General features: G+C 44.1%; 5 protein-coding genes and 1 non-coding gene across 9 annotated transcripts; 3 read left to right on the top strand and 3 right to left on the bottom strand.

Moving 5' to 3' along the window:
- The first annotated feature begins 3,903 nt into the window (after positions 1-3,903).
- LZTFL1 (leucine zipper transcription factor like 1) lies at positions 3,904-14,451 on the top strand. Of its 2 annotated transcripts, none has more exons than XM_038129706.1 (10): positions 3,904-3,962; positions 5,912-6,036; positions 6,471-6,665; positions 7,168-7,228; positions 8,100-8,168; positions 9,576-9,641; positions 9,778-9,855; positions 12,191-12,349; positions 12,826-12,929; positions 13,497-14,451. In XM_038129706.1, the coding sequence occupies exons 1-10, from the start codon at positions 3,960-3,962 to the stop codon at positions 13,513-13,515; spliced, it is 879 nt and encodes a 292-aa protein (XP_037985634.1). In that variant the 5' UTR covers positions 3,904-3,959; the 3' UTR covers positions 13,516-14,451. The 2 variants fall into 2 exon arrangements, with proteins under 2 accessions (XP_037985634.1, XP_037985633.1); XM_038129705.1 differs by having other exon boundaries at positions 12,176-12,349.
- A 6,267-nt stretch (positions 14,452-20,718) lies between these two features.
- On the top strand, positions 20,719-34,400 carry SLC6A20 (solute carrier family 6 member 20). Its single transcript, XM_038164641.1, has 11 exons — positions 20,719-20,854; positions 24,910-25,050; positions 25,781-25,872; positions 26,519-26,746; positions 27,720-27,830; positions 28,202-28,443; positions 29,318-29,480; positions 29,791-29,995; positions 30,772-30,931; positions 31,958-32,123; positions 33,016-34,400. Exons 1-11 carry the CDS (start codon positions 20,734-20,736, stop codon positions 33,163-33,165), a joined length of 1,779 nt encoding a protein of 592 aa, XP_038020569.1. The 5' UTR covers positions 20,719-20,733; the 3' UTR covers positions 33,166-34,400.
- Positions 34,401-34,442: 42 nt separating this feature from the next.
- Positions 34,443-40,790, bottom strand: SNRPD1 (small nuclear ribonucleoprotein D1 polypeptide). The gene is made up of 4 exons (XM_038164696.1): positions 40,650-40,790; positions 40,035-40,111; positions 36,907-37,098; positions 34,443-34,635 (listed from the first exon to the last, which is right to left on the bottom strand). The coding sequence occupies exons 1-4, from the start codon at positions 40,661-40,663 to the stop codon at positions 34,559-34,561; spliced, it is 360 nt and encodes a 119-aa protein (XP_038020624.1). The 5' UTR covers positions 40,664-40,790; the 3' UTR covers positions 34,443-34,558.
- An 801-nt stretch (positions 40,791-41,591) lies between these two features.
- On the bottom strand, positions 41,592-71,022 carry SACM1L (SAC1 like phosphatidylinositide phosphatase). Of its 2 annotated transcripts, XM_038164655.1 has the most exons (20): positions 70,839-71,022; positions 62,779-62,876; positions 61,076-61,150; positions 59,064-59,191; positions 57,939-58,088; positions 56,624-56,683; positions 54,994-55,027; positions 52,265-52,366; positions 51,452-51,537; positions 51,171-51,257; positions 50,668-50,736; positions 50,505-50,584; positions 48,909-49,007; positions 46,268-46,406; positions 45,968-46,037; positions 45,805-45,877; positions 45,269-45,362; positions 45,092-45,184; positions 44,353-44,410; positions 41,592-43,682 (listed from the first exon to the last, which is right to left on the bottom strand). In XM_038164655.1, the coding sequence occupies exons 1-20, from the start codon at positions 70,895-70,897 to the stop codon at positions 43,546-43,548; spliced, it is 1,791 nt and encodes a 596-aa protein (XP_038020583.1). In that variant the 5' UTR covers positions 70,898-71,022; the 3' UTR covers positions 41,592-43,545. The 2 variants fall into 2 exon arrangements, with proteins under 2 accessions (XP_038020583.1, XP_038020592.1); XM_038164664.1 differs by lacking the exons at positions 59,064-59,191; positions 70,839-71,022 and having other exon boundaries at positions 62,779-62,853.
- A 135-nt stretch (positions 71,023-71,157) lies between these two features.
- On the top strand, positions 71,158-71,230 carry TRNAR-ACG. Its single transcript has one exon. It is a non-coding gene; the product is annotated as a tRNA-Arg (tRNA).
- An 818-nt stretch (positions 71,231-72,048) lies between these two features.
- Positions 72,049-105,040, bottom strand: LIMD1 (LIM domains containing 1). 2 transcript variants are annotated; one of them, XM_038164678.1, is made up of 8 exons: positions 103,679-105,037; positions 94,087-94,188; positions 82,979-83,046; positions 81,724-81,786; positions 80,247-80,377; positions 79,045-79,096; positions 78,299-78,367; positions 72,049-77,336 (listed from the first exon to the last, which is right to left on the bottom strand). In XM_038164678.1, the coding sequence occupies exons 1-8, from the start codon at positions 104,832-104,834 to the stop codon at positions 77,199-77,201; spliced, it is 1,779 nt and encodes a 592-aa protein (XP_038020606.1). In that variant the 5' UTR covers positions 104,835-105,037; the 3' UTR covers positions 72,049-77,198. The 2 variants fall into 2 exon arrangements, 1 of the variants encoding a protein (XP_038020606.1); XR_005259898.1 differs by lacking the exons at positions 72,049-77,336; positions 78,299-78,367 and adding an exon at positions 80,904-80,971 and having other exon boundaries at positions 103,679-105,040.
- Positions 105,041-116,140: the final 11,100 nt, after the last annotated feature.

Genomic DNA, 116,140 nt, shown 5'->3' with positions numbered 1-116,140 from the left:
CTGTTGAAGAAAAGCATAGATGAAACCCTGAGGTTTGTATCTAATTTCTTCTGGATGGCAAGCTCACTTCATGTTGGCAGTGTGTTTTCTTTGAAGCTCTTATCCACAATGAATGCAGTAATTCCCCATGAAAGTTAAAATAATCTCTTTTTTTTGCCGTCAACAAGACCAAATGTAATTTGAATTGTACATTTAGTTGCATTAGGGCACCATGATGTAGGATATGGTGTTCCAAACAGGCTTCCCCATGGAAAATACTGTATTTGATCCTGTGGGAATGATGGTGTCCTTCTCATTAGATTGATAGGACTCTCAAGCGTGCAAACTAAAGAGGAGAGCTTGGATTGTTAGGGAGACTTGCAGACACAAATGCAATGTGTCTTCTCCTACAACTTTAAAGAGGCTTAGATTTGGATGGCAGAAATATTGATCTCAAATACTGACTGTTCTCCCCACACAGATGGTCTCTTGTCCTGACCACTGTTGACATTTTCACTGCCTCAGGGTCCCCACTCACTTTGGCTGGAAGGGCTTGCAGACCTCTAAATCCTGCTTCTTCAGGTCGGATGAGACATGTTTGAAGAAGATAACTGGTCAGAATTGTTTCCTTAGAAAATATTGGTTGTAAGTAGTAAAGCAGTGATCTGTCCCAGTGGATTGTGAGGGGAGCAGAGTGAAGCTGGAGACCCCAGGTGCAGCTGTTAATTCTGTGAAGTAGACACTGCTCTTTGGGGCCCCTGATCCAAATGCTCCCCCTCTAAATACTAGCCATGAAAAGTGATCATTTTGTTTGTAATTCTGTGCTGTTTTCCTCAGAACCCCATTTCTGCCCTGGTGTCCTTGTGGAAGCTCTGGAGGTTGGCAACAGCAAGCACAAAAACCCTTATCACAACCTAATGCACACTGCAGGTGTGACATGGACGGTCTGTTATCTCCTTTTCTCCTTTTGAAGACTGACATAGCACTAAGTGCAGGAGACAGCTAAAGCCAGACAACACTGACAGGAACGGATTGAAGGCTTAAACAAAAAGAAATAATGAGCATATGGTACATTCCCACAGTGGTTGTCAAGACATACAACAAATATCTTTGAAGGTGGGCTAGAGAAATTGAAAGCAGATAGATTCCAGAATGATGATCAACCACTACAGTTTGGGTTTGGCTGGCGGCTCAGAAAGTTGCCGTCCACTCAGTGGGGAGGGTAAATGATAGTGAAGGCTCAGACTGTCCAGGATACACATGTATCTCATTCCGTTCCGTTTCTTACTTCTGGTTATCGCCACAGCCAGAGAAGGAAACAAAATGCTTTTTAGTCTGATCCTGTGTGACAGCTTTTTGGCAGCTGTTACTAGTTTCATCTTTTCCCAGCATCTCATTTGCCCTTGGTCGCAGAAGCATAGGGGCAAAGGTATCACTGAAAGGGAGGTTCCTCTGTTCAGTGTTTTGTGCTGTTCTCTTGTTACACCTTGGCCATTCAGGGTTTGCTGTCTTTGTGGCTGGTGCTTGAAAACATGCACTTCTGTTCTTTTGTGCTTTATTTCACTGGGGTCTCTTTGCTAACAAGCATGCAGAAGCAGCCAAGGTAAGCACTTCCAGGTGCAGGGATCTTAGCAGTACAGAGCAGGCAGGTGAACCCAGATCAGCAGAAGCTGAGGCTGTTACTGCAGCTCAAGCCTTCTTGAACATTCAGTCATTCCATTCATGCACAGTCATTCCAAGCTCTGTAGCGAGGAACTGTTGAAGAAGAGGGATGAGGGAAACCCATGGTTGAACATGTTTTGGCCCAACAAAATGCCAGCACTGTTTCTTAGATGGGCTATACAAGATCCCCATGAAAGTTGCCAGTCATCATCACTGGTGGCAATGTGTGTTGGTTGGTAACACCTTTTTCTGCACAGCTTGCTGAGGAACCTGAAGAAGTGATGCTGCCAGCATGTACCGTGTGGTGGAGCAGAAGGCAGAGGGCAGAGAGGTGCAAGCTCACAAGGCATAGCACAGCTCCTGCCAGGTCTTTTAGGCCAGTTTCAACTACTGTAGAGCTGCTTATGCTCAGGAACAGCCTTTGTGCATATGGTCTGTCTTTCTGCACTCCCTTGATTGCCACGTGGATGTTGTTTTCAGTTATGAGGACAGACCTGGATGCCCTTCCCTGAGGGCATGCTCCAGGGCCTCCTGTAAACATGTCCTGAGTCTCCTGTCTTGAATGTAGACTCCACCTGTGCCTTTTGTTTACTGAAAGAGATTTGGAAGGAGTCAGGCCTTTTCTGTCTCAAGAGTTGATCCAGAAGATTTTGATGGAATTTTGTCACTTGTTCCTGATTGTGTCTGAAGTAAATAAAAATTAGGTTAGATTTGCCACCAATACAGCTGCCTACTCAAAAGGGCCCATTAATCCTAAATTGGTCACTGCTGCTTTTAGGGCCATTAGTTAATGAAAATGCACTGCAGGCTGTAGTCAGTAAGACAAATACAACGTTGAGGAATGGAAATTGCAATGGATCCCATTTTTCCCTCTCAAACTATGGAAGAAGGGCAGTGTTCCCTTGGGGCTACTCTGTTTCAGAAAGTGCCTGGATGGAGCAGCTGCCCAAGTGCAGCAGCCCTCCTGCCTGTGCTCCAAACAGCCTTTTCCCAGCTTGCTGCTTCCTGGTCTGTTAGTCATTTAGCTGTGTCGTTCCGGTGCTCTGCTTTCACCACTTGTCTCGATATGGAAGGTGATACCGGCTTTTGAAGTGTCCACTGGTGTCATGGGAGAAGGCCATTACATCCCTCCTTCCTGTTTGTAATGGGACAGATTCAGTGATCAACATTTCCTCTGTCTGTGGCTCACTAATATTGCATCTCTGCTGTGACAGATCTGGTCTCCTTCTGCAGGCCTTGAGGACAATTAATGGACAAAATCCATAATTTCAGTGTTTACTTACACTGGAAAATCCCCGGCTCTGTCAACATTACTTTTGTCCTCTCTCTCCTTAGGTGCAATCAGGGTTCAATACAGCTGGGCCACCTGAAACGGGTTAGACTTTTTCCCATGCACTCAGCCAGGTTGAGATGGATGCCAAGTTATTTTTCTGCATTTTATAAGCTTTTTGGGTGACCCAGGTGAAAGATTCTGGTGACAGTTACCCCACCTGGAGTACTGCGTCCAGCCCTGCAGTCTCCAGCACAGGAAAGAGATGGACCTGTTGGAGTGAGTTCAGAGGAGGACCACCAAGATGATTGGAGGGATGGGCCACCCCTCCTTTGAGGAAAGGCTGAGAGAATTTGGGTTACTCAGTCTGGAAAAGGCTTTGGAGTGCCCTAATTATGGCTTTCCAGTACCTGAAGGGAGCCTACAAGTTCTTGTAGTGACAGGACAAGGGAGAATGAGTTCAAACTGAAAGAGAGTAGGTTTAGATTAGTTATTAGGAAAATATCCTTCACTGTGAGGGTGATGAGGCACTGGAACGGGTTGCCCAGAGAAGTTGTGGATGCCCCAATCCTGGGAGTGTTCAAAGCTGGATGGGGCTTTGAGTAACCTGGTCTAGTGAAAGGTGTCCCTGCCCATGCCAGTGGGGTGGAAGTAGATGATCTTTAAGGTCCCTGTCAACCCAAACCATTCTACGGTTCTGAGTTGTCCTGCTGACATGCTAATGCTTTGCAAAAATCCGCGTGTAGTGAAAAAGCCTTTGGGGAAAAAAAAAATCTTAGGCGGTGTAAATAAACGTGGGATATTTCCCATCGCGCCTAACTGCCGCTTCAGCAGCTCACTGCTACTCGGTGCAGTTTTCCAAATCATCGGAAATACGACGGTAAAGTTAAAAAAATAAAGGAAAACATCTGCTTTAGCTGGAGCCGCCGCGCGCGGGTCACGTGGGCACGCCGCCGCCAATCGGAGCGCGCCGCGGGCGCTCGCGAGGCTTCGGTCCCCATGGCAACGCTGGGCCCGCAGCCGTGCGAGCGCCGGCGGAGCGGCCGCCATGGTGAGTAGCGGCAGGGGGCCCGCCCGGCCTTCCCGCTTCGTCCCGGCGGCCCGGCACGGAGGCGCTCCGCCCCGGGCCGCCGGCCCGCGGGAGGGGCAGGGGTGCGGCCCGTCGTCATGCGGGAGCCGCTCGGGGCAGCTGCGGCCGCCATCTGCCCTCCTGGGCATCCCTGCCATCCGTGCGGAGATTCCCAGGGCTTGGGGTTTTTGCGGGATCCGGTGGCCAGGTGGCTTATCTGCGTATCAGCGTGGCTGACTCGGTCATCACGAGTGGCCTGTGCTTATTTGTTTATTTACTAGTACAATTTCGTTTTTGTCTGTAGCGAATTAGAAGCTTTTAAACTAAAAAATCCCTCCAGCAATAGCAAAGACGACATTAATTTAGCTTTCCGTATGATCCCTCATCTGCAATATGTAGGACTTTGTGGGCGACATCGGTCTTGCAGCCACACTATAAGAGCTGGTTTTATTTAGTGCTGGTGCTGCTTCCTCGGCTGCATTTAGTTTCCAGAGTATTGATTGTTCATCCAGGTATCCCAGGATAGCATTGTCACTGGAGCTTCCCTAAGGACAAGGCGATCAGATGAACTGTTTTGTCTAAGTTACTACATTGCTGTCTCCCCCCAACATCAGCCAAGCTAACTAGCTACAGTGGAATAAAGGAAACGGACCTGCCTTTGTATCAGCTCTCCAGGGACTGAGGTGATAAACTCCCGTTCATGCCCTGTTGTGTTTCTTTGTCATTCATGCTACCTGCGTGAGCTGTGTAGTTCTGATGTGATTGCCCATGCCAATAATCCTTTGAAATAGAGGCACGCATAAATGGGCTACTTAGCCAGATCTAAAATGACTCCCTTTTTAATTTGCCCTGGCAATATTTGTTTCTGGGTATCCTGGTTTAGGGCTGTTGAGAAACAAATTCAGATTACCGCTTAAGATCTCCTCCTTCATCAAACCCAGCATGGCCAGCAGGTCGAGGGAAGTGATTCCCCCCTCTGCTCTCATGAGACCCCATCTGGAGTGCTGCATATAGTTCTGGTGTTTCCAGCGTAGGAAGACCATGGAGGTGTTGGAGCAAGTCCAGAGGAAGAACATGAAGCTGACAAGAGCTCTTAAGCACTGCCCCTATGAAAATGGAGAAGTTGGGAGTGTTTAGCCTGGAGAAGAGGACGTTGTGGAGAGACCTCATAGCAACCTTCCAGTAACTGGAGGGGGCCTACAGGGAAGCCAGAGAGGGATTCTTCATCAGGAGCTGCAGCGATAGGACAGGGAGTAATGGGCACTAATTGAAAGAGATTAGATATACGGAAAAAAATCTTTATTGTGAGGGTGGTGAGGCACTGCAACAGGTTGCCCAGGGAAATTATGGATGCCCCATCCTGGCAGTGTTCAAAGCCAGGTTGGATGGAGCTCTGAGTAACCTGGTCTAGTGGGAGGTGTCCTTGCCTGTGGCAGGGAGTTGGAACTAGATAATCTTTAAGGTCCCTTCCAGCACAAACATTCTCTGATTCTGTGAGAAGTCTCAGGAGTTTGCATAAAAAGTAACAAACAAAACATACTTTCCTCTGGGCTTTTTGTTAGTACATCTATGAAAGATAGATCATTCAGCTACATTATGCATGTGTAATGTAATACCAAGATGTATTTATCCAAGGGCTTCATCTTCTGTACAGTCCTTCTGTTTCTGATTCTCTGATTGCCTCTGTCTCTGATTTTGTATGACTTCTTGGAGGTTACTTGAGCCCTTGCTTCCAAGTACTGGAGCTTTCTCACCCACTTATGAGAGATGCATAGGGACACGATATACTAAAATATGGTTGTTTTTCACCGTGCTAGTTAGCGTGCTAACCCTGTGAAAGTAGTCACAGAAACTAGTCAGAAGGCAAGTGTTCACAGTAGTTATGCTCATTTTCCTTATGTTTGTCTTTGTGCTTGTCTCCTCCTCCGCAGGCAGAGCTGGGTGTTAATGAGCACCACCAGAACGAAGTGGTCAGCTACATGCGCTTCGCTCGTTTCAAGCGTGGCATGTGTCTCAAAACAGTGGATTCTTGTTTCCAGGACCTCAAGGACAGCAGGTGCTGTGCGGGGTGGTGCTGAGCAAGAATAAAGCAAAATATGCTAGCAGCAGTGGCAGGTTTGAATACTTTATGGGGTGACTTTTCTCCATTTAGGTTTGTATGTTCTTGTATTTTCCAGAAGTTTACAAGTCAAATGCTTTTAAACCCAAGCTCATCAAATTCTTAGAAATTAACAGAGATATTGACAGCATGGCATTGCTTCATATCTTCCTTCTGATATGTAAATTCAATGTAAGGCTGTAGCTGAATTAATATTTGTGATTTTAATGATTTAAAGAGAAAATTCAAATAAAATAACTAATTAGCAATGTCGTGGTCATCTAATAATGACTGACAGAGGATGTTTTTAGGAAACATTGCACTATATGAGTGGTACCAGGGTAGTGAGATCTCATAACAAGGCAGAATCACACCTTGACCTCTTTGTTTAGACTTGTTGAAGAGACCTTCACAGTTGACGAGGTGATAGACATGCTGGATGGACTGCAGAGTGTTGTACACAGCGAAGTGGAGTCAGAGCTCATAAACACAACTTACACCAACGTTTTACTTCTGCGGCAGCTCTTCTCACAGGCTGAGAAATGGTACCTGAAGTTACAGACAGACGTCTCTGACTTGGAGAATCGGTAACAGCTGTTGGACTATACTTGCAATAATAAGAAAACTTCAGTGTTGACTATTTGCATTCTTTTCCTAACCACAGAAACCTATTCTTTTACTGTTGTATCAGTGATAGGTTAGCTTCAATGTTTCCGTCTATAAAATAGCAAGATACAAAATAATTTCAAAATTGTGAGCAAGATATTTTATTAGCAATATTCTTACTTAAATTAGTCATTTAAGAGCAGGTGACTAGACTCAATTAAAAAGCTTTCGTTGTCTGGTTAGATTGTATTTTAATTAAGGATGCTATTGTAATGCATGTATCATGCCATTACATGACATAATCTGTTGCATTTATGGTATTTGTGTAGGACTTCATTCTGTACTTCTAACAAATATTTTACATGCAAGAAAAAGCGTAGCACCAGCTTGATAAAATGTGTTTCATAGCGTAGCTCTTAGTAAAGAAATGCCTCCTTATATAATTCTTTGGTAAATAAATGCCTCTTTATTTGTTTTTCCTAGAGAATTATTGGACCAGGTTGCTGAGTTTGAAAAGTCAGAATATACCTCTTCAAACAAAAAGGTAGAATTTTATTTTAATCAAATCATAATCAAATGTCATGTGGAGTCATGACAGATGTTTAAAATGCTTAGTATTGACTCTCTGTGCTTAGAAGAAAACCAGAACCAAAACCCCAACCTTTGTTTTCAAAACAGTCTTTGAAACTCTCCAAAAAGTCACATTTTGCATTTCGGCATCAAGGCTCCCTTTGAAGTGCCTTGGCTGTTTCCAGAGTACCTGTTCTGCCCTTCTGGGGTGTGCCTCACACTCCTCATGCCAAGGTCAGCCAGACCAGGGATATGTGGCAGTGTCTGCTCCTGGATTCCCTTCCCCTGGCACCTGGGGTGAGACTGGGACATTTGCTTGTGCCAACATGGACCCAAGAGCTGAGAAGATTGCACAGTACAGATACCACTCTAGCCTGTCTTGCATGAATATGGTTGAACCTTATTTGGTTTGTAGCATAAAGGTGTATTTATGTATATTATATTGTATTTATAGCTATAATATATGCTCTTTTTAATACCTTAAATGAAAAAAATATTTGGAGCTTTGTAAATACTTTTTACTCTTACAGTCACTCAAGTATTATGTTCTCCTTACTCTTTTTTTCTTTTGGTTGCTGCAGGATTGTCAGTCTTCTGTAGAACTACATTTGCAAAACTTTTATGTTTCTATGCAGTATCATTGTTTAACTCAAGCTCAAAGTGAAGTCCATAACTTAGGAGCCAAGGAAGCAGTAAAAAATGAACTTTAAATAAAAGGTTGTTCATTTGCTTTTTAAAAGAAAGCTGAATTGACTATCAGTAGTTATTTTACAGGCTAAAGGACTACTTTTCTTCCCCCTAGAAATATGTATAATTTAATTTTTTCACCTTTATTGTTTCTTTAGTCCACTGCAGATCCCATTAAACCAAAACTTGCTCCATTAAATGAAGGTGGATCAGAGCTGCTAAACAAGGTAAGAACTTGACTGTTCAGGCAGTTGTGGTCAATGATCATTCTGCTTATGCAAATGAACTGAAGAACTGTACAGTAATATTTGTATAATGTGTCTGTCACTATACAGACATCATGGTAATATATCCCAGAATGTAAAGTAAAATACTATTAATTATTAATCATTGTAAAGCATCAGAAATTTATTGTGCACTTATGATCTCTAACACGTATCACAGTATCAACCCTTCTTTTGCAAAGACATTTTGGTCTTTGTGGTAATTTATTTTTCCATTTAATGGAGTAAAATAGTAAATTAGTTCCATACAGCTAGCTGGTGCTTCAACAAAGAAGTAAATTAAAATATGCAGCTGGCTGAAATTACCAGGTTATTGAACATTTTCTGTATCACTTGAAGTTAATCTTATTACATCCATTCTTTTTTTGTTTTGTAAGTTGGTTAAATTCCTCCTGAAGAAACAGGCACTTAAAGAATTTGGAATTTACTGGTTTTGAAAACATTTGATTTCTCACTTGCTAAACATTTTCAGAATTACAAAACACTTTCTAGTACTTAATACTATCAATAGTTTTTATTAGGTATTGTACTCATTTCATTCACCTGCACTTTTCTAAAATGTCACACTTCTTACAGTACCCTTTTAAGTTTTTGATAATCAAGATAATTAGCAAGGAGTTTTATTTTCTGTCTTCTGTCCTGTATTCCCAAATGATGTGTTGAGTACAATGTTTGTCTCAAATTGTTGTTATTCACTGCAATAATTAAAGCACTCAAAGAATTCAGACTTGTGCTTTGCTGATATGTTAATGTAGTTCTCTTTCAAAAATAATTTCAAAATCATAACAGTTTTTCTTGAATATGTACATCTGTTTTTTCTTGAATATGTACATCTGTTGTCTTTTTTTTCCCCAAATCATTCAAAGTTCATGTGGTGAATTTACTCTGACTGATAAAACATGGCTATTTCCTGTGACACAGAACAGGAGATGCAGTAACCTGGTATTTGTCTCTTTTGAAAAGGAGCTGCAGATAAATTCTTCCTTCCCTGTTGATTGAAAATATGAATTATAAGCAACAATGAGATTTGCATCCCTGAACATGCAGTTTTTAATGATGAATCTTGTTACTAACAAGATACTGATCTCAATAATCTTAATGCAGTAAAGCATGTGTTTAAGTGAACAGCCCTCTATGTTACAGTAGAATTGGAGACTTAATCTGCTTTCTCATTGAGGCAAAAAACCACAATAAATTAATGAATTCTTGATTTCTTATGAAGGCCATTTTTATAAGCATTTAGGATCTCTTTTGCTTTCCTAAGTTATGAAGTGTATTCCCTGAAATATTTGCAAAATCCAAAATGGCACCAGGGTGTTCACAGACATTTTCTTGTTCTTTAACCCAAAGACAGTTGCTCATCTCCAAGAAGAAAATGAAAAATTGAAGAACAGACTCAGGACCATAGAAACACAGGTAAATTCCCTGTAATCTTGGATGGTTAATGTTGGTTTCATATTTTAAAATATCTAAATAAGAATCCCATAGTTATTATTCTTATGTTTTCAGTTAAAATACATTTCTGAGGTTTTAAATTGTCAATGTATTGCAGGCTACTGCTGCCCTAGATGAGAAGTCCAAGCTGGAAAAGTCACTGAGAGATTTACAGATGATCCAAGGAGATCAGAAGGTAAATATAAGTATATCCCTCTGTTCCCATTTAACACAACTGTTGCCAGCACATCCAAAATGTTGGTCTGTATGGTGTGTTCCTCTTCTGGCAAATGCAAGAGTTTAAGTTAGTGTGGTTCCTGTTGACATTTTCTGTTCCTTCTGGTCTGTCAGTCAACAGGTAATCCATAACATTAGTTGATGTTATGACTTGTATTCAGGAACTATCAGGAAGTAGTGTCCCAGAAGTCATGTTCCCAGGGCTGATATTTGTATTAACAGACACAAATCTATGTCTGTCTGTTTCTTCATGTTTAAGAGTGATACCTAACCTGGTTGTTAGAGCAACAATAAAACACTGATTCTTTCACATATTTGTCACTTGATGTTGACATGAACAAGCCAGACTTGCTGCTTCTTTGATGTTTTTGTAGTTCTCCCATTATCAGCATAGTGTTAAAACTGTTTCATTGTTTATTTTTATCACTTGAGGTTCCTAATCTCTTTTGTAAATGAGGACTCCAGCATGGTGAGTTGCTGCTGGCAAAAAATGTAAGAAGCCTCAAGTCATGTTGACACAAATAAATCTCTTCAGGTCACCTGAGTATTTTTCAAAGTTTCTGCCTTTATTTGTCAATAATTAGAATTTCCCAAAGTTTTTTCATATGTAATTGTGTCTTAAATTTAAAATGTTTCAATTCAGGCTTTCAACAAAATTAGAACACTTTAATCCCATTATTTTGAGTAATTGACTTTAAGATACCTGCAATATTTACAGATTAGGAAGTAAGGTTGAAGGTAATAAAACATTTATATTATAATTTTCATATTTTAATCCTGGTTTCTTTTTATTTTGCTTTCTACCTGGTTTATGGTATGTACTTGGTTTTCTTAATATGTTAAAAGTTTACTTAGTAGCTTTCAAAATTGTATTCAATAATATTTTTAATAGGAAACTTGATTAATCAGTCATGGCAAATATTTTCTTTCTCTGTTTTGTTAAACTTTAAATTATTAAAGGTTTAAAATATTAAAGGGGTGTATTAAATCCTGGGTAATACTGTTTGTAGTGTTAAAAGATTGGAACCAAATCTCATCCTGCTTTTCTGGTTAAATATGAATTGGCCTCAGTGTCAAGGCTGCTGAGTATCTTCAGCTTTCATGTCCTAATTTGCCCTCTGTAATCTGTCACTTTCTCTCAGTTGTTCATAAAGCAGTAGATTTCAAACTCTTTGAACAAATAAATGACTGCCAAACCACAACTGGTTCTTAAGGATCAACTCATCAGATTGAATGTTTCTTTTTTTTTAATTAATAGTTAATTTATTACTTCACATAGAAAGTGTGAGTTGCAGTAACTGGGAGTAACTGCTCTGTTAGTTGAGTTTAATTTGAGGATTTAGAATTTTTGCATAATTGACTTACGTCATGGTTAGAAAATAACAATTAAAATTTACAAAATAGATGTACAACTGCAGGCAACACTGCAGCCTTGGACTCTGTTTCAGAATTCAAAATAAGCTTTTCTTCTGTACAGGTACTACTATCCTATTCTCAAGTCTTAAGTTCCAGATGGAAAAAGGAACAAGGCTTTCTTAGGTTTTAGATTTTGTTGTTTTAAGGTGCATCTAGTTCAGCCTCATCCTGAGTCATGACACTTTTGAGTTTGAAATTGAGCTTTAAAACCTGAGAATGTTTTGTGTTTGGTTTTATTTAAATGAAAACCCATAGGACAGTTACATGATTATTATGTTTTATGACTCAGAACTGATGTTCAGAAAAGTTTCAGTTGATTCTTCTCATAAGGAAACAAGAAAGTTGCTTTGCAACTTGGAGCCTCTTTGTGTAAGACACCTGAGAACAGCACAATGTTGGGACCTGGCTGAGAGTGTGAGCCTTAACACTTTCAGCCTTTCCTACCTGTCCTACACTAACTGCTTTGGAAATGTTTCAAAAACACATTGTAGCATAGACATTCAGATCTTAAATGGTAATTTACTGTTTCTGTATGGTAAATAACTTCTTGTAATATGATTCATCCCCTGGCTCTAACTAATTCCTAAAGAAGCAAAGTACAAGAACTTAAAATCTCATCTTGGCTGAGAAGACATTCCAGCCATCTTTAAAAGCATTTATGATCAAGTTTTTAAGTTATAAATCAGTCTCTGCTCTAACTTCTTTTTTTAATTGAAGCACTTCTCATTTAAGCTTTACAGGAGTAACTTGTACATCATTATTAAAAGTGAAGACGTACCTACTTTGTGTGGAATTTTGCACTTAAAATTTTAATTATTTCTTCTCTTGAATTTGACGTATTTTAAATATTTCTTCTGTTGAAGAATAATGCAAACCAGGATATCACTGAACTGGAGAATAAAGTGGCAGCTTTGAAATCCCAGTTTGAGAAGACTTTGAATGACACTACTGCAAACCAAAAATTCTTGGAAGAAGACTTGGTGACAACCAAACATGACTTACTGAAGGTTCAGGATCAGCTATCCACAGCTGAAAAGGTTAGCATTTTATTGTAATGTGAAGATGCATTCCTTACTCACATTTTAACTGATGAGTAATTTAACAAGCACAAGCTACAGGATGCAGAGTTTACCAGGCCACACTTTTGCCCTTGTATTTTTGTTATTTCAGTGGCAAAGCACATGAAACATAAAATAGCAAACCCACAACTAACTGCATGGTTATAACTAGATGAATATTAAAAATTGACTATTTGTCCGGATAGAAATTTTTAAATGAAAAGTGTATTCCCACTCTTCTGAAGACTTTTAGCTTGATTTTGTTAGAAAATCAAGTTGGAGTATCTGTAGCTGACCCAGTAATCTCATTTGATTCTACCAGCTGACTTTATCTTAATTTGATTAAGTCACGGAAAACTAGTATTGTCAAACTTGAGGAAAAGCAAGTTGTTTTTAAGAAAATATTTTTGTCTAGTCTTCATAATATATAAAAAAATGTTGATGTTGTTTTGTAGGAACTGGAGAAGAAATTTCAGCAAACAGCTGCCTATCGCAACATGAAAGAGATTCTCACCAAGAAGAATGAACAGATAAAGGATCTGCGTAGAAGACTTTCAAAGTAAGTGGTGCTGCCCTGTCTGTCTCAACAAGATCCTTGTTCTGGACCCATGTTCTGTTCCCATTTCATCTCTAAAACAGTCTATACATTTTCCCTTGAAAAGAACTTCTAACAGGCTATGCTCTGATTTTTGACAAACCAGTCCTTTGAATGGATGTTTGGTGTGGTTAGGGCTGGCGTGTGCAGCAGCAGCTGCCATGAGCAAGCAATGAGAGAATTTAGTGTGGAGAGCATACAGGATATTCATGGCTGTGGTAGATAAGGCCTCAGGTGCTACACACAGAGATATAGATCGGAGATGTTACAGGTGCTTTGGCAATTGTTTGGATTTGTGGGTAGGTCATTCCTTCATTCTACTTTTTGGTAAACTGGCCAGTTTTAAAAGGAGAAAATAGTCTGAAAAGTAAATGCATTTGTCTGTGGCTTAAGTCATACAGTAAACCTTGACAGAAATGTGTCACTCTTGGGTGTAATTTATTGCTTTGGTTTCTTTAGAGACAAAATGTCTTTGGGGTATTTTCTAGTCTGTTTTAATTATTTTTCTATTTATTCTTTTTTAATCCTCAGATATGAGTCAGAGGACTGAAATACCAAAAAGCATCTGATCTATCAGAAGTTGTCATGGAAAGAAAATGTAGGCTGGTATTATTTTTCAATAATTTTTGTTTTGAATGGTGAATTCTTTGCTCCTAGTGTTTAAAATAATTCTTTATTAATATTAATTTCACACTGCAGCTCTTACCTATTTCCTTGTAAACCTGCAATTTATAGGTATTAGTTTCTGCAGTCATGTTTTTAATGGTTGACCATTGACGTACCTTGAGAAATAGCAAACAGAACCTTGTTGAAGAACTGAGAACATTCCCTACAAAAAAAGTTTATTTTTGTTAAAAAAAGGGGGGGAAAAGACCAAAAATATATGCATTAGAGTTTTTGATGTCTTCAAGGTGGAAACTCCAGTTGTTACTTTTGTGTAGTTAATGTAGCTATGAAGTAGCATTATATGTAAAAATTCCATCAGTGAAAGAGTATGAGAATCAAAAAAGAAACACTGATTCTGTAATGTTACTTCACACTGGACATGTCATAGCTCAGCAAAGTGTGGGTAGTTGCTTTTTTCTAGAGGGTGTTCATTAGATAATGAGATAAATATGCTTTATAGCCAGAGTGCTGGACCCTATCAAATAAAGTTGTGCTTTTTCACTTTAATTGATTTAAAGAAATTTGAACATCAGAAGACAGATTCTGATTTTGCCAGTATTCTAAATATTGAGATGATAATCTAAATATGCACAGGAAAGTTAGTGGAGCAATATTTTTGGGAGAAAAGTTATTTTAGATGTTTTCATCTCCTTTCTTAATGTAACCTCACCAGAAAAGAGCTTACTTCTCTTGAGCCTTCTACTTGTTATTCTCTACCTTCCATTCGTCGTCAGTCACCTAATAGTGCGTTCTACTTGTTCATCTATCCCTGTTCATATGTATCTTGTATTTTACTTCAAATAAAATATGTTTTCAAACATTTAATCTTTAAGGAGCTGGATTATTTTAATAGGAATGTTTTGTATAGCTATTTTTTTAATGTCTGTAGGACTGGGTGACAGATCAGTAAAGAATCTTGCTAGAAATGAGAACATGTAAATTACGGATTCATGCTCAAAGACACATCACATCAAACAGCTGTAAAAGAGAGTACCAGTGACAGGGCTGAGGGCGTTTGTGTTACAGAAACTGGCATTTAACAATGTTTTTCTCAGGAGCTGCTTGAACTGAAATAGATCTTTTTTCCTCATTATTTCTTTAACAGGCAAAGCTGTTAAAATTGCTTAATTCAAATCTGCCATACACTTGCAGTCTGAGTTCTTCTCTTTTCTCTAAGTTTAAGTTTTCATGTTTTCTGTAAGTTCTCTTGTCTTTTGCCTCCCACTGGTTAAGTGAGGTTGGTTTAAGTCCCATGCCTGTGGCAGGATATTATTGCTGTAGCACAATAGTAGAGTGTAATGGGGTGGCATCCTCCTCATGCAGTGACAGTTAAGATAATGAAAGGTATTCTTTTGCCCCTTGTACAGTCACTATAAGTTCTTAATAGGCATGTACCAAAGATATTTTTGGCCTGTGTTTGCTCAGAACAATGCGAGTACTTGTCTGGGTGAACGTTGTGGGATTTTCTTCATAACAACACTCACTTTAATGAGATCAATTACCATTTCTAAAATGGCAGGTAAAGGGTGAAAAAAGCCAGAGATTCTCATGACTCCTGCTGGTCTCCTCATCAGTCTTAGACTCTAGAATATTGACTCTGTGATCAGCCGTCATTATCTGTGTAGAAACCATCTCAGCAACAAAGTACACTGTCAGCTTCAGTATATGGCTGGGTCTCAGTGAAATAAGTTGCCTGTAGATGAGCATTGTTACACACCTTGTTCTCCCCTCAAATGAATAAGGCAAATCTTGTAACGAACTGTGCAGTGCAAAATTGAAACTCAGACTTTGATTTCCTGCCTTTCGGATTGCCAGTTTAGCGAGTGTGAGATCACTGAGATGCTCGCTTTTTGTGCTACAGAATGGCTAATTAAAAGTCTTGTATGGAGCTCTTGATGAAAAATACATCTTTGACAGGTGATGTACCTGTCAAAGAAAACCTGGAGCATTATACAGTTGTGATTTTTTTTCTTGAGATAGGTACAATATTTTGAAGATGGAAATGACATCTGAACCTATCCTGACAGTGCCTGATGTTTCTAAAACTTCATTCTTTCCCTGAGGTGTAAATTCTAATACTCGTTTTAGCAGCCTTTGTTCCTTGTACTGCTCAAATAGACATCATCCATTTCTTCCATTTCAGTTGTTCATTCCCTAGGTATGCCTGAAGGGAATGTTTAAAAAGAAAATTCCTGTATGACTAGGAGGTCTGCAGAAATCAGATCTCTTTCAGGCTGGTTGAGGTTTGGTTTTTGGTTTTGTTTTGTTTGTTTGTTTTTTCTTGCAAACTGAAGAATATGCGAATGAAATCTAGGCATCTCAGCTTTTGCTAGTAACTGACTGACAGCCAACAAACAACCCTATGCTCCAACAGTGACTTCAGTGGTTGTTAATAAATGAGACAGCAGTCCTGCGTGTTGCCATCTTAATGAGACCATATATTAACCAATGATCTTTAACTGTTCATAAACCTGTTTTTCTCTTGTGCCTAATAGCCATTTTAAAAAAATGTCCTAAGGTGAATACTAATACCTACATTGACACTTAACCTGCAAGTGCACCTTTTTGTTTGATATTGAGACTGATATGTTAAACAGCTGAAATTTGGACATTTCCCACATACCTTGCTTTTGGGAAACCCAGTCATCTGCCAGGAGCTTAGATTTCAGTCCTGCCAAAATGCCTGTAAGATTCCTTAATTTGATTTCCCTCTTCTGGCATTACAAAGGACAGGTCTTTACTTCTGTGTGACATGAAGTGCTGTGAAACCACAGTGAAATCTTTACTGCCTCAGGAAGCAAATGTGAATCATGTTGGGGTATCAGGTGGCTGAATGGATCAAGCTTAAAAGGTTTGATCTGGTCTAGAAGGATGTGCCTTCTAAAACATTTTGAGGTAATTTGAAGGTAAGTTTGTATATGAGCAGGTAAGAATTGTTATTGTAATTGTTACCATAGTTATTTTTGTAACTGCCTTTGAGCAGAGAATGTGCCTAGGGAGTTACCCTGTGATTGTTAATTTTGACAATGTCCCAGGGAAATTGTTGTCCCAGGATTCCTGCCCTGCTCTGGCTGCCCACAGACTCTCCCTGAAGATGTCTAGATGTGCCCTCCTTAGCAGGGTCTCCTCTCGGACGTATCCTGACACATTAGGCAGCTTCTTTGAAGTCAGCTCTTCTCCAAATAAAGGTGGGTAGATACATGTCATTCTGTTTCAGCAGAAAGTTTTGTTTGTTAATTATTTTTAAATTATTTTTAGGAACTTGTTGGTGTAGTGCCTTGGAGTGTGCTGGACTCTGGCAGGGCAGCTCACGACTGACAGCTGCTGGTGAATAAGAGAGCTGCCCGGAGACCTCCCCAGAGTGCAGGCAAGCTTTGACAGAGAAAGTGGCAACTGGCAGGTGACAAGCAGAAGAACTGACTGAGTAATCTAACGATCCTTGAGTGACATGCCAGTTTCTGACTCATTTGACACAGGTCAGTTTTGAAGTCTGGGCAAATTAGGTACAATTCTACGAATCCAAACTTTATGGAGTGAGTACCCTAAAAATCACACAGTCAGAAGATGGATAGAGCTGTGATGCTAAGGAGAAGCAAGGAAAACAAAAAGAGAATGTTTTCAGGCATGCTTTTTTGGGAGGTTGAGGTAAAGTTAAACCGTTTTAAGGGTGTTTGAGAGGCTGGAAATTACTTCAAGGTACAGGCCTTAAAGGCATCATCTACAGTTTGGAACTAAGCAGCAAGTAGTAGTGATAAACTGGAAGGAATAATTGTAATCCTAGTAACTGCTTAGAGGAGTAACTGTAACCTCCAATTACACATAGAGCAATTGCTCAACAATTGTCATGGCCTATGAGTTGTCAAAAATCCAGATGGATTCTTTCTTTCTCCTGAGGTAAGGAAATAGGCATCTTAGGGTAGTAACTGTCAACAGTGAATCCCAACAGAAAACCCATATGTGGAAGCTGCTACTCCCTTGTCTGCATATCTTCTTCCCTTGACAGCGTCAGTAAATACATGCAGAGGCTGCAGACACTCCATGCTTTTGCTTTGATTGCCATCTGACACACTAGCAGATACACACTAGCAGTGTTTGCATTTGGAAGTGAGTTCCTCCAGGAATTGAAGATACTAAACACCAGAGCTGCTGACACTTTGTCTCCCTCTCACATGTCTGGCTCATCAAGGAAAGCCCAGAGGGTTTATTTTTAAATCTAAGGGGTATAGTGGTACATGTTGGAGGTAGCATAATAAAGGTCCAAGCTACCAAGACAGAATTTCTTCCCTTGTTTCCATGACTTTTGCCAGTCAAACTAGTGAGCTTCTCTCACACCCTGAAGTCATTGTCCCCAGCCTGTTGTTAGGACCCCAGATTCCCTTTTTGTCTGCATTTTAGGTAGCTGGGAGAGGCATTTGGCTTTTCACTGTACTGGGCATCAAGAGACACAAGACCAGGGTTTTTAGTTGATATCTTCACCTACATACTTGAGGTTTTGCTTCAGTGAGAAATGGGATTCTTTGCTTTGTTTATCAGTTTCTGACTTGGTTTATATAGTGCAGTTCTCCTGGGCAGTCCCATCAGTCCCTGGTCTGCTGTGCAGATGAACCCCTTCCCTTCTCAACCACTCTTCCAAACCCCACATCTCAAATTTGGTAGGTAGTGGGAGAAAAAATTCTTTCTAATCCTTCTTTGATATGAGCAGTGACATGATCAAAATTTCTTGCATATGTCTATTAGACGCTTGTCACTATCCCTAAAGATAAAGCCCAAGCCCTTCCCTAACCCAAATGAAAGCAGTTCAAAGGAGATAAAAATCATGAACAACATCAGAAATAGCATATTGATAATCTGAGGTGTGTACAGAAAGTCCCACAGCAAGAATTCTTGTGTGTTGTCTGTTTAAATACATTTAAATATATTTAAAGTGTGTGTCCCAAGGAGCCAGTAGATGACAGGCACTTTGCATAGTAGTCTGTGATCCGAGCTACTGATGAGACTGACATTTGTGAGAGAGGCAAGGATTCATCTCATTCCACCTGAACTTCCTGATCTGGCCTGACCTGAGATGAGGACGTCACACCTCTCTGCCCGCACAATCTCCTCCAGTCCATTAGTAAACTAGTTTGAAATGTAATGGGAAGGAGGTACAGAGCCAAGGAAATCTTTAACTTGATGATGCTCATCAGTAGGAGTAATCTATTCACACAGAAGCAACCCAAGTGGTAGTGATGTGCTATTTTTAAGGCTGTCCCATCAACAAATTATTTAATACTGTAAGCTATTTATATGCATAATTTATAATGAATCCCACTGCCAGGGACAGGCATTTGACTTTTTAATAATTTGTGAAAGTTTTCATTATGTGGGACAACTCACATTCTCTGTGTGTGTCTTTCAGTTTAACAGCTTATGGATTTAAAATTACATTGGATTATTACTTCCAGCGGAATTCTGGGTTATACCCATGAGACATATTGCCAGGACTAGCTGGCATGTTGCAGTTCTGCAGGCAAGACAAGAACTGCATGGATACTGCAAAAAAAATCACAAACTCCCTCAAAACTATACTACAGGCAGCTTTGGCAAACTCTGATGTTTTCCAATGAGAACTTACATCTCTAGCTCCACTAAAACACACCCCGAAGAATGGATGCACTTATGGAAGATGTGGTAAACCTCTTGCCATCACCTGCTTTAGCAGACAGAAAAGCAGTGTCCCACTTTGTGACTCTGGTAATAGAGGTGGCTGGTCAGCAGGTCCGCCTGAGTACTGCTGCTGGGCTCAGCAGCACTGCATGACACACTGCAGTTCAGGCTCCTGTCCAGAGGCCCCAGGGTTGGAATTCTCACCCATACCCACAGCTGGAGGCTTTGGCTTGGCCAGTGCCCAATGGGATGCTGGATCAGCACACCCAGAACTGGCTGGGACCAAATTCCTGGTGCTGAAGGAATGAGACTGACAGCAGCTGAGCGAGTCATACTTGTAAAATGATCCTGAAAAGTGCCCTGGAAAAATACCACTTAAACAGAGGAAGGAAGCTGAGTCCCTGGAGTTGCTCAGCTACTTTGTATTGCTGCAGACGCTGCTGGCAGCCTCCTTCGCTGGGAGACCTGTCCAAAGTAGTTGAGCTCAAAGTGTACCTTGGCAGGGGCCCAAACACACAGGGTTCATGTTCAGACATGGCACCTCAGTGTGCCTCCAGACAACCCAAAGGCCCCCTAGATCCTGCTGCCTCCACAATGGTCACAGACACCTTTTATCACTGGCCTTTGTGTTTGGTCCCTGCTGCTTGAAAGTTTTTCAAAATGGCAACCCCTCAGAAAAGTTCACCTGCAGCAGTGGGGTTTGAGCATGAAGGTGAGTGAAAAGAGACTGGCTGTTCCACACTCTCACACACATGCAGAGTATGCAGAGGGAAAGCATCATTCCAGGAGGGTCAAACTTGAGTGTTGTCAAGTGTGCACCAGGGTGGGGACCTGCGGGGGCTGATAGGACTGTTTCAAGGCCACTTTTGGAACTGGGGAGTGTGCTGGGTTGGTTGAGGTGAGCACCAGGATACAGTGATAGGATGTCTGAGGATTCTGTTTATTCTTACCCTAAAAGCACTGACAGACTAAACCCAGTCCTAATTGTGTGGGAACCCCTCTTCCGTGCAGTCAAATTCAAGCTGGTGCCTCATGCACATGAATGCTACTCGGTAGGAAGGGAGCACTGTGGGGAAGGAGTGTCCCATTTTTAAAACCAAACTGGAGCCCTGATGTTGTTTCCTCACAGCTTCAAGTTAGCATGTGAGTCACTAAAAATCCCTCAGCTCACATCCTTCCCAGAAATGCCAGTCAAAACCCAAGCAGCTATTCACCCAAAGTACCAATTTTATAGTTCTGTGTGTGTCTATAATCTATTTACCAGCATTCCTATTTCAGTATGTGCCTGTTAATAAGATTAGTAATTAAAAAGCTTGATAGGAATTGGCAAGCGTAGCTCCTCCGCCTTTCCCTCCCCTCCGAGCCGGACTGGCGTGGAGTGTGAGGCACGGTTGGCAGAGTACCTGAGGGAGTGAAGGCAGGAGGCTCTGCTGAAACCTCTACCTGAAAGAAAGCAATGGAGAAATCCCGACCCTTATGGGACAATCCCCTGCAGTTTGTTTTCGCCTGCATTTCCTATGCTGTGGGGCTGGGAAATGTGTGGAGGTTTCCATACTTATGTCAGATGTACGGAGGAGGTAAGTGTGCTTTACATTTTCTTGCTTCCCTCGAGGAGGAGTGGGGCAAGCTTTAAGTGTAAAAGTATGCTGTCCATGTTCATACTCTGTCCACCCAGCAAGGTCCAGGGCAGAGAGGAGGTCTGGCTTTCTGTGGTTGTGCAGTCTGTTTTATTGTGGCTTTCTTTTATGTATTCTTTAGCATTAGGCTTTTACCTGACAGCTGCCCCAGTATAGTGGCATTTGTTTCCTGTAAGTGCAATGAAACAGTGGGAAGGTCCATGTTTTCTAAAAATACTGAGGTAGAGTGAGATATACAGATCCACATAGTATTCATTTATTATATTTGTGCCCCACTGAATCACTCTGAAAGTGTCAGAAGCTGGTTCATGTCTTTGTATGTTGACCTATGAGGACTCAGAAAATATTGAGAAGGGGACATGATTATACTGGTTTAACTTAAAGATCAGCTGTATTATTTCAAGTACCTGTCATTAATATCTTGTCTTTTATACAAAGCCTTACTTTAGGAGATGATAACTTGGCTGCAAATCTGCCTTGAAGTTGGCTGAAATGCCTTAATCAACAGGAGTTCCATAGCTAAAGCCTCCCAGGAACCTTTGGAAATAAGGAATAAATTGTTTTGTCCTCCAAAAATAAATAAACCAACCAAAAAGACCCCCAAAACCCTCTTTGAAAGTTTATCCTCCACCTGGGTCCAAACTGAAGGAGGATGATATTTGTGGCATATACGAGCCACAGCTGTTCTTCCTTAAAAATCAAAAGTCAGTTAATTAGATTAATTAAAGACCAGTATTAATAATCTCCTCAAGTATACAGCTATCACTGTTTTGAAGAATCTATATAAACAGGCTCTCTATAGGACAACCAAGTTTTTATTGCTTCATACTTCATCTGTTGACATAGATGGGGACCTGTCTCAATCTTGCATTAAGGGACACGGTGAGCATCTGCCTTATCTACTTCTGGTCTCCTTCTGCCTTTTCTTCCTTTTAGGAAGAAACACTGAGACCTTAAACAGCGTTTTGCTTTTATGCTTATTTTGTTGGCTTGTAGCTTACTTCTGAATGCACTTGTGGTGGTAGCAGTTGGTTCATGCTGCTGTTTGAAAAGCCATCTCAGTGCTGAGACTCCATCAGAGCTGTCCTGTGGGATGAGGTCAGAAAAATCCAGATAATATGGTGGGTGAAGTGTCAGTAGAAGGTGCTGCAGTGGCTGAAGCTTTCTTAGTTCAGATAGCAGAAATGATAGATGTGCTGTAATTTTGCATGTATTCCCCTCCACATGCTTTAAGGGTAAAGACTTCATATCTGACACTGAACTCTAACACAAAGCCTAAAATGTGTTTCTGTACACAGTCAAACTGCATGTGATCAGTTCGCTAGCAGCACATCATGGCAGACATCCTGAAGGACAGCAAAACCCTGACATTTTGGGGGCTTTGTGCCATTCTTTTAATCAGCCATCTGTATTGTGGTGAAAATTCTCTGAAAGGTGGTGAAAATTCTCCGAAATGTAACCAAAACTGGAACATTTGGTTAACCTGAATAGAAGCTTAAATAAGCTTCCCTGCTCATTGCAAGGGCTTTGGACTAGATGATCTTTAAAAGGTGCCTTCCAACTCAAACTATTCTATGATACACCCAAGAATTTTCTAAAAAGCATGTTTTATAAGAATGTTTTTCCATTATTTTTCATTGTATTTTCCATTGTTTTTCTCTTTACCACTTATATTTATGTGGGGAAAGGCAGCTCTTTCTACTGTGAAAATAAAACTCCTGACAGGAGGTTTTGCTTTTCTTAATTGTTTTATCCACTGCCCTCTTAAAGAGGATTCTGTAGCTTTCCAGGGGTTCACAAAACCCATGTATGCAGGACATCATTTCAGGAACTTAAAAGCTGGCTATGTCAGGCACTGGGATTAATTAGGGGAGCGCCAGCTTGTTTGGCATCTTCCTTGTAGTAAAGCACGGAGCCAGTCCCTGTCCTGCCCAGCAGGGCAATAGGGCCCTTATCGCGGATGATGCTGAGTGTTTGTAACCTGAGTATTTGCAGACTTTGTAACCTGTCGTTCTGTTCATCAGCAGTTTCCCCTCTTCTCCTCCTTCTCCTTGCTTTCCTGTGAGAGCATGACCAGAGCAGAGCAGGGCACATTCAAACCTCGTAGGTGCAGTTCCTCTGTCCCTAAACGGGCTGGGCCAGGCTCAGACGGGGCTGGGCTGGGTCTGCAGCGGGGCTGGTGCTCAGCAGCGCTCAGCCCTGGGCGAGGAAGCCCCCAGCACCAGGCAGAAGCCTGAGCAGGGGCGAGGGTGCCACTGGCCAAGCCCAGTGCCTTGAGCAGAGCCAGGGCACGCTCCGCGCGTTTTGCCAGCTGCAGGGATCTGGCCTGGGGACTGCTTTTTGCAGACAGCTGGCACCGGAGGGAGCAACGTGTGGTGTCAATGAGAGGGGAGTTGAGTAGAGCTGATTCACAGCTGACAAGGAGCTGGTTTATCGGCTGCCCAGAGTCACTAGTGTGAGCCGTTTTGGTTCTCCTCTTTGGGAAGAGTAGCACTAGGAGCAAGATCTGTGTGCAAACAGGATGAAGAGCAAGGGGCAGGGGCTTAGCACTGACACCCCCAGCTGCGGGGGGACACTGGGGTGAAGAACAAGCCCGAAGGCATTTCTTCTCCTTGCCAGTTGGCACAGTCAGTGCCAAACATGTGGAAACACTGCTGGGAGGATGGAAAACCTTTGCAAGGGCCTAATGCTGATTCCCCTGTGGTATATGGCAGAACTCCCTCAGTGGCTGCTGGGGCAGCTCGCACCCCACCGGCACAGAGCGGCTGCGGGAGCTCTTAAACCTCCGACAGCTCCCTTGCGGCATAGGAAGTTATCTAACAGACTAACAAAGGGGTCGTTAATAACAAGAGAGCTGGGAGGTGGGAAATTAATTCCCAGAATAAACCGGATTATTGCTCTGTGTTTATTTCCAGGTCTTTGCCTCAGTCTTTGCTGCATGGAGTTCATTCCTCCACAGCACTGCACAGAGCCCATTGCAAGGAATGTTAATGCCACAGATTAAATCCTAAATAAGAGATATTTACGTAAATATTTTGGCTTGCTGTAGAAAGGGAAGCAGGGAAGCCTTCACAAAAATCCAGCTTTTGACTCAGTCAGCAGCTCTTTCTGAAGTGAGCCCCAGGTCGAATACAAGGATTTTATTTTTTTCCAGCAGAAATTTAAGCCAAAGCACATCCTGGTTGCCAGGCAGGAAGGTCCTTTTCCTTTCCTCACTGTCAACCTTCTCATTCCTACTGTTCCTCTTCCACAGGAGCGTCTCTGTGGCTCTCCATGTGCAGGGAAGCAGGGATGAATAGCCCATGCAGGAGACTCGATGCCTGTGTCCCAGGGTCTGCTCCCAGACTGGGAGGAAAGGCCCTGCGGGAAAAGCCTTCATTCATTTGCTGGTGCTTGCGGGCTCAGGATGGGAATTTGGGAGCTTTTAATTTGGTTTTTTGGTTGGTTGTTTTTTATTTTTATGCAAGGCCTGACTTCAATATGTAACTCAAAACTCTCTGTTTGACACAGACAAGCTTTTCTTTGAGCACTTTGGCTGTGCAGCAGAACACCCCACACTGAAGTAAACCTTTCCCTCGTCCTCTTTGTCTCATTATTGGTTACAAGGTTTGGCAGGTGGCTGGTTACCCTTTAACAGCCCCAGCCCCCAGCACTGCTCAAACCGCCTGGATGCATCTGGACAGCGCTGCCACACAGCAGGGCCAACCAACACAGTTTAACAGCAGAAATCCCAGCCCTGCCAAGTCCCTGCGGAAAATTCCCTGCACCCAGGCAGTCAGCGCCCACCAGCCTCTGGGACGCTGCCTGAAGCCACTGTGAGATGTCCTTCAGGACTGGGCCATGCCCTGAGTACTCAAGGTACCTGGACAGGACCAGGACCCAGACCCAGCCAGCCCCTGGGACACTGACAGCATGACTTGAACACAAATAGGGCAAAGTGGTGCTTATCTTGCTGCTGATCTGCTGCCGGCTGACTGTTGGGTTTGTTCTCACAGGTGGCTTTTTGATCCCATACCTTATCATGCTGATTGCCGAGGGGATGCCGCTGCTGTACTTGGAGCTGGCCGTGGGGCAGCGTATGCGGCAGGGCAGCATCGGCGCCTGGAAAATAATAAGTCCCTACCTCTGCGGTGTTGGTATGTTCTCAGTTTCCATCTTTATTTTCCAGCATGTAGGGAATGTGGGTGGTTTTAGATTGGAGAGCTTGGTCTTTCAGAAAAGACCCAGAGGGGAGCTCAGGTTTTACTGGGTCTCACCAGGCTGATCAAAGCCAGACGCCTCATTACATGCATTCATCCTGTCCCTTTCTGGGCACTGAAGCCAGACCCCAGCTTGCTGTTGGATCTGGATTCAGAGGTGTGAGTCCCCCTGCCCTCAGGCAGACTGCCAAAATTGTGTTGTGGAAGCCAGTGCTAAACCCAGCCCTTGGGGCTGCTTACGCTGGGCTTTGGCCCCAAGAACACCTTCCCAATAAGTTCAACATGAGTGATAAAATGGTGCCTTAATTTCCTACTGTTCCAGTCTACCATTTACCAGTGTCTACTCTTAGCTACATTTTTATGTTATTAAATTACCCCAAAAACCCAAGCTATCATTAATTTGCATAAGCACACTCTTTTTTTAAATGATACATTGAATATTCATTCCCCATGGCCTAGAGTATCAAATCCAGGTCAGGATAGTGCTGGTGGGAGGAGAAAGCAGTGACTACAGTGGCAGGGACATGCCCTGTGCACATGGCTGTGCAGGGACAAAGCCTCTCCTGTGTCAGCCATGGTGGTGCTGCTCCCACACCCCACAGATGCTGTGGAGCCCTGGGCATTTTGGGGTTTTCTGCTGACCAGGTGTCTCCCTCCATACCCACAGGAGTTGCCAGTGTTGTCGTCTCCTTCTTCCTGTCCATGTACTACAATGTGATAAATGCCTGGGCCTTCTGGTACCTCTTCCACTCCTTCCAGGTGTGTGGGCTCCCAGCTGCCCAGCTTGGCCCCGCTGTGGCTGCAAAGGGTCACAGTGGCTTTTCATCGGTGCTGGATGTTGCATGGCACCATTGTCAAGTGGGAATGGGGAGGTGGAGGGGTGTCAAAAGCTTCAGAAACCCAGGGCTTTGCTGGAGGGAAAAGTCAGGCAGTGATGTCCTCCTCCATGGTCCTCTCAGAGATATTGGCCGTTGTCTTCTCCTCACCATGCAATTCAAGTCAAGGCCAGGCTTGTGACACCTTGGTCACATGTGCCTTGGTGCCAGGGTGTCCTGCATCCTGGGATGGGCCTGTCTGATGTCAGGGGACAGGTTTGTTCCCACAGCTGAGGCTTGGAGAGTGTAATCTCCGGGGGAGAGGGTTAAAGAGGCTCAGTCCTTGGGGAGAGAATCAGTCTGGTCATCCCCAAGGCAGAGGGACAGAGCTGATCTGTCCTTGGGTAGGGCATTCAGAAAGGGTCATCCCCAGGGGAGAGGGTCATTCCCAGCCCCGTCAGCACCATGCAGAGAGAAGCAAGCCCGGGCAGAAAGCCACCCTTGCCATCATCCTCCCTGTTCCCCGCTGGCACCTCGGCTCTCCCTGCCGTGCCCACAGCCCGCACTCACTCCATGGCCCTTCCTCCCAGGACCCCCTGCCGTGGGCCACCTGCCCCCTCAACAGCAACCGCACGGGCTACGAGGAGGAGTGTGAGAAGACATCGTCCACGCAGTACTTCTGGTACCGGCAGACCCTGAACATCTCCCCGTCGCTGGAGGCCAGCGGCAGCGTGCAGTGGGAGCAGGCGCTGTGCCTGACGCTGGCCTGGCTCGTGGTTTACCTGTGCATCCTCCGCGGCACCGCCTCCACCGGCAAGGTGAGAGCGGGCACAGCCCTGCCCAGCCCGGAGGGGACGTGGGGAGCGCTGACAGGCAGCGAGGAATGGCTCCTGTTCCTTGGGGTCACAGTACCCACCCCGGAGCATGGAGCTCTGCTGCCTCTGCTGCCCTGTCAAGTTGCAGCTGAAGCAGGATCAACAAAATGCTGAGTGATACTGACAAAGAAAAAATCCAGGGAAGTCCTTTAAGCACAGCCAGCTCTCTCTCATGGCCAGTTGTCAGGCTGCTGGCCATGTGGAAAGCCGTCTGCCCCAGCAGAGCCGTGTCAGGAGATGTCTATTCCTTGGTCTTTGCAAGAAAAACAAGACATCATTTTTTGCTTGCTTTTTATTCACAGCAGAAGTTATGAGGAAGTGGGGAGAAAAACCCCAATGTCCTGGCTGAGCCTGCACTAAGCAGCAAGCTGAGGGCTGTAATCCCCAAATCGTCTTAGCCAAATACAGAAAGCCAAGAGACTGTAAACTAGGAATAACCTCTTAAACTTGCTGCAACTGATTCGATTAAATTTTGATTCAATTTGATTAAATTCAAGTTTGATTTTGACCTTTTATGAGCTCTGCTTGCCTTCCTTGTAGAGCAAACATGATGATGATGATGTTGTGATGATCACCTTTGCCTAGTGAGTTTTTGATAGATGGTTGTGAACTGATGTTATGCCACGAAATGATGTAGAACTGAGCTTGCAAATGCTGCAAATATTTTAGAGTTTTGTTTGATTTCCAGTCTAAGAGAAGACACTTGGAATAGTAGTGCAGCTCTTCAGGATTATTAAAATCTTTTTTCCCTAAAATGTAAATCTAAAGTTAGATTTGTCTGATAATATTTATTTAACGATTAATACAGGATAACAAACACATTAATGGAAATTATTTATGCAAAGTGAGACTGACATAGCAGATTAGCTTTGTCTTACATATTCTTTAGACCAAGGTCTTTACCCTCTTTCCCCAGGTCGTCTATCTGACAGCCTCTTTGCCATACTGTGTTCTCATCATATACCTCATCAGAGGATTAACACTTCATGGAGCTGTGAATGGGCTCGTCTACATGTTCACACCAAAGGTACAGAAAAACTGTATTGAATTTTTCAGGAAACATTATCAGTTACTGGGCACCTAAGTTTTTAAAAGGTCTTGGTCCTCCTTTTTTTTATACTGAATTTTTGCTGCAGTAACATAGGTCTGGAAGCTGGAAAGCTCAGCTGGGAATGGCTGGAGGCTGTCATGGTGCCCATAAGCTGCTTGCTTTTTACTGCAGAAAAAAATCTTCCTGTTAGCATAACCTATTGCTTTCAGTCAGGGCAGTAACCCTGCCCAAAAACACCCCTGACCTGTAATGCATGCACAAAGGGCCCCATCCCTGCAGGCCGGGAGGGGCAGTGCTGGGCCCTTAGTGGAACTTCATGGTCCTGCTCTCTCGTCTGGCTTTTGCAGCTGGAGCAGCTCTCAAACCCCAAGACCTGGATCAGCGCTGCCACGCAGATCTTCTTCTCACTGGGCCTTGGCTTTGGCAGCCTCATTGCCTTTGCCAGCTACAACGAGCCCTCCAACAACTGCCAGAGGCACGCCATCATCGTGTCCCTCATCAACAGCACCACCTCCATATTTGCCAGCATCGTCACTTTCTCCATCTACGGCTTCAAGGCGACCTTTAACTATGAGAGCTGTATCAACAAGTAAGAGCCCGCTGCTTCACTGGCTGTCTGCTGCACGCTGTTCTGGGCAGGTGAGGGGGGAGGTAAATAAATAACAGCACGCAGCACTGCCAGCACTGCCCCAAGAGCAGAGCTGATACTGCTCTAATAAAGCTAAAGGAGCTATTCAAAGCGATGAAGCCTGAGATGAAAGGTCAGAGCGCTTTGCCTTTTGACACCTGGGTGCTGCTTCCAGGCACAGGCCTGGTCAAGAGGGTGAGTTTGCCTGGGCAAGTCACAGAGGCACTTTCCCCGTGTGTTCTTGTCCTGGCCCACTCTCCAGGGAGTGTGGGGGAGCTGATTAATAAATGCAGTGATGCTCAGATCCCCTTTTTAAAGGCTAATCCCTTAAGTTCCATGAGTTCAGCCTCCTTGGCTGTGATGCTCTGCGAGTGCCCAGCAGCCTGCAGGATTGTGTCCTGTAGCTGCAAGCTTGCGTGCAGTCCCTGGCGCAGGGCCCACGTCAGTTACACATTTACTCATATTTTTAGAGCTTTCAATCCATCTGTTGATCAGAGAGGAAACCAAGCTGCTAGTCCTTGCTTGTTGACAAAAGACTTTAAAGTTGGTGGGGTGTGGACGTGAGACCGCAGGGCAAAGGGGAAGAGACACCAGGCAGCACTGGCCAGCACCCAAAATACCTGCCTGGCAGCAGCAGTGTGGGTGCAGGAGCTGCTCCCTCCAAGGCACAGACGAGCACAAGGTTGCTGGTGTCCCGACACTGTGCTGGAAGTGCTGCTCTCACTCAGGGACACTGAAGCCCTGGGACCAGCAAAGCATTCCCCCGGGGCTGATGGAGAAAAGGGATGAGGAGCCCTGGGCCTGAAAGCCACTAAATTCCTGTAATCCTTCCCAGGGTGATCCTGCTGCTGCTGAATGCTTTTGACCTGGAGGAAGGCTCTTTAACAGCAGACAACCTCAATGACATGAAAGATTACCTCATGGCCACCTACCCGCAGGAATATGCCCAATTAGCACCGCAGATTAAAAACTGCAGCTTGGAAGCTGAGCTAGACACGGTGAGTTGCCACTTTGCGGTGTTTCCTTTGCTCCAGTTGAGCCCAGGCACCCCATGTGAGCCCAGGAGCTGCCTGGCCAGGGCTGGGGATCATTTCTACACCTCAGGATGGGGCAGGAGCTCGCTTGGGTCACGAGCATCCAGTGTCCGTGAAGTTGGGATAAACCGGTGAAGACTTCACCTGCCTTTGCTGTGCAAAGCCACACCTCAGTGTACATTGTCATTTCACAGAGTCACGCTCTTTTGTCTTATGTCCTTTATTGAGCTGAGGAGCTGCCTGTAACTCAGTTTCCTGCCCTTGTCTCCATCAGGCTGTCCAGGGGACGGGACTGGCATTTATAGTCTATTCGGAAGCGATCAAAAACATGGAGGTGCCCCAGCTGTACTCCGTGCTCTACTTCTTTATGCTGCTGATGCTGGGCATTGGCAGCATGCTGGGGAACACGGCTGCCATCCTCACGCCGCTGACCGACAGCAGGGTCATCGCCTCCCGCTTTCCCAAGGAGGTGATCTCTGGTAAGCACCTGCCAGGCTGCAGCACAAGCGACGCAATGAGCACATGTGTGTGTGTGTGTGTGTGTGTGTGTGTGTGTGTGTGTGTGTGCAGAAGCTGTGGTGTCCACTGCTGTTGAGTGAAGTGCCACTCCACTCTCTGACCTCGGGTGGAGCAGGGAATAGCAAATATGCTGCTGGAAGGGTTTGCCTGCACTTGGGAAATCCTGCCCATCCTGTGCAGCCTTTTCCCTTTGGAGCTCCCAAAGCAGCAGGGCAGTCATGGCTGTGTATTTCCAGTCTTCCCAACACACCCCAGCTCCTTCAGTCTCCTGACTGGTGAAGCTCAAAGGGAGGGTACAAATGGCAGCATAGTTGCAGCAAGCAGCTCTTCGCTCACATTGCCAGTATCCCAACTATTAACCACCTCAGCCGTTGGTCAAAAGAAATATGTGCTCCTGTCTGGGCATGGAAATCAGTTTTTAAAGATTTGTTTTAGCTGGATGCCCAGCAGCAACAGCAGATGCTGCATGCAAGTGTGACAAGGCTGTAGCTAAGACTTGGTTGTCTTGGCCATGTCTGTGGTGATGTGTGTGACTGTGCAGGTCTAAGGAGCAGCAGTGCAATGACAGTGACACATGCAAAGGGGCAGGTCTTTTCCACAGGGGAAAGGAAAATCCTTCTCTTCAGAGAGAGCTGCTCAGCAGAAATCCCACCAGCTTGTTAGTCACAAGAAGTGTGACATTTTCCCTACACAAACTTCCAGGTGTAACGGCAGGATCCCTGTTTTATCCACGCAGGTGTTGTGTGTTTCATGAATTGTATAATTGGCCTGATCTTCACCATGGAGGCTGGAAATTACTGGTTTGACATCTTCAACGACTACGCAGCCACCCTCTCGCTGCTGCTCATCGTGCTGGTGGAAACCATTGCTGTGTGCTACATCTACGGGATAAGGAGGTAAGAGCTGGAGCCCAGCTTCCTTCATAGTGTGACAACTGGGGGAGCGGCCATGGGCCAGGAATAAAAATACTGCCTTGGGATAAATATTTTTCCTGTGCTATAGGATCAGCAAAGGGATGGGGGTCTCCCCTGCCCTGCAGACCCCTTTTGGGGCCTTGGCTCAGGGCTGTGAGGGGCCAGGCTGGGCTGACAACATCTCTGCTGGCAGGGGAGTACTAAGGAGGTGTACACACAGCTCCCTGCTCCTGTCTTTGGTCTCAGGAGCAACTTCTGCCAAAGCTCTGCTCCTCCCACGATAGGAATTGAGGAGTGCCAGTAAGTCTGGTTTCAAAGGCAGTCACCTCGCACATTGTTTATCTCCCAAGTGAATCCTTGTGGGTAAAAGGAAGCTCTGGAGTCAGGAGAAGTTTTGAACAGCAAAGGCGTTTGAAAATAGCTGAAAGGAAAGGCTTCAGCATTGCTTTGTTAGTCTGCCAGCACAGAGGGTGTCCAGGCACATATGTGGGTATTTCCTCCCTGATGAGTTCAAAGCCTTCAGCTAAGATCCTGGTCTTCTGTGAGATTTTAGGTCCCATTCCCAGTGTCAGTACTTCCCCAAGACAGTCAGGTAACAGCACTGAGAACACTCAGCTCCACAAACCCAGCTGTTTTCTCCACGGTAAATCAGCATCATTCCTTCTCTCTGTCAGCTGACACCAGTAACAGCCCAGCTTATGCTTCAGGCAGAACTCTCTGGCTAGTACCTATTCCTATCTACTCTCTGCAACTTGGGACTGTCTCGGAAGCCTCACTGTCTTTGATTTCCCCTCACTGTGATTCTGGTGAGCCAGCTTTAGCTTTTCAGACGACAATTCTCTGCTCATTTGTGGTCAACCGTACTCCCCTTTCTCATCTGACATCCTCAATTCAGTAGCTGGTTTTTGAAGTAACTCAGAACAAGGTATTCATCAAGTATCTGTAGTCAGTCTCAAAAATATGTGTTTTAGTTTTCTTTATAAAAATGTTTGGTTTTCTTTTGAACAGATTTGAGAAAGACCTTTACACCATGATTGGACGCAAGCCAAACTGGTATTGGAAAATTATGTGGGCTTTTGTTAGTCCACTGCTTATTATAAGCCTATTTATTTTTTACCTCACCGACTACATCCTCACAGGAACATTGCAATACCAAGCATGGGATGCCACACAGGTAAGACTTTTGGATCTCGGCTTTTTTTCTGTTTTAAACCTTCCTTAATTCCTGCAAGGATACAAGCTTCTTTCCTAACTACACTGTTCCACAAAATGGCCTTCTGGAAGTGAGGAGCTGGAGTCAGGGCCATCCCTTAATTTTGTGGAAAGGAAAACCAGGGAAAGCTTGACTTAGTGATGATGCAATGATCTGTAAAATTGACTAATTTCCCTCAACGATTCTTAATCAACCCTTCATAGAATTAAATTTCACTCATGTTGAAGACCCAAATATCATCTTTAAAAATACACTTAGGGACCCCCTACTTTTCAAGTGTATTTGCTTTGAAGAAAATTAATGGTACTTTAAGAGAACTGAGCTGCTGCTAGAATAGTTTTCATAATTTCCATATACGTTTTTCTTCATGGCCAGGACACTTTCTCAAGAATACTGGACTGTGCCATTTATCACAGAGCAATTACTAATGGATAAGTAACCACTGGTTTCGTAACATTTTGTGGAAATGTTTCCATCATGCAGGAACAAAGCACATAATTGTTTTCATGTCATGGCCAATTTCGAACTCATGGCAGGCCTGGCCTGTTGACTGGGTGTCAGCATGAGCCCACAGGCTCCAGCAGAGGAACAGAGCCCTGACAGAGGTCAGGGCCCAGCCACCTCATTAAGAAACACAAATCAAGCCAAAACCTGCTCTTTACCAAAGCTTGCAGAAGTTTCCCCCAATCCCATTGTCAGCAGCTCTGTTCTTGTAAGTTTTCAGTGCGTGTGGCTGCCACAGACTGAAAATGCTTCTCAGAGGTCCTGCTTAGATCCGTATGCACACAGCTTTGCTCCTGGCCCGACTCTGGGACAGATGCCACAGATCCAACACTGCTTTTCTCCCTTGCAGGGGCAGCTGGTGACCAAGGATTACCCAGGCTATGCCCTGGCGGTGATCGGGCTGCTGGTGGCATCATCCACCATGTGCATACCCCTGGGAGCACTAGTGACTTTTATAAGGAAGAGACTGAAGAGGGAACGAGTTTCAACTGTTGCATGAAAGCTGACAGCTGGATTTGGGAAGACCTTACCCCCGTCACCAGTGACTGGGCACTTCTGGAAGACAGCAGCAACCATTATTTGTAGCAGCTACTTATAGAGTTGAGAATGGTGGGTGCTATATTGACCAAAAAGTGCTCTTGGGAGGTTCCACAATGGTTTGGGGAAGAAAAGCTCTTCTGTAACAAGATGAAGCTTTAAAGTGGCCTCTGTAAGAGGTGAGAAGGAGAAGAGCAGCTCACAAAATGCCAGCTAGCACAAATTAACCAGCACATCAGCCCATTACACATTAGGCGATTCTTTTCCACTCTTGTAGCACTGCCTGTGTGGGAACATGAACAACCAAGCATGTTCCTGCACCAATTTACCAACAAACCATTTACTCAAACCATTCAAGACACTTAAGCATACTCATTGTTTGAAATTACATCTGTATTTCATGAGCAGGTTGAAGTCTGGCAATGAGAATGTGACAATTGCTTTCCTACATGGGAATAATCAGCAGGATGGCACTGGGAGATAAATGTGGCCAACATGGCTTCTTTTATACTTGTGTCCAGCAAAGCAGTGAATATATATATTTATATATGCATATATCTATATATATGCACACATATGTGTGAGCTGCACAAGTTCTCCCACCTCCAGCAGTAAGCTTCCAATTCCAGCATGCAAATGTGCACTGTGCTGTACTTTGTATTTTCTAGGGATGTACTTTAAGTACACTAGAAGATATCTGTGATAAAGCTGCTTTACAAGCCCCACCCAAACAAGAGTATGCCATATAATTAGCTTTGACAAAGTTCATATCCAGGTATTCTTTAATCATCAGATGTAACAATCCAGCAGTTCCATGGACCTGGTTAATTTCCCTGTGTAAATATTTTATAAAGAAAGCAACATGTTTAAATTGCAAGCTTCATGTAATAGAAAACATTAAAATTTTATCTATGAACTTTAGAAAAGGTTGCTCTGAAGAACAGTATTAGAGACACACTCACGGGACAGGGGTTGTTAATACAGCGTCTTAACTATGGAACCATTAGAAGATGGCAAGTGCCTTAGAAAAGAGGGATTAATTTCAAACACTGTTAAAGCAACTGTTAAAGCACAACACAAGTCTCTTGCCCTGGGGCGAAAAGCAAAAGGAATTGTACAGCCCCCAGGGCTGGGCAAAATCTCGACCGTGACAACCAAGATCTGTGTAGCCTGCAACAGCCCTAGAAACAGGACACACCTGCCTCCCTCCCCAGGCTCTGCTAACAAAGGAAAGACACCTTTTCACATTTCAGTTTATTAAAAATGGATGCCATAAACAAGACCTGTACAAAATAAACCTGAAATTGCCTAGAATATGGTAATTGCCCAGAAATTGCCCAGAATATGATGAGAAGTTATCGTCTTGGGCCTCCTCTTCCTCTTCCACGACCTCGGCCTCTGCCACGGCCTCTTCCACGGCCTCTTCCAGCAACTTGGCAGGTAAAAGAAAAAGGGTAAATAAAGTGAGACTTAGGAATACTTTCTTTTGAATCAAAACACTCTGTATTGAGCATAATCACCACACTGCTTCCCTGTGATAAAACATTAAGCTAGGTATTAAGTCTGTTAGTGCTCAGTAAGTTTCAGGCAATATTTTCATCTTTTGTGTTAGTTCTTCCAGTATACAACTCCCACAGACTACTGTCTGTCCTTGGATTCACTGCAGAAAGCAAGGGCACAAAATAGCTGGCTGCTCCCAAATGACGGGGTAATCTGACAGGAAACCAGGATTCCTTTTTTTCCCCCCATATATATATATATGTAGAGTGTAATTTTTTTAGAGGGAAATGCAAATTTTGACACACTGTGAGATTCCCAAACCCATCCTGTCTCAGGCACCACGTGGAAGGTCAGCATTCTGAAAGGATCCCAGCATCCAATAGCTCCTACTGGTCGCAGTGATGCCTCTGCCAATTGCAGATGTGATTCTAAGGCAAAGGTCTTGACTGTGTGCTCCCAGTTTTAATGACTGCTATTTAATTGTAAAGGGAAGACACAATCATAGGACAGTGCAGGCCACAAGCAACTCCTGAGTGTCATATGATCCATAAGGTGATAACATGCCTTTGCATCTCTCTCTCCCAAAGAAACGTGACCCACCAGGTTGCAAGGACACTCTGCAAACTTTAGATTATTGGTTCATTTCAAACGTGTTTGTGAGTGCAGGGCTCAAAAAGATACTGAGAACTCTGTGGAAGCAGGTGACTCTCTAAGAGACACCCACCGGCACCCACATTCAAGGAGCAGACTGTGACAATTATTCTGGGATGTAGGGTAGAAATTCAGAAAAGACAGAAGGAGCAGACACAGGACAAATTTGACTTAAGCAAGGTGTCATTATATTGCTGGTAATACACTGACCCTGTAAAATCCATGGAAGCATCAGCCCCAGCTGGAGGACGACAGCATCAGCAGATAGCTGAGCTCACCAAGTGCCAGCACGCTTGGACCCAAGGCACACACGTGGCACCACACCCCAGCCAGTATGCTGCCCTTTCCTGACAACTTGCTAAGGACACAACCAAGGGTTTTACACTTCTGAAGCCCAAGGGCATTTATGGATTACGGCAAAGCACAGCTTTGGTCTGAGAGCGCTTCTACACGCTGGGGATGCAGGGAGCATCAAATGGAGGTAACTGGAGCTATCAGAGCTGCTTTCCCCAAAGCTGACACCAAGTAGGGATGTTCTCGTTCACACCACAACGTGAGGTTCAGGAAAGAAAGCAATCCAACCGCACTCATTTCTCTGTGTGGTCAGATTGCTTTCAATGAACTTGAGAGGAGCAAAGCCCCTCTGTGAGCTTTATCCTTATTCCCTATCAAGGCAGCAGCTGCAGTGCTCACACTCGGTGCTGCACAGCTGAGGTTCTTCACCAATGCAGAAAACCCTGCACGCCCACATACTTCAACAGTAATTACAGGAGAAATGGTACAACATGATTTTAGAGCACAATTAGCTTTCACTTACAGCTTACTGTTTTTAAAACACACAGATTAACTGGTGGGAAAATATATACTGCTGCTGATTTCCTGGGTTTTACTGGAGACTCATCTTCAATAGTGTGGATTAAATTTGAGTTACAGCCTATACTGCTAGGCTTCCAAAGAGAAAGATTTTTATTCAGCAGCACTTTGGAAAAAAAAAAAAAAGTTCCAGCAAGAGCAGAAGAGCTGAGACTGGAACAATACTGGGAGCCAAAGCTGGAGATGTGCTCACTAGAATACAGCATTGATTCCCTCAGGTTCTCAAGTCTATCACATTCATAGGTACCATTTTTTATCCCCCACCAAATTTCAGTGAACCATTCAACACCATTTGAGATACAGTCCTGCGCTTATTATCTGTGTGAAGCTCCCCATACAAACTGAGGAAACACAGACACCTGGAGAAGAGGAAGTAAAGCTCTTTGGGTGCCAACTATGAGACTCAGATGGGTTATGACTTACTCAAGCTGATGAACATTTACATTTTTAAAAACAGATGCATGAAAAGCCATAACACAGCTTCATGTGAATGAAGCTCTGCAGATGCCAAGGAGGTGGGCAAGGCAGACTGAGTCAGTGCCATGTCAAACCCTCAGGGATGAAGGAATTCAATGCCAAATGCAGATGCTGACAGACTCAAATCAGACCCCTTCAGACACACAGTACTAAAATGCACACAAAGGCAGAACAAACACAGATTAGGAAAGCACAAACTCACCTGCTTCTCTTTTCTTGGACTTGACTTTTGGTTCAACATCCACTAGCAAAGTATCCAGAGGCAAACTGTCGGGCAGAATGAAGTAGCGGATGTTGTTCCCTCGAATGCTCAGTGTCTCCAGCTGTACGGGCTCTCTGTTCTTCAGTGTCATTTTCACTGCTTTCAGATGCGTGTTCATACTGACGTCCACTCCTGAAACAACACAAGCCTCATTTCAGGGATAAGGTCTCTTGGTGCCTGTTTTAAAGTACACACGTGAAATGAGATTTATCCTGGTCATCAACACCTGCTTCTACCACTCATGAATTACTTCAGCCTGGCACAGAATGGAACTACATGTCTTTTCTCTCTTGAATTATGCCAGTTACCATGAGAGGCCTTTAGCTCCTCATGGTCAGAGATCTTTATCCAGGTCCTGGCAATAGCTGCTTTGTAAATGGTTAAAATCACTCTGAACAACAAATAAACTACTGCTTATTACAGAAGGCTAATACTGATCTTTAGTCCTTTTAAAAGAAGTAAAACAACCCTTGGAGGAGAAAAAAATAACCTGGGCAAATTCCTTTTTCTGTAAACCTTAGGAAAATCCAACCACAAAAGCAACATTTACCTTCTGATAAAATACATTCGACACCAGAGTGAATTCTCTGTGAAAGTACATAAAATGTATCACTGGCCGGGGGCTACGTACAAATCAGCAACGGGACAGGACTGCTAGGAACGCGTCTTGAGCTGTTTGATTTTCCAGCATCAGCCTCGTTACATGGTTATGACAATGGGAAGACGCCAGCAGCTCACATCTCAGGCAGCAGACAAAGAACCTAATGTTACAACTTACTTTAAAATTTTTTTGACCAATCACACAAAGCCAAAGCATATTGACAACAGCTCCATCCAACCACTGTAAGCACACGTACCTTTGGTTAAAACAATGCTTGCTTATTTCGAATACAATACTTGCTTGTACACAATGCACAGAGCTCCGTTATTCAGCTTAGAACTTCCTAATATCTCTCTAGATATACTTTTCTGCAGCTTAGGGAGTTATTCTAGACAAGCGTTGATACACACACCATTGTTCTACTTGTCCTTAACTTTTCTACTTCTTACACAATTTTTCTGCTGACCTATCTCATGGCTACTGCTTAGCTCTAATCACAGCTCTGCTGTCTCTGAGGCTTGCCTTCTGCAGCTTTCCCAAAACCCTCTGATTTTATGGATTCCCACAAAATATCCCACTGCAAGGAACAACCACTGTGGTTACAAACTCTGAGAACATAAGAATTGTATGGAATCAGTACTATAGTGCACACTATTACATAGTGTACACTGTGCCGTGTTATGCATAATTCCAAACTGGGAAAAACATCTCAGTCGGATGCACGTACTAACAGCTGTGATAAACAATTAAAAAACCCCAGAAGTTTTTATTTTGCATCTCCAGAGCTTTAGGTGGGGTCTGATCTCCAGCTGTGAAGATCAAAATGACAGTGATTCTATTTTCCTGTCCTCTCCCCCTCCCTCTAGATTTCACACAGCTCCACCTGTCCCTTGGCTGGTGTGAGGGGCCTTACACAAAACCTGCCCCTTCATCCCTGCCCCTGCCCTGGAGCTGGGAGGAAGAGGACATTGCGCAATGTTTTTGCAGATTCTTACCAGAACACGAGAGAGGCTTTGCTCAACAATTAAGGTTGAAAGAGCAGCGAGGTCAGGAGCCCAGCAGAGTGTTTGCTTCCCATCTGGCTGGGTTCAGCAGAGCGTGCTGCAATCGGGCACCAAGGTGGCTCCCTCAGCTCTTAATCAAAGCTGATGGACCTGGCTGCAAAATAATGCCAGTTTTGAACTCTGCCAAATCCCCACGGATTGCTGCTGGCCAGAAAAAGCATCCCAGTAATCCTCTGGAATAAAATTCAAGCTTAACAAGAGTTGTATGTTTGGTTGTTTTTTTTTTTTTTCCCAAGAGTGCCTGTGCAGAAGAGCTTCTGAAAGCCAGCTGGGGCTGAGTTTAGCAAGGGAAACGAAGCAGCGTCCTCAGCTCAGCCGTGAGGGTTTGCCCCATTAAACACAACGTGCCCCACCTACATCCTACCTGCTGTCTCCAAGCACAGCTCACAGAACGCTCAGAACAACGTCCCTCGCTGAGGTTATTGAAGCAGACAAAACGGCTGGCACGTGTTTTGATATGGGAGAACCACTTAACAAACCCTGCAGAATTCCCTGCAACTTTCAGCTCAGTGATATAAAGAAACACCTGCTAATCAGGAACCTCCACCCACCCACAGGACAGACCTCTGGCAGCAGTGGGGGAGCAGATTTCTCTTGGCCAGGATTCCTCTTTGCCCTGCATCCCACACCCAGCCTTGCCGTGCCTCTCACGCAATCAAACATATGCAAACATGAATTTCCATCCTGACTTGCCTTAACAAAAACTCAACAGAAATAATTAACTTTATTTTTTAATCTACATGCAAAATCTAACCAGTTTAAGACCACATCAGCTGGAAAAGGTTGCCCGGAGAAGTGGTGGATACCCCATCCCCGGCAGTGTTCCAGGCTGGATGGGGCTTTGAGGAACCTGGTCTACTGGAAGGTGTCCCTGTGCCTGGTGGAGGGTTAGAACTGGACAATCTTTGATGTCCCTTCCAACCCAAACCATTTTGTGACTCTGTGACCGTGCTGCTAGAATTCTAAGAGATTACCAAGCAAGGTGTGAAGGAGTTTGCTTCCTTCCCCCCGAGCCTGTCTGCAAGCAAAGCTGCAGCGGGGCTCAGAGGCTCCCAGAGCGAATTTACAGCTCCCAGCAGAACCTTTACACGAATCTCTGACCACGGATGGACTCACACTCAAAGACATTCCGTGACCCACTGAAATTCCCAAGTGCTTTCGTGGTTGCCACAGCGCCCCACTGTTCCCAGCAACCCCCGACAATACCCAGACACTTCTGCAACACAAACACACCCCGCGCTTGCACACCAAGCTAGGAACTACAAAGCCCATCTCCTGCATTTCCCTGCGCCGGTCCCCGCAAGAGGGAGCACAGGACAAAAAGCTCATTCAAGCCGCGACTGCAAACTGTCTGTCGAAAAGCTACGGGGAGTATTTTGCTGCTTCCTCCCATCCTTCCGTACCTGTGATCGTTCCATGCACCTGCGTCCCGTTCTTCAGCTCAATGGTCACAGTCTCATGGCTCAGCTTCATGAGAAACCTGGGAATTAAAAACGCGTTTAAAAAACCCAGACCCGTTCACTCCCACATGAAGCCGTACGCGTCGGACAGGCAGCACCCAGCAGTTCCGCATCCCGAGCTCACAGAGACGGCGCTCAGGGATTCTGCCGGGGATGTCCAGTGACACACTCCAGGTCCTGCCCAGCCACCGGGAGCTGGGACGCTTGAGTGACACACTGCCGGATCCGGCACCCAGTTCCAGGCGAAACGGCCATTATTGTACGGACAAGGAACCATTTTAAAATCGGTACAATGGCGGGAAGGCAGCGCTAACCCACTCCGGGGGGTTTCCCTCCAAAAAGTGGGAGGGGGGCTTCGCTGAGCGACCCGCGCAGGCCCCGGGGCGGGAGCGCGGCCTGGCACAGCGGGGTCCCCGCCCGGCCCAGCCCATCTCGGGCCGCTCCCGCTCCCGCCGCGGTGGGGAAGAGCGCGGGGCGGCCCTGAGGGCGCGGGCTCGCCCGGCGCTGCCGCCGCAGCAATCCGCCTCCATCCATCCCCATCCGCGCCCACCCGCTCACCTGACGAGCTTCATGGCGGCGGGCGGGCGGCCCCGGGCGCGGAGCGGCGGGCGGGGAGCCCCGGGCGAGCGGAGAGCCCCGGGCGAGCGGAGCCCCGAGCGCGGTGGGGCGGAGGCGCCTCTCGGTCAGGCCGCGCCGGGCCGCGCGCGCCAGGACTCTGCCGCGACAGCGGCCCCTGGCGGCCGGGCGGACCCGCGGCGAGCGCCGGGCAGCGCCTGGGCCCGGCCGTGGGGGGAGAGGGCGGGGAAAAGGTGAGAGCATGGAAAAAAAGAGGGACGGGGGAAAAAAGAAGAGATGGGACTAGAATTGAGGGGGTTGGGTCTATAAAAGACTGGCTTTTTGTAAGGTTTTACAACTAGCAGCTTGCCTTCCTTCATTAAAAATAAATGTAAGAAAACAAACAAACAACCTACTTTGTTTTAAACATGCTTTGAGCTTTACAAATAGGAAAAAAAAAATCCATGACCTAGAACCTGTAAAGCACTAATTTATTGTGAAAAAAGTTACAGCTTCAGGATCCAGAACTGTAATAGCAGGAATTTCCTCTGTGTGTGTCAGTCTCTTCACCTAGTGAAGGTAAAAGGGAAAGGAAGAAGATACCTTGAATTTTCACCAATTGGTAAGGGTCAGTAAGAGGCTGAAGTGCCCTTGTGAGGGAAGAGGCAAAGAGCCTGAGCAGAGGTGACACCGGGGATGCAGCACTGGAGCACTCCAGCCACAGGTACTCCAGCCAGAGATCCAGCAGTGGCTGAGAGGAGCGGAACGTCTCACAGTGCACACCGAGATCCGGCTCTGCCTGAGATCAGCACTGTTTGAGTGATGATCCCCACCTGCAATGGGCACACACAAAACTGAATCAGCCTCCAGGTGTGAAACAGCTTCTAAGGAATGATTTGGGAACAGTCTGCTCTAAAGCACAAAAGGCACTGCGGACAGCACATCTAGAAAAGCTGAACATTTTATTGTCATTTAAGAGTAGTACACCATTTGTGATTTTAGAAATACAGACTCTTTGCAAAGCACTGAAACACAGGTGCCTTCCAACTTCTAAAACCTACATTATTCTAAGTCTTACAAACCTTTTATATTAGCAATTCAAGTTTGGTCTTTGCTGCAACAAGTTCTTCACCAAAGATGCAACAATTTAGTTCGAGACAGCAAGACAACTGAGCCAAATTTCAAACTCCACCTGCCAGTGAGCCACCAGAACCACTGCTTTCAAATATTGAGTCTATGATGTTCTTGTACTCTGCACCCATGAGGGAGTTCACCTTTGAAAATTTTAAGTTAGGAGGATTTTCCAGTTAGCCACCAACTGGTATTTTTCCATTACAGCATCCAGAAGCAAACTGATACCTTGCAAGTACTAGTGCTCATAAACAGGTTATGTTTACACAAAACCCAGAGAGGCCTCCAGAAACATTCAAGGTTAAAATGAACAGTTGCAAAAGAAGAAAAAAAAAACACAAAAGAAGAATCTGTACATATTTTCAGTCATAACACAAGGGAACACTGGAGTATCAGTGTTTTGTGTCCTAGCTTCAATAGTGACACCTGTGCTAGCCCTAGTAGTATTCTACATGTTTGTCCCTTCCCCCCATTTAAATTTTATACTCGCAATCTGAATATACAGCTGTACTTACAGGAAATATTAAACAATGCACAGCGCCTTAAGCAAGTTCCATGTCTGGTTTTGAACAAACCATATAAAATAAGTGACAAAATAGTTTAAAATTGGTCCTTAATTTTATACAGCTTGGAAGCACTAAATTTAAAGACACACATTAACCAGCACAAATTAGTCTGCAGTTTTTTTTTCTTAAACGAGTGTGTTACAGTATCATGCATGAAAAGCAAGCTGCTGCTCCCAAGTAGAAATACGGAGTTTAGACTTATGCTTTCTTCTCAGGCTGTTATTCCTTCTTTCATAAATTATTTCAACATAACCAAGGATAGAAGCAGCTGACTAGCAAAACAATACAAAGTTCATCTTTTATGTTGTGACCCATTCTTAAAGTAATGAAGTACTTTGGAACTTTAGCATAAGGAAGGTTGAATAAACACTGCAAAGGACTTTTACATTCTTTGATTTTGTTTACATCTTCAGAAAGAAAACTCTACATTTTAACTCGCTAACTACTGGATTTTCATATGGAGACTGTAGTATTGAAACAGTGCAAGACATTTGTAACTTCAGGAACATCCAATTACACTGCCCTTTCACCCAAACAATGATTAGCAGAATATTGCATCAGTTCTAGATAAACAAAACAGGACAAAAACCTCATTTTCAAATAGCATTAGGATTCAAAAATCTTTCATATTTAGTGAAAAGAATCCATACACGAATATGCACAAAGGACTCCTTAACACAGACTTTATCACAACAAACGCAATCCAGCTGTAAGTCTGGACCAAGACTTTTTATTGGTAAGAAGCCATATTTGTTCAGAGATCCCTATCAGATGTTCCATTAATAATGCTTCAACATTTGGGTATTTTGAGACACGAACAGCATCAAAGCTCTCTCCTGTCAAGGCCAAAAAACCAGCTGAAACAACCCAGGTGGAGCATGAGCTTAAGCAGTGCACTTAAGCTCCAAAACGTTCCAGGCACCAAAAAGCTGGCTTTTGTCTTTGCATTACCCCAGTAAGAGTGGAGCCCTGCCCACTAATGCAATATTCCAAAGACCATTGCAACTAAGACTGTCAAGTCAGGTCTCAGTTGAAAGCTACCACCACCACAGGACACCCTTTCCTTACCCCTGACCCCCCCCACCCACTGCCAAGGAAGAATGTTCATAAGAGCATTTTTTGGTGTGGAAAGCAGGTCAGTAGAGACTCCAAGTGTGGCTTGAAGAATCCTCAGTACCAAGCCGCTTTCCACACACACAAATTCAGTCCATCTTCTCCTTCTGGACCAGCTTGGGTGCATCTACAAAATCCTTGCCGTTGTAAAGGATGATAGCAAAAGTCCCAAAGCTGGCACTTCCCCAGAAAAGCACATAGGCCAGTGTCTCAGTCCATGTATCACCTGAGAAGAAGAATCAGATAAACCTTTTAGCTCATTATCTCTAATCAGCAGACAGTTTTACTTTAGGACAAATGCAAATATTTCAAGTTTTCCCTCAGGGATTTCTTTTCAAATGGAATCAGAAGTCTTTCACAGATCTTTTTCTGTTTCCTTACCTTGGAATATTTGTATTTGCCACACAGTTCTTGGAATACATTGAACAGAGATCTATGGAAGTCAGTCAAGAACTCTACTGGCAACAATGTTAGAAAATTCAAGGCAAAAGCAGAAGGCAAAAACCTTCCCACTCCCAACACAGATTTAGATTAAAGGGAAATCCATCAGAACCAGGCTTATGCCTGTATCTGACAGCTCTGAATTGTCTTTCTACCCAAAATTAGACAGGTATTCCTCTGGGGCTTCCTCCAGCCTACAATTTGCATCTAAATTTGGAGATAATTAACTGTCCCTTAATTGACTTCTACATGCGTTTTAATATTGTTTTCTATAGCATCTCAGTTTTTTCCACACTAACGATACAGTGCTAAACTTCAATCTCCAGAGCCATGTTCCAGCACCTTTTAGAATTACTGAGAAGCAATTCTACACTGAACAGTTACTGGTAACCATTTACACAAAGTTCACAGAGAAATAAGCCAGTTTTATAAAATTAAACTCAATAGTGACTTACCAGCCATCAGCAAACAAATAATGCACATGGAGAAAGCAACCACCATAATAATAGGCAACTGAGGAAAGAGAAACAGAATAATCACTTGATACAGCAGTACATATGTTCCTTAATTTCTCTGAAGATGGGTTCTACTGTAAAGCTATTTACTCGCTTTGCTTCTCAATTCATCTGCGTTCAGGTATAAATAAAAGTTTGGATAGTTCCAAAATCTGGAAGACTGTATTCAATAATTATGTTTAGAATTGAAATATACTTCCTGTGCATTTAAAGAGAGGTTGAGGTTTATGCTTTGTTTAAAAAAACAAATAAATACACCAGTTAAACCCATTATGTTCCCAAATCCCATTTCAAAATAGAAAGGGAAGGGTGAAAAACGTGAAAATAATGGGTGTTTTGTGTTACAATCTATGCTTCTGCATGAAGTGTGAGAAAAGAAGTCCACAAGATTCTGCTGCAGAAGGAAACAGTCCTTGATAGTGACTAGTAGAATTTTCCCCCTTCCACCTGGTGAAGCATATTTGAAAAAAAGCATGCAGCAGATTTTCCAATACCTCAAGGGAACTCCATTTTCAGTCAAGGGAACAGTCTGAGTTTAATCCTATAAGCAGGTATCATAGAAACATTACCAGATTACAGGGATGCTTCATGAGTAACAGACAAGTCCTACTCAGGCATAATGAAGCCAGTGACTGAATTGTTGTGTTTCTCTTATTACAAATAAAGTCTCCATACTCACAGCTAAGAACTTCCAATCTTTCTTGACATGTAAAGGACTAGCAGGTTCTACTTCATCCACTGAATAATTTCCAAGAAAAAGATCAATTGCATCCTGGAAGAGAAAGGGAGGGCAAGAGTTAGAATGCACAACAATGTTTATCAAATACACTTCCCCATGGTTAAAAGCTTTACTTACTTGTCTAAATCCATCAGAAAAGTTGTTTTTGTAGTAACGTATTAATGAGTTCCAGCCATCCATTATTAAGCCCCACTGAGTTCTCTTCCCAGTTCTGCAAAAAGAAATAGTGAAAAATATTTAAAATAGATGTATGAATTCAGGACTATAATTTCAGATTTACATTCTGTCATTATCCAGATGTGTACTACATTAAATGAAGACCTGCACAGGAATACATTTATCTAGTGCTGCCTCTGCATTATTACCACACATACTTGTAACAAAAAGAGTAAAATGACACTTCTTTCCATCAGACAATATAAATGTGCATCTTCACAGCACACTGCCTTGGTTTTAATTTCCAGATAGCCTTTCATATAAACACAGCATGGAATCCGGAGATTGTAGTCTGACTTTTTACCAACTGAACTGTTGCAAAAAACTCATTTATTGCCTGAGCCCCAGATGAATAACCTTCTCAGGTATGAGAACTTGAAGAAAATCCCAAACGTGCTCAAAAAACCAGAAGGCCCTGACAAGAAATGCTGACTTGCCTTGTGTAATCGGTCTTTAAGGCACCAGTTCCAGCATATTGTTTGGCACAAGCATTAGCATTATCGGCCCATGCTGTGAATAGGAAAACGATAAGAAATATTAAGGAAGTTATCTACTCTCTACAGAGAAAAAGTCATTGTTTGCACTCTGTAAACAGCCTACCATTTTTGTAGATTTTCTCAAAGTCTGCCTGCTCTTCAATTCTCTGTCCCACATGCAGAACACCAAGTCTCTGGAATAAAAAGCACATTGAGGCTTGCTAAGAGTTTGGTAGAAAAATTAGGATTTGCTTTCAAAAAATGCCGTATTTATCAACCTTGAGTACAGGCAATGCAGCTCAGGTAAGCAGTACAGTAAACTCCAACTATGCAAGCTCGTAATGGAGCATTCAAATTACATTTCCATTCCAAATGGAAAGCCTCTCTCCTCTTCCAGCTTGTCAAAGAAGAGGAAAACATTTACCTGAAGCTGGGCCTGGAGAGACCTGCGTGCCAACAAGCTCTGGATCACGTTAGTCCGATCCAGGCAGTCCATGCAGTTACTGCGGAACGTTCCTTCCTGCTGAGTCACAGTTTTACCCTCCGAGTCAACTAGAAAGTAACTAACACACACAATACACATATTTAGAAATAACAGCCCATGTAACCACATGTTTTCACATGTAAATATCCTAGCAACCCAACCACAATTGTCCTGAGCATTTGATGAGCACTCAGCCATGTCTTCAAACTTTGATGTCTCCCTGAATTCTTACCATGCTGAAAAACAGCACCAATGGATGAACATTTAGCAATCTCAGGGCATTATTCACTCCTACCATTCAGAAAGTCAATCAGCAATATTGAGTTATATGCTACTGGGAAGAGCAACTTCTGGTGCAAAATCAGAGACTTTGCCTAGCAGCAGAAGTAACCAGATTTGTGGGTAAGTGGTTACCAGTTCCACCCAGTCACCAATGCATAAAAAGTCATCTAAGTAGTCAGGCACATTTCTTCCAGGAAGGTACTCAGATTTTTTTAAGGGTGCTTGCAAAATATGGAAGAATCTGCTACTGTCACCTCCCACTCTCTCCATTATGTGAACATAGGGGGGAACCAGATATACCCCCTTGCATACACTAATTATTACCTCAATCTTTTAAATCCACTAAATCAGTTGTTTCCACTAGTCGATAACAAACAGCTCATTTTAAATACTGAATTGCACACATGCATTCCAACAAAACAAATATTCCAATCTACTTATCAGTTGGATGTGTGAATGGGACACAACTATGCCTGTCCTGCCACAGCACAAAACTTTTAGTTTTCTGCAGTTTTACAGATTATAATCCATAGATTAAGTTACATAATTACTAAGTTAATTATGAACTCTGGACTAGCATATACTACATATACATACACTATTACTGTAGAGCATTTTTATCAAGAGCCTCAGCATTTTTATCAGGACTCTTAGAAACACATGAATTTACTTTGATTTTACTTTACTCGTGTTTTCTTTTTAAGAGTAATTTTCATCATTCTTGAGCTAGTTTTGTTAAACCCTGTTTTACATTGTTGAAGACTACAGCGACAATAATACATGTGAAATCTTCCTTTTCCCCCAGGTTTTGGCTACAACTGGTATTAGGATAAAATAGTTTGTTATTATCCTAATTAACTAGAAATGTCTATTCGTAAATGCTGCATCTCCTATAGCTGCTCTAAAAAATTTAAGAACTAATAAAGAACACCTCCAGAAACCCAGCTCTCTTTTCTGACAGCTCTTCCACAACTGGATTTAGCCTGCAGAAAATAAGAGTTGTTTACCTCCCCAGGGTTTGCAAAACTATTTTCTGTGAAGATTAGAACTCAGACTTTTCTGTTCCTATTTAAGCAACAGTCGTTACAAATGAAATAAAACAAGTTTTAGAGCCAGCCTTATCTTGAGAACGAGTCTTCAATTTTATATCTTGTTTTAGAGATGGCTTTTTTAAAATTTTCATTTCAAGGAAATCTGGTTACTTTCTATGCCTCCAGTGGCAGCTGACAGTAAACAAGTTAAGGGATTCAGTATTAATTCTAAGAATAAAGGATCCATGCTATGTAGGAAAAAATGTCAATCTTCTTTCTCCTTATTTGAGGTGCTCAAAGTCAATTTATTCATTAGGTTTTTATGAGTTTTTACAGCCTTTTTTTTTGTGGTAGACAGAATATTAACTATAAACTGATTAATTTATATGATTCCTGTAGCCATCACTCCAGGCAAGAGACTTTATTAACAACTCTCTTGTTCTAGTCTACACCTTATCTCATTTTATTTTGCCAGGATAGACTAGACCACTGCTAGTTTTGTAATGTTTTAGCTGATCTACTTTGTGCTTTAGTCACAAGGCTTTAGGAACAGGAAGGAAGCAATCAGAAAAGCAGAACAAAGTAAGCTATTTCCCTAGCAAACTACAGGTCTACAAGTAGCTATGACCAAAAATACAGCTGTGGGACTGAAGATTTAAATTGATTTGGACGTTTTGTGTATTTTGATATGACTACAGAAAATAAGAATGTGTTTGCCTGTGGGTTAGTTATATTAGCAAGGGCTAACAACCAATGCCAGTGCAAGGTTTGGAGCCACAACACGTGTTAGAGAAAACACTTTTACAAATGCCTGTGGAAGGAACACCCAGTGTTTTATACTACAAGGTAGAACAACATTGTCAATTTGCTGTCAATGCAACCTGGAATTACTACGGATGAAAAAAAAAATATAAAGAGACTTGCTTTTAAATAGCTCTAGTTGTATGCACATTCATTTCTTTGTCTAACCTTTCACCTAACCTTACAAAGGCAGCTCTTGTCACAACTCAGGGTTGCTGCAATTCTCAGACCCACTTTATAGAGAGGTAACGTGGGCTCTACATCCTACCCGCCAGCCAGGTCTCTAACCTTGCACATGGTGTCAGCGAGACACCAGAGATAAGGACACACTGATGCACACTAATGCATCTTCTTCATACAAGACTACAGAAGGTCTGTATTACTGTGCCTTAATGCAAGATAATAGAAACTATGAGGAAGTGGTCTCATTTTAACAGCACAGAGGTGAAAGAACTACAGAGCCTTACCTGAACTCATCTTGCTGGTCTGCCAGTTGATCCATCAAAATCTGAAGCCGATCCCACCTCATCCGACTGCACTCTTTATGGAAGTCAAACGCCACGTATCTGTTCAGAGAGAAGCAGTTTTTCAGATTACATATGTACTGCAGTAAAGGTTACAGAAAACCCTACAGCAAAAGGGTGATCCATAAAACAGATAGTGACAGAGGATTTGTTTTTCTTTAGAGATGACTTTAAGCACAACTGCAGATTTTGTCAGTGCTCTGTAATCTTCCTGATGCTGTACCCTTAGTGTGAATGGTGACACCATTTAAAATTCTTTACAAAATGCCATTGGCCTGGGGAAGCACACATTGTGTTCCAAGTTCTATGTATGTCCCATTCTATGTTCTGGCTAATATTTTTTCCTCCAGAAATACAAAATAGATACAAATTTTATTTAATGTTTTTTTTTTTCCCCCCCACCAGGATTCTTTTGTTCTCTGTACACTTTGAGCTAGACACAGGTGTTGAAATCCAACATTTTTTGCTGGCATTATTCCCTCAATAACTCTAGAAACCTGAGACAAGTTCTGTTTAAGCAGCTAACCTAACTGCCATAAGAAAATGAAGCAGCTACTGACATGGAACAACATTTTAGCAGCTGATTTCTGGCAAGAAGTACTCTAAAAAAGTGGTGCTTCATTAATTAGACATTCGTATGCATGTGTTTGCTGTGAGTTACAGGGCATTACATTCCTCCCTCAAGCATTCAAAACCCAAAAGTTATTTGACAAGATTTCAGGACTATGAATGAAGGAAGATGGTCTATACACACTGAAACAAGCAACTGAAGTCTCAAGTTTGACTCTGGCAGGTAAACACCACCAAAAACAAGTAACCAAGAAAGTGGATTTTGATAGCAAGTAGTAAAATAGGGCTGCCAAACACCACTTTTGAACAGATACAGAACATCACCAAAATGCACCTTCACATAATTTCACATCTTGGTTTCCACCAGATGACTTTATAGCAAATATGCACAGAATTAAAAAAACACAGCACAGTAACTCCAAGGATAAGATAGAGGGGCAAATATCTGTGCGAGTTGGATACAAGCCCTCCCTCCAGAAAGTAACAAAAGCCAGCACAGACAGGATGTGAAATTGTGTACTGCACTCGGTATACCCACAGAGAGATGGAATTTCTCATAATCCAAGTGGATTCTCCACTCTTGGCCTATTGTTACACTGAGCTCCAGGCACTTAAAATGCTTGTTCCCCTTACTGTTCCATCCTGTTTTGCTGACACTCAGCACTCCCTCACCAAGTTGGCAATGTAACCCACCCCTTTTGCCCAGAGCTAGTTCTACAGGGCATGATCTTTTTCCTAAAATGCAGAAGAGCTCCACTGCATACTATGAATCCAATACTGGCATTACCATTGTCTCTGAATTTCCTTCCTTATTCTGCCTGTGTCCTCTCTTAGTAAATTACTTCATAAATATAAAATGCAAACAAATCACAGGGTTGGTAAAGGCCCACAAAGAGCTGACCACTCTGTGGGTCTCAGAAGGAATGCTAAACTTGTAACACAAAATGTATCACTTCATGTCACATGTACCTGACCATTCCATTTGCCATGCTGTTCACCATTTTTGAAAAGGTTTGCTCAAGAGGCTTCTCTGAGCCTTTTTGGTTAACCTGGGAAAAGGGAAAACACAGAATTACTCAGAAGCCTGCTTAAAAGAACAACAACTTTTCAGGAAGAACAAGCGAAACCATACCAAGTTGACAATCATTTGCTTTCCATAGCTAATAATTTGTGAGTCAAAATGTCTTTGGAAGCCATCCATCTAGAAGAGAAAGGAAATGGGTTGACAGATGTATGCTACTATTAAGAGCTGTGCTTTACAAGGAACCGCCATTATAATATTTTTGATGATTCTTATAACTGTTTGACATTCTCTATTGTGCCAAAACATTCCCACTTTCCTCCTCCCAGTCCATTCAGTTCTCCTCATTAAACATGCTACAGATAAGGAGTATTGTACAGCTACTAAAAATGCTGCAAACTGGATCCAAAGAGAAACTACTCCCACTAATGCCTGCATTTTTTCAGCCTTTTAATTCATTATAAGAAGTACAAGGTTTCTTGCCATTCCTTTTAAAAAATAATGCTCAATCCAGTATTGCTGATTTTTATTCTTCTGATTACAGTTTGCAACCCTATCACACAAACATGAGCCCAGTAACATGTTAAAACCCCAAGACACAAACACTCACATACATGGTTTACTGACTTGCTGATCTGTGGCTTTGGTTTATACTTGAGGTTTGGTCTTTGAGACCAGAAAAACGGAATAGATCCACGGGTCTGCAAAAGAATGGTAATGGTTTTAAACAGCAGAACTTACAAAACCCACCTGACATTTAAAAATAAAGCAGACAGGTTTATTTTGTTAAACTAATTCAGTCTGTTTAGTTTATGCTTTTAAATATAGATTGCATATAAGATATGCAAACAAGACAGAGCTATTTATGTACCCATGTTCCTTACAGTGACTTTACCTGAACAAACGATGCTTTGCTCCCCTTGTAATGCACAATTTGTTCTGTCTCAACAAAGTTAGCAGCATGCCCTTCTGAATCAATACCTGTGAAGGAAAAAGACCATGTGAGCTGGCTGAGCCTGCCTGCAAAACAGTGACAGCACATCAGCAAAAGGCTTCCTTCCCCTCCCTTTTAAGCCCTCACAGGAAGCACAGAGCTGCCTGACAACAAAATTAAACACAACCTTGGTAAAAGTTTAATATGATCTGCACCAAATTTAAGCAGAACTGTGCTTCTTCAAGTTAACACATTTTGATATTTCTAGCACTACAGATTAATATTAAATAAAATACCAGCCTTGACACCAAAATATTCACAATTCTGTAACAATGGTACTGCAGAAATGGACAAACTTCTTCAAAAGCATGTATATTGGGACTAAGAACAGAGAAAGTAATTTAAATCATTGCCCTGTTTGCTTTTTAACTTGAAACAATTAAAGAACACCACTCAGGGCTCCCCTGCCAGCAACAGTGATCCTCTTAGCTGGATTTACTGCTAGACCAAAAGGACTATTACACATTTGCATTTAGCACCAATGAAAACAGCCATCTGTTAAAAATTACTACAAAACTTTTGCAGTTATGTCTTAAAGACACGAAGAAGAGTCAGTTTTAATAAATAACAAAAAATGCTTCAGTTCCTTGAACATTTTCTTTGGAGGGAGAAGCCCAAGACAAACTAAACAATGTTTTTTCGTTTACTCTTAAAGGTAACTCACATGTGCAGATGGAACATGTATTATTTTTTGAATAAATCAGTTTCTTTTACCTCTTACATAGTAGCGCACACCAGCCCTGAAACAGCTTCTTCTGGAAATAAGCAGCCAGTCGAAACACTTGCCATTAATAGAACAAGAATGCATAGTGATAACTGGTGAACAACACTCAGGAAAAAACCTCAACGTTTCATTAGGATATTTTTATACATCAACAGGTAGGAAACTTCAAGGACACAAGAGACTACATTCAAATAAATCTGTAAACATTTGTCACCCCAACAGCTGAACATTAAACTTGAGAGACAGTAACAATATTAGGATCAATATGCACATTGCAAAACAATATTCTATGGTGATGTCACTGATGAACAAACATCAGAACTGCTCTAATTTTGAGAAAACGTGATTCTAAAGAAATTTATTCTGGATCTTATTGCCCTAATTTAAAATTAGGAACCCATCTCATCCATAATTTTATTAGACTACCTTAAGAATTTCTTGCCCCAACTGCTTTTAAAAATCAACAACTATTTCAAAAACACCTCTTCAAATTTTTTTCTAGGTTTTCAAAAGAGTAAATGTCTTGGGGTATACATTTTGCACCCATAAGTGCAACATACATCACATCTACAAATGCCAGAACTAGCAGACTGGCTTTCAAATCCATGTATAGAAAGAGAGAATGGAAACACATCAAGACTCCAGTGTGAACTTCTCATACAAGAATGGTTTCCTGTAGCCTGGGCTACATACCCAAAGTGCCAAATGCACCGGGGACTAACCAACAATCAGAGGCAATGACAACTGATTTCAGCTTTAGTCTCGTTTTGTGCTACTTATAGTGGCACTTATTTGGGACTGTAGTAAGCTATCAAGTCTAATAGAGACCAGCACTCATGCAAATTTCTCCAGGCAGATTCACCAGCTTACATGCTTTGCCCCCCAAAACTGAAACTTATCACTTTAAAGCAAGCAAAAGATCAAAATGGTAATTTTTTTAATTAGTGTACTGCAGTCTTCTCTTCCTCTTTGAGGAATCTAGATACTTCATCTCAAGTGACATTTAGGCTCTGTATCTATGATTCAATTGGGACATAAAGCAGCTGTGTCACACATGAGCACCTCAGCTATGTTAAAGAATACACTGGTATCACACATGAGTCATCATGATTTCCTTTTGCGTTTATGCCAATACTGTTTGTAAACAACCCCCAAAAATAGAATACAAGTTGTCCCCATCCAGAATGTTCTCTCAATTCGTAAATTAAGGCTGAAAAATACCCATTCCTGTTTCCCTGGAAAATTACTACCAGGTCCTCCACCCTTTAATTCAACATTTGTACAGCCAACGGTATTCTGCAAGAAAGGTTACCTCTGACCTTAGCTGCTTAGCAATTGTCAGCCTATTTTCTGTTGGCAATCTGTGCTCACTTAAAATGACAACTTGCTATTAGCAACTTCCACATATACAGATAAGGACAAGACAGAATTTACTGTTCTTTAGAAGGGCTTTGGTTTGGAGGAGCAAGGTAAATACTAAATGTAGTTTAGGGCTTCAGGTGATCAAAATCTCAACTATCCACGTCCATTATTTCTCATCACTGCAAGACTAGAAGCCCAGTACATGCAGTTGAAAAAATGTATTTGGGTTTATATGGGAAAAACAAAAAACAAAAAAGAACCTTTGATATTATTGAAATATCTACTAGAGGCACTGTAACAATTCTACTGCAGGGGTCTTCCTAGCATTTTTTCTGCTAGAAATCCTGTTTCTTTAAATTCCTGAGTAAGGTCTTGCTGTAATTCTGTTTTAAAGAAATATTACTTATGCTAATTTTTTATACAGTAAAAAAACAGGATTGAGGAAGGCGTTAATTGCACTCTGTCAGTTGTTAATTGCAATTTACCCAGAACCAGCAGGATAAGGATTAGGGTATTTCGATGGTTCCCTTTTCCTATCTTTCCTTTGTCTCTCTGCCTACTCCCACAACATTTTCCATTAAATGAAGTCACAGGAAAGGACTGGAGATCTGCCAGCTGCTGACAGTCCTATCAGATCAACTGATTCCATTTGGAAGCCATTCCCTGCACACACCTGAGGGGCCTTTGCAACTGATGAACAAAGCAGAACATGGCATGAGTTGCTCCATCCAGTCTTGTCACTCTTTTTTACACTGTCAGTCCAGGAGCAACTACCTGGGACTTACTGTTTGCCACACGCTGCCTCCAGAAAGCATTCAGCTTCCTTGCAGCATTCATCCCTTCTCAAAAATAAACTCCTGACTGCTTTGCTAAAAAGACTGTTCCCCAAAGCGGTGGTGCAGGAAAAGCAGCTATCCAGGAAAAGCATCCTGGGAGCCTTCAGCAGAACTTATCCTTTTAAAGTTCATCAACATCCATAAGCACTCCTTCAAGTCAAAACTGTTCTCCCTTATTTTGTATCTAAATTAAATGCGTCCTTATAGCAAGATAAAGTACTAAAGTTGATGGAAGAGCATTTGCCATATTAGTCTTAACCTTCCCACTGAAAAACAGTTATGCAAACCATGACTGTAAAATTAAATACATTAAGCCTTCAAAGCAGAATATTCAAGGGAGTTAACACACAAGGGGACTATCAAACAATATGTAACATCCATATATGAGCAAACTACAACTTATTTCTGACAATGTGTTTTATGTTATAATTGCCAGTATAACAATAAAGCAGCCTCACAACAGCCATTTTGTTACTGGACTACCCATACCCAACACACAGTTTTACAGCACAAAAGGATACATCCATGCATCACTGGTGTAGCAAACCTATGGATCTGAAAAACACAAATACATGTGAAAAATATTAAACACTAGTAGCCAAAAAAGGTAAGTGAGTGATTATGCTTTGCCTATGGATTTTGTGGTAGTTTCATATACTTTATATAATTTACTTTTTGTTTAGGGTGAAACATTTCTTTCTGAGAAAAGAAGTTCAGGGAAAACAGCAACATATACAATCCTTATTGGCAGGAAGAAAAAAGTAAAAGTCTAATCCTAATTAAGCAGCCTGGACAAAAAACAAGCTGCTTTGTCCTCCCTATACATAGCATTTACTCTCCTACAAACATGCCAGATATAAAGCAATACTTGCTGAAAATCTTTTGACACGGTGTGTTTGCTTTACCTCCACAGAAGGACATATGCAGAGACAGTAGCTACAGAAGCCTTCAGTAAGATGTACTTTTATGTGATTAATGCTCAAAAGGCTTGTTCCAGGGTTTTTCCTATCTTGCCATTCCTGAATAACTTAATTTTCCAAGAAAACTTTAAAGTTCAATGCTAGAAGTCAGAAATTCCACACTTAACATTACCTAAAACTGTTCCTGCATCAAGCCACCTGTAATCAATGTGAGGGGAAGCGTGGCCTAAAAATATCAGTTATCTTCCTTTTCAGCTTCTGTGTTTTGCCCCCTAGGTCTGTTTTCACTAGCCAGCCACACTTGGCTTTCCTTTGCTGTTCCCACCACAGCTTCTCTCTCATTTCCCAAGCTTTATTTGCATAGCACTATGCAAACTTTACACCCAGTAATATGCCCCTGGAATATGCACAACAGCCCTTCTCTAATTCATATCTTCACATTCCAGAAGCACTGCAAAATCCAGCCTTTGGGAACAGCGCTGTCTAATGTAGCAGCACATCTCCACAGGTTACCGAGGCAGAAATAGAAGCCGTGCGTCACTCGCTTTGATAAATGCAAAGCACTGATGGAGAGAGGAGGCTGCTGTAGTGCAGACGATCCAAGGAGTTTCACAGACAGGGGATGTCTCTGGCAGGAAGGAGCTTAGACAGTCTGGCCATTAAGGTGCCACAGCTGTGGCTCATGGTCATGCACTTTTTATTTGCGGGCCTCAGTGAATTCAAAGGTTACACTATGCTAGCCTTCATTTGAAATAAACTGGAAGAATCTAAACTGTCAGTCTTACTCTAAGTTACCAGCTTTATGATCTGTTCACTAGCAAAACAGAATTTAAACTGCACTCAGAGTACAATGTGAGACAGGAAAAAAAGCGATGAATGGACCTTGCCTATACCCAAAGATAAGTAAGTAGCTAAACTTCAAAATGCTTGAGAAGTATACCCTGTGCAGCATAACTTCCCCTTTGGTTTATATGAGCAGCTATCTTCAGAGCACAGGATCTTCAAATACTGACACTTCAAAAAAATTAGCTTTCTAGAAGTACTACTGAGGACATTGACAAAGTTGGAAGTTTGAAAGCAGAAGACTCACTGCGCTAAACTAGAAGATGATTAACCAGGTTATACTAGATTCTGGTTGTCTGAAAGAGACGGAATCACAAAAAAAATGTTGCATTCTTATAAGTAAAAGTACATTTGTTCTCTCTTAACAGAATCACTATTAAGTGTTTACCTCTGGTTGAGCAATAAATTCTCTCAGAAGGTGCCCATTCCATACAAACCGTGGATCTGCCTGCAGCAAGAAAAAAAGGCAACATGCTTTTAGAGACTGTCAGTTCTGTTTAATTCAACATAAAGGCAGTATCATAGCATGTGTCACATAAGTTTATGTGAATGAGTACAAATGGAGATGAAGTTCCCTTCTTCCATCAGTAGCCTTCATATCCTCAACTAGAAATCTAAATAAAGATTGGAGAGAGCTACTCTTTTAACTGCTCTTAAGGGTGGTGCCTGACACTTCTAAACCACTGACAACTGAGCTGCAGAACATAATGCACTGGTGCCCTTACACTGTGCTTGTTTCCTTCTACCAGTACTGTTAGAAAAACAACGCACACAAATATCAAACAAAAACACCCACACTCCAAACACAAACCAGACTTCTCTTGCAGAAAAAAACTGGAGATGTTCAAAACTGCCACCATCCTTTTGATAAGCCATTACACCACAGCCATGGGCATATGAAATTACACTGCAATTAACCATATGAGATCTGAATTTACTTGAAACTCATGTTTTTTACTGTACTTTGCCTTTCAAACAACCTTCTCAAGTGACACAATTTTAAAGCAAACCAATCCTTTTGTGCCCTTGCTCTCCCTGGCAAGAACACTGCCCGAGCAGCATTTGATGATGCAAAACAATCCCCAAATGTAAACAGTTTTTCCAATATTAAAAAAACAAGCCAAAACAAAAAACCCATCAATACAGACAGAAGAGAATTTCAAGTTCAAATTGCATTTGGCTGCTGTCTTTAAAACAAAAGCAGCATACTAAATTCATGCTTCACACAAAGAATTTGAATATTTTAGAAAGAATACAACATCCCAAGACTGACAGCCATAAAACCTGTGTGTCTATTCCAACTTATCCTGGAAAAGAATATGAACACAAGTACAACTCATTCCTCTTTGGATTCCTTTCCCCCCCTCAGAGGAATTACTTGCTTCTCTCAATTGCCCAAAATGCTTAGCTCCTTCTTGTAATTAGACGTGTTCAATATGAGAGGCAAAATTTAGCTTCTTTTGGATCTTTCAAAATCAGTTTAAAGTATACTTTAGGAAGCACTTCCAACTGCCAATCTGGAAGTATAACATGAGATCAGAACAGATCCCTAGAACGTCGTGCTGCTCACAAGCTATGAGACTTGCACGGATCAGTGTGTTCAGACTAAACCCATAACAGCTTGGGTAAAACACCAGCATCATTTAAACATCACCTGCACCAAACTGACTGACAATTTGCATAAAACAAACTCAAATCCTTACCCTCTCTAGAAGGCTCATCTCCTGGAACTCTGGACTTGTGTTGGCTAACCGTTGTAGAGTGTGTGTTAGGTCATAGGTTGTTGAGAAGTAAAACCCATCCACGCTCAAGACATGGTTAAGCATTGATAAAAATACCTTATTGTCCTGCAACTGTTGAGATGAGGAAAGAACAGAAGAGTTGTCATATACTGCTATCAAAATATTTTACTCTTGTAAGCTACCACTACTTTTTGAAGTGATGAGATGAATTTTGCTAGTGCTCTAGCAATACATGACATCATCCAGAGATTACCACACAGAAGGAAAGCATGAGTGCAATTCTGATACCAGTTCACTGGTAACTTGCAGCTAGCACACTGCAACCAAATTCTGCAACAACAGTGGAGAGCAGAGAACAGTATTCCTGTGAGGCAAATAGTTACTGATATTAAACTAACTCTAACAACTTCCAAGCAAAAGGGAAGCTGTTAGTTTCCCTGAAAACCATTCAGTCAAAAAAAAAAAACCCAAAAAACAAGATGGTGAGACAAAAGAAAAGTTATAATCTACGTTCTGGTGCAACCTCATTCCTTTCTTGAAAAAGCAACAAATTCCATTCCAGCGCCATTGGTTAGATACCCTGACCTGCTCTTTATCAATCCACTACACATCTGTTTTTAAAAAAATCTTCCACCTATCCCTCCCTCAAAAAAGTCAATTCTTCCCTGCCGAGTAACTATGTAATTGAACAATTCCATAAAGAAAGCAAGACAGATAAGGTGACAGCTATGCAGTTTATTGTAGGGGCTGTCAGGAGAGTAAACCTCTGAGAAAGGCTTAACAGAAAGGGTGCACCATCTTAATAGAAGCAAAAATGCACATCCATAAACTGCAGATGATATTCTAAGTTGCACCATGTGAGTTTATCACCTTGAATTTTATATACATTTTATCACCTTGAGTTTATATATATATCTATACACAAATATTACAGCCATTCTAGTAATGTGAACAAACCAGAGAAAAGGTATTGTTCAAAGAGCTTCTTAAAAAAAAGAATTCATAGCTTCCTCAGATTAGGTCCTGTGGCAATGAGCATTAGCATACAATAACATTGCTCCACACTCCCCTAATCAATGTACCTACCTGAATATCAGTTAAGTGCAGCATGGTCTTTTTGTAGGAGAGAATGTCAAAGTCTGTCGCTTTCCAGATTGCATGACTGAAAATCTCACCTACTTTTTTCTTTTTTGTTATTACAATAAGATACGTGCCTGTAAATCAGAAAAAACAAAGTTTAAAAAAAAAAAACCAAACAGAAAACTGCACATATTAAGAAAAGCAGTCTATACCCATATCAGAAAACTGAAACCAACAGGACTTTGTGTTCTTAAGTGTAGCAAAACACACAGGGCTGGAGCAAAACCAGAACGTACTTTCTAAGCTATCCACTTCTCTATGCTCAGAGATCTTGAGCTGCTCACTAAGTTTAAGGAACTTTAAAAAAAGTGGACCACATAAAGTGTCACATACTCTTACTTCTGATAAGTGACAGTCTGAAAATCTTCAGGTTGGCCAACTCAGAAAGAGGCCAATGCTCTTGAATGTGGCTTGAAAAGCACAGAGTAAGTCCAAAATACATGAAAGGAAGTATGCTTCAAAAGCCAAAAAGACTATTCAACTTACCATGGAAAAATATTCCTCCTAACAGATTCAAAAATGGTACAAAGATTTGGGGTTCTTTTATCTATTTAAGACAGGAAGTGTGCTGTTTCCCAGCCCACAACCAGGGACAGCTCACTCAGAGCAATTAATTTACACTTGCTGGTGAACACAACACAACCATATTTCTAAGCACAGCGTATTTCAGGGTAATCTTGTTTTTGAAGAAAAAGTTTACTCTTCATACTGCAATAGGCAAAGAATGGTTATATTTGTTAAAGATGCTGCATTGCTAGACACAGGGTCAGTTTTAAAGTTAACAGCAGTGAACTGCCAAATAACACTTAGCTGAACATTTAATTTAACTAATAACATCTTTACTTTGACAGCTGTATGCTAGCACCCAGGGCAAAGCTCTGGAGGACAGAATGAAAAAATCCCAAGCTTTTAAGAGACTTAACATATTCTATATTTTATTTAATATTCAGGCAGATGAATAGTAGTCATTACCAAGCCTGTACATGGTGACAATTCCCCTTTGGGGCAGTTCAGTTCTAAACCAGTCAGCACTTGTTGAGTGCCTAAGACACATGTATCCATTACATTGCTCTTACTCTGCAAGACCCACAGTTCTTTAAAAAATGGGCATAGAGAGTTCAGCAGTTTTAAGATCCTGTAGAAGTCACTGCATTCAACACAATGGCCCTTTGCCTCAGCTGGGAATACTGCAGTGAGTGACCTTTAATCCTTTCTACATATGGGGATTTTATTCAGTATGTATGCTGCTTATTACATCATTTTTCAGAGCATTTCAGCCTCAAACTCTACCAAATTCTACAAAAAGGATTATTGGAGCAGCAATGCTTACTTTCCAAAAAGCTTACACTTTATGCATCAGGTGTATTCATGACACTGGCTGCTTAGACCTGACCACTGAGACACTTAGAAAAACTGGACAACTTATTCTTACATTATCCTAAAACTCTCTAAATTTAGAATTGTTCCAGTCTGCCTTTGTCCTTTTCATGTTGGATTTTCTTTGTATTTGTAGGGCAGCTGCAACACAATCATTACTTAAATAGCTGCATCTACTTGTCTATCCTCCAGCCACTCTCAGCTATTTGTGTACCCTGATTATTGATCAAGTTTCACAACACAACACTTGACTGTTGCATCAAATCCTGCAGTTCAGGTTAAAATAGTTACTAAGAATAAGTAGATGAGGTTCTTTGCACTCATTTGAAATGCATTCCTTATAACTCAAACAACTACCAGTTAACCCTACCTTTAGAGTACCTCCTGGTTTAAGAGTTGCACACACATTCATGATAAAGTAGATTTGGATGACTCCATCCTCTAGAAGCCACAAGGAAAGCCAATCATAAAGACCAAAGTGCAGCCTCAGACACTTGCAAATACTATTTTTGCCTTTAAAGCTTCTTCAGCAATCTATTTCGTTTAAGTATTTTTAAAGAGCACAGGTCTGTTCTCCTTACCTGCCACCAATCGGATTGTTCCCAAAACACCAAATATAGGCCTTGTAACAGCTGAAGGGGGAACATCTTTTTTAACTGAAAAGCAGAAGAAAAGAACATCAGAATTTCAAACTGCTTCTTTCATGTCTGTATTGAAACACAATTAGAACTAGGTTTCTCCAGCCTTCCTGGTCAAATCAAGTTTTGCTGCAGTATATTTATAAGTATATAAATCTAAGTATATTTAAGTATAAGAAACAAAGCATCAAAATTTCAAAGCCTGATGGAGCTTTGGGAGGAGGATCTGGGATTCTAACCCACTTTCTAACCAATTTCTCACATTTAATCAAAGCAGTCATTCAATTAAATTAATTCAACCTCTTTTCATGATAGCATAGTAAGTGGACTCCTCAACAATATATTGTCCTGCCAGCTTCCAGAAGCTTTGTTTTGAAGCCATCAAGACATAAAGGATAACCAAATCATAAGTGCTTGTGCCTCCCAGGTCTGTTTGCATCTTCTGAGCTTTAGTATATTTGTGTCTCAGAAGACTTAAGCTGTCTCTGCAAAACTACCAACAGCAGCATACATGTGGCAAGGGATACAGTATTCCAAACGACATACCAAGAGATCCAGAAAGTAACCAAATATCAATTAGAAGACTTAGCATGTGTAAGTTTAATCTATCTACATTTCTAAAACAACAGAAGGGATTTTAGAGAAATCTAAAGAAACTCATGTCATCCCCCAGAACGAAGCATTTTCCCTGAACTCAGAAAACTGAGAAAGGTAACCCTTGCATCTTCTTTTGCTTTAAACACCTTGCAGGTTCATCTGATAAAAGAGCAGCAGTCAAAAGACTGACAAAACACTTGGGATAACTATCTTGACAGTTTCAAAGGGACAGTTTTGAAGGAGAAATTGAAAAAAATATACTATGATACTAAAAGTATCAGTGGGATGGGCATACTGCTCTTACATGAAGTATACAAGAAGCCTAATAAAAGAGAAATAAAAGAGAGAATGACTGCTTTTATAGTACTATTACTGTAGCATTTCTGTCTGTTTGGAGATAAGTAATACTGTGCTACCAAATTCCTGAAGTATCAAAAGGGAAGTCTCCCAATGCCTTCATTTTACTGTTACTTGATTAAAGTTCTTTGTTTCATACTCTTTTAAAAATGTAACTAAAATTTTCAAGACATCAACAGGCTTAAGACTCTTCCAACTGACATTAAATCTGGATTTGCAACACAGAATGAAATTTATAGTAAAGGGTTTTTTACTGTTGCTTTTTACCATTTCTGGAGGCTTTATGAAAAGTCAGGTTTCAGTTTTATATAAAAGACAGCACTGGGACAATTTGCAAAAGCTGAAGAACCCCAGTGTTCAATCCTTTCCCTGTTTGATCTTGAACTTCTAGCACCAACCCCAACTAGCCTGGATGAGTCAGCTTCCCCTGTTGTAATGGACGGCCTTACCAAAGAACAGGCAAGCACTATCACCCTGGGAACGCACACCATCAAAACTACAGCCAAAGGGCATTTGAAACAAAGCTCTGCAGAACAGAATACAAAGTATTGTTTTAAACAGTATCTAAAAGTACAAACAATTATGCCAGTATCATCTCAGTAATGTTCTGAAGATCTTCTTGGGCTCCTAGAGCAAAACAGACAAAAAGGACAGAGAAGACTGTATTGAGAAATACTGGTGAGGAGAGTCACCTGTAAGAGTGACTTCTGTGGAGACTCTGTCAATCGCAAGCACATCATCGGCTCCATCATCACAGGCTTCCACATAGAACTTCTCTGGCGTTATATGCCTTTAAGGGAATAGAGAGGAAAAAGGAATTAGTTTAGCAAAACTTACTTTGAGTTTGTTTATTCTTCACCACCTGAAGACAAAGCAATCAATTTTACACCTTATTTCAGCTGCAAAATAACAACATTCTCACTGGATTGCTTCCCAACAGCCACTGATGTTAGCAGTGCACAAGAAAAAAAAGCAAAAAAAAAGCAAGTCCAGCTCATCAGTTATTGCAAAATTCATGGCCTCCTTAACAATCTTAATCCTTTTTTATTACCATAAAGTAAAGACATGAAAGTAAATTTGTGTATGTAGTGGTCCACTCTAATTCCTCTAAGCTTGAGCCATATCTGATAAGCCAAAACCCAACACAAAATCAGAAGTTTTGGAACCAAAAACTTCCTAACAGATCAGACCACATCCCTAATGAAAGTCTAATAAACATAAATGTAATGTACAAAATTATAAACACACCTGTTTCACACTAGTGTTGTAAGTATTGCAAGAATCCTCTAGAAACAACACAGAAGAAATGGAAAAGTACAAGTGGCACACTAATTTATTGAAGTGGGTGCCTCAACACTACCATTGCCCAGATGAGTTAGCCAGGTCTACATAACACACATGGCATTAACACGTACACCTGCACCAGACAGACAAGTCACACATCAACTTCCTGTTCACACATCATTGCCACCTTTCCCTTCCTTCCCCTCAAAACCAGCACAAAACCCACTGCTAGTCATAAACAGTTTTTAGAAGTGTTCCTCAAAAACACTCCCATTTTAGTATTTGCAAGAAGCCAGACACCTTATACTGTGCATCGATAGGAGGGTTATGCAGAAGTGGCTTGTAGCCGTGCACAGGAAACGCTCAGCAAAGAAACAAAACTCCCCAAACACTCCTAAACTATTGTTCTTGACTCTTAGACTGATTTTTTCTTAGTTTAAGTCTTGACAAAACATGGGGTCAGAGTTTTAAAATTCTTGTTCTGGTAACAGGGTAGGTATTTTTAGGCTCCTTCTCCCTAAATAGATCTCGCATTTCTACGCATCTTTTATTTTTTTAATCCTTCAGAAAGCTGAATGAGAATCCTAATTTAGATCAGAGGAGTCTGATGGCCAGGTTTTGGTAGTGGGGTGAGGGGGGCCACTACAGAACTGGCTCCTGTGAGAAGCTGCTGGAAGCTTCCCGTGTCTGACAGAGCCAATGCCAGCCAGCTCCAAAACAGACCTACTGCTGGCCACCACCACACATCAGTGACAGCGGCAGCACCTCTGGGATAACATATTTAAGAAGGGGAAAATGCTCACCACAACACCACAACCAAGCAGCAGGGGAGAGGAGTGAGAATGTGTGACAGAAACAACCCTGCAGACACCAAGGCCAGTGCAGAACGAGGGGCAGAAGGTGCTCCAGGAGCTGGAGCAGAGATTCCCTTGCAGCCCCTGGTGAAGGCCAGTGAGGCAAAGCTGTCCCTCTGCAGCCCATGGAGGTCCACGGCAGAGCACAGATCCACCTGCAGCCCTTGGAGGCCACAACAGAGCAGGGTGATGCTAGTTAGAACAGGCTAATAACACCAATGTTGTAGGTTTGAGGAGAGCAAACACTGAACTGAAAAAAATCCACCAAACAACATAATACAACCAACTGTAAAGCAAGTAATAGTTAAGCGTTCATTAGATAATTTAACTTCATTAGAGTCTATGGGTCCTAAAATGGGAAACATATCTACAGTACTTCCTTTGTAAATCAGCATCCTTAAATCTTTCATGTACACATATTACATGATTTACCTTTGAAAAGAAAAACATCAGAGTAAGAAATATAAACATGCAGTTCACTGAACACTGAAGCCTTAAAACACCTACTTTACTTTCATTGCTTCTGTTTTTGATGAAGTGCACATGTGCACCCCCAGCTCTTTAGGGGAGTTTTGCAGCAATAATGGGAGCTGTCTTTATGGCAAAAAGCAAACCAGCTTACACAGATACAACAGGGGCAAGACAAGCTTAAAGCCACCTACAAACCCTCACATTATTAAAGAATCTAAAAAGAAAAGAGGATATACTATTTAAGATGCGGTCAGAAACCTATTGCTAACTGGCAGGAGGCAGCAGGACACATTTTTTCTACAAGAGAAAGCTGCAGCTTATTGGTTTAGTTGAATGCTCATTTTTCTCTGGGATGAAAGTTAACACATAAATTCCAGCTAAAACAACAACTAGGAAGAGACTCTATGAAGTTTAATATTGGACCTGTTGTGCCATTAATGTCCATAATGGACAGATGCTTATGAACTCTTACTCATCTGAGCACCTCAAGCAAAGTAAGTTGTGTAAACACATTAACTTATCAGGTCATAAACGAAGTGTTGAGAACTACAGTTTCAGTTTTTGAATACTCTGTATGAAGAGCACAACACAGACAAGACATCTACACTGACTGTACAGAGCACAAAATGCATTTCCATTCATGCTAACATTTTTAAAAGCTGCTCCTTACATTTTAAAGTGCAACATGGCCATGACACTATTACAGTCTCAGAACAGAGATTCACATCGGTTAAAGCCTGTTTTTAACCAGCTGAGAAGGAGCTTACAAATCTCAAATAATTATCATGTAAACAAATGTTTTCTTTACCACATGCAAGAATAACAATTTCTTCCTGAAGAACAACAAGTCTTATGTCAATATCCCCAAACTGAAAAGAAAACAGAGAGAATTAGGGCTGCCACTACAAATGATGCTTGGTCTCTCAATGTGTGCCATATGCCCTGCTTTGCTAGATCACATCCCAGCATTTCTCTCTGAAATCCTAGTCCACATTATTTCCTGCCACTACCATCACTTTTACCAACTTTATCATCTTCATTTCCTTTTACACAATGTCTATAGTTTAAGCAAAACTAAAAATTTATGTTTCACATTTATTCAAAGTCCTCCTTCCCATGGTTCGCTCCAGGACCAAATTTGGTGACAAAAGTATCATGGAGAATGTATGGCAAGTCATCCCTGGTTTCAGCTCAATGGACCAAAAAGGCTTCAGCAGCTTGCAGCAGTCTGAAACAAAAATGTGGTTGACCCTTGAGAGAGGGGAATCAGGGGTAAGAAGAAATGAAGTTACCAATCTACAAAGTTGACAGAACTTGAACAAATACTACACTCTTAGGATCACCTTTAAAAACTGCCTTAAATAAAGCTGTGCAACACAAACTGGAAAGTCTAAGGCCCTGCAAGATATTGAGTTTGTGCTTCAGAAGAAGTGGGATAATTAGTGCTCTACAAAATCTTCAACAGAAAGATGATTCACTCAGTCCTTGCTTCATTTGTGCAAGAAGTGCAACATTTCCCAAAATATGGCTGAGGAAGAGGCCAAGACTCAAAGCAGCTCCAGCCCAAGTGCTGATTTACAACTTCACCAATTACCAGAACTAGCTAGTAGTCTCATTCACACTTAAATTAACTTTTCTATTGTAAAATTGCTAGAGTCAAGATGATTACCTCTCACTTGTCTTTCAGAAATGAAGCTGATGAACACTGCATGCAAGAACAGATTCATCTCTAAACTGCACTCACCAGCAAGCCCGTATGTCTATCACAAGTTTAGACAGATAGCACACATGCTAATTTTAATCATCTGACAGGGAGACAGTAAATGGTGAAGAAAGGATCACTCACAACTAGAAATTGCAGATTCATTCTACTCTTTTAATGAAATAAGGACAGATGAAAGTCCAAGCGACAGCATTGTATAAAACATAACAATCAGGAAAGCAGTATTTTATAGAAGCCTATAGTGTTGGTAGTTCTGCTTAGAACTGGTTTTCTACACCCAGCTACATTCTGTTTTTTGTAAAAACTTCATATATGACAGTGGAGCCTGCCTTCTCCTCAGCTACATTGTCACTGCTGTCTAGAACTATACAACACATCAAGAGCTCTCGCCACCTTGCTTCATCACCATCCTGCTTCCCTTAGAACTTAACAGCATGTCAAATCTTCACAAAATTTGAGTCCCTCTATTTCCTTTTTTTTTAATTAAAGGAAAACTGACCACCATTATAATGAACTATTTCTCAGTATTGCTAAAGAAGAAAGGAAGTGATAAGCACAAATATTTTACGTTTTCAGTATAACTCGCATTACTTGAGAGAAGAGGTATTGAAGAACCGCAATAACCAAATTCCCATTTCAAATATTACTGAAGGTAACTTGAACTTCATTTTGATAATCTCCTGCAACTGAAACTGTGTAGATTGATGCAAGAGATAATGCAACTCAGCAGATTTCACTCCTACAATTCAAAGTTGCAGGGAAAAAGTATTGATTCTTAATGTAACAGAAAAAAACAAGATCAAAAAAAGAACAAACCACTGCTTGCTTACATCAAGTGCAAAGTCAGACTCATTTACAGTTGTGAGACAGCATTTCTTTTGTTTTTGTATTTGTTATGAAGTTTCAATTCCTTAGTTAAGTTATAAAGCAGCACTGTATCATACAGATGATGCACAGTTGCATCTCACATTTTAATTAAGCTGATCTTACACACAGGAATATTCCTGTGCTCAGATACAGCATGAAAGAGGACCCAGCATGCTCTAATGGCCACTAAAGATAGTACTTCACTCAATATCACTTAAGCCTTCTAGGCCTCAACAGCTAAATCCTTACTTCAGTAATTGATTATTTCACCATAAATACTTAACAGTGCTCTAATGCAGGAAAGTCTTTGATGTCAGCCTCTGAATACTGTAATAAAACAACCCAGAAGCACACCCTGTACTGCACAGAGAGGCATTTAGGATCTTGAGCACAGCAAACTGCTCTGCAGTGAGATATAAGATGTTAGTTTATGCAGAGTCCCAACAGTATGTTAAGTAACAGAGCTAACACACTGGTGGTTTCAGCACTCCAGAGATTCCAGATTTTCTAGGTGAGCAGGTGTGCTAATTATACGTCTCCCATAAATATTACTCCTTGAGCAGAAACAGCTCAAGGAATTGGAGCATCCCCCATACAGAAGTGGTTGTTGCAGGGAGAAAGAGCCCAGGATTTAGAAAACTAGTGGAAATACCATTTAGAAACAAAACAGAAAAGGCAGGTATTAAAGGCCTAGCTACACAACGTCTATTTCCAGTGAAGTTTCACTCTAGATGAAAATAATTTACTGCATGAGTTAATGTCCTGCTCAACCAACATCCCTGAGCTTTACCATGACAGGAAGACAGGGATTTGTAGCTGTTCTTTATGGAAGTGTTGTTCAAACCCAAACACCCTTTTAGACCTCCCCCAAACACAGACGAGTGGAAGGCATTGTGTTCAAGCGCAGTGGCTACCAAAGACTGACAAGTACTTTCACAAAGCTTTCACTTTTCAAAGTCATGCGAGGCAACATAACTATGGGCAGGAGGAGTTAAATCTGAAACACAGCTAGTGTCACGGACTCCCAGGATGCTGAGAAGGCTATCAGCAAGGTAAGTCTTCATCCAAGCACAAAGAAAAAAAAAGTGATTTTAACTGAGCCAAAACAACAGTCAGAATTTTCTCTATTCTGCAGACACCTTTAACAGTTTTGTCTATTAACTGGACTGGCAACTCCACTGCCAGTTGTAGATGCAATACGTGCAATAGCTGTTTGAATTTTACAATTTATTCCTGAGGCTACCAGAAGTAGTTAATTAAATATAGCAATGTCAGAGGTGACAACTACGGACAGCAATTTTCAGGTTTGTAGTTTTCCCAATAACTGTTGGTGTAACTCAGTAAGTTCCATAAGCAGCACAAATGCCAGACATCAGCACTTTTAGTGTTACCACCTGAACTCGACTGATGACACTGGTCAAAGCACAAAGGGTGTGAACCACTGCTTTTGATAAGGTGGAGAACACAAGGGGTTTGTGTTGAGAGCTAGAACCTGTGGCTGGATGTGCAGAACAGGGCCCCGCAGAGCACAGCAATCAGGGAAGCTCCATACAGGGCCAGCAGAGTACCCAGAAAAGGTACTGTTGCAGAATCTGACCTAAGCTTGACAGTGAGTAATGGGTTAAAAATCCAAACCCAAAGAGTGCCACCACTAAATCCCCAAACTGAAGTCTAGCCTGGATTTTTCATGAGAACATTCTCCTCTGACCTTGACAAGCTGGTAGGTTTGACTCATCACCCAAGTTATGGCCCTGTATCTTCGAATGCTTGGTAGAAAGGCTGCAGCCATTATCACAACTTGGTGTAACGACAAGAAAAGAAAATAAGCTCATTTTCCAGAGTATAAAACAATTCTGTTTTCATGTTGATGAAAAAACTCATGTTAAACTACATCTGAGACAGCCTTGTTCTAAAAAGATCAAAGCTTACTCTTAGCCAAGATTAAACTTTGAATGAGAGAATTCTTTACTAGCCTGTATCAAGGAAAGTGCTTTTACTTGAAAGAATTCTCAGTAAGAACAACTGTGCACTACAAGTCACACAACTGCTACTCACACAACTCACCTTTGCTCCTCTGCAGCCAAAAAGATCACAAGATCAGCGTAAAGAAAGACAAATACTGCTAAGGTGACAAGAAGAGAAAAAAAAAGAGGAAAAAAAAAAAGAAAGCTTTCTGCCAAGTAAAGTCTTTCTGCCATCACAGGTGATGTTACTCTTCAGCACCACTCAATTACCTCCAGGGTCGGTATACCCTCACATACCTATCTGAACAAAATAAGAAGCCTGGTGACTTTGAGACACATAACAGCATTATGGCAAACTGTTAATACAGGCCTCCAAAAGATCTGTTTGCTCTGAATCCAAAAGATTACTGTCAAATGAAACTTAACAGAGCATAAAGTACAGTTAAATCAGGCTTAAGAGTCACTTTCAGATATTGCTGCCTGAAAATGGCATCGGTAACTCAATTACGGAGTTTCCAGCCACTGTTTAGAGGTCAAAAGCCTGGGAATGCCTTTAGGACACACAAAGACACTTCACTTTTGGCTTCAGACAGTCATGAAGAGTCTCATGCTCAGAGCAATACCCTCGGGAGTTTGAACGGGTGTGAGGGTTTATAATGGAGATGCCTCTCGCAGCGTTAACTTTGCGCTGCTTTCGGTTATGCAACTTCTGCTGCTGTATTAAAGGCAGCAAACAAACATCTGGCATACACACACGTTCAAAGGGTTACAGTCTCCCCTAAAAAAATTTGTTTTAACAACAAAATTACACCGGGTAGTCAGAAGAACTTATCTGGAAAAGTCACAGCCGGCACAGCACAGGAGGGTCCCGGAAGTTCAAAGCCCTCGAAGTTCAGTCACCGACTGGCATCAAAACCATCACACACCACAAAAACCAAGCCCATCTGTGTCACGAGAGAGCGATGGACAGGCACGCCTAGAGAACCTTCTGCTGGCAAGCGGCGCTGCACACCCACAGCCCTACAGCAGTGCCCGAGCCCCTACGGCAGCTACCCAGCAGCACCAAGGCAGAATCGCAGAACTGTCAGGGCTGGAAGGCATCTGCGGAGATCCCCCGGCCCAACGCCCCTGCCAAGGCACGGTCACCCAGCGCAGGTGACACAGGAACGCGGCCAGGTGGGGTTGGAACGGCTCCAGAGACGGAGCCTCCCCGAGCAGCAGGCAGCCCGGGCTCCTCACGCCAAGGGAAGCCCCGCGGGCAGTGACCTTCCGGGCAGCGACACAGACACGGGAGCCGCCCGCCCGCAGCGCTGTCGGATGGACGGCGACAGGGGACCCGTGTCCGCGGCCAAAGTCCTCCCTCCTCGTCCTCCTCCCGCACGCAGCCGCCGCCTCAGGCCAAGCCCTTCGCGGTCACCCGGGCGAGCGCGGGAGCCGAGGTGGGCAGAAAGGGCAGAGGACAGGCCGGGGGAGGGCAGGGGACAGCAGGGGACGGGTGACCGTCGCTCCGCCGGCGGCTCCTCCCTTCCCTTTCCCTCCTCTTCGGCAGGTACCAGACCGCGTCACCCCCGTCCCAACGGGTCACTCACAGCTTCAGGCTGGCGTAGGCCGCCGCTGCCGTGGTTCCCACCGGTGCCGCCGTCGCCATCCGTCCCCTCGGGCTGTCCCCGGCCGCCGGCTCCGCTCCCACCCGGCCGCTCCCTCCCTGCCCGACTGACGCGTCCCTGGGCCGGAGCGACGGGGCGCCGCTCGGGACAAACCTCCGCGGGCGCGCTGGCGAGCCCAGGGCGGGGCGCCGCCTATAGCGGGAGGGGGCGGGGCCGAGCGAGCTCGGGGCGCCGCTATTGGCTGAGGCAGCGCCAGAGAATTGTGCTGAAGTGCGCGGGGGCAGCAGCCGGTATTCGGGCAGGGCCAGTGGCGCAATGGATAACGCGTCTGACTACGGATCAGAAGATTCTAGGTTCGACTCCTGGCTGGCTCGGCTGCTCCTTTTTCACTCCATTTCTCATATTTTTCTTTTTTTTCCTCTTGTACTTCCAGCTGACAGCCCCCAGTGTGGGCGTCTCCAAACCTCCCGGGGTTCGGTGGTGTTACAGGGCTTCCTGCCCTCGGCAGCCCCCCAGCTCGAGGACAGCTGCTGTCCACTGAGCCACGCTTTCTGATCCTGCAGGCTATGGCATTTGGCAAGGAGCAGACCTGGGGCACCTCCTGGCCAGTTTCCCACCGGATCCAGCTCTCTGGGTGTCATGCCTCAGGCTTGGGCAGCTTCTTGCCCCAAGGACGGGGAACTGTTATTAGTTATTCCTATGTATTTGCTTCATGTTAGCTGACAGCTCCAAGCTGCTGTGGTGCTGCTTGGCCAACATCCCTCTTCGGGCATGAGGCACCTGGTGGCTGGTAGCAGGGGCACCGTGGGAACATGGGAACACTACCCAAAACCCTCCAGGAACCCATCCCCACCGATGCTGCAAAGGAGACTCCCATGCTGGGGTCAGAGCCTGCTCCCACATGAAGCACATCCCTCCCCAGATCCTCAGCCTGGGACCTGGGCCTCCCCAGAAGGATGCCAGAGCAGGACAGCCTCCGATGGAGCTGCAGGAAATACCAGCTGCCTGCAAAGGACTGGAAATTCCCAGTGAACCCCACTGAAGTGGTTCTCCCCACCCTCAGCCACTGAGGTGGGGGGGATAGGAGTAAGGAAGAATTTGGGAAACCATAATTTTACAGCATAACTCCCCCCACTATGGACTCTGGGCAATGGCAATCATTGTAAGTTTAGGAAAGACTTGACTCTGAGTGTTGCTTAAGATACTGTCTTTAATCACTGAAATCACAACAGGCCAGTGGCTTCGTTCTGCTACCGGTCTCCATTCTTTATAAATACTTAACAGCAGAGAAGAAAAGAGGGCTGTGTTTAAGGGAGGCTAAGGTTGGTTACACCAGCACAAATCCTAAAATACTCTCTCCTGGAGCCGAGCTTTGAAGGAAACATAAAATAACTAGTACCGTTCAGTATCATTAGGCAGGCTCTGGATTTGCTTTCCAGATCCAGAAAGGCAGAGCCTGGGGGTGTGTGCCTGGGTCCCTGCCTGGCCGTGCTCCGCAGACCTGCTGCGTGCGGAGGAGGGTTGGGCTGGCAACTGCAGCCCAGTCATCCCTCCACCAGGGCCGCAGGACATTTACAGGACTCTTTGCCATGGATTTGCATGTGGGCATAGTTTCTTGCCATCTCCTGTCGTGTCTGAGTGGGTTGCAGATGCATTGTCACACCAACTTCTGGCTGCCCTGGAAGAAAGCAGGGTAAGGATTTTTATTGCTCAGGAAAGCTTTGCTTCTCCTTAGGAAAAGGGTGGGTGAGCAGATCCAAGCTCTCTGTGGGCTCGTGACAGGAAGATGTCTGCCCAGTCAGCTTCAGCGAGGACAGCCAGAGCCACTGCAGCCAGCGAGCAGCAGGATACAGAAATGGAAAAGAAAAATGAACGCACAAACGATGTGCCATGATGAGAGATGCAAAGCCCTTCCCAGCTTCTCCCAGTGGTACTCACAGGATGGGGGACAGGGATGTGTATGTGGTCATAGCCCTTCCCTGCCTGCAGGTACTGACTCCAGGAGTATTGCCCAGTGACCATGCCTGGGTCAACTTGGTGTTACATTCATGCACAGAAAGTTGCTTAAAAGGCACCTACCTAAGCACTTGGCATGGGCACAGAGGGGTGAAAGGCAGGTGTAGCACCTGTGCATGGACACAACTGCACACACCACCCCAAGAAAGAGCACATGGCAAGTGGTCAAGGCCCACATGGGACTTTTTTTCCAAAAAAAAGATAATACTTTCTTTGGAATGGCCAGCCAGATCCATGCCAGCTCTTGCAAGGCCAGTTTCCCCCTTTCAAGGCTGCCACATCACACTAGATTGCTGATGAAATTCCATCATTTACAGACTAAGCAGCTATTCACTTTGTAGTAAAAAGATCTACAAAAAAAAAAAAAAAAGCATTTAAATCTTGAAAGACTGGGAAAACGTTTTAAAAGCCCCCAAATGAAATTCAGAAACTGAAGAGCCACAGATCTTTTCAAATGCTCCTTACCAGAGTGTTAGAAACTGCTGTTCCCCGTGTTTTAACATCAGGGCAGTTTCCCAAATCGCTTTGATCACAGGTGCTTCTTACACTTTAAATTACACAAAAATGTCTGCTGCTTCTGTAGCTGGGGCTTTCCCCCGGCTCTTATGCAAAAATCCTTATTTAAATGAGTTTCTGTATTTTAAGCAATAGAAATTTAACAGCATTATCTGAATGAAAAAATCTTTTAAGCTCTGATTCCTGAAAGCAGGCTTCAAGGAATTCACTTGAATAACTATTTGCATGAGAGTTACTCATTAACAGCACAATGGGACTTCCAAGGGTCCTTTACTTTAAAGCCAGGCAGAAGAACTTGCTGGGGGAGGAACCAAGACTAACTTTTCATAGCACGTTTTCATAGCTTCTTAATAAGTTAAAAGACAACAAGGTTCATGTGAACAGCAAAACCCAATGTATATCATCCAGGAGATAGCTGGAATTTAACGTGTTTTTTGAAATTCTTCTGAAGAGGACACAAAGCCTCACACCTCCAGCTCCGGAGCTATTTCTCCCTTTGCGGGAGCTGCCTGAAGGCAGGCAGTGAGGGCTTGCAGCTCCACAGATGCTTGGTGGAGGGTCGGGAGAAGGTTCCCCCCTGTGTAGGATGCCACTGCCTCCCCCTGTGCCAGACCCACTGTCAGGCAGCTGCAGAGCTGGGCAGAAGCTGGGGAAAATCAACAGGGACTCAGACACCCATAGCCTGGGAGAAATAATACTGAGCTTAAAGGAATTCGAACTCCCAGAGATAGAAGCAGTGCAAGACAGCACACACAGGGGTGCAGGGCAGTGCAGTAGATGCTTTAGCTTCAAAACCACAAGCTCACAGGCTCCTTTTTCAAGAGCTTCACACTGTCACTTCCAGCTCTTTGTAAATACAGGAAAGGAGAGTGTTAGCATTTAATAATTTATAGGGGACCTTAAAACTGGAAGTAGGGCAGCCTTCATTTCTCCAGTGCTGAGGGATACAGGATGGCTGACAAGAGTAAGAAGACACTGTGTGGGAGCAGAGGCCAAACTCTCTGGTGATGCAAAGAGGGCTTCTGCAAGACATCTTGCCACAAACTGCTGCCCTTGAGGCTTTCCATGAAGGAAAATTGTCCTTCTCCTCATTCCCTTCTCTTCTGCTTATTTTGAGGTTTTGGGGAAGGCTGCAAGGGTGAGACGGAAGTTTAAACTGCAGTTTAAAAACAAAATACCAGTCCCACTAGTGTTTTCAGATCTTTACAAAATGAAGGCCAAGAAATGTGCACAAGGGCTTGATCTAAAAAATCAAGAGGTAGCAAAAGCATGAACTACATAGCAGCTGGCCTTTCAGAGGCAGTAACAGATGCCCAAGGCTGGTGTATCCAGCTCACTTCAAAAAAACACTTTGGTATCTCGTTGCCTTCACTGCCAAAAGCAGCCACCTGCCCAGGACTATTTGAATTATTTACTAGGGATTGTGAGCTGGTGTTATTTTCCACCTCAGTCCCTTCAGACAGTCCCGAGATCACAGTAACACCCTGAATATGCCCTCCCTGCTCCAGCCTAGCTGTCCTGCAGGACACAAGCTGATGGGATGCATTGGGGTGAGAGCACTTCGGGATGTGCCCTGGCTGTTGCTGCCCTTGATACATCCTGCTTGGATGCAGCACTGCTTACATTTTGTGTCAGCTCCCATCCCCTTCCTAACCAGCATTTGGAGGCTAAATTTAAGGCTCAAGGAGGGCTCACATATTTGGGGTCAATTTTACCTCCTCTAAAATCACAGGTAAAACTCTCAGAAGATATATTTCACAGTACTAAAGTGCCCTCCCTTGAGCTTTCAGTCACTCACTGAAAGGATTCATGTCCCCAGGAAAAATGGTGCTGCAGAGGCAAGCTACACCAAAGCTCTGGATGGCTTCCAGGCAGGACCAGCCTCCAGCCCCAAGCTGAACAGCAGTGGAATGCCTCCAGCCATCCCCATCCTGAACAGCAGTGGAAACAGGCAGAGGCACTTGCAGCTGGATGGGGCAGAGGGCTGGATGGTCACTTGGCACCATGAAACTCCATGCCAGGCCCACCATGCCAAGCTCCTGAGGCTGGGGCAGTTTCACATTTCAGCCATGGGAAGATGACTTCATAGCACAGGCAGAGATAGGCAACTTGCTGCTACCTGACACCTGTGCTGCTCCAGATGGGTACAGGTTGCTGTCTGACTACATCAAATAAAGTTCAAGCTACATCCATGCTATTGGAAAAGAGGTTTGGTTGAACTGTAGTGGGTTTTCAACATGGGAACATTTTGGGAATCCCAGTGCCACGGCTCAGCTAATTTATTGTTGTTTCCACACTGAAAAGTTCTTCAAGAATGTCATCCCATCCTTTGCCAGTCAGAACCAAATTTACATCTTCAGCACAGATACATGAGGATTTAACTAATTTTCCACACAAAGAAAGAGTAGTTAAGATCCTCAACTGCATCTCAGGCTTTAAATTAAGAACTTTTTGTAAAACAAAAGTACCAGTACATGAGGGGTTGCACAGCTTTGGTAGGTACAGAACATGCACTGCAGGCACACCTATCATACACGTAACACATACGAGGGGAACAGATTTCTTTGACTATAAAGCAGGGAGTGGGGGAGTGGGAGGGTCAAGAAAAGAAACAATTTGCCTTCCTGCTTCCTCAGCAGAACAGAAAGGAAGGGCCAAACTCCCTAACCCCTTGCTCAGAGAAGCTGTTATTATTCATAGGAGCAAATCTGTTTATGCCAACATACTCATCTGAGTTCAGGTTGTGGAGCTGGGCTCTAAATCCCTGCGTGACAAAGCCTTCATAACAATCTCAAGTTCGCTCCCCAAGCTCTGAATAAGCACCACTATGAAATGGCTTTGTGCTGGGTAAACACCATGAAAAGGAATAGCCAGGCTGAGGGCTGAGCTATGAGGACAAACTGGAAAACTCAGGCAACTGTCTGTGTATGGAGAACTTTTTTCCAAAGCAAGCTCTGCAAGCAAGAATGAGGGTGGATTTCCCCCATGTCCACACTTTCAGCATCCCGACCTTTCCTTTCCAAATATGATCCACTATTCAGACTCTGACACAGCAGACTGGCCCCTATGTGTCATGCTGACACACAAGCCTGGGCCCCAAGTCATTGCAGTAGCTTAGCCTAGCTTGTTCCAGTTTTTTGTTCTGTTTGAAATGGGATGTTTGCCTCCAGTTGCCAGACAGCATTGCCTGGTTTGTGCTTGGAGAGTTGGCACTCTTACAGCCAGACTTGATACTGGAGTTCAGGGAATTAACTGAAAGGTCTGAGTGTGCCATTTTGCACAGACCCCTTTCTTTTGTTTTCCTAAAGAATTAATAAAAACAGAGAGTGTCTAAAAAGCTGGTACTAATAGGCTGGTGTCCTTCAGGCAACCTGATGAAATGTGCTTTCAGGTAACAGTAGACTGATGGGATGTCCCCATCAGGCAGGCAGGCAGGCAGGCAAGCCAGCCTCTGGCTTTTTAACTGCGCATGGCACGATCTGAGTTCATAGGCACGAGAGCAAATTGTGCTTTCACTGAAGAATCTTCCAAAATGAGCCCAGAGGCATCTCCAGGCGGCAGAAAAGGACATGTAAAAGTAAACTGACTGGTTTAGTTAACGTGCCACATTCTTGGTCAAGTAGACATGGTTTGATGCAGCTGAATCCCATAAGCATACAAACTTGGCGAATCCAGCAAAAATCTCTCAGATCCTTTGACAGGAACATTGCTGACTGGCAAAAAACATGCACAGGAAATCAGCTGAAGGTGGGGAGAAGGGGATCATGTAACAACTCTTCTGTCCCGGCTTTCCAACGCTGGCCACGCTGACTAGTAGTGGTGCTGGTAGGCAGCTGCTGGGGTTGTGCCATTCTCTATGTGTTTCAGGTGACAGGAGTGACAAAGCAAATGTTCATCCAGTGGGTAGCAGCGATGTCCGTCTTCATCGTTCAGCTCCATCCCACAGTCCTGCAAAGAGAGGCCGTGCAAATTATTAGAGCTTGTGCTCATCTCCCAGTGTCAGCTGGGGTCTGGCTTCTAGGAAAGTGATTTTGTGACAAGGACAGACAATACCCAGCCAACAGCTCCTTCCTAATAGATCCAGCATGTAGCACAAGAAGAAAAACATCTGACACAGGCATTTGGATGGGCAGCCTTGTACAAATTTGTTTAAAGCAGTTTTATTGAATAAGCTTTATCTTGTGGTGAGGTGCAACCCTGTGTATTTTAAATATGCTTGTGTCTCCTTACACTGTCAGGTAAGATTCACGTCTTCACGTTACAGTTGTACTGATGTGAAAACAGATTGTGGAGTCAGGGCCTCTTTTCACTGCATTATAAGCACAGTGAGAAAAAACAGCTATTTATTTTAATTCTCAATGCAGCAGAAGTATGGCGGCTTTCTGAGAAGCCTTGCACAGACTAAATGGTTTTTAAGAGCTGGCATCTCCTGGAATTTTTTCTTGTGCAGCCGTGTAATTTCTCCAGCCCTAAAGACACTTTTCCCATGAGACTGAAGGTAACTTACACCTCACAGGATCAGTCACCACCTTAGCATTTTTCAACAATCTGACTTGGAAATCAGATACACTGATGTGATCTGGAGCTCAAGGCCTCTGGAAGGCAGCAATGGACCCTACTAAGTCACCATGTTTCCTGCATTAACAAATAAACTGCCAAATTTCAAAAGCAATAATTAACTCGATGCCTGTAACTTTACGGATAGCAAATGAAATTAGAACTGAAACACATTGCAGCAAAACCTTTTGTCCTCAATCTGGAAACTTCTCAGTCACTGACAGGGTCTCCCACCGCAAGGTTTGAATCGCTCAGCTACTGATGCTGCAAAGCAGGAGATGTATTTCCATTCTTAAAAATAATAGCAGTTATGACTAGTAAGCGCCCACTCCCTGAGAAAGCTGCTGACCTACCTCGCAGTGATAACATTCCACATGGTAATCCTTGTCCATGGACACAACCCGAATGGTCTCATCAGACCCCTGCGAGCATTTGAGCAAAGCAGAAATTACAAAGGATTACAGCAGGATCAGACACATGCACTCTGTAGATTGCTTCCTGCAACAAAATGAATGTTGAGGAAATGCATTTGGGCAGCTGGTTGGAGACCACAAATAAATCCTGCCACTTGCAGTTATTTTTACAGTAAAGCTTCATCATTGACTGACTGCAGATGTCCTCTAAAATCTGACACCAGAAGTGTAAAAAAGTTGTCTGTTTAACAGCAACATCTATCAGAAATCACAAATTAATGACTTGGTAATTTCAATAGATCACATTTTTCAGCATTGTAAATTAGTTTCGCCCAAGATTCATCTCCAAGTATTAAAATGTGTTAGTTCCAGAGTGGTCACACAGAGGACATTCATGAATACCACCAGCACCTATTGACATAAAGGAAAATTCTCCTGAACATAAAACTAGCAGCAGCATAATCCTGCAGGAGATGAAAAAAGCAGCCTGGCCGAGGAGGAATAAGCTTCATCAGTGAACAAAAGAAGGGTCACATCTCAAGAACAGTGCATGAGCTTAGACCAAAGGAGGAAGTGACCTTCTCTCTCCATCCACAAGCACATTCATTTTGACACATGGTCAAGTGCAAAAGAGAGCAAGGCCTGACACTCCTCCCCCAAGGGGATATGGAATAAAAGGCTCTCACCTCAGATGGCAGAATGGGAAGTCCACATGCTGCACACTTTGGAGCTAAAACCCTGAAAGAGCAGTGAGAAATTGAAGGCAAGTTATGGATCAACACAAAAAGAGAGATCTGTATGTTCTCAGTGATAACATGAAAACTTGCAGCTGTAAATTACTTACCCACAGGAAAGCTTGGCATCCTGAGATCATAAATTCATTTTAGCATTTATTTTAAGTAATGCTTGGCACACGTTGCTCAATCAGGCAAAAAGGAGACCTTATATTTTACACTTAGTGCCAGAAAAAATACAAAATTTCCCTGTAAAATTCTTGGCTGCTACTGAGAGATTTGGAAAAGAAAATGAGGAGGAACTGAGCAGGACTGTCCCCAGACAAATACATTAAAAGAAGTGGCAGCCTCTGGGCAGAAAACTTCTCAGAAAATACCACATGACTGCACATCTTCTTAAGGCCTTATAACACAATAATTAATTAAATTAAATTGCATGGAAATATTAATTATTTCTGAATAATGATGGCATACAAGGCCACTAATCTTGGCAACAGGATTGTAAGAACTCTAGTCTTGGCACAACACAGAAGAGTTCCAAGGGCTGCCTGAGCAACACTTAATACCCTCCCTGCTCAGAAAATGGAGCAAGGACCAAAGCAAGCCAGAAGGACACACAAACTGTGTGCAGCTCTAATACCATAACTACCAGCCAGAAGCACAGCCATTTTATTTTACTGTCTAAATTAGAAGTGATTTTAAAGTGGATTTATCAGTTGTTTAATTTAGAACTGGCTAAAAGTTTTGCTTTGCAGATTCAGTGGCAATTCTTTAAAAGTTAAATTCAGCCCTTCAACTACTCTAAAAGTAGATCTAAAAGTAGATCACATTGATTTCCACAAGCATTCACAGGCTTACCTTAAAGCAGACTAATTTTGTACATCACTGAACACTTCAGGAGCACTATTTCTCACTCTATCTGCTTTGCAGAAGGGGCAGAGAACCTCTGAAGCCCAGAGGTTATTTGGCTTCTTCAGAGTTACACAAGAGTCAACAGCTGGATAAGAGGAGAGAGGAGGAATTTCTAGGGTCTAGCCACATCCTCAAAACTTCTAACCCTGTCTCTATTTTACTAATCTGCACTCCTAACTAGCTGAAAAGCTAAATTAGAGGCTTGCTGCTTGGAATATCACTGCTGTTTATTTTGCCCTTACTTGTGGTAATCTCTGACACAGTAGATTTTGTTTTCAGAGTCTACAGTGAATGGAACACCGTCCAGACACTCGTTGCAGATGACGCATCGGAAGCAGCCCGGATGATATGATTTCCCTAGAGCCTGCAGGATCTGCAACAGAGCAAGAGAAAGGGAAAATGCACATGAAGAGCTAATAAGGTGAAAATAGTAAACACACAGCTTTACACCAGATAATGCTGCATATTCATCAGCAGGGCTGTGTCTTTTTTCCCCCGTCTCATCTGAAAAATCAGTTAACAAGGATGGAAAGGGCAGCTGGTATCAATACACAGCACCTGGCTCTAGAGATATTAATTATTAGCACGGGTACAAAAACAATTTAGGGACTCAGTCGAGATGTTTAGCATGACAAAGGATAGAAGTGACAGAATTTAAAGGAAAGAAAATAATTTCTGAAGTCAACAAGTAGAGAATACTTAGCAAGATCACAAGGCAAGATGTACCAGCCAAACAAAGGAAATACACTTTTATATTCTCCATGAGAAGTTGAAACTAGTATTATTGCTAGGTTTTCATAATTCCTTACATATTGAAGGGCTTTGTACTCCCTCGCCTGGCTTTCTAATTAGCACAGACTATGGAAACTGTGTTGAACTCAACAGCTGCAATTCACTACCTGGAATACCATGGTCCGTCAGTAGAAGGATCAGACTTCTGAGTAGGAAACAGCTTCCAATTGTAATGCTTTCCCGTGTAAGCAGGCAAACAAAGATAATTAATGATAAGCATTAGAAAATGTTGGGAGGCATGCTGTGAATCAGAAATTCCTAATTTCTTTGCCTCAGCTGTAGTCTTACACCACGAGCTATACCAGTCTCCCTCTGGACTTCCTGTAACTGAATGCTGATCCCCTCAGTGTTCCCCACCCCATGCACGTCTGGAATGGAAGGTACCTGCTGCAGGCTAATCCTGCTTCACAGATCTAAAATGAGGTCTGGATCACACACCCTGGGTCAAACCTGCTCCCCAGAGCATCAGTACCAACAAAAAACAACGAGAAAGTGACTTAATCCAGAATACACATGGGAAGCCACATCTTGACTGCAGGAAAGAGAGGCTGAGAGAGCTGCACTGATGCCTCACAGCAGGGGAGCACTGCAGAACCACGACACTGCTGAGCAGGAAGCATCAACAGGATTACAAATACACTGTCCAGAGAAGTCAAAAAAAGGGATGAAAGATCTGGAGGCTCTGCTTTTCAACACCCACTGAAAACGGGCAGAGCAGTGTCTCTGCACGATGTACAGTAGGGTGCCAGATTCACTTCCTTGAAAAAGTCAACAAAAGGCTCAGTGGATTTTCCTTCTGATATCAGTCTTGCACTAGGCAAACTGCCAGATGATAACAGACAGCATTGGATATGAATATATTTTGCTTTTGATGCATTCTTGTAAAAAGCTGTGGGAGTTTTTTCTCCTAAAGCAATTATCACTTACCATGTCCATTATCAAATGACCACAAATGAAACACCTGTCAGCCGACTGCTGGAAACCAGAGTACTGCAAGGACAGAAAAGAATTCACTTAAAATTTCACAAGGCCACTCAAGCATAAACAACATTATACTGTGGAGTGCTATTTGCATATTTGTTATTGGTCCTTTTTCTGTGCTCCTTAGACAGAAAAACTAAATTTTCCAATGCTTTTTTTTATTATATAAAGGTGTGGATGTGTTTCTGAGTGCCCAGGCTCAGAAAGAGTACAAGTTCCTGTAACCTCCCAGTCTAAAATTTAACTTTAATTTAAAGTATAAAAATAAATACCATAAATGCACATGCAAATAAGGCACTTACTAGGAAGACTTATTTACATGCTTATTAGACCACATGAATCTACAAGACAAGAACCTAATTGTGTCTATCACATATTTATGTTGCAGTATCTGTATATATAGGCCTGGAAAGCCAAGTTTTTCTTTGGTTACATGGTTATAATTCTGTTGAAGATTCTCTAAAGTCAGCGTTATTGTTGCAAGCTCCCTGTTAGGATAGCAATCAAGTCTGGCCCACTGCAACTTTTTTGCTTTTTTTCCTGAGATCTACTGATAAGGGACTGTCCCATGACATGCCCCTTGGGCACAGAGGAGAACAAAGATGACCTTGCCTCTCTCTGACAGAAATCACGAGGATTCACTAATAAGTAAGCAAATACAACGTTTTTAAGTCTCAAGGAAGGCTTTATCTACCGGGACTCAGGGGTAGAAGGGTATATGGATTTTTATCTGCACCAGCCAAGGAGGAGGGTGCAGATAAAAAAAAATGTCAGGGGGGTTGCTTCATGCTTAGGTACACTCACACAAAATCAATTGAGGGCAACAGAAAGATATCCATTAAGATATCCATTAGGTGAAAAAGGAAATTCACCCATTCATTCCTCTGTAGCTGTTCCTCTCACTCCTGCCTTCTCAGCATGGCTGTGCAGACAATGCTTTGAAGGAGCCATCACAACAGGTTTTGGCTTCAGCTAGGGGTCTGTGCCTCAAAACCAGGGCCTCTCACTCAACTACCCCCAGCACCACATGTGGGCAGCCACCATGGCTGGGACTGGCCCTGGGAAAATGTTGTAGCAGAAGAGCCAGGCAGGATGCTGGACCAGGAATGTGTGAAACACAGGCAAAGCTGACAGACAGAAAGGCTGGGAGTCTGCTGGCAACACTGAGATGTCTCATCACAAGAGTCAACTGGGTGCTTACCAGGAAGTCTTCTTCACAGAACACCTTTCCATTGACAAAATAAAAGGCTTTTCCTCTCAGCTTTCGACCTAAGGAAAAAAAAAACCACAGAGATAAGAAAAAGATCAGAAGAGAGCAAGGAGAAAATGTGATCAAAACCTGGCTGCTGAGAAGCAAACAACAATGAAGACATCCAAGGATAGATGTCACACAGCTGGAAAAGAGCACCTAAAAGCACCCCCTAGCATGGGTCTTCCCGGACTCCAGCCTGCCAAACTCTCTTCCACTGGTGGTTGCTGATGAATGTCAGTTGGTGGATCTGGACAAAAGTCCCACCTTTAGGTAGGAAGTAGGAGCTTTGCAAGCCTGGACCACCTCCTGGCAGATTACCATGTGTTGTAACCCTGGGAAGAGTGAGGGAGGATGCACTGACTCATGCTGGAAAACACCCGAGGAAAGGAGCAAGGAGGAAAGAAGAAAGGGCATACAGAGACTGACCCACACTTGACTTAATTCCTCAAAATGTCACGACCTTACTGTTTTGCTATGAGCAGCAGCTGCCAGACAAGGCACTGCAATACCCGAGCACTCGCTCTGCCCCAGCAGAGTGCAACACCAGAGCACTCAACAAGCTTCTCTGCTACCTACCAGCACATTTGTTACTCCAGCTGCCAACAAAAAGCTTTGAAACTGTTAAAAAAAATTCCAAATGTCACAATCAAGACAAGATGACAAAGTTTTTCAAAGAAAGGACTCTACATATGGAGAGGATTTGTATTTACTTCAGCTTTTGTGTTTATGCCTCCCATTCACCGTCTGTTTTCAGTTCCATGCGATCATGGCAATGTTTGCTCACACCGCCACCACTCCTAAACTTCCCCCAAGAAAAAAGGGCTAGGTTTTGTTTGTTTTTAAAAAGCTGCTCCTACCTCTTTGCAGCCTGGTTTCCCTATTGAGCCCAGGGCTTGAAATGCAAGCCTGGCACTGGAATGGTTCTGCACTGGAGCCCAAAGCGTGTGCCAGGAGACAGAGCCCAGGGCAGGGGGAGCAGCACTGCCTGGGCACAGCTGGAGTGGGACCTGCTGCAGGCTGGTTTTGGACATCTACCAGGCACTGCTGGAAGGAAATTGGGTCTGAGACACTGGGGCCCAGAAGCCTCCTGCTTGACATGCTGAATGTGGCCAGTATAATTAAAAAGTGATTGTCAGCTGCTGGGTGTATAGATGTGAACATCACACAGGACTGGACTGGGGATCACCTTATGGTATGCACCTGCCTGGCAGCCTTCAGTGAAGAACCATGCTGGCTGCAAGGCTTTAGGGAAAGGAGGAAGCCAAGTAAACCCAAGAAACAAGAGGGTTTTCAAGAAACAAGTGTTACAGTTTTCTGGATACGCCAGAGGGCACCCTCAGGCTGGGAAACAACTCCTGCTGCCAATTTCTTTCTCTGCTGCTCTCAGCTTCTCCCTGCCCACTTTTGGGATGGACTGCTCCCAGTGCCTCTTCGAGGTGAGGAAGAACTTTCTCATCATACAATGGGGAAGGCAAGATGCAGGGAAAGCTTACTTCCCCAGGCACTGGGAACTGTCCCAGTGGAGCACCTATCAAAATGGAGATGCTCCAGGGAAGCTCCTAAGTTTTGCCAGTGAATTGAGCCAGACCAGCAGTGTGTTTTCTCAAGGAACAAGCCCCGGTTTGCATGTGCAGGAACTTTGTGGTTAAACTGTGAGCATTGCTCAGCTCTGTGTTTACTGGACCAGTGTGGGAGCCAAAAGCACATGGCTCCATCACAGTCACTGTCTCCCACTCTCCTCAAATCCCTGCTAGGGACAACCACATAACCTGAAGGTCAGAGAATGACCCAGGGCACCAGCCCATCCTTGCATCAATGCAGACATTGGATAGGACATGGAAGAAAACATGACAATCCTGAAAGCATCCCACTTTGATTTTTCTCATCCGCCCTATGTTGCCAAGGTTGCTGAAACCAAAACAGGACCCAGAGTTCAAAATAGCAAGTATCTAATCTGGGACATGTAATCTTTGTGGTTTATAACCCAGGGTGTGTATTTGCATGATAACCCCACCTGTGTGTCTGCCTGTGCACAGGTAAGCCTGGCATGCTCACCAGTAGCTCTAGAGTCACAGTTTCTGAGGAGGGACAGGAGAAGCAAGGGAATACCTGAGATTTGCATCACCTTTGTGGTCCTAAGCACGTTAACAACAAGCCTAATGCAGCAAGAAGTACTCTTGAAAATCTTCCACTGATCGAAATGCAATACTGGGATTTGGCATTCCCAAAAATGAAAAACAAACAAAACCATTTAACTTTGGTTTTAAATTACATGGTAGCAAGGGCTCCAGTTCAGTGCAACAGGCAGGCAACCAAGTGACTTTCCACCTGCATGCAATGTGTCTCCTTAAAGACAAGCTGACAGGAGTGAGGAAAAACATACACATGGGGCCATGCAATGAGAAACACTTCTTTGGATGAAGGCCTGGTGCATGAGCAGCAGACATTCCAACAGAAGGGATGGGATGAGGTTTGGATCACTGCCACAATGCCATTCTTCCATGGTGACAAAAAAAGCATTTACCAGCCATTCTGCACCCAGTGTATTTTTAACACGGTGACATTAGCAGGTTAAGATTGATGGCAACAGACCTTCAGTGAAGGTGCCACAGCCAGCATGCTATGTCTGGGCTTCTGCTGTAAGCTCATTCAGCAGAGGGATAAACCCTTTGTAAAGGATTTATAATTTGGCCGTTGGCATTATGTGAGTCCCTGAAGAGCCGCTGACACCAAGAGCACTTTGAGGCAGGACAGGGATGATTTAATTGCTTCTGTCAGGGAAGAGGTAAGCATTTTAACTATTTTTAGTTCACCATGACTCTCTTTAAGCTCCTGACAGAAACGTAAAAGGAAATTAGCAAAAACCATGAGTAACCAGGTGCTCCTGCAGCCACCGTGGGAGTGGTTCTTGCAAACACAGCCCATTTCTTCCCTGCTGCTCTCAACTTCTCCCTGCGCACTTCTGGGATGGACTTCTCCCAGCGTCTCTTTGAGATGAGGAAGCACTTTCTCATCATACAATTGGGAAGGCAAGATGCAGGAAAAGCTCACTTCCGAGGCTGTGCTGGGGACTGTCCCGGTGGAGCTGGGAAATGTATGTCCTTGCTGCAGCCACACCAGTAAAAGAAACAGCACTGGGACTGCCCCACAGTGCAGAGCAGAGTGGCAGTGACTTCTGTCCCTGCACTGAGCTCCCTGCCATGGGATAGTGCCTCGAACTAAACCAGTCCCTCTCAAAAGCGATGCTTCTGACTGAGCCTGCAGAGGCTGGCACAGGTTTCTTTTGAGCATGGAGATGCAGCTTTACTTTCACCAAAATGAAGGACTGAGAAGTTAAGTGGCATATAAGGAACCACATATTGATAACTGCCTACTTTCAACATGTATCACGATGAACTATCCTTTGAAAAACCCAGGAATATTTAATGCGTGGCTTGCTGCTTTCAGGATCAATTGTTCTACTACATGTCTTATGCTGCTGGCTCCTGATTGTATTTCACTTTCACATCACCCTGAATTTAGCTAATCTCACACCTGAAAAGATTCAGACAATTAAAATTCTTTGGCATCTCAACCTTACTGTCTTCACTTGCTTTTACAAGGTATCTTGTTCATCTTTTGACAGGAAGTTTGAGCCCTGAGCTTTTATGTACTGCTCATCCCTCACGTGTCTATCTAGTCTGTTTAGCTGTGGGACCTTCAGGATGACCTCGAGGTCATTTCAGCACCAATTTCAAAATATTTCAAGCTTAGTCACTAGCGCCTTTGTGCTAAAATAAACACACTTTGCTTTGCAGCTGATAATAGGCATACCATCAGGCTGCACTCCCAGGATACCAGTGCTTTTGTCCACTGTTTCCTCAAATGATGGCTCTCTCCTTTTGAAGACCATGCAGAAAGAGTTTAACCAGGCACTTGAAATGTCCCTGGCAAGGAGGATCCTGGGAGATGCATCATTTGCTTGCTGGGATTTGCTTGCTGGGATTTGAACTTAACTTTCTCTTTTGAAGTTGCTTTTCTATTATTTATTAAAAACAATGGAGTCACAAATCCATGTTCAAAGACAAGAGAGAGCTTGTCAATGCATACAATGGAACAGGGCCATGTCTGGATCCCAGGGCTCTGTGGAGATACACAACCAGGATTGCTGCATTGCTGGAGAGGCAGTGTGCTCACGGGCTTCACTTATCACTTATCTAAGCACCATGGAACTCCCTGTGGTATCTGCACAGCAGATGGGCAAAAATCACTGCTGACGGGCAGCTTCTCCTGGGTCCCTTCCACACTGACAGCCCTGGGCCTCTACCATTACAAAAACCAGTGCTTTTTCAAGTGCCACAGCTGTAAAATAAATTTGGATATGTGATTACTGATGGCACGTTAAATTCAGCCAGCATGTGTGTTTTGGGAGCCCTCCATGGACACTCTACTGACAGGCAGTATGGTGTCCTACCATGTGCAGCAGACAAGGTCAGGCACCAGACATCTCTGCTTAATTTCTGACATCTGTCCCGTTTCTCTTGGCCACCGTTAAAGCTGGATGCAGCACTGAGGCTGACACAGAAGCGTCAATATTTCCAATCTGCTCTAGAACTGACCCTGCATGAAAGGGTCACTTCAATGGCTGTAATCCTCCAAATCGGGCAAATGGCAGATATCCCAGGACAGACCAAAGTCTTGCTGAAACCCTGGGCAGGAGGATAGGATATCTGCAAGAAGAAACTGTGCTGTGACACAGTAACTCCATTACCAAGTAAGATGTTCAGTCTCTCTCAACTACACCAGTTGTATGCTCAGTGCTCTCACCATACATTTGAGGCAATAGGAAAAAACCCAAACAAACCCAAGCAAAAGACTTGGCAGCTTTTTGCTGTTAAAAAAAGTGTTGCTTTATTCCTCAAAACTCTCAGGAAATGATCTGATGCATGAAAGCCAAAAACATGTGCACGTAAGAAAGGTCAGCTGCCTCTAATGGCAACACAGCCACAGGTGAGGGCAGAAAAGAATCCCCAGACAGAAACATTGCAAAACCACAGCACACCACACAACTGAGCAAGACCTCTCCTTTGCCATCAGGCAAACCACTGCAAGAAGATATTCATGAGTTCTTCATTTTAGGGAAAACCCCTATAAGTGCCAAAATTCAGAGGTAAAATACAGTCACCCGGGGACAAAGCAGTGCTTTTGATCCAGACACTCCCTGCTCAGGACCTGGTTGTCATCCCAGTGCTCAGCCCCTCTGCATCACTCTGGAGACGGCTGCCCAACTCCCCAAAATGCACCAAAACCAGGTGGCTGTCAAGAGCTGGCCTCCCACCCTGTTACCCAGTGACTCATCGAAACACACAGAGTCTCAAAGGAGGAAGGAGGGGGAGGCAACCTTTGTGACCTCGATGAATTAACTGTATGCTGAAACAACATGAGAGAGTAATTTTTAAATTTCTCTGGTTATGGAAAGGGCCTCATTACCTACTGAGAAACTACTCAGAAAATTAGTCACAGTATCATTAAAACGTTGCAAGAAACCCACTAAAATCTTTACAGCACAAATTAATCCTATGCCTGTTCTTTACAGAAAACAGTACTTTGAAGATGACATTATAAAATAGAAAGACTAGAAGGACTAGCAATTTATTCCACAAAAGATTTCAACCTTTTTTTTCCTCCTCACATTGTCCTAATGATTTCAGACTTTCAGCCAGCACTAAAATACACGCAATTGACTGAAACCACTATTACACTGGGAAATGCCTGACTGCATCCATCTCCTTGTGGAGCTGAACATCTGCACCTTTCCATCAAGGATATCTACTGAGGACACCTGATCCATGCCAAAGCCTCTCCAGCTCAGGCCTCATACTGCCCTGAAATCTGGCCAGGAGAGGAACAAGTACTGTCACCTTACTGTAAAAGCTGCCCTGGCTTTTCTCATCTATAGCAAGCACTCATTGTGACAAACAACAGGATTTTTCCAGACCTGTGAGCTGAGACTGAAGACAAAAAGTCAGCAAGAACATAACAGCCATTCAGACTGAAGCAGAAAAATGTACTGCTCAATTACCTGTCCCCTAAACTGTAAATCCAAGCACACCTGAATCTTTTCTGACATGATTTTTGCTAAAAAATTATATTGTTTACTATGCAGACTCTGGCATGATAATTTTACTGAAGGGATGCTGAGGGTAGATTACTGGCAATGTTTTGCACTCTCCACTCTGAAGATCTGAACATTTCTCAAGTAAGTTGATTGGTGTGGTGGGTTTTTTATCCAATTATAGGCATTAAGTTCTGCCTCCATTAGAAGAGATGGCAGTTTCTGCATCTGAAGATAACCATACACATACATGTGGCTGTGGAGAAATCCACTTGGCAAGGCTTACTATCCTGCTGTCTGGGATTAAGTCACATGGGCAGAAAAAGGTGACTTTCTGCTTGTAAAGTCATTTAACTGTGCCAATAAAAACCATGGCCTTTTTTTTCCTAGGAGTTACATACCAATACAGGACATGTTTATTCAACACAATTAGCCCAAAGACACCAAGAGCTGCATTGCTCTAAGTAGCCATGCTTCATAATCACTGCAGCTAGACTAATTAGCCCAAGCAGAGGGTTATGCTTGCAGAAAACGCTGCTTTGATAGCTTAGCTACCTAGTTTAGTAAATGACCCTTGATACCTCTAAACACAACTATGTTGTGAAATATTAAATATAAAATATATACACCCAGAGGGTGGCAAGAGCCAGCTTCTGTGATTTCAAGGTCTGTCACTGGAACAGCAGCCTGTTAACCCCTGCACTGACATCAACATTAACCTGAGCTTTTTATTTTTCTAAAAATAGAAAAGAAAAATAAAGTAATGAGATGATGTTGACATGTCAAAGACTGAATTCTGTAATCTAGTGAAGGTTTCCAACCCTTTTTTTCTGTAATCTAAGCAACCATTTTCTGTAATCTATGCAAAGTTTCCAACTCTTCGCAGTAAGGAATCAAAATCTGGTCTTCACTTTGGCCCTCGTGTTGCAGTTCAACATCAAATACTCCTTCAAATCACCTTGCAATCAGTTCTTTCTTTCTGACTTCCTTCCTCGCCTACTGACTTCCTCCCAGCCATCTCCAACATTTCCCTTGCACTTCTTTAGCTTTCAGATTTCCTCTTGAGGACCAAGTGGCTCAAGTGCAAGACTCTCATGCTCTAAACTACACTGCTAGCAGGGCAAAAAGGTCTGTTTTACAGGCAACCTGTGGCATTCCGATATAAGCCTGGCTGAATCCAAGACAAAACACTAAAACTTAACACAGAAGGTTAGAGTGATACAGTCTAGCTAAAAGTATATAATTTGTAAGGTCTCTTTACTACCTAAATTGGAAAGTTCAACATCTGGAGACACATGTATCTTTTTATACCTCTGAGGAGGTATAAATTTGTGATTTAATTTAAATGGTTAATGTGTAATAAACCATTTGATACCTACAACTTTTTGTCCAACAAGCTGCAAAAAAAACCCCCAAACCCCAAGGCGGAAACAGACACCTTGAGATTGCAGGAAACAGCTCAAGGCGTTTGGAGGCTTTTGTTTTGTTTAACCTACTTTCATAGCCCTCCTGTAAAGCAAATATCATTTATTACTAATCCCGCAGAAAGAGCCTGAAGTTTTTTTTCCTCTCTCTTCTCTGCAAAAGACTGCCTTGTTTGTGCCTCTGCCCTGTAACAAACAAGAAGATAAACGAGACATTTATGCCAAAGTAATAATTCTAAATCTGTTGTTTTGACCTCTAAGCCAAATTTTCTGCATTACATGCCACTGGCTCAGATAAGACAGTACATTTTTTTCCTGCCAACTGAACCCTGTAGTGTATGCATAGCCCTGTTCAACAAACTGCTCTATCATTTATCTCTGAACATATGTGTATTGGGAAGCTGAGGGTGAAGGAAATTTGGCACTATATGGGGTATCAACCCCCCCACATAACCCCTTGCTTCTTAGATCCTCTTCATTTTCTGTGTCAGGGAAACCAATGCACATTTGGACACAAATCCAGCTAGGAGCAAAATTAGAAATCCTTGCTCAAATGAAAACAGCGGGACAGTGGTTATAAATATCTGGAGGACAATATGCTTTACCTTAATAGGTAATTTTGTGTATTTTATTTATTGGTGGGGGGGGATATTCAGTGTTCCACCAGAGAAGAAATTTTAGGATTGAAATCAGGATCAACCTTGACTTCTCAAAGTCAAGTTTGTACTGGATGGTGTCCAAGATGAACTCTACTTGACCTTAAAAGCACTACTTACTTTTCAACTAGAAACTAGAGTTTCCACATAGGCTGCTCAAGATGTGCTTTGCAACTAGAAAGACAACACCAAATAAGTTATTTATTGTTCTGGCAGACAAAAATGGCCTCATCACATTTCCTGCAGTGACACAGGTTACAGAAAGCCTGCAGAGGGGCACGTGTCCTCTCTGAATGAACGACAGGGTGTGTGCCCTTTATCCCCACAGCAACTGATAGTCTGTGGGGCTGGGAGATCACTTTGGGATTAGAAAGGTGGGATTCCCCTCGAGCAGGTTTCCTCCCTGAGTGCAGGGCAGGATGTCCTGTAGCTCCCCAGGCAGCTGCGGTGCGGAGGTTTGATGAAGCAGAAAGCCAGCCCAGCGCAGGTCAGGCCACAAAGCCCCGGAGCAAGCGTCTGGGGCACACAGGCCCTGCAGACCTCAGGGGCAGTGCAGGAAACCACCAGCACTGGAGGGTTTCTTGCAAACCTTGCTGCTTGTAGGGTCTGTGCACATGAGGGAGAACACCCACTACTGTGGCGGCCTCCCTCTGGCACCACTCTTTTTGGACTGCTGGGAATCCCAAGCCACCACACACCTTCCCCGTCATCCATCCATGCCATCCTGCCAGCTGCCACTGCCTCCAGTTTCCATTTTAGTATGGCCACTACCACAATGGGAAGGACTTTATCTTTCATGACTACTCTCCTAAATATAACAAGCTGAATTAGGCTCTCACTTATATGCCCAAGACTTGAATTCCCCTTTTCTATCTTGTTTTGAATACAGTCTTTTCTACTGCGGGAAATATCATTATTGCTTCCACACCCCTTTCTTTCCCCGCCTCCCCATAATTTTCACTAGCCTTGTTTTTTAATTTTACTTTCAGTTTGAAATCCTTTGCCCCAGCACATCTACTCAGCACATTTCTCAGTTACAGCCTGGGTAAGAGAGAAAATGGGCTTCACTTTGCTTAATTTGGCTTCTTTCCATTTTTTAAGTCTCACCTGACATCCACACCTTTTCATCTTACACTGGAAATGTCTGGAAAGGGTTGACTTTTAAAATAAGCAGCAAATAGCTATTCTTTCAACCCTCACCAACCCACCTCATTAGAAATGGGATTAAGTTAATTTTTAACCAAACACAGACAAACAAACAGACATAACCACGAATACCTCTGCAACCACAACTTGTTTTCTAGCACTGGTCTCCAAATAAAGATTGTAAAATTAATTTTAAAAGGAGGATCAAAAGTGTTTCTTTCTAAAGCACTAGTAGCATGGTAGTAATTTTAGAAATTTAAGACAGCTCAAACCTGCTGCTGGATTATTTTTAACAGAAGCTTTGGGTGCAAGGGCAGTTCAGAGACTGCCTGGCCCTAGAGGGTGAGAGGTAACTGAAGCAAAGCCTTGGCTGCAGCCAGGAATCCTCTCCATGGGAGAAGATAAATTAGTTTCAAATTAATGTATAAGAAAGGATAGAAGAGTGAGCAGCTGACTTCTGATCCTCTAGGAAACTGCCACTACATACAAAAACCACTTTCTCTTTTCAGTTTTCCTATTTTCAGTCAGATGATGGTGAAATACTCTACTAAAAACATAGGTGAGGCAGGGCAGCTGGTGTAGGACAGCTGGGAAATGGGCATAGTTTGAGGCTCAGCTATTATTAAAAAGCATACACATCTTTCTATATTTACTCCAACTTTACAGCTCCAAATAAAACACATGCAGTCCTGATGAGTTTATAACTCTAAATACAACTCAGGAGGAAAAATCCTCAGTCTCATCTGAGAAAACCAAACTCATATATACAAAAGCAGCAGAAGATGATTATTTTTTCTGCCACCACATATACAGCTACACTTCTAAAAATACGCTACCACCGCTGGAGTTAAACACAACAAAACAGAAAAACCACTGTCTTACAAACACAGCCACGGTTTAAAGTCAAGTGGCCACTTCTTCATTCCAGCTCCATCACAGACCTCCTCAAAAACCTGCTTGGGAGGATCCATACGTTGCTGTACACCCCAGCAAACTCCAGATATGGGTCTGATGAAGTAACCCACAGGGAGCTCAGCAGGGCCAGCTGAACTATTAATATTAACTCTGCTTCTTGGGTAGATTTCACGGGGCTCATCATCACTGCTCCCAGCCTGATACCTTCGCAGAGCAACCAGTTCCCTCCCTGGAAAAATCATAAACCCAGCTGGCAGAGACATGCCCCTTATCTCAGGGCATGCTGCATTTCCCTGGAGAAAGACCAAGCAAGATGTGTAACCTGGGACATTCATGCACTTACATGCTTTAACTGGAGGTATTTCAGAGGTACAAAACGATTTTAGCAAGTAAAAGATAATGCACGCAGTGAAAACGCTGCCTCTGGATTCACCCTGCAGCAGCTCCATCTGAAAAGCAAAGCCTGCTGAGACAAAAAACATGCCAGCTAAGGCATATTCACTGCCACTTTCAAAAAATACTCTTGTAAGAAAATGTGGCTATAACAGAGAGGCAGAGGAATGAAAACAACCATCCCCCATACCAGAAGGCAGAAGCCTGGCACAATCCAAAATATCTTTTCTACATGCCTTGCAACAATCCATTCAAAAACAAACAGCAAGCACCACCACCACCAAGTCATACAGCTGCAGCAGACTCCAGCTGGGAGATAGTTTAATAAAAGCTTTCTTTTCTCCCCCTCTTTACACCAGAAAAATGTTAAGCCTGAAGAGTTTGCTGCAGGGCCTGGCACCAGCATCAGACCCGGCCAGGGATACTCACTGCAGGCTCCACAGGTGAAGCAGCTGTCATGGTAGAGGTTGCCCATGGCTTGGCAAGCTTGGTTTGCTCCATACACGCCCTGGCTGCACTTCACGCAGGTACCTGGGGGAGAGAAGAGAGGTCACAAGTGGGACGCAACAGGGTGGCTGGGGACACTGGTTGGGTGACAATACATTTAGCTAGTCATGGCGGCTGAACAGCTTAGGACCATGTGGTTCACTGAAGCCACAAGACGTAGGTGACATCACTGTCACCTGCCCTGAGAGATGCTGTTAACAGGGGTCATGACAGTCATCAAACCTCCATAGTGAAAGACTTTTGCAAAAAAACCCAAAACTGCACAAGAACAAGCCTGTCTAGGTACAGTGACATCTCCTGCCTTCTCCCATTTTTCCTGACAACCTTTACATACATCTAAACCTGCTTAAGGACCCTCACAAAAGCAGTGAGTAAGGGGTGCTCAGAGCTCTTCATAGACAATAGTTTCTGGCACTTATTGTATAAGATAAGCTTGTTGGTCACAACTGATGTGAGGAAAACACAGCTCTTCACTTATCTCCTTTAAATCATCCATTTCAGACCCCAGCTGTGCCTGCTGAAGGCCCTAATGATTCCCCAACAAAACACAGCTAGACTACCTGACACCTATCTCTCTTAACAAGGAAATGGGACATCAAGCAGTTTTACTTGCTTCAGGCATTACCCTGTGACTGTGACAGGCTCTTTTTAAAGCAGCACCACCCTTTAACTACCTCTAACTGAGAAACTTGAATCTCTCTTTAAGCAAATAGATTCATAAGGGGCAGTGTGAAGGAAAAACAGATTATGCGTTTCTGTCTCTTGTCTGTAGTGACTCTGACGTGACTTCACCTTGCACCACTACTCAGATCTATTAATCCTGGCTCTTAAAATCCCTGGTCAAGGGACTGTGAGTCACCTCACTCCTACTGGCCCAGGAGGAGGAACAGCATCATCTTGCTGGAGATCCTTAGTTATGCTAAGGATGGTAAACAAAATTTCACTTCTTTTGGGGCACTGCAAGCTCCAGAGTAATTGAAAAAATCTGGAGAAAGTAAGGAAGAAGTCCACTGTGCTTACAACAGCCCTGAAAAGTAACTCAATTCTGACAGCACTAGGCTTGCACTGCCAGGGTGAGTAACCATTTCTTCCTGCAGCCAATAGCCCAGCTGGTCAGTTTTCACACTACAGGGATAAAACCACTCAGGAGTCCTTTGCAGTAGCACACACACGGCTGCTGAAAAGCAGACACTTGATTTTCCCAGGTTTTTGCAGAGGCTCTCTGTGCTGCAGCTGCCTGCGTGCATCCAACCAGCACGCTGAAAGCCGTCCCAGTGCTGCGCCAAGCCCCACTGCACTCAGAGCCAGAGTCCACACTGACACAAACCTGCAGAGAAGGCTGCAAAGAATAATTAGTTACTTTGTTTTGTCCAAATCCTACATGAACTGAAATGCTCACTTGGCTGTGGGCCCACCCCAGCACTCAGGCTGGTACCAAGTGAGAAAAACTTTCTGTCTCTTTTTGAACTGAGCAGATTTATCTCATTTATTGAATGATACATTTTAAGAAAGACAAATCATACAGGCATTAGAAAAAGGATTTAAAAAAAAAAAAGGTCAAGGCAAAGATAAGAAAAAACTGGCTTTTGAAATGGATGTGCTCTCCCAGGAATGCGCACATTCAGCGGCAGCCTGAATTTCTGTGCAATGATCTGACACAAGAGCTAACGACTCAGAATTCCCTCTTGAGTACAGCAATGCCGAACAGAAAGTTTTGAGAGCAGAAAACCTGCCAATTTTCCACGACACCCACCAGGCTCTCCATAGAGCCAACGTATTTATTGCACTGCAAGTGCTGCATTTTCCCCTTCTCCGTGCCAATGAGTGGCTGCTCCAGAAAATCTCACCAGCGTGCTCCGATTTCCTCCTTTCCACAAAGCAGCCGGGTGACAATGACTGTGGATGAGCAGCAAGAAGAAGCAGGAGGCAGAAGGCACAGCAGCTGAGTGCAGGCACAGCGCCCAGTAAAGATGCTGGCAGGCATAAGCCACTATTAAGTAGGCTAAGGTAAACCCTATGAAGGGCAGAAATTGCCTCTGCCATCTCCTGTCTATCCCATTATGCTTCAGAGCACAGGCACTACCCCTCTGGCTTCCCAACAGGACAGATCCTGCAGGAGCTGTCAAGCCTCTCGCATCTGTACCAAAATCTTCCTCCACCTCCCACCCCTCAGCCTTCCCAACCACCCTTCCACCTTCCTTTCAGTCCATGCTCCATTTCACCCCCTGATTAACCCTTTCACCCACTTCTTTCAATATTCAGGCCCCTAAAAAATGGAAAATAAAGTCATGGAATGAAAGGGCTTTTAAAATACATTGACAATGTTTTCTGTAAAAACTGTAATGTGCTAAATTACTCAACTATGTCATAACCAGACATCCTATAAATATTCATGCATATCCTGTGCCAAGGGTGACAATTGAAAAATGGCATTATGGCACATCTGAATCTAGTTTATGTTCTTACATGTATCTGCTAAATCCTACTTGAAAGCCTATTAAATCTCAGTAGCAAGTGAAATTACTCTCTAAATAAGTCTTTGCTCTTTCCAGATATAATATTCTGAAGTATTTTCACCAACATACTTGAGCCTTCATCTCTGACACTCAACACACCTGGCCTGAAAGGGGGGGGGGGGAAGTTATTTTTATTGATTTTTCCTTTCCACTTTTTTTTTTTCCATTCACTCCCTGCTGTCACAATGATCTGGATCCTTTGGCTTAGGCTAAGCAAGGAAAAAGCAAGGAAAAGCCTGCTGCTGACGGCAGCCAGTCGCTGAGCTCTGCAGCACGTGTGCAAAGCCAGCTGACGGAAGCCAGTGCAACCTCCAACCCCATCCTGCTGCACAACGGGCTCCACGCCCTGCTCCATGCCAGCTCCGACGGCTATTTCCCGAAACAGTGCTGACTGTGCTTGCTGCTGGTGTTCAAATGTCAGCAGCATCACTCCAGCCCCACATACCACTGACACTAGTCAGCAGTTCTGGGCAATTTTCTTGGCATGGAGTGGCTTTTAGCAAAAACTTCTGTCCCCGGCGTGAAGCAGAGGGATTTTAAGTAGCCACAGTTCAGCAAGATCCCCGATTCCTGCGCTTGGTAACTTTGCCGCTCCTAACAAGTGTTTATGCAAGCACCAATCCCAGCAGACATCCCCTCTGAAATGATGATTTTTAACCTTAGACAACGTCATTAAGAAGAAATGACAGGTTTCTCTTTTAACACCAGGATGACAAACCACACACGACAGCACCACTAAATTCATGCCTGAGCGCACAGGCAGAATGGCAGCCAGATTTAGGTAGGGAAAGGGATGGAAATTGCTGATTTCGGTTCAATTTCTGCTGGCAGGGCAGCCGTCCCTGGACAACAAAGAAATCTCTGTTCTCTTTCGCATCGTGCAGCAAGCAACCGCCCGCGCTGCAGCTGAAAGTCTGAACAAAGGGACCTTTGGAACAGAGCTGGGACCGAAAACATGCCCTGTAAGCCACTTCCCAGCACTTGCCACACTCCATCTCAGCACTGCAGACCAGGAGGGCTCTCACCAGGAACAGCCTTGGCTCACATGATCCAACAGGTTGGACGCAGACCTCAAGGGCTGTGAGAAAGGAAAGCGAACCTGGTGCTCAAATGTCAGTCCCACCCTCGAAATTCAACAAGAGCATTTCCATTTACAACCAGACTCAAAGCCCCTGGAGACATTTTTCCTCCAAGTGTTGCTATTTCACACTCACCAGAAGGAGTTCAGTTCCTTACTGTATCCCACTCATTAAAAATTCAACACAAGCCTTGCTGAACAGCAGCGTTTTCTGGGACTAAGACTTATTTCCACATTTCGGACAACATCAATCTACAGACCAAGACCACAGCTCTTCCAACAGCATCCCTCTTTCTTTCAGCAGCACCTCCCTTCTCAGCAACACACAGCACAGCCAAGCTTTCCTACATGTCCTCCTGGTTGGGTTTACTAATATTGTCACTTCATTTTGAATGGCCAAATGTGACAGTGCTTCAGTGGTGAGATATCTTTGCCATGCCAATTTGGTCTCAGGTAAGAGGAATGCAGGGGCAGGATGATTCTGGTGGTGTGGGTCTGCTTGTCTGACTAATCCAGAAACAGCAGGTCTGTCCTACTCCTTCCACATACTCTGTGCGAGCCACATTTTCACAATCAGATTGACTCTTCTCCACCAGATGTCACTGGCTTTTTCCCCCTCTTTACAGGAGGCTGGATTTATGCTGAAGAACCCCCAGCTGAACTTAGAAGAACCACTCCCCTCTCTGGTAACATCACTCCCATCTGTCCAAACATGCACACAGCAGATCCTGATTCCTCTTGGCAGAAGTTGTACCTTCACAAGGGTCCTCCCCATCAGAATTCTGCTTATCACTCAGTCTGATAGGGAGGACCCTGTGCAGGTGCAGCTGCTGTGTCTCCAACCCACCTATTTATCCCAGGAGAACCAAGCCCTCCACTTGCACACATGTGTTTCAAAGACTGTGTGCTGAGAAAAGCCTTCACCCTGTTGTACACGGTGTGATGCTCAGTTGTCCTGGTTTTACTTTAGAATTTCTTTGGAGCTTGAACCCACCCACCTTCCCATGGCTCACCTTAACCAAGTAATTCCTACATCAAAGTCTAAATTACACACATTGCATGCCTTACTATGCTGCTTATCCACTACTGAGCAGTAACTCCTGCTGGAGAGGTGATTTCAAGGAGATCTGGAGGCCCGGGTGACATCAAGTGCCTGGAAAACCTGGCAGATTGCTTCTATTCATCAGAGTGACTGGGTTGTCTGTACAAAGATGGACAGGTACTCCCTGTCCAGAGAACCACAGAGTTGGTAAACATGAGTTTCCTGATCCCTTTTTCATGCCATGTTCTTGACCCCCGACCTTGCTGCAGACCTTCATGTGCACACTGCCAGAAGGACGAAAATGCCATCAAACTCACGTCAGTGGCATTTTAAGTACCTTATAGTGACATCAGAGATTATGATAACTCCCATGCCACATGAATGAGGCTCCTTATTTCTTTCAGCCCACTTCTACTATATCCTGGCTAAAAGACTGATTGCTGCTCTGCCTCAAGTCTTTGCTTTTTCTTTCCTTTTGGTACATTTTTCCTTAGCTTGCAAACCCAGCTGAGCTCCCAAGAGGAAGGGAGGAGAAGCACATACTGCTGTAATCTTGAAGAGCCATATTCCAGGCCAATACTTATTTGCTTGGTTTCTTGCAGTGAGATAAGTTTTGCAATCTGTACACACCCACTACTCCAAGTGCCGTGATCCTTCTAGCTTTCCTTCTTCCACCAGGACATGTCTCTCCCTGCCTCCCCCTACCCTCTGCAGCAGGCAGGTGTTTCCTTTGGTACTCTCCCAAGAGAATGTAGTAAAGGATGCCTCTGCTGATTCCCAGTGGAAATGGCATTGTCATCAACACCCACAGAAAAAACAGACTCAGAGGAACTTTCATTTCAATCAGAAATTCTCCACTGGTCAGCGCTGAGACTACCTTTGCTGCACACAAAGTGTCCTGGTGTCTCACCATCAGCAGGGTTCAGTAAAGTGCCTGGATGTGTACAGCCCCAAAGTTAAATGAACTGTGGTTCCAGGAGTGGTGAAACACTCTCTTCACTGTGCACTATGCTTCCAAAGAGCACTGCTGGCCTTTGAGCTGCTCACACCCATTCAAAGGTGCTGAGCTCCCAGGTCTCCACAGGGCTCAGCGACTCAGCTACTGCTCTGCTTCTGCCAAGGGGAAAAAAAATCTGCAAACTGTGCTAGGAGATATTCTCTGCCTGACTGCTGGGAAGCATCCCAGCTTTTCACTGCAATACAAGATGCCCAGGGCCCTCCTAAATCACCCACAGCTTATCAGCTCTGCTGGAAATAACAAGGAAGTCAGAATACAACAGCTAACAAATATTTATAACAAGAAAACCATTCAGACAAATGGTTTTATAAAAAGCTCTTGGTAAGGGTGTAGATAATCCTCATCAGATGGAGATTTCCATCCAGCTGTATGAAAAAAGCTCTGGTAAAAACGTGATGCTACCTGTTATACCTCTAGAAGCACCCATCTGTGCCTGCAGACCAAGGCACTGCATGCTAAAACAAGTAGTCAAACCTTCCTGCAGACCCCAGCACACTTCAGCCAGGCCCCTCCTCTACTAAGTCACTCCCAGGCAGTGGAGGCAGGTGCTTGGTTTGGTTGTGCATCTGTCTCACCTGAAAACTCATCAGGCACATTCATTCTTTGGGATGGTGTCACTTCACCTAACTCTAAACACTTGAGTGGTGCTACCAAAGGATTTGCAACTCCCCCAATCATTCCTATTTAATCTTCTGTCTCCAAGAGGAGATGAAGGCTGATGCACTCAAAGGAGCTCCATGGGAAATCAGTGGGATTCGGGCACCTCACTCCTGAATGTTCTCTGGAAATAATACACCAAAACCTAAATACATCCTAAGCTGGCTTCAAGCAACACCTCCCAGGGACACGGGGGCCCTTCTCTGCTGCATGGGAACCACTCTCTCTAGGGAGCAACTTCAGCTTTTCCTTCCCCAAGCAAAAGACCTGGGTGATACCTGAGACTCCCTACGTCGTCCTTGACAGCCCACATAAATCAAATCAGCACTTCAAAAGCTCTCTCTTCAGAGAACTGAAATTCCTCCAGGGACATGCCATGCGCAGTCCATTGCAGCTCACCCATAGGTCACTACTTACAAAAAACCAAAAGGAAAAAAAACCCAGAGCGAATTCTTGGCTTTGTGTATTTCTTTCCTTTTGCTTGTTACACCTACTCCGAGTAGACAAAAGCATTTTGCACAGCAAGTTGGTGCTGACAGATAACCAGACTGCTGCCCCTCAGCACAGCATCCTACCTGTATTTTACCTAGTCCCTGGCTTATCCTTTTCTAGGCTTTCACTTACAAGCACGCATTTTCACATAGCGAAGGAGAAAGCAGCTCCTTTACTATGATCAGAATTAATTGTTCTTTATAAATATCTGGTCCTGACTGAGACAGACTGAAGGACAGTATGTTAACCTGACAGACAGATCCATCTTCAAAAACATCCCCTTATTACAAAAGCAGCACACAAAATTAGGAGAACTGAAAATATTTTTTATAGAATACTTTGGTCATTTGTACTTTAGTCCTGGTTTCATTTCCTGGCTCTGATGAACTTCAAAACTGCTGCAACAGACTTCCTTTCACTGGGGAAGAAGTCTGCAACAAAACAAACTATTGATCCTTTTTATCACTATTGCATAGAAGTGTTTATTTTACATCCTAGTTTGGCAGCTTGAGAGTAGAGCATAGCAAAAGATAATTGAGAAGGCCAGCTGTGTCCTTTGTTCCTTCAAAGGAAGTAAGGTAACTGTGCAAAAAATGAAAATAAAAGTGAGAAAGAGAGAGGGAGGAGGAGGCCCAGAATTAAAATACCTCGATACTTGCTCCTTCCTGTGCCTTGGTTCTCAGCAGGGCAGATCTGCTGAACCTTTTTCTGCTGAACTGAGGCTCCACAAAACTTTACTTTTCCCGCTGCCAAGACCACATCATTTATTTTTTTCCCTCTCACTCTCCTCCTTCCCATATTTCTCAGACATCACATCCTGGTGCAAAATCTCCTGGCAGGAGGATGTCAGAGCACCTCACTGGGGATCAGGCAGCCTCTGCGTCTCCTCCCTCCCTGGGGCTCACTCAGACACCTGACCAGCCGGGCTCTCCATGCTGCCAAAAATACTCATGCTTCACTATAAATCTCCCATGGGACAAAAGCCTCCTTCTGCCTCGCATCCTTATTTTGTGACAAAAATGTAAAAGTAATCTAACCATTAACTGGGTTCCTCAGCCTCCTGAGCCCATCCCCAGGCACATTTCGGATGAGGTACGATCCAGCCAGTTTACACGCACTGCAAGGAGCAGATGCAGCAGGGTCTGTTGGAGAGACCCCTGACACCCCTCCAGTGGAGCTGAATGTCACTTCCAGAAAAACATTCCCATTTTCAAGCACCACGTCCCAGGAGCATGCTGTCCCAACCCCATCTCCGTTATCAGCACCTTGTCAAGGCATTCAGCCCCCCCCAAACGAGGCTCCTTGCGTTCATTCAAACCGCGCGCTTCCTGCACAGGACGGAAAGTGCCAAAACTTGTTTCCAGGCCAAAACACTGAGAGCAGAGCAGCTGAACACATCACTTTTCTGCGACAGGATAAAAAAATGCCCCTGCCCTGCCACAGGGCTTAATCCAGTCTCGGATACCAAGATAAACAACCCCAGCACAGCCCTCTGCGGGCAAGTCCTCCTGCCGGCTGCCAAGAAACACATTTAGTTATGCAATCTGCAGCTGGGCGCTCGGTGGTCCCCCCAGCTACATCCCCAAAGCTCGGTGTGAAGCTCTTGTGTGGCTCAGACCACCACTGAGCCACCCACTGACCCCACCAGACAGGACCCTGTGCAACAGCACCTGTGCAGGCTGAGATGCAAACCCTTCCTCAGCACCAGGTTGAAGAGTTTAGTCTGTCTAATCCCTGTTCTACTTCTGCGACTGCAGGTCTAAAATTGTGAGGAATATCCATACACCTGGCCTGCTCCCATTGTTCCTTAAGTTAACCGTGGAGTTTACAGCCTTCCCAGCAACTAACTCTGGGTTTCCTCTCCCAAAAGCTGAGCTATCTTATATGCTGTTAAATTGTGAAGTGGCACAGCAGGGAACGGAAACACGCAATTTGACCCTGACCTCCTGCCATCCTGGGGGAGCAAATCAATTTAATCCAGAAGGACATTCAATATTCTCATCGGGAGTCCTCACATGTAAGTGGTTCCTCTCCACTGCCAAGTGCCAGCGATAACCTCTGGTGGTGGTCTGGACTCGTCACAGACCCCAAATTTAAGGAAGAATGTGCCTACTGCCTGTTCTTCTACCATCTTCAGGATGCACCAATCATTTCACTGCTGATGGGAACCAGCACCTGGGGGCAGAGGGAAATCCTGGCAACTTTGGGAAACCACCACCCTCCCCATCTCCAAGCTACTTCTCTCTTCCCTGAACTCCATGCCCTTCTCCATGATGGCAGCCTATGCAGGCACGACTCCTCCGCAGGCTGGATGGCTGCCTCCCCACCCACACGTGGTCGGGACGCATCCTTGTAAGACATACAGATCCAGGAGCACTGTCAAGAAAAGTTAAGTGCCTCCCTGCTGGCAATGAAGGGCACTTCAAAATACGCTGTTCCAGCCTCTTCCCAGCACTGCCCCCCCTCAAAGCTGCTAAACTACCTTTGCTTCAAAATTAGAGAGGTAGGACTAAAGAAGAAGGTGTCGCAGGAGGAAGAGCTTCTAATCCCTGTGATAAATAAAAGTTAAATAAAAAAAAAACCCTGCTCTGGGCAACTGATTGAGCACAACCAAGCAGATGTTCAGGCAAATGCAATCCTGCAGGTCTGAACACTGCCGTGACACTCTGCAATAAGCCCTCCTCGTGCCGACAGGCGGAATGCCTCCTTACCAAAGTAATCGGCCTTTGGCCGAGCATCCATCTCCTGCTCCAGGCGCTGGGTTAGCGCCTCCAGCTTCAGCTCAGCCGCCGATGGCCCTTGCTCTGGCTGCGGAAGGAGGGTCTGGCAGGGCAGCTTCACCTTTGCTGTGCTGGAGCCATCCAGGTGCCCAGAGTCCGACCGTGGCCCGCTCACGCCCTCCGGGAGAAGCATCTGCTGGGCACTGGGAGCCACCATCCCTCGCGAGGCCAGGCGCGAGGAGCCTGGCTCAGGGTTCCCGCTGCCGCTGGCAGGCCTGTGGTTCTGACCGTGGGCCACGAAGTGACCGGCTGGGCTGGGGTAGGCAGCGGCGTGCTGGTATTCCACGCTGGGAGCAGCAGGTGCGGAGCCTGGCGGGAAGGACAGCGAGACACCCTGGTACCACGGCTGGCTGCCATTTCCTCCGGCTTTGGGACCGCAGGGCTCAGCGGAGCCTGAAAACCCTCGGGTGGGCTGCGCTGAGGGCGCCGAGAAGGATGAGGACCTCTGCTGTGGCAGAGGCTCCTCTGGACCCACCGAGGGTGCCGGGGGGGTCCCGGCGTTTGAGAAGGAGGAAGACTTCTGTCCGGCTGGCATCGGGTCACGGCCCCCGACACCTCGCCTGCCCTCGCCGCCGTTCTCCTGCCCGCCGCGGCAGGGCTGGGGGTCGCCGGGGCTCCCAGCCTGCTGCTCCCCGCGCCCCACGCCAGGCTGCGAGCCCCCCACTCGGGGGATCCTGTCGGGCTCCGCTTCCCAGCCCCGGCGCCCGGCCTGGCTCCCTGGAGCCTCGGCACGTGCGCCGCTCTCTCCGAAGCCCCGCTCCCCTCCCTCGCTGGGCCTCGCTCGCGGCCCCTCGGCGGCGGGGGGCGGCTTCGAACTCCGCGGCACCGGCGGGCTGGGACGGGGCGGGTGGAAGGCGGCAGCCCCTCCGTTCATCGCGGCCATCAGCATCTCCTGCTGCTGCTGCTGCTGCTGCTGGAGGTGGATCTTGGCCATCTTGGTGGCGAACACCCGCCTGGTCTCCTCGAACTCGGGGTTGTTGCCGGCAGCTTTGTCCACCCGAAAGAGACCGTCCTTGGAGGCCTCGTACATGTTGAGGTCCTCGATGAACTTACTGGCTTCCACACCCAGATCGTCGTACTTGTCCATCCTGCCCGGCTTAGCGGGAAGACCCCCGCCTTCTCCTTCTTCTTCTTCTTGTTCCTCCTCTCTCCTCCTTCCCGCCGGGATCAAGGCAACGCCGGCAGCGGCAGCCGCTCCGTCCCGCCGCGCTCCCGCCGCACCCGTCCCCGCCGGGGGCGTGGCTGCGGGCGCGGGGAAGGGGGCGTGGCCACGGCGATCACGCCCTGCCCGTCCCCCGCTGCCCGCGCCCCAAGCCACGCCCACCCGCCCGGCGCGCGCTGCTCGCCCCCGCTCCCTGGCGGGCGCGCGCGTGGTGTGTCCGAAAGGGTCGCGTGCGGTTCTGGAGGTGTCCCGCCGTGTCCCAGCAGGCTCGGGAAGGGTTCGGGACAGGCAGCGGAGCTGGGAAGGGGGTGCGCACGGTGGCTAAAGTCACCCGGCTGATGCAAGGAAGGTGGTTTTGCCTCGTCTCCCTCCCCGCTGGATAATATTCCTCTTTTTCACCCTGCAGCCCGGAGACCTTCCTGAAGAAGCCTTGTGAAAAATCACAGACACCCGTCGGGGGAAAAAAAAACCCAAAACAACAGCCCTGCTCCCCCATGAAAAACTGCCAGGAAAATCTCATTCCATAACTATTGGGGCAATTAGTCTGTATAGCAGGAAATTGTATGAATTTTCTCGGTGTAGATAGACATTCTATGCTGGATAGTCAATGCTTAAGGAAGCATGACTAAAGGACCCTGGATCATTGCAGGAAGACGACCCCTTGCCTGAAGAAGGAAGGATACCTCTGGATGCCCAAGATAACATCAGCATTCCAGCCTTCCAGATACCTTCGGGAACCCCCCACCCCATTATCCAGCATCATACATGTAACTGCAGCAAGACCAACTCCAAAGACATTTAGATCAGGAAAGAAGCAGATGGATCATGACATGTTAAAATTATTGTTGCTTTTGGAATTCGGTAGCATACTTGTTATACGAAGGGACTGGGCGAATCATGTTGTTCCCAAATACTTAAAGGGTATAGGAACCATGTGTAAAACTGCATTTGGGGTGCCCCAATGTGATCGGGACACTTCATGCTCACAATTAAAGACTTATCCATGTGAGTCTACACTTTATATCCCATCCTCCCTCCTCTGTCAGCCTGGGCCACTCGCAAAATTTTCATGGCAAAACACAGCCTGCGGCTGCCAGAGGTTGAGAGTCTGCAGTGGGAACTCTGCTGGGCTCGTGGGAGAGGCTGGTTGGTAGGGAGCTGTGGTACCTCTCAGTAAACTTACTGGTGCTGGTGATCCTACGGGCCCAGGCACGTGTCCGGCATTCCCATAACTTGTTATTGTAATTCTCCCCCAGGCTCCAGGAGGGAGGGCCAAATGTTAAGGAATGTGGAAATTCTCTGCCTTTAATAACAGTGAATTGGGCTGTGACCAAAACATGTCAGAAATTAAAAAAAAATAAAAATAAAAAAATCTCCTCCTCTCTTTGACCCATTCCCTTACAAAAACACTCCTGAGCAAATGAGGCCAGACCTAAAATATCCTCCCTCTTCCTGTGAGATTTGGCCCAATGTGCTTAAAAATGATGGCACTGTGAGCCCCTGGAAAAGGTGTCTTTCAGGGCAACCTTGGAACTGCTGCGGTGTCTCCAAAGAGGCTCCGAGCAGGACTGAGAGGCTGGAGTCTCATCCCTGCAGCAACAGACTTAGGCTGGAGCTTGAGCTCATAAATGATGAACTTTGGACTCACAAAAGTTAGCCCAGCCATAGCACAGCTTTAGATAAGGGGGTTCATGGTTTCTAGGGAAGACAGGCGGATGGGAATCCCAGCACAGGGCGAAGCACAGCAGTAGAGCTCCCCCAGTCCTCAGGATCTGGAGAAGTGGCACCATAGCACATATTGCCACTAACCATGGCCTGCCACATTTTAAAGAGATTGATAATGCTGGAGCTTTTCACAGTATCAGGGAAACATCCCAAATATCAAGCAATCCCATCTATCAGACCTTTTCAAGCCCTCCTCTGCCGTGGCGGTGAGGGAAGGAGGGGTCTCACAGCTCTCCCAGGCTGATCCCCACAAGCCCTCTTTCACTTTGGGAGAAGATGGGTCCCTGAGGGCTAAACCCCACTTTGCACAAGCCCCACAAGTTCAGGAGGAGGGTTTAGCCTCCATGTGGATGTCCATCATGCAAAGACAACAAACCCCTGCCTGTGCCAGGGCTCTTTTGGCTGGAGTGGAAAGGGTTTGCCTCTCATTTTTGTGGCTGGGAGAGGCCACAGTGGCCCCCATCAGCTGCTTCATGCCAGGCAGGTGTAGGCTCAGGCCACCAGTCACTAAGAGCGAGAGTGACTACCTCATTTGTGGGTCTTGACCAATACTTTCAAGTTTGAGGTAAAGCTCAGCTGGGGCAATGAAAGCCAAACCAGTTTCAGTGTCTAAGGAGCATCCTCAGAAAGGGCTCCTGGAAGTCTGTTTTTGGCAACACCCTGGGCTGACCAGGAGAACCACAGCAAGTGACTGAGGCACGGGACGCCTCCTCCTCATCGCTGGCTTCAGGATGGTTTTGGAGATGGGCTTAGCTGAGATGCTTAGCTTTCAGTATGGCAACTTTTATCTAAAATGGGCAAGCTTCAATGTTCAAACAGTAAGTAACAACAAAGTTGGTCCTGAAGCACATATTAAGTTCATATTTGTATGGAGAATGACAGAAAGGAAACAGAACATCAGGTAGATAAGGATGGGAGTGTGAGCCCCAGCACTGCTTTACTCGCCGGAGGAATATGCAACGTGGACAAAGAGCCCTTGGAAAGGAAATTACACATCATGCACCTTCTTGCCTCCTTCTCTCCAAAGGATGTGAAGTCAATCAGGGGAGGCCATGCTCCTATCCAGCATGGCCTGAAGCCTGAAGAAGCCTTGTGAAAAATCACAGACACCCGTCGGGGGAAAAAAAACCCCAAAACAACAGCCCTGCTCCCCCATGAAAAACTGCCAGGAAAATCTCATTCCATAACTATTGGGGCAATTAGTCTGTATAGCAGGAAATTGTATTAATTTTCTCGGTGTAGATAGACATTCTATGCTGGATAGTCAATGCTTAAGTAAGTCAATGCTTAAGTCAATGCTTGTGTCCACTGGAGTTTTTTTTAATTCCAACACACTGAGATGAGGTTCTTCCATACATCTAAAAAACAAACTATTTGTTGGAGCAGAAGGATTTGGGAGTAGATGTCTCTATTTTCAGCTTTCAACACGCAAACCAAGGAAGAACCTAACTTCCATTAGATAATTTTTTTTTTCTTTCTTTTTTAGGGTCATGCACACATTTTCTGCGGTTATTTTTTATCTAACATCTGTGAGTCCTTTTACAGTCCGACCTGCAGGAGTTCACCACTTTGCAGAGGGAAGGAGTGGGGGGAAGCAGTCTTCTGCCAAATGGCCGCTCTGGATGCCGCTGACCTTCACCAGCTATGTAAAGTACATTTCCTTCCTATGCCAGAGGATCAAATCAGCTGTCTGCAGAACAATGCTTATGCGGACGACTACGTGGAAAAGGCTGCTGAAGTCCTTTGGATAGGGAACCCCTCGCACTGGGCTTGGCCTCCTTCCAGGCTCCGCATGCATGAGCAGACACTTTGATGGCAAGCGCCTTCGAGGGGGGATCACCGCCAAGCGATTCAAAGGCATTTTGGAGTTGAATTTGCAACGCTTTCAGTGAACATTAGGCAGCAAAATACCTTTGAAGTTTCCTGCTCGGATTTATTCTTTCTGTGAGATTTGGGCTAGGGGTATTCTTAAGTGAGCAGATTATTAACTTGAACTTTCTACTAGACTGGAGATGTAATACTACACTGACTCGCAGACCCTTCTGCTGTGATTAGATATGGTCCCACATGTTTATAGTTCCTGTGACTTTTACAGCCCATGCCTATTAAGAAATTAAGGGGTCCATGATTGCTGTTGTAGCACAGGACCAAAATCTATGCGCCAATTTGAATTAACTTATTCTAAACCCTACTCCTTGAAGAGAAAAAAAAACCAAAAACCAAAACCAAAACATTGCTAATTTAATCTGTTTTTGTTCCTGTGGGCAAGGCTTACACACTGCATTTACTCATGCAAAATAATGCTGACAGCTTGTAACTCAGCCGCGCTCCACGTGGCAATCTCAGCTGCCCGTGGGGCGGAGGGAGGCAGTGATCTGGGGAGAAGCAGCCCCGAGTGGTGCTCCCAGCTTTTGGCACCACCTCGGTGGGAGTGCTGGGCACATCACGGCAGCCTTGTGCTGGGGCAGCACGGCCCTCCAGGGCTGGCAGGCTGGGGCACAGCTCTGCCTGCCTGGGTAAACAGGGCAGTCGCCAATGAGAGCAGGAAGGGGATCATCTGTCTTTTTCTCGCTGCCACGTTGGTGTCTGGGCTCATATTTGCAGAGAGATGGAGAAAATGTGAAGAAATTCTCCACCACAAGCTCACAAGTTTCTCTTCCCTGCCCTCCCCCCGCCCCGATCTTTTTTCTATCTGGGAGAAAACGCCCTCATATTTTACGGCATGACAACAGCCCGCGGCTGTATAGTTTATGGAAAAACATGATTAGGAGGAGTCTGGGTGCCAATTTATAGCCAGATCTCTCTCCAAAAGCAACTATTGCATGCTCACACTGCCTACCTGCAAGCAAACGAGTGTGAGGAACCAGCGGCTGGCAGCCCACCTGGTTGGTTGTGGACATGTCCAGGGCTGGTCCCCAGGTCCCCAGTACCAGTGTCCCTCCAGGGCTGTAGCTGTCCCAGGCAGGTCATTTCCCGCAGGACTACGCACACCACTCTGCAGGGCCTGAGATACGTGCTCTGGTGTGTTTTAGCAAGAAAGTAATAAAGGCTTCAGTGCTAGAGTATAAACAGAGTGAGCAATTTATAAGGCAGAAGTATTTCCAGGATAGAGCCTGGCTTGGTTCTTGCAGGAGCAAATGTGTTTCTCAGCTTCTTGCAAGGCAGTGCCACGGCATCTCTGAACTCTTGACTGAATAGTAGAGGGAAACAATGGACTTTCCTTGCAGCTTTCTAATAGAGGTTTTCATTAAATGTGCCATTTATCTGCACCTGCCAGATGCTTTATACTAGAAAGATGATGCACAGCACTGTAGGGCAAATAAGAGGGTGGAGGAGGAGGAGGAGGAGGAGGGAGGGATGAAGCAAGGTGACTGCAGAGGTAAGACCGGGGGCTGCTGTGGGTGGGAAGGCTGGGCTCAAACTGGGAGCCAGACTATGGGATGGGACGCTGTGGAGGTGGGGATGCCAAACCTCAGCCTCTGCCTTCCCCAAGGTTTTCAGGAAGGCGGCAGGGCAGGGCAGGGACATGTTGTTCCTCCTCACAGCTGCCCCAGGGGCCCCTGCATTCCTCCAGGAGGCCTGCCCTGCCTGCAGCCGGCTCTGCCAGCCCTGCCTGCAGTCTGCCTTGTCTGCTGCCTGCACACTGAGCCCCCAAGCTGCAGGGGCAGCCTGGGGATTGGGAGCAGTCCAGGTGCCCACCATGCAGCCTGGGTCGGTGCGTCCCATGCCCCTGGGATCAGGGCAGAAACGGATCCAGACTTGGATGTTTTGGTCCTGCTGCACTACAAGTGTCTACCACAGGGCATTATATCTGGCAGGGAATTGTGCTAGGAGTATTAATTAACACTAATTTAATTAACACTAATGGGAGAGAAAGGCCAGGGCAGTACAGGGACACCTTTCCACACTGCCTTTCAGGAGAGGCAGCTCCTTCTTAAACAGCTGCACCTCCAGCATCAGTTCAGTGGGGATGCTGTGGGCCCTGCCTACAGGTGGGTAAACTGAGGCAGGGAAGGTTACCTGGCAGGCCACACCTTGGGAAGGTTAGAGGAGCCATGGGGAATCACCGAGATCTGAACAGGAATCCAGAAAGCAGCAGAAAGAGAAGCGGCAGATCCCCCAGCTGCAGCAGCTTGGTCTCTGTGAGGAGGGCCAGAGCTGGGTGCCAGACACTCAGCTCCTGCTCCGGGGCAGACAAGAACCTTTACCTTCCTCTCCTCTGTTTCTCCAGGTGCCATCAGTGGTGTTGGAGTCATTGGTCTCCCTTTGCTGTCAATCCATGGGCCAGAACACTTCCTATCAGTGACTACGGATTTGCACTGAGGCAGACAGCTCTGTTGGTTTTCCCACCCCTGCTCAAAATAATGTGGAATAGTTTGTTTTCTCCATTTTCTACTGAAAAGAGCCTTTTATCAGAACAAGAGCTCGCCTGGAGAATTTTCCAGCTCTGTTTCCCTGCCTCTTTATCAGTGCATTAACACAAACAGCACCGTGACCTTTTTAACCAACATACGTGGCCTCCAGTAATGCTGGGCTGGAAGCACTCCACAGGTCAGACGACATCCTGCCATCAGTCATCAGGCTCACGTGGTTTGGTGGACTTCGAGTGGATTTGCCAGATGCAGTCAGTGCATCCACTCTGTTCTTCCGTGCATGTCCTAGGAGAAGCTCTCTGACTAACAGATGTTTTTAAATGCTCTTTCACATGGGAAAATTGGGAATTATATGTTTTTATTGTACCCTTGCTATTTCATCCAGCGATGGGGCTCTCCAGGGATGGAGACGTACTTAAGAAAAATATTCACTTCTAAAAGCTTCTACAGATCTTTTTCACAACAGTTCCTTGGCTTAACCAGCCCAGCAACGCACACTTGTGTTTCTGTTTCGTGGCAATTAGTAAGATTTGCTAATTACACTGCTATGTGCTTAAAGACAATTGATTTCCCTTTGTAGCAGAAAACAATTTCCTGTTATGCCGATTCTCTTAATCTTCATCAGAAACAAACCCAGGCTGCCATTGCCAGTAATGTGTCATGTTCCTTTATTAAATCACTCTCTTTTTCTGCCCCTGTTCTGTGTCCTGTGTTTATTATTCCTGATTAGTGGATTGGATCACCTACAGCTGTTATGACTTGTACATATTTTGCTTCATGTATTGCTGGCACCAGGCAGAGTTATTGAAAAGCAACTCCCTTTCCTCAGCAGTTTGCGTGTCTCCTTTGGCAGCGGGACGCGGGTGTAGGGACAACCCTGGACCTTTTACGCTTCGTTTTGGCACGTGTAAAAAACTACTGGCAGAGGAGGAAGTTCAGAGCCTTATATGTGAGTGTGTTGGCCACCCCCTTGCAGCCAGCCCAGAGAGCAAGCACAAAGCACACATTTCTGCTCATGTAAATGCACAGGTTTTGTTTAGAGTTATAGTGAAGAAGACCAGGCTCCTCAAATAAAAGAATTTCTTATGCCAGGGCCGAGCACCACTAGTGCAAGCAGAGTGTGAATATTCAACTCATTCTACTTAAGCCTGTCCCATTTACACATGCCTTTGCTTAGTGAGAAACTCAGCAGTTCAGAAGAGAGAGCAAATTGGTGTGGCCCAGACAGATGAGCATGCAAAGAAATGTACTGGATTACTTTGTATGGAAGATGGTGCTGGATGGCAACTCCCCAGGGCTTCAAACCAGACCTGAAGTTTTCCAACCCAAGGCTTACCTGAGTGAGAGAAGTGCCACGAGTCACAAAGGCAATGTGTCACTCGAGGCCTCCTGGGACAGCCAGGGTTAGTGCACTGAAGACTGCTTTGTGATACCGGAAAGCAACATTATTCAGGAAAGGGAAAAAAAATTCCCACCTTTCCTCCACATGTCAGGCAAGATCTCTTTTATCATCTGGACTGCAGATGAGAGCTCTGATCCTCTCCCCTCCTGCACAGAGAAAATGCTTCAGTTCAGTTCTCCTCCTGCTAGGGCTGGGAGATGCTTAAAACTCCTTCTGATTGACTATGATCAGTTTCATCCTTCTTCTTTGAGACATAAACCCCATTTCCATGAAAAAAAACAAAAACAAAACTAACCACGGTTTAGTTCCAGCAACATTTTTTAAGGTCAAAAGAGGACTGATAGTACATATATTCACCACTCAGGTTCTGTGGTGATAGATCTGATTTAACATTGAACACTTGTTCAGCTCAGTCCTTCAATACAAAATCAGCTTAGATAATTGAAGGAGAGGACTGAGGAAACATGGAAGCAGAAAAAGCATCCAGCAAAGCCAGCTGTACTCTTCCAAGTGGGTAAATGCACATGAATAAAACCAATCCCATTGTAAACTGTATCCCATCTGTAATCTCATCTGTAAACTGTAGTAAGTACTGCAAAACTACAAAACAAAAACAAAAACAAAGCATCAACCCACCAACCAGCCCAAATTCTTCATTTATGGCAAACTTTTAGAAAAATCTCCCATACTGCAAACCTCCCTAGGAAGGAACCAGCAGTGCACTAGTTAACATTCTTTCTAGTGCATGTTGGTTGTGAAAGAGAATAGGAAAAGCTTTCTGTGAGGCTTTACACAGAAGAAGGAGAGACAAAGAGGAGAGACTTATCTGTGGAAATTCTCCGCCCAAAAGAAACAAGCAGGCTTTACAGAGTCAGATCAGAAAATGCCATTATTAACCTGATTTCAGTTCTGGGGCATTATTTTAGTCTGGTAAGAGAGCACACAGATTTTATTTTGCATCAAATCTCCATGTTTGAGTTCTGATAAAGGTCATGGAAATATAAATGCTTGTCCAGCAATGCCCCTGTACAGTTTTTTTTTCAAAGCACAGGTGGAACAAGCTGGATAGAGATCTATCTTAGCTAGTGACCTAATCTGTAACAGTGTCCTTTAATATGATAGAAAAAGCCCTCTTGCCTTGCTGCAAAGCAGCACGGGTGTGTCCATGTCACCTCAGTTCTCATCCACGCCAAATAACACGTTTTTCTACACAGTGTATGTTCCAGCACATTTCAGTGCCCCCATCACCCCAGCGTCTGAGATCCTTTCTCATTAAATCAATGGCATAGGAAAAGTACTTGGTGACCTTTCAGGACTTTGCCAGTTTTTATTTTCCCAGAATCAATGTTTGAAGGCTGTATTTTTTTGAAGTTTAGTCACATGAACAATTTGGGGGTAGAAAGTGTGGCAGTAATTATTCTCTAAATCTGACATTACTTAAAACGGAAATTCAGTATAGACTGGATCAGTGCAACAACCAATCCTCTATCCCTCAGATGGACAGGATGCTGAAAATGCCCCTTCTGTGTCATGGATCCATTTCTTGGAGCAGCTTGTTCTGGGTCTATCCCGCTGGGTTTAGCAAACCTCCCACATCATCTTTGGATCTCACTTCATGGAATAAGGACAGTGGCACCACGTCATTTTTACCGTGTGTGAATGCAGTGCAATTTGACTGATCACCTGCCAGCACCCTTCCTTCTCACTTCTCAAGTGTCCCCTGCCCAAATTTAAAACTCCAGCACTATTTACCCACTGAGCTCTCCAAGGGGGCACAACCTATATATACCACCTTCAGCACAAAGATACCTCTCTACTGTGACACAAATAACAACTGCCAAATAAATAAGACTTCTGTGATGAGTTATTTTACAAAGGCTTGGTAACAGGCTGCAGCCTGTATATCATTATCAGACTCATCTAGGCACAGAATGAACCTGTGAGTCACAATTACTGTAAGACAAGCAGTAATTGTGCTTCAGAGCAGGTCACCCTTGTAAAAAATGTCAGCGGCTGCCAGCACACAGTAAAGCTCCGCAGCTGGCACCTCTGCCATCCTTCAAACATACACTTAGCAGGGGATTAGGCTCTGTCACACTGTCTGCATCATCTCTCTCACTCACTCTTTCACCAGCTTTCCTGTATCCTCTAGACCACACTGAATTACAACCTACTGTAAACACACTGGCGGGACTTCTGACCTTACACTTTTTGTGAGTCTGCTGTTCACTACCTTTCCTTTTTTAGCCTGTAGAAATCCATTCCCTATTTTGATTTTTGCCTGAATCACCAAGTGACATCTACAATTCACTTCCTCAGGCAAGAGCAAATACCCTCAAGTGCTAACAGCAATAAACACTGTGGGCGGCTGCCCGGCCCTGCAGTGACTGCAGCTTTTGTTTAAAGGCACCACAGGGTTGCTGGGCTTACATCTTTCTTCATCCTTGTAAATTTATAAAGTTTTTATTTACATCAAACATGTCACCTTTCCCCCTAAGAAAAACTCTGTTAAAATGGTTCCACAGAGTGTGTTAAAACCTTTTACATAAATTAAAAAAAAAAAAAGAAAAAAGAAAAAAAGAAAAAAAAGCAGGACTGGGCTGTGCCACAGATTTTACTTCAAAGGATCTCTTTCACAGTCCTTTTAGGGGCTTCTGAACAGGAGTTTTATGAATTTATAACAACATATATGTCAGGCAGACACTGGAATTCAAATTATTTTAACTCCAACTAAAGGCCTGTGTTTGAATGTCTGAATGCATTCCTTTGTGGCTCAGATTTCTGGAGTCTTAAAACTGCAAAGACCATATCTCAATTGTAAATATTCAATTTCTTAGTCATTCTGGTGTCAAAGAACTGCTGGAGAGAAAATCTGCACAAGTGTGGTCCAGGAGGAAGCAGGAATCAGAAGAGTTTTGTTGCAGAGGTGGGGATGTGTAGAGCCAAACATGCTTGCTAAGCCTGGCATCTCTGCTATGCATCTGGATATTTGGTACCAAAAATGCATAAACCCCAAATGAATATTGGCATTGCTTACCTAGTGCCCACATAGCAATGTGATCTGTCTTGGGCCTGGCGGCTGAGGATCTATGACACTTATTTACTGTTATGTGGGATATTTTTCTTGGTTTCCTTTCAATTCAGTACAGAGTCTGGATGCCTGCTGGGCTGGAAGGTTACTGCAGACCTCTGCCTTTGCCTCGCTGGTTGTTACTGCTGATTTCTTAACTGTCAGAATGGCTCACAAATGGCTGGCTTATTGGACTAGTTAGTTGGATGACTGTTAAAGAAAAAAACATTCTTTCACAATGAACCCTGCAATTGTTTCCTTGGAAACTCTTTTTCAAGCATTTGCTGAACACAATAAATATTTCCATGTGGATACATCAGCAATGCAGTGTACAAATAACCTGTCTGGATTCAGGCATGAGAATGGCTTTATGTTTTAGGAATGTCTGATTGATTTTTAGAAACATGATGGCTATTTTCACTTAATGAACCCCTCATAAAAAAAAAAAAAAGAATCTCAATTCAAGTTTCACAATCTAGGCACTACAAGAGCCTTCCCCACTGCTGCATTTCTAGCAGCTGACTGATCCTTCTCTTGAGTGCCCTGAAAGTCTCTGAGATGGCTCATGCATAGGAAGTAACTTCCATCCTGTTCCATGCAGAAACAACCATCAATACTTTGCTGAAGCTGTATTTCTCGTGCATGTGCCAACACAAACACA

Source organism: Motacilla alba, chromosome 2 (genome assembly GCF_015832195.1).
Source record: "Motacilla alba alba isolate MOTALB_02 chromosome 2, Motacilla_alba_V1.0_pri, whole genome shotgun sequence".
NCBI classification, from domain to species: Eukaryota; Metazoa; Chordata; class Aves; order Passeriformes; family Motacillidae; genus Motacilla; species Motacilla alba.
Note: the sequence above shows the minus strand (reverse complement) of the source record. Positions and strands in the feature narration are given on the sequence as shown.

Bases quoted from the DNA above. Each gene is read 5' to 3' on its own strand.
- LZTFL1 (XM_038129705.1), top strand. The intron at 8,169-9,575 runs GTAAGAACTTGA...TTTAACCCAAAG, and splicing joins GATCAGAGCTGCTAAACAAG to ACAGTTGCTCATCTCCAAGA. The intron at 9,642-9,777 runs GTAAATTCCCTG...AATGTATTGCAG, and splicing joins TCAGGACCATAGAAACACAG to GCTACTGCTGCCCTAGATGA.
- SLC6A20 (XM_038164641.1), top strand. From the start codon at position 20,734: ATGGAGAAATCCCGACCCTTATGGGACAATCCCCTGCAGTTTGTTTTC. The intron at 29,481-29,790 runs GTGAGTTGCCAC...TGTCTCCATCAG, and splicing joins TGGAAGCTGAGCTAGACACG to GCTGTCCAGGGGACGGGACT. The intron at 32,124-33,015 runs GTAAGACTTTTG...TCTCCCTTGCAG, and splicing joins AAGCATGGGATGCCACACAG to GGGCAGCTGGTGACCAAGGA.
- SNRPD1 (XM_038164696.1), bottom strand. The intron at 37,099-40,034 runs GTACGGAAGGAT...GTGTTGTTTCAG, and splicing joins GGTGCATGGAACGATCACAG to GAGTGGACGTCAGTATGAAC. The intron at 34,636-36,906 runs GTGAGTTTGTGC...TTACCTGCCAAG, and splicing joins GTCCAAGAAAAGAGAAGCAG to TTGCTGGAAGAGGCCGTGGA.
- SACM1L (XM_038164655.1), bottom strand. From the start codon at position 70,897: ATGGCGACGGCGGCACCGGTGGGAACCACGGCAGCGGCGGCCTACGCC. The intron at 61,151-62,778 runs GTGACTCTCCTC...TCTGCTTTTCAG, and splicing joins CACAGAAGTCACTCTTACAG to TTAAAAAAGATGTTCCCCCT. The intron at 59,192-61,075 runs GTAAGGAGAACA...TCTGATTTACAG, and splicing joins AACAATCCGATTGGTGGCAG to GCACGTATCTTATTGTAATA.
- LIMD1 (XM_038164678.1), bottom strand. From the start codon at position 104,834: ATGGACAAGTACGACGATCTGGGTGTGGAAGCCAGTAAGTTCATCGAG. The intron at 81,787-82,978 runs GTAAGCACCCAG...CTGTCCTTGCAG, and splicing joins TCTGTGAAGAAGACTTCCTG to TACTCTGGTTTCCAGCAGTC. The intron at 79,097-80,246 runs GTAAGGGCAAAA...CTGCTCTTTCAG, and splicing joins TGTGTCAGAGATTACCACAA to GGTTTTAGCTCCAAAGTGTG.